This window comes from Manis javanica, chromosome 12 (assembly GCF_040802235.1).
Source record: "Manis javanica isolate MJ-LG chromosome 12, MJ_LKY, whole genome shotgun sequence".
NCBI classification, from domain to species: Eukaryota; Metazoa; Chordata; class Mammalia; order Pholidota; family Manidae; genus Manis; species Manis javanica.
The window spans coordinates 19,861,112-20,005,290 of NC_133167.1; the positions used below are offsets into that span (position 1 = coordinate 19,861,112).

At 38.6% G+C, this 144,179-nt stretch overlaps 2 protein-coding genes and 1 long non-coding RNA gene across 14 annotated transcripts; 2 read left to right on the plus strand and 1 right to left on the minus strand.

Annotated features, from left to right (window-relative positions):
- Positions 1–36,235: 36,235 nt before the first annotated feature.
- On the plus strand, positions 36,236–97,574 carry FN1 (fibronectin 1). Of its 12 annotated transcripts, none has more exons than XM_073218136.1 (46): positions 36,236–36,899; positions 37,869–37,997; positions 38,913–39,050; positions 40,419–40,550; positions 41,523–41,660; positions 43,757–43,915; positions 46,104–46,295; positions 47,152–47,331; positions 47,960–48,136; positions 49,130–49,282; positions 50,558–50,686; positions 51,652–51,795; positions 56,238–56,359; positions 58,196–58,376; positions 58,573–58,749; positions 59,561–59,689; positions 59,797–59,886; positions 60,663–60,857; positions 61,572–61,844; positions 63,131–63,397; positions 67,177–67,271; positions 68,678–68,846; positions 69,268–69,354; positions 71,272–71,463; positions 72,754–73,026; positions 74,160–74,342; positions 76,359–76,448; positions 77,753–78,022; positions 78,690–78,806; positions 79,578–79,742; positions 80,230–80,385; positions 81,051–81,164; positions 81,995–82,264; positions 83,432–83,619; positions 84,495–84,582; positions 85,472–85,648; positions 86,431–86,520; positions 86,761–86,940; positions 88,097–88,186; positions 89,178–89,569; positions 90,528–90,666; positions 92,858–93,022; positions 94,587–94,712; positions 95,217–95,323; positions 96,362–96,472; positions 96,815–97,574. In XM_073218136.1, the coding sequence occupies exons 1-46, from the start codon at positions 36,758–36,760 to the stop codon at positions 96,884–96,886; spliced, it is 7,353 nt and encodes a 2,450-aa protein (XP_073074237.1). In that variant the 5' UTR covers positions 36,236–36,757; the 3' UTR covers positions 96,887–97,574. The 12 variants fall into 12 exon arrangements, with proteins under 12 accessions (XP_073074237.1, XP_073074238.1, XP_017531645.3 ...); XM_073218137.1 differs by having other exon boundaries at positions 89,463–89,569; XM_017676154.3 differs by having other exon boundaries at positions 36,457–36,899; positions 89,103–89,569.
- A 7,050-nt stretch (positions 97,575–104,624) lies between these two features.
- ATIC (5-aminoimidazole-4-carboxamide ribonucleotide formyltransferase/IMP cyclohydrolase) lies at positions 104,625–131,264 on the minus strand. Its single transcript, XM_037016450.2, has 16 exons — positions 131,108–131,264; positions 130,730–130,856; positions 128,166–128,242; positions 127,312–127,378; positions 124,513–124,601; positions 124,059–124,210; positions 123,574–123,730; positions 119,959–120,084; positions 119,029–119,136; positions 118,045–118,130; positions 116,856–116,945; positions 111,964–112,092; positions 108,099–108,191; positions 106,684–106,866; positions 105,171–105,326; positions 104,625–104,855 (listed from the first exon to the last, which is right to left on the minus strand). The coding sequence occupies exons 1-16, from the start codon at positions 131,124–131,126 to the stop codon at positions 104,736–104,738; spliced, it is 1,779 nt and encodes a 592-aa protein (XP_036872345.2). The 5' UTR covers positions 131,127–131,264; the 3' UTR covers positions 104,625–104,735.
- A 129-nt stretch (positions 131,265–131,393) lies between these two features.
- LOC140844959 (uncharacterized) lies at positions 131,394–143,087 on the plus strand. Its single transcript, XR_012123545.1, has 3 exons — positions 131,394–131,559; positions 133,192–133,403; positions 142,832–143,087. It is a non-coding gene; the product is annotated as an uncharacterized lncRNA (long non-coding RNA).
- The last annotated feature ends 1,092 nt before the right edge of the window (positions 143,088–144,179 follow it).

The following is a 144,179-nucleotide window of genomic DNA, read 5'->3' on the forward strand; positions in this document are numbered from 1 at the left end:
GATAAAGGTAGAAAACATAATTTAGTGCTGTAAGAGGGCAAATGTAGATGATCAGGTGTGTGCCTATAGACTAAGTATTAATCCAAGCTAGACAAGGGCAACAAAACGTCCACGGATGCAGAAGATTTCTCTCAAAATGGGGGTGGGGGTGAGGTTCTAAGCCTCACCTCTGTTGATCCCCAATTTCTCACCTGATGGCCCCCCTGCGACTGTGCCTGTCTTAGGTTGTTCCTCCCTTGAGGAATCTTACCCGTCTCTGGCTAACCAGTCATCTTCCAGGGCCATACAGGGAAATGTAAAGTTGGTAAGTGAGAGAGAAGCCATATTGTTTGAAAAGGTTAGCTTTTTACTTCTTTGCAGATTTATGCCCTGTGGCTTCTATGCCCAGCACTTGTCTTGAGGTATCTTTACCACTTGGAAGAATTATGATACTCGGTAATTTTCGATATGAGGCACAAATTCTACTAAAGGGTTGTAATTAGGAAGGAAGAAGAAAAGCTGTAGAAGTAGCAGACGGAAGAAAACATGGGAAGATTGATTATTTCTTTGACATATCTTCTTGTAGAGTAACATAAGCATGTATAGGTTTTAAACTACTAATTAAATTGCGTACACACATTAACATAATAGAAATACAGCTACATAACCAAAGCAGACCTACAATTACCAGCCATATCCAGTGAAACCAAGAAAACCAGTTAGGTACCCTAGGCATTTGTGAAAACTTATCAGTGATCTGATGGATATTGTCTAACTGAATTTGAATAGTTTGAGAAAAATCACACAAATTAAAACAACACATTCCTGGGAACTGTTCACATCCCATATGTTCTTTTAACAGTAGATACTCTATAGTCGCACAATTTTGGAGCACTGCAACTTGCACTTCTCCTCATTCTTGGTTGAGTTCCGACAGTATAGATCCAGTCAAATTTGTTGTTTTACTGTATGCACAGGCCAGCTTAGATATCTCCTTCTTCATTCCAATGGCAAGTCCAGGAACCGGTGGGATGACTGCAGCTACAACTGCAGCAGCACCAGGATCTTTGTTGAAGTTTTTTGAGGATCATCTTCTGGAATAACTCTTCCAGAGGATGTTGATGTTGGAAGTTCTTCTTCATATCGTATCTTAATTTGTTTTCTGGGTAGCCAAATTAGGCTTTGATCCTCTGTTAGTCCATTCTTGGGTTCTGTGATTCTGCTGCTGTTTTGTTCCTTCAGATTTTCCTTTGTTCTTATGCTCCACAGATGAGTGAAATCATTTGGTATTTCTCTTTCTCCGCTTGGCTTATTTCACTGAGCATAATACCCTCCAGCTCCATCCATGTTGTTGCAAATGATAGGATTTGTTTTCTTCTTATGGCTGAATAATATTCCATTGTGTATATGTACCACATCTTCTTTATCCATTCATCTACTGATGGGCATTAAGTTGCTTCCATTTCTTGGCTATTGTAAATAGTGCTGCGATAAACATAGGGGTGCATCTGTCTTTTTCAAACTGGAGTGCTGCATTCTTAGGGTAAATTCCTAGGAGTGGAATTCCTGGGTCAAATGGTAAGTCTATTTTGAGCATTTTGAGGAACCTCCATACTGCTTTCCACAATGGTTGGACTAATTTACATTCCCACCAGCAGTGTAGGAGGGTTCCCCTTTCTCCGCAACCTCGCCAACATTTGTTGTTGTTTGTCTTTTGGATGGTAGCCATCCTTTTGGTGTGAGGTGATATCTCATTGTGGTTTTAATTTGCATTTCTCTGATAACTAGTGATGTGGAGCATCTTTTCATGTGTCTGTTGGTGATCTGAATTTCTTTTTTGGAGATCTGTCTGTTCAGTTCCTCTTCCCATTTTTTAACTGGATTATTTGTTTTTTGTTTGTTGAGTTGGGTGAGCTCTTTATATATTTTGAATGTGAAGCCTTTATCGGATCTGTCATTTACAAATATATTCTCCCATACTGTAGGGTACCTTTTTGTTCTATTGATGGTGTCTTTGGCTGTACAGAAGCTTTTCAGCTTAATATAGTCCCACTTGTTCATTTTTGCTTTTGTTTTCCTTGTCCTGGGCTTTAATTTTAATGCAAGAATTTTGAACTTTGGTCTTTTAAGTCATTTATTTGTAGAATTTAATTTCTTACATTTGAATACTTCTGGGTTTTATTTAAAATGGGGGCTTTGCTTATGAACTGTATAATTTCTTCCTAGGACTGTGATCAGTAAAAAGAATATTATGCTTACATTTGTGAGATCCCTAAATCGTTGGAATTACAATAGAGGAATTTCTATGAATTTCATTATTGGGCTGTATGATATCATTTGACCTCTGAAACACTATGTTGGATGGCCTTGGACATCATGTAGGCTGGGAAGCAAAATAGAAGTGAATGTTTAGCCTTGGACACAAACTGGTTTTGGAGCCAGTTGAATCAATGCATTGCTCTGACCCACTTCAAAGCTTTCTGGGGACTAATTCCACAGGGATCCTCAATGGATGGGGGGGTATTAAAGACGGCTCCATAAAAGAGAGAGCAGGACTGACCCCAGAGGAGGGCAGACACGCCCTTGGATGTCCATGGGTTCAATGGCTAATTCAGTGGGTTGAGAAAAACTAAGAGCCAGGAAATACTACGTAGGAATTTTCTCCACATCCACGACATTTTCTTCCATATGCTCCCTTCCCCACTTCCACCCAGTACAGCTCTGCCTGAACCTGGGGCTGGTAGAAAAGTCTGCCCAATTCTTTAGTTCATATTAGGAAGTTCATCTGGCCTTAATGCCAGCTAACATCTAGTGCCAGTGTAGCCTTTATCAGTAATAAAAGTGATATTTGGGCCTCTTACTGTCATATTTCTCAGTAAGTTCAGAAATGAGGCCTGAAAGAATGGTGTTATTTACTAAGCACCTGAAGGATCTCATCAATGGGGAAAACGTTCTTTGCACTGGTATTACTGAATTAGCAGATTAGAAGCCTGGAGATGATGGTAGACATAACTGCATTTTTTGGGGGGTGGATGAGGTCCTTCCTGAAAACAAGCCAATTCAAGAAAGGCAGAGCCAGGAGTACTGGAAAAAAATTGAGTCCTGATGACACATTAAGCATCTGTATCCAGCTGTGTCTGGTGCCTGCAAACTTTTCAGTTATAGGAGCCAACACATTCCCTCATTCGCTCAAGCCAGTTAGAGTTAGATTTTGGACCCTTACATCGAAAGAGACCTGACCAGTACTGTTTAGGGATGGGCTGTTTTCCTTGAAACACAGTCAAGAAAACATCTGCTTTTTAATTTGTTTTTGACTTGGATAAAATGTAAATTAAAAGCTGCAAACCATTGCTGTGACTTAAGACCCTGGCTTGACAAAAGAAGTTAGTAGCTGTTCCCACCCCGTTCCCTGAAGGGATGTTTCTGTGACACACCTGAGGGGGAAGGTGGACAGGTGCAGCTGACAAATAGAATGTTACTTCCCAAATAACAAAAGGGAAATGACTAACTACTTTGGATTTTGGTGTTTTGTGGGGCTTTTTTGAGCTTTTGCAGCAAATTAACTTTCTTTACACTTGAATATACATGTGATTAAAAACATCTCTCATGACAATAATTTTAGTAGCTCACATTTGAAGTTTCAGAAGACTGGTGCTTTTTATTTGGGAGGTTGATAGGAACTGAAAGAAATGTGACAGAAAAATAGATTTCCTTAAAGGTGTCTGAAGAAAACTTTCATTAATTGCATATTAATAGCATGAAGAATTTATAACTGATTTCATGTTGTTGTCATTATCATTTTAGAAGTACAAATATGCCTGTTATCAAAGAAGAGTTTCCTAAAGGCTCCCTTATCAAGATTCAACTTTAAAACTGAAATAAAATTTTGCTCTATCTTGCTCTAGGGTAAAAGAAAGTGATGTGGAAGAGGAGAGGGTGGGAATTCTACTAGTAATGTCCTCCACTGGGTCATATCTCTGAAATGGGAAACCCACTGTGGTATATAATTTCTCAGTCTCAAGGGAAGGAGACAATAGGTTTTAAGGAACCAACAAGTAATCTAAACACAGACAATTCACTTAACTGTGAAATTGGTTGCTTAATGATTGGTATGTCTAGACTGAGTCCACACAAAATCATGAATAGGAACAGGAAGAATTAACAAAAAAAATGGGGGTGAGAAATAAGTTATACTTATGCCTGAATTTATGAAAAGAATCCATGTGTAAATTAAATAACTCCTTGAGTTCATCATTTTTTATGTGCTTGTATAGGCTTTCTTTCTTTCTTTCTTTTAAATCCAATGGCCTCTTTAGGCTATTTACACATTATTGAAACTCACTGTCAAAACTGAATGGCTTCAGTTCATTAATTTTAACAGACCCTTTCATGAAGATGTAAACTAAGAGATTTTTTTCATACCAATCTTGAAGTGGACAAAAATGGAAAATTAATCTGTTAATGTAACACAAGTTGGTAAGAAATTCACCTTTTATTCCCTATCAAAGGAACTGGAAAAAAAACCTGAGGTAAAACAGAAAAGAAGCCAAATAAAAAGACATAATTTACCCTTAGGAGAAAATGTAGCTAATTTGTGCTCTATTCATACCTATCAAATGCTAACTAATGTAAAACTTTAAATATTAACTTTAAAAATCATATTCCCAGCATACTCAAAAAAAAACATTTTAGTGCTGTACAAATGAGAAAAGTAGCTTGATAGCTTTTTAACTACTTAACTTAATATCTAAATGCATGACCTGATATGTCATAATGTATATTTTTTAATAAAGTTCATGCATAGTGCTTCACTATAACTATTTTCTACACAATCTGTATGTCAACAATTTTTATTCTTAATTACAATGAATATGATCTATTTTAGAGAAAATGTATTACATTTCTTTTACCTCTGAAGAAAGTGCATGTATAACTCCTCACCTGGTCACAAAGGCCTTGCAGGCCAAGCAGCTCACCACACTCCCAACAAGGAAGCGGTATTTGTAAATACTGATCATTTTGTTCCCTTTCTTTATTCAATGAATTAATCTTGTGTGAATCTGTGTTATCTCATTGTTACTTCTGCACTATCGCATTAGTTAAGGTTCTTTTTTGCAAGCAACAGAAACCAGCTTGGGCTATTGCATGCAAAAAGGAATGGATTGAGAGTATCACGATATCCCAGAATCAGCATGAACCCAGACAATGGGGTTTGAGGTCAGACTCTTATTATCTGAGCTCCAGATCTACAACACCTGTAGTGGATTTCTTAAAGGCATCTCAGGATCACTTTCTCCCCTTTCCAGATAAACTTCTCTCCTGCTTAAAACCCTTCCATGGCTCCCCATGGCCCTTAATACAGTCAATGTCCTCAGCAAAATCTCTGTGACCTTAGTCAATCTTGAATGTGTTGCCTGCACTAACCACCTCTCCCACCTTCCACTCAGCCTCCAACCCTCTCCAGTCTGACTCCCTCTCTTCTTTGTCAGCATCTTTTCATGCCAACTGCTCTCTTGAAAGCCAAGCTAAGGCTTCCCAACTGGTTTGCCAAAGTCCAAGGCTCTTCTGCAGATTCACTGCCGATTGGCCAGTATATTGAGCCATTTGGATTGCCATAGGTACAGGCTGGTGCACTGACTATGGTGTGCAATGGTGTGAGAAATACCAAGAAGCACACTGCTCTACCCCAGCCACGCTGATCTCCTTTTAATTCCACAAACACATCAGCCTTTCCTCCACTGCAGGGCTTTTACTGTTCCCCAACTCTTCACTCAACTTTCGCATCAATTCTTCTAGGAGGCTTCCCTGACTGCCCATACTTGGTTGGTACATCCTGTCATTCAGTCCTGCAGAGTCCTTTACTTTCATCCATAGTTGACTTTATTCTCTGCACTGTGGAGCAGGGACTCAGTGTGATTCACTACTAAATTCTTGGCAGCAAGAACAATTTACGGAATGGACAATCAATGTTTATGGCTGAATGTTCACTGGCAATCTTTATTTCCAGATATAAGTAAATAAAAATAATAGCAACTACAATCTTATAATGCGGTGCTCTTTTCAAATTGTTTTTATAATTAAAATCCTTTCATACTTGGAAATAAAGCAAAGTACTGGGAAAAAAAATTAACAATACGCCTAAGGCAGCACAACCCTCCAGTGGGTGATCAGTTGGGAAAACTCAGGTTTCCTACCTTTCCATTGTATTAATTAGAAGTTTAGGGAAGCTTTGGGCACATCACTGACTTTTTAAGACTGAGATCTGGTAGGGCAAGCTGAATTCTTTTTCAGAAAACATACATGACTGTCAAAGACCATCTTTTTGGTAGCAAGATGTCTTGGCCTGATCCAGTTTAGCAGTCGCCATGTGCTGCTACGTATTATTTCCTGCTGGTCTGTCTGAAATTTCAAGCATTAGGGGGTTATTTGTTTATGAAATTCTTGATTATCTGGCAGCTATCAATCTTGTGTTAAAAATATACCTCAAAATATGTTAATTAACCAGAGGGAGGAATCTTTTCACAATGTATACATATGTCAAATCACCACAATGTTCACTTTAAGTATCTTATACTTTTGCCAATTATACCTCATTAAAGCTGAAATTAAAAATAAGTAAATCAATGTGATAGGCAAAATACTCCTGGGAAAGAAGGAAAGAAAGGAAAGAAGGAAGGAAGAAAAGGCATCCAAAAAGATAAGAGTTTGAAAAGTATACTATTGTGATGGTTAGCCAAAGAAATTTTTTATGATTTTGTGAAATTGCTGGCTCTCACTTGGGTTTTTTCCTAATGGTTTCTCACTACTTACAGAGGTAATTAGTGTAAGGGAAAAGCTTTTGATAAGAAATATAAGGAGGCAAATATAACAACCATGTGTAATTCTGATTTCTTTTCAATATATCATGTGACATTTCTGATAATTGATGGCAGACAAGCATTGGTACAAAAAAATTACTATTACATAATGCAGACATATTTTTCATAACAATATGCCAGATGGAAAATGTGAGCCCTTTAGCCAGAAAGTGAGTTATTTGGTGTTTCCATTTTGTGTTTATCTTCACAGCATAAATTAAAAGCAGAAGATGTATTGTGTGGATTCAGGATCTACATACTCTATAAATCCTTCAGCTACGTGAAAGGGTAGCATATTTGGCTGGCCAGACAGACACCCTTATCTGTTCTCTAGTATTGTTGTTCCACTTTGGGATGACAGAGTCAAAGAAAAATGTACCTTGAAATGAGTATTTTTGACTCTAAATATTCAACATGAACCCTAAGGCCAGACAGGGTTTATTTAAGTTTGTGCTTAATGCCCTGGGTAGTGCAACATATTGAAAGTTTCCTTATTCAGAAAAATATTTCAGTCTTTCGTGGTTTCTCAGTGTCTGTATGAAAGAGGATTTAGGACACAGAGAAATGATCTTTTAGATGGCCACTGAAATGCATTGATTTTATTTTCATATCACCTGAATAATGAATGTGATCTATTTTGCTACTTACAGAGATGAGGAACTCAAAAGGCGATATTTTAGAGCTAAGGAAGTTTTTCCCCATAAACATCAAGCTAGTGCTCAAAATGTTCTTATGAGCAATATAATAAAATAAAAGATGTATATTTAGTATATAAGTAGAAATAGAAAAATTCACACTTATGATATTTCCATACACCTCATTGAATAAAAGAACTACAAAGCATGGTACTCAAACATCAAGTTGGCAGACCTCCAAAAGGGAATTAGATCCATTGGCCAGTAATGTACAAATTATTTCTACCCTAAATATCAATATAGGAAACCACACAGCATATTTTACATTTGGAAAACAGGAAATAATTTTATGGGATGAGGACAATGGGAACTTTTAGTGCTTACAAGGCCTTGCCCCTTCCTGGCCCATCCCACACGTAATTCTCAGAATAGTCTTCCTAGAAAGCATAGTTCTGAACATGTGGCTCCCCAGGTTAAAAATATTTAAAGGCTTCCTTTTACCTACAACATAGTTAAACATCTGTTTTGGTTTTTTCTGTTTTGGTGGAGATAAATACTGAAATATTTATAGATACACTGATATTATGCCCGAGATTTGCTAAATAATCCGGGGGCACAAAAAGGGAGGAGGAAGAGGCACAGATAGAATAAGATTGCCCACGAGTTGATCATTGCGGAAGATGGGTGATAAGTACGTGGGGATCATTATCAGATTTTTCATACTTCTGTATGTTTTATAGAGTTAAAAAAATCCTTACTTTGATCTAAAATTTGGACTTAATAATTCACCTTTCAAATTTATAGTCAACTTCTTAAGCATCTGAAGCCACATTCAAATTCTTTGTGCCGAAATATTGTCCCTGAGCATATCTTTTCTTGACTCAGTGCCTTTGTGCAAGGTGCTTTTCCTTTCTGGAATGTTCTTTCCTCTTAGCTTCACTTTTTGAACTTCATTTTCTGAGGCTGAACTCCCTCTTCTATAAAATGATGGTGTTAGACTAGATAACTTCTAAGGTCTCTTCCATCCTAAAACTACTGAGCTTGATTGACCACTCACTTCTGAAGAAAATAATCTATGCAGCCACAAACGCTGTAAACAGAGGACTCAAGTAGCCAGTCTGAGCTAAACTTATAAGTTCTTGCAATATCAAGTTGTTTGGGGAATCTTGATAAAATGAGGTTTCTTCCTTCCTTTTATATTTCACTATTATTGATCTCTGGAAATAAATCATTCCAAATGAAAGCTGTTCTAAATAATATTTAAGCAGAGTGAATGTGCCCTAGGGAGAGAAGTACTTAGAGGCTGAGAATAGATCCCAGAGACTGGTTGTAGGAATTTGGATAGAGAGTGTCAGGCTATGAAGCACAGAAAGGTAGCATGACTAAATGGTTTTGGCTCTTCATATACTATGGGCACTATTCCCCTTATTTCCAATGACTTAGAGGAAACATTTTTGCTGCATAGATTTCCATAATTAAATGTTAACAAAATTATTTGAGGAATAAAAATTCCTAGCAGCCACTGAATTTAACAAAAGAGCAAGATATTTTCCTTTTTTAATAAATGTTCTTATTCTCTGATTAGAGAGTCACACACATTTTACTTATTGTAATTACACAATAATTAGGGAAAATTCTTTTTTATAATCACTCTTTTCCAAAATGTTCTAAGAGATAGAATCAAATAAATGGAGGACTGAGCTAGCTATCATCTGAGTTAAGACTTAAGTACCTGTAATATCAAGTTGTTTGAGGAATCTTGATAAAATCAGGTTTCTTCCCTCCTTTTATATTTTACTATTATTCATCTCTAGAAATAAATCATTCCAAATGAAAGCTGTTCTAAATAACCTATAAGGCCTACTTAGCAATGCATTAGATGATTTCATGGCAAGTATCTCTGCCCCTCTTTGATGAGAAGCACCTTTTCTTAGCCAGTCACTAGGGTAAGTCCCAACAACAGACAGGTTTGTGCTCTATGAACCTGTCTGATGCTAAAGATAGTTGATTAAATAAGGATATAGAGATTCTTTCTATCAAGATTCTGTAACTGGAGCTAGAATTAATCAATTTGGGTGGTTAGCATGGTGATATTAAATATGTGTTAGAATGGTTTTGGTTGATAGTGACAGAAATGAAATTTCAAATGTGCTTGAACAAAAAATAATTGCATTCCTTTACACTAATGATGAACTAGGAGAGAGAGAAATCAGGAAAACAATTCCATTCACAATTGCATGAAAAAGAATAAAATACCTAGGAATAAACTTAATCAAGGAAGTGAAAGACCTATACCCTGAAAAATTACAACACACTCTTAAGAGAAATTAAAGAGGACACAAATCAATGGAAATTCATTCCATGCTCTTGGGTAGGAAGAATATTGTCAAAATGGCCATTCTGCCTAAAGCCGTCTATAGATTCAATGCAATCCCTAACAAAATACCAACAGCATTCTTCAACAAACTGGAACAAATAGTTCTAAAATTCATATGTAACCACAAAAGACCCTAAATAGCCAAACCAACCCTGAGAAGGAAGAATAAAGCAGGGGGGATCTTGCTTCCCAACTTCAAGCTCTACTGCAAAGCCACAGTAATCCAGACAATTTGGTACTGGCACAGGAACAGACCCATAGACCAGTGGAACAGAACAGAGAGTCCAGATATTAACCCAAGCATATATGGTCAATTAATATATGATAAAGGAGCCATGGATATACAATGGGGAAATGACAACCTCTTCAACAGCTGGTGTTGGCAAAACTGGACAGCTGCATGTAAGAGAATGAAACTGGATCATTGTCTAACCCCATCCAAAAGACAAAGAGCAACAAATGTAGGCAAGGATGTGGAGAAAGGGGAACCCTCCTACACTGCTGGTGGGAATGTAAATTAGTTCAACCATTGTGGAAAGCAGTATGGAGGTTCCTCAAAAAACTCAAAATACAAATACCATTTGACCCAGGAATTCCACTCCTAGGAATTTACCCTAAGAATACAGGATCCCAGTTTGAAAAAGACATATGCACCCCTATGTTTATCACAGCACTATTTACAATAGCCAAGAAATGGAAGCAACTTAATGTCCATCAGTAGATGAATGGATAAAGAAGATGTGGTACATATACACAATGGAATATTATTCAGCCATAAGAAGAAAACAAATTCTGCCATTTGCAACAACATGGATGGAGCTAAAGGGTATTATGCTCCATGAAATAAGCCAGGCAGAGAAAGACAAGTACTGAATGATTTCACTCATCTGTGGAGCATAAGAACAAAGGAAAAACTGAAGGAACAAAACAGCAGCAGACTCACAGAACCCAAGAATGGACTAACAGTTACCAAAGGGAAAAGAACTGGGCAGGATGGGTGGGAAGGGAGGGATAAGGGGGAAAAAGGGGCATTATGATTAGCACACATAATGTGGGGGGGCCACGGGGAAGATAGTATAGCACATAGAAGACAAGTAGTGACTCTATAGCATCTTATATGCCGATTGATAATGACTGTAATGGAGTATGTGATGGGGACTTGATAATAGGGGGAATCTAGTAACCACAATGTTGCTCATGTAATTGTATATTAATGATACCAAAATAAAAAAATTAATTGAAAAAAAAGAAGTAGATATAATCAGTTTCTCACTTTACAAAATGAAGGCTTTATATTGGTAAATTTGAAATAATTGAGAATGAATATATTTTCCCTCTTCACCAATTATAAAAATCAATTCAATTCAATTGAAGTGAAGCCTCATCACCTTTATAAATCCTGTCTTGATCACTCTGCCTGTATGAGTAGGTTATTGAAAATGATGCTCGTTTTACAAGGCACTAAGACAGTTTGTCCAATGCCACATATTAGTGACAAGTATGGCTTTGGATCCTGACTGTTTGACTCTTGAGCCCACACTTTTAGCCACCTCACTACACTACCTCTCAAGTCCCTTTCAGCTTGTACCGCTTACCTATAGCATAGCACCTGGCACACGGGAAGCACTCAGTATGTGGCTGTCACTGTTACCATTATGATTACATTGTAATATTAGGTCTCTTAGAAGTGTTCTGTATTTCCTTCTCCCTACAGCACAGCCTCCCAAGCTGTGAGGCATGCATAACCATACATATTGACTTTAATCTAGCAATTAGACCAGAAGTAAAAACATGCTTAGTGTTGTTATTGTTAGGGTCTAGGACTCCGGGGTTTCCCAGAGAACAAGACACACGGACACGGAGATGAAAATCCAAGCAAAGTCTTTATTCAGCCAGCAAGCTGAGGTCAACAGCACCTCCCCTGACACGCAGGCCGAGTCCGAGCTGCCGACCCCGAAGCAACTTTGGGTACTGATTATATAGGATCTTCACAGCCATTACACCAAACGCAGTTCTACAACTAATAGGTTTAAAACACACTCTATATTGTAACCAATGGGAAACATTGTAACCTTTTTAGGGAACGCACCAGTTGCCTGCCTGCTTCAATTGTTATCTCTTGCTTACCCAAGCATGTCTATGTGACTTATCATGGGTTACATCTCCAGGCATTCCCAGGCTGTTGCCCACTTCTAGTTATCTAACTTAGGGTAGGCGCATTTCTCAGAAGCCTCGGGTAATTTACACAAGAAAAGACTGGGTGGCTCTCGCTCTAGGCAGTCAGGTTAAGTGTCATTAGTTCTTTTTCCTGACTCTTGATGCTCTCTGCACTCTGTTACATTTCCCCCCTTTTCTTGATCAGACTAGGGAATCTTCCGCAGCGGTGTCTAGGGCCTGATATTTTTGGCGAAGGACCAGGAGTTGGACGGTGTCAAACTTCTCTTGCACAAACTTAAGCAGCCTGTTTATTATACACGGGCCGATGGTAAGCAAAAACAGCAGGATGACCAGTGGCCCCGCAATGGCCGAGAGGAGGGTAGGAAACCATGGCTGGTGCTTGAACCAAGACTCAAACCAGCCTTCGCTGCTGCTGCTTTCATATTCTTTACGCTGCCTGTCAAGATCTTTTTTTAGTTTGGCTAAGGAATCTCTAACTGCACCTGTCTTATCTACATAGAAACAGCATTCTTCTTTTAGGGCTGCGCATAGCCCACTTTCTTTTAAGAACAAGAGGTCCAGGCCTCTTCGGTTCTGTAGGACCACCTCTGACAAGGAGGTGAGGGATTGCTCCAGGTCTGATATTGACTGTCGGAGTTGTTCTAGGTCCCTGCTGACTGCCAGCCTCAGGGCTGTGAGCCCTTTTTCCCGCGTCACAAGGGCTGCGACCTCAGTGCCTGCCCCTGCTATCTCTAGGGAGAAGAGGGTCCCAATGGTCAGGGCGGTAACAACCTCCCTCTTGCTCTGGTGGGGGCTCGGCTTTTCTTCCCAATAAGAAAGGAGAGATTCATGAGAATGATACATTAGACGAGGTAGAATGGCCACCAGCACACAAAACTCACTGTTAGCATTGAACACAGAGGTGGATAGGGCCAGAGTGAGGCCTGTCTTTGAGCAGAGCCACCAGCCCGAGGAGGGTATAATCCACTTTCCTTGCTCCCACGTAGTGTTATTATAGGAGGAGCATAACTGGCTCTGGGTCATCGGGACTGTGCCTACACACGTACCAATGACTGAGACTTGAGCGATTGTAAGTCCCCACGGTCTCCTGTCCCAGTAAGTGGGATGGGAGTTGTTGATAGTGTAGGAGCCATTTATCCCGATTGCCTCATAGAAGGGGGGGTGAACCTGGGTAGCATAGCCAACAGGGATTGGTGAGGGAGGAAGTGGTGTGGTTAAGAGTCTCTACTACTGCCTGCACCATTTCCCACATGGGATTATCTAACCCGGAGGGAGTGTGCTGGGCCCATAACCTAGAGGTCGATGGACCCGGTCTTCTCGTGGGCTCTGGAGCAAGCATTCTGGTTGGCATTTTCTCATCTTTTTTGCTCAGGCCCTTGTCCTGGATTGAAGGTTTCTGGGGATTTATAACCGGGTTGGGACCTACGGCAGCGGTGGGAGTTGACACGGTTAATTTAATGATGAGGGTCGAGCTGGCATGCCCCCCATATTTATAATACACCATTCTCCATGTTAGTCTGTTTATCTAGCACGATACCTCAGTGTTTTTGCCTGTCTCGGTGAATTGAACTCTTGGTCTGTTCAAAAAAGACAATCTTGGTCTGTTTTGTCACAAGCCTTGGTTTTGTAAAGGGTCATAGGCTGGTGACAAGGGATGCCCTTGTTGACATAAGTAAATGTGACAGAATCGATTTTTGTAACTGTCCATCTCTAATCCCCATCATTCAAGGTTACACAGTCTCAGCTGGCACAAAAGAAGTCATGCCCCCCCCCCCCAGTGCTTTCCTTTACCTGTTCCTGGGCAAGCATAAAACCCATGGGAGAGAGCCAAATTTGGAGGGACAGATCAGTAAACGGGGTTGATCTGCCGAAAGCAGAAATACAGGTCAGGCCACCAGGTTCTGATTGGCGCACTGTGTTGTGTGGAGTTGATGACTTTCCCATTGTCGCTATCAATCAGCATCTAGGTCAGGTTCCTTGGTTGATGGGGGTTGGTGCCTCTGATCTTCACAGACGTGGCTCCCATGAAAATCTATACTAAGGAGCTTATTAGCAGGATCTTTTTCATCTTCGGCTTAAGTGTAGTTTTAGGGGATTGGCAGGATGCTGCTGCACTTTCTACTCTTCTTTTCAGTTCCTTGGATCGTTACGAGGTAGGATCCGAATGTGGGTGTGGTGCACCCATGGAGTGATACCATCAACCTTGAGAGCAGTGGAGGTGGTAAACAATACAACGTAATGTCCTTTCCACCTGGGCTCGAGAGTCCTCACTTGGTGTCTTTTGACCCATACCATATCTCCTGGGACTATGCCATGTTCCGTGCTCGGAATTTTCCCGCCCTCATAATATGCTCTGATCAGGGGCCAGATTTCTTGCTGCACTTTAGCAAGAGCTTGCAACACATTCAGATAGTCAGGGGACGGGTCCTCTGCACCAGGAAGCTGTACTCACCAGGTTATGGGTGGAGGGGCTCTGTACATTATCTCAAATGGAGTTAAACTATGTACACAGGGGGAGTTCCAAGCGCGGAAGATGGCTAACGGAAGGAGGGTCACCCAGTCCTCGCCAGTCTCCAATACCAATTTAGAAAGGGTCTCCTTCAGGGTCCGATTCATTCTTTCTACCTGCCCAGAGCTTTGTGTGTTATAAGCACAATGTAATTTCCAATCTACTCCCAAAGCTAGGGTCAGTCCTTGTAGGATTTTGCTAACGAAAGCCAGGCCGTTATCGGAACTTATTGCTTCAGGGACTCCATATCTGGGGATGATTTCTTCAATTAATCTTTTTGCTACTACCTGGCTAGTCTCGTGCTTGGTTGGAAAGGCCTCTACCCACCCAGAGAAAGTATCTACTATAACCAGCAAATACTTGTATCTATACTTCCCTGGTTTTATTTAGGTGAAGTCTATTTCCCAATTCCTCTCTGGAGCCATCCCCCTTTCCCGGGTACCTGCTGGGTGCAGCCCTCTTGGGGCTGGTCTTAGCATTGCACAGCTACTGCATTCTTTCGTGATCTGACGAGCTGCCTCATTCTGGTGGGGAAACACCAACTGCGCGGACTGGAAAAGGCTGAGCAGCTTTTTCCAGCCTAGATGGGTGGACTTATGCAGATGAGCAAGCATGTATTGCCCCAATGATTCTGGCAGGATCAACCTACCTTCTTGGTCCCTACTCCAATTTCCCTCCCCAAACACTTTCCCCGAGACTTGTTTCTTAATCCACTCAAGATCCTGGGGGGAATACTCAGGTTTGGGTGGCAAGGCGGGCAATTCAGGTATGGGTATTTCGAGGGCTGCAAGTACAAGGGAGTCCGAGAGGGCTGCCCTCTTAGCTTCTGCATCAGCATGGCTGTTGCCGATGGCCTCAGGTGTCTTCTTTGATTGGTGGCCTGGTACATGTATAACTGCTATCGCTTTAGGTTTTTCAATAGCAGCTAGTAGTCTTTGGACTTCTTGCAGATTCTTCAGTCCCTTCCCTTCCATGGAACGGAATCTTCTTTCTCGGTAGATGGCACCGTGGAGATGGACAGTGCAAAAGGCATATCTGCTATCTGTGTAAATGTTGGCCTGCTTGCCTTCTGCTCTTTCCAGGGCCTCAGCAAGAGCAGTAAGTTCCGCCTTCTGTGCTGAGGTGCCAGGGAGCAGAGCTGCGCTCCAGACAACTTCCCCTTCGTGGGTTACTACTGCTGCCCTGCTCTCCTGACCCCCTCCTGCACAAAGCTGCTTCCATCTGTATACCAATTTAGCTCACAGTTTGGTAACAGTGTGTCTTTCAGGTCTGCTCGCACCTGGATAATTTCGGAAAGGATGTCTCTACAGTCATGGATGGGGGTCGTCAGATCTGGGTCTGGCAGAAGAGTGGCAGGATTTAGGGTTACCGGGTCAGAGAAGGTGATTCGTGGAGATCTAGTAGGAGCCCTTGGTAGTGGGTGAGTCTTGCGTTCGTCATTTATTTTCCTGGAGGATGCTTGAGGATCCCCTCTACGGTATGTGGGGCTGTTACTCTCAGGTTCTGGCTAAAAGTCAGCTTGTCTGCCTCCTTTACCAGTAGAGTGATAGCTGCTAGGATACGCAGACAAGGTGGCTACCCAGAGGCCACTGGGTCTAGCCGCTTGGACAAATAGGCCACAGGTCTTTTCCACGGGCCCAGCTGCTGAGCCAGGACTCCTTTAGCCACTCTCTTCTTTTCATCTATAAACAGGATAAAGGGTTTTTCTGGGTCTGGCAGAGATAGGGCGGGGGCCCAGAGGAGAGCTTCTTTTAGTCTGTCAAAAGCCTCTTGTTGTTCCTGAGTCCATTGCCAGCCCGGCCCTTCTTTGGTCGCTTCATATAGCGGTCGGGCTATTTCTGCGTACCCTGGAATCCAGAGCCTGCAAAACCCAGCTGAGCCAAGAAATTCTCTCACTCCCTGGGGTGAGGAAGGGACAGGGATAGTCAGCATAGTTTGTTTCATGGCCTGCATTAGCCACCTGGCCCCATTAGATATTTTGTACCCCAAGTAGACTACTGACCTCTGACAGATGTGGGCTTTCTTGGCGCTGGCTCGATATCCCAGTTCACCCAGTTCAGCTAGCAAGTTCCCCGTGGCTTCTTCGCACTCTTCACGGGTTTCCGTGGCCAGCAACAGGTCATCCACATACTGCAGCAGTGTCACACAGGGGTGGCTCCTGCGAAAGGGCTCCAGGTCCTGGCTTAGGGCTTCATTGAATAAGGTGGGAGAGTTCTTGAAGCCCTGTGGTAGTCTAGTCTAGGTAAGCTGCCCTTCCCCCCCCTCCCCGGCTCTTGCCACTCAAAGGCAAACAAAGGCTGATTAACTTCAGAGAGTGGGATACTAAAGAAGGTGTCTTTCAGGTCCAGAGTAGTATACCACACATGCGTGGGTGGCAGGTGGCTGAGTAGGGTGTAAGGGTTGGGCACTGTAGGATGGATGTCTTCTACCCTCTCATTGACTTTCCGCAAGTCTTGCACTGGTCTGTAATCTCTACTGCCAGGCTTCCTCACTGGAAGCAGGGGCGTATTCCATGCAGATTGGCAGGTTTTAAGGATTCCTGTCTCCAACAGTCTATGGATATGGGGTGCTATCCCTTTCCTAGCCTCTTCTGGCATTGGATATTGCCGTACCTGGATGGGTAGAGCTGCGGCTTTGAGTTGAACAAGACTGGGGATAGGTGTTTAGTGAGACTAATTCCTCCGGTCTCGGCCCATGCGGAAGGGAACCTCTGTAACCAAGAGTCCATTTCTCCCCGGCCCCCCTTCTCTTGATCTGCCTGAAACAGACGATGTTCGTCTGCCAGGAACAGAGTTAACACATGCGCCAGTTGTAGGGGCTGCCCTTCTTTGTCTATGATTTTTATCCCTTTGGGTTCAAAATGAATGTGCGCCCCAACCTTGGTTAGTAAGTCTCTACTTAACAATGGTGCGGGGCTCTCAGGTACAACCAGAAATGAGTGAGAGACCTGATGCCTTCCTAGGTCCACTTTTCTGCTAGTGGTCCAGGCACATTTCTTGGACCCTGTCGCTCCCTGGACTATACTTGTGTGTCCTGGGTTCAGGGGACCATGGGCCTGGTTAAGAACTGAATATTGTTCCCCAGTTCTACCATGAACCCAATGGGAGTCCCCTCCACGCATAGGGTTACCCAGGACTCGGGGAGGGGTGCCAAGCCCCATCCCCGTCAATCCTCCTCTCCTAGGTGCAGGGTCTTAACAGGGTTCCCTCTTCCTTGTTCCCTCCTTTGGGGGCAGTCCCTCTTCCAATGTCCATATCTCTTACACAGGGCGCATTGATCTTGTCCTAGTCGGGATTGGCGGGGTCCTGTTCCTCGAGGTGGCCTAGGGCCCTCCTTCACCCCGGCCAGGAATATCCTGGCCATCTCTTCCCTCTGCTTCTTGTTCTCCTTCTTCTGAAATTCTCTGTCTTCCTTCCTATTTTTCTCCTGCATTACCCATTTCTCTTTCCTCAGCCTTTCTTCTCTATCCTCCGGAGTTTCCCTAGCATTGAAGACCTTCTCCGCCTGCTGCAGCAGTTCCCTAATAGAGATCTCCCCCAGGTCCTCCCGCTTGTGGAGTTTTCTCTGGATATCGGGGGCTGCCTGGCTGATGAATGAGAGGACTACAGCTGATCTATGTTCCTCTGCTTCCGGGTTTATGGGGGTATACTGCCTGTAAGCGTCAAACAGCCTTTCCAGATACGTGGCTGGGCTTTCCATTTCCCCCTGAACAATAGTTTTTACCTTAGCCAGGTTAGTGGACCGTCTGGCAGCCGCCTGGAGACCAGTCATCAGAGTCTGGCGCTAGACCCGGAGACGCTCCCTACCTTCTGCAGTCCCGAAGTCCCAATCCAGTGCGTAAGTGGGAACGCCTCGTTAAGAACTGAATATTGTGCCCCAGTATCTACCATGAACCCAATGGGAGTCCCCTCCATGCACAGGGTTACCCAGGACTCAGGGAGGGGTGCCGAGCCCTGTCCCCATCAATCCTCCTCTCTTAGGTGCAGGGTCTTAACAGGGTTCCCTCTTCCTTGTTCCCTCCTTTGGGGGCACTCCCTCTTCCAATGTCCATATCTCTTACACAGGGCGCATTGATCTTATCCTAGTCGGGATTTGCGGGGTTGATGATGGGCTGGAGGGTAGTGGGTCTTCCATTCTCTCTGAGGGCATTTTTCCTGGCCTCATTGAGGATACGCTCTCGCTCTTCCGTCGTGAAGAGAGTGCGGAGCAATTGCTGGCAGTCATCCCATGTGGGACGATGGGTAAACATAATGGACTCCACTAGACCTATAAGACACTTGGGGTCCTCTGAGAAGGGAGGGTTCTGAGTCCTCTAATTATAGAAGTCACTAGATGAAAAGGGCCAGTATTAATATTGTTGAGCTACGCCTGTACCGGTGGCGCGCACAGGCAGAACCGGCACTGCTCCTTCTGAGGTGGCGGAGGGAGCCTCCCCTTCTTGTTCCCTGGCCCCCCGAGGCCTTAATTGCATTCCTCCTGTTCTACCTGGCGCCCAGTGTGGGGCCAGGGCGGGGGAGTGTGGGGAAGTTCTTTCTGGCCTCCTGCCTCCCTCTGCTGAAGAGTCTGGGGAAGCTGTGGCCGCCTGGTTCCTGCTGGGTTCCCCAGCCTCATTTTCTATCCTCCTGGCAGCTTCACCCCTCTCCTCCGCATACGGGGGTGGCTGCTCAATTGGCAGAAGGGGGTAGTTAGGAGAACTGTTGGGGAGGACAGGCGGCACACTCGGGCGCACAGGATTTCTGGCCCTGCGATCAGAGGGCTTTAATTTTTCCTGAGCAACGAGGACGGAGGTCTTTTGTGGGTCAGTATGAGGTTTCCCCACCAAAAAGGGCCTCAGCCAGGACGGAGGATTCTTGGCTAGATTTTCTTAGACCAAGATATAGGGGAGTTGGTCAGGGTGGCCCTCAGGGTCTGGTCAGGAGATAATGGTTTTGACTTTGCCGCTAAGGTCCAGGGAAAGAGACCCCTGGGTCAGCCAGCCTACTCCAAAGGAAGGCCACTCGACCGAGCAAAAGGTGTCGAGCTTACCCTTCTTGATGCCAAGGCTCATATTTAAGGCCTGTTCCTTGACCTTCAGGAAATGGGAAACGATCAGACTCTTAGGAGTAGCCTGAGTCTGACCCATAGTGAGAAAGAAGAAGAAAAAGAATATGAGGGAGACAAAGGCGAAGGATGAAGATGCCACTTCAAACAAGATGACTGTTGTATGTGCTTGTGAATGGGTGCCTGTTGTTGCACAGTTTTTCTTCTGCAGGGGACGCGAATTTATCTGGGATTCATGGCTGTGACCCCCTTATCCTGTCACGGGAGTCTTCTAGCGGCGGGCACCCTAATGGCTCTTAATTGCCCGACCTGTGCCCACGGGGAATGATGTAGTGGCAGAAAGGAGGAACGGAGAGAGCAGGAGAACCTTAGAACAAGGAAACTTAAAATGAGAAGCGCAAAAAAAATATAAACCGAAACCAAAACACAATAAAACAATCAATGATAACACCAAGCACACACAGCACATCTGATCGCACTCGTTCGGACCGGTCCTTCTTTCACTCTGGTGCGCACCACACTCACCACTTTCAGGATTCTCAAAAACTCTCGTGATTCTCCTGAAAGGCATCCACTCGGACTGCCACAGGGTGATGAGCTCAATCCTTTCCTCCTTGGCGCCAGGTTCCTGCCGATCGGACTTGCTTTCCTAAGGCCGAGTCACTCAGACCCTAGGGTCAGGATTAGTCACCTGGACTTCACCCAGGGTCACTAACCCGGGGGCCGGGACTACCAACCCGGACTCTCTCACTCTGGGTCACTAACCCGAGACCATACACGGAATGGCGACTCCCACTTTATAATGGATTTATGCAGACACGAGGGGGCGACCCTCGAATTACACTGCCCCATCTGGATAATTAGACCTTGCCTCCAGCTGTCCTTTGTTCTCAGGGAAGCCGCACGGATCCCGGACAAGCCCCCAAATGTTAGGGTCTAGGACTCCGGGGTTTCCCAGAGAACAAGACACACGGACACGGAGATGAAAATCTAAGCAAGGTCTTTATTCAGCCAGCAAGCTGGGGTCGACAGCACCTCCCCTGACACGCAGGCAGAGTCCGAGCTGCCGACCCCGAAGCAACTTTGGGTACTGATTATATAGGATCTTCACAGCCGTTACACCAAACGCAGTTCTACAACTAATAGGTTTAAAACACACTCTATATTGTAACCAATGGGAAACATTGTAACCTTTTTAGGGAATGCGCCAGTTGCCGGCCCGCTTCAATTGTTATCTCTTGCTTACCCAAGCATGTCTATGTGACTTATCACGGGTTACATCCCCAGGCGTTCCCAGGCTGTTGCCCACTTCTAGTTATCTAACTTAGGGTAGGCGCATTCCTCAGAAGCCTCGGGTAATTTACACAAGAAAAGACTGGGTGGCTCTCGCTCTAGGCAGTCAGGTTAAGTGTCATTAGTTCTTTTTCCTGACTCTTGATGCTCTCTGCACTCCGTTACAGTTATCTATATTAGGAAGAGCAATAAACACTTTTTTTTCAAATTTGAGAAGCAGATGTTTTTGTAATTTCTTCGGTTTCATAAATGTACCAATGATTTCAACTCTTGGTTATTTACTTTTTAATGATGCCAGGTGTAAAATATAGGATGTATTCTCTGGAGCACATTCTCAGATTCTGATCAAATTAGTTTTATCACCAGTATTTTTGAGATATAATTGACATATGACATTGTGTAAGTTCAAAGCATAACATAATGATTTGATACATTGCAAAATGAAAATTTTATTTTTATCATAACATTTAATACTGACTAATTAAGCAATGAGTGCTGTTTAATAATTTATAATGGGACTAAGATTAAAATTGATGTATATTAAGAGAACACTGCCTACACTTAATGCATTAGAACTTCCAAGGTTTGTCAGTTTTGAAACTATATCCATCCTCCTATGGACACCTTAACCTTGGAGAAAGGTCCCAGGTCATGGTTAACACATATGGCAACTGTGGATGTTATAATAGAGACATTTGTGGTCATGTTTAATATATGTAGTAGACAAAATTCTGAAATGGACCCCCCCAAGATTTCCTACTCTAATATGATGAGCTATCAAACCCTGATTATACAATGTATGGCAAAAGGGATTTTGCAATGTAATTAAGACTACTAATCAATTGACTTTTACTTAATCAAAAAGAAGACGATATGGGCAGGCCTAATCAATCCCATGAGCCCTTTTAAAGAGCTTTCTTAGGCTGGTGGCAGCAGAAGTCAGAGAGATTTTAAGCATAAAGATTCAAACACCTCATTGCTGGCTCAAGATGGAGCAGCTATGTCCCAGGAAGCAGCTTCTGGTTTCTGAGAACAACTTCTGGCAACAGCCAAAGGAAACAAAATTCTGTCAATAATCAGAATGAGCTTGGAAGCAGATTCTTCTCCAGTGCATGGTCTGACTTGGAATGTGGAAGCCTGGTCCTGAGAATTTGCTATGTAGATGGATTTACTGTACTGGTCATAATTTATAAATTAGCCAGAGCTCCCTATTGTCTGGATAGATGATCTGATTCACAAGATTGATTTACAGTCCTTGAGTCAACAGTGATCAGGACACATGACTGATTTCTTTATTCCATCTTAGAGTTAGGCTTCACCAGAAACACATTTCCTGATTTGGTAAGTACTACACCCTCAATGACAGCTAAGAGGAGCTACGATCCCTCTGACCTTGATTTCAGGCTTGTGATACCCTAATCAGAGAATCCAGTTGAGCCCACTTAGACTTCTGATCTACTGAAATGTGGGATAATAATTGTTATTTTAAGCTGCTAAATTGGTGGCAATTTGTTACATAGCAATGGAAAACTGATACAGATTTTTTAAATCAATTGACCCATATGAAATTGCCAACATTCTTTGTTTTTGATCTATAGAAATTACATTTCATTCTGTTCAACCTAATATTACTTGGATGTCTTCAATCTAATGTGATTTGGTTGTTGGGTTTTTATGGCCTTGACATCTTAGGAAGACAGCAAAAATAAATATCCACAGACTTTACTCTCTCCCTTGTCCTTTGCTCCCCAAAATACACACACCAAAACAGGTATATATGTTGATCATTTACTCATCCCTAACCAGAGAAAATGTCTAATCGTGTTGTTTCTAATTGCTGCTATGACCAACTATGAGCCATATTATAGCTTGTATCTGTTCTTAAATGTTACCTTAAAGTGTTTGAGGTCAGAAATCGTATCTTTATTTCCAGTACAGTTTTTTAAAATAATAAATGAACATTGTTCAGGTTTAAATCATGGCCCTTTGAAATGCAGAGTCTATGATCCAGTTATGCAGAGTGCTATGGGGGAATCTTGCTTTGGGATGACCACTAAGGAAAAAGAGACTGTGTAGTGGAGACCATAGATTGAGACTTCTAAACTTTTTTCTTTCCAAAATAAAAGAGCCCTTGAGGGGTGTATGTAGTAAGTTCAGGGCTTACTAGCACAGAAACAGGGCTCTGAGAGCTGATGATTCAACAAACCATCCTTTCTAAGCAGCTCATGAAGGCATTGGAGAACAACAAAAAAGCAGAGGAATCTTCATTGGCATAAAGAATCCAGCAATATGTGTTTAATTGACAAAACATGCATTTTTCTTTACCCTTTACATATGTGGACCAAAAGACACAAAAGGCGAATGCAGTGCAAGTTCCTGCAATGTTTTGATTCCATGGACAGGGTTTTGAGACAGTAAAGACCGAACAGCTCCTCCTAGTTGTCACTGAGGGTGTGGTATTTATTGTGAAACCATGAAATGTGTTTCTGGTGAAGCCTAACTCTAAGAGAGAAGAAATAAATTAGTCATGTGTGCTGACCATTGCTGCCTAAGGACTGTGAATCGATGTTGCTTCAACCTTCAGATAAAAAGAAGCTGAGCCTAATTTATAAATTATGACCAGTACAGTAAATCCATCTACTTAGCACATCCTCAAGACCACACTTCTGAATGAATGCTATTTATTCTTTAGGCAACTTTTGCTCATGAGTTTCCTTTTATACATTTTTGAATCTGCCAAATAATTTTACCAACAACATTTCGATCATTTACAGTATTGTTTAAAGAGTAATACACAGAAACTATTTTCAGAACTAGCAAAGGAACACTAATAGAATAAGACACTTTATACTTGCAAGGATCTTTTTTTAAATCTCTACAAAAAATAGATATGGTTCTCAATACCTTAATTTGTAAAAATTAACTTCAAATGGCCCCCTTATTCCTTAACCCATTTTAAATGTTCCTGATGATTTTTTATTACTGTAAGCAGAGGCATGGTGGGTAATTTTAGCATATTCTATTAGCTACTACAAAAGAAAAAAAAACTTTGAAAGGGTTGACATCTTCACATGTTTCAGTAGCTCTTATAAAATAGTAGAATTGAAAGAGAATTTGGAAGTCACCCGATACAATACAAACATGAATGAGTCTCCTGCAAGTACAATCACCAAATGATTGCACAGCCTTTGCTTATTTCAGCCTTGGAAAACTTTTGCCATTAAGAATTTCATCTTTATGTTGAGATAAAAGCTACCTCCCTATAATTTCTATCTATTGTCATGAAAGTCAAACTGTACTTAAGACTGTAGCTATTTTGTTCTTATCTTGCTAGTTATTATTTAATTACAGGTCTTTATCTCATCACTGTGAAAATTCTGCTAACAGACTTGCTCTATAAAACAACATTGTACATTGTACATCGATTTGTATCTCCACAGAAGCAATTCCCACCAGTAGGATTTTAATTCCAAATGGCATAGTCTTAAACATTGTCTCAGAAGCCATTCATTCTTCAAATCCATTCAAAGCCAATTCTGATGATTTTTCTAAAACACCCACATGAACCCAAATTGTGAAAATGAGTTATAGATCCTTTGAAGTCAGATGTTTTTTAAATTCCTCCAAACAGCACCATTAAAACAAAAATGACAAAGTAAGCAATAATAATACTAACACAGTTAATATTGAAGATAAATGTTAAACACATGCATATATTTCTTGGCAAAGAGCATCTGCAAATGTGGAACCAAGAATGGTTTCACGATAAACAAATCTACTTGAAAAGTTACATTAAATTGCTTAGCATGCCATACCTTGGCATTTTGTACGATACTTAAAAATTCATGAAAGTGTTTTTCTAGAGAACATGGCTAGTAATGACTATGATTGTGGATTTAGAAAAGAAACATCTGCCCTTTTGTGGATGATTTTCCATAAGCACCATCCTAGTAACTCTCTTTGATCTTTTTCTCATTTTGTCTATCCTCTGGAGAAGTGAAGTGACTTACTGAATTTGTAAATTCGGAAAGAATAACCAGACAAGTCTGCTCACCTCTGCACACCTTTCACTTCCCTAGGAATAGAGATATTCACTGAGCTCTTGACTGCTTCTCAGCTCCCTCCATGCAGTTGGCCTTGCTGGGGCAGTCAGGTGCCCAGCAGGTGAGACTCCCGCATCCTGAGCTCAGGTAACAGACCTGCTTTCTTCTCGTCCTGAATCACTTCATCTCAGCTCCTTGGCTCAGGCAGGGAAGAAAAAGTTACTTTATGAGCTGCACTTCCCACCTCTAGAGACCCGCAAAGTGAGAAATCATGAAATAGGTAATAAAGATCTTTTGATTAAACAGAGGAGGGAAACCAAGTTTTTATTTTTGCTAAAGCTAAAGTTTTAGCTCTTCACCTTTTCTCTTACAAAGAAACAAAAGCAAGTTAGGATACAAGCCCATATTTCTTTCTCAAATATATATTTCAATATTCTGAGTAGATGCAAAATGGGCACATAAATACGTACCAGGTGTAAATGTCTCATTATTTTGTATTCAGGCATTTTTTAAATGTGAAGTTTAAAAATGGTGATTGACAGAAGCCATTTTATAATCATGTAATGTTTTTTCCCACAGAGTAAGAAATAATCTAATTCACCACATTCATTTTACAAATAAGGAAACTGAGGCACAGAGAGGTGTTTTTTTTTTTTGTTTTTTTTTAAAATTTTTTTGGAAGCATAATCAAGGTCATACAGATATATGCTGGTAAAGTAAGGACCAGAGTGCCAATTGAATAAAAAATGTGAACTGATAAATACCATGAAACAAAAAGCCACAAATGCCTCTCTGTAGACCACTTTTAAGCATCTTTGCAATACACTAATGACAATAGGTGATATAATTCTATCCAGCGTTTCCAAAAGAGGGTGATTAAGTTATAAAAATTGGTACTTTTTCTGTAATAGTAAGATAAATGAAGAATAAAAACTAGTAACTTATTTTCTATCAGTGACTATGATACCCATACCCAATTATACATGTTTAGCATTTAATAACATTATATACTGAGATGTCACAAAAAAGTTGGGTTAATTTTCAACACAAAAATGTTTTCCTCTGAGAGTAACAAAGCAGATGCTTATAGTATACTGCACTACTACAGATTCTTAATCTTATTTCTGTATAGCTGAAAGTGAAAATAATTAAAGCAAGAATTCTACAAATTATATAAAACTGTTGTTGCTACTAATGACATCTTATGATTCAAGTTTTAGGCAGCGTGCAGCAAACTCTCCCATCTCAGCGAAAACAACCTGGCTTTCTATAGCATCCTCATCTTGTCATGAGCAATAAATAATGTGCCCATTTTTACTCACAGTGTTTTATGTGTTATGAGGTCACTTGAACCTTATACTCTTCTCTCACATCAGCAATTCTGACAGGAGACTTTTCCTTGAATTTTGCTGCTTCAGCAAAAGTCCGGTATTAAAGCAACAGATGAGAAAGCATAAAAATGAATCATGAAAGCTGAAGTGTCATTTGGGAGAATGGTGAGAAAGAATACAGCATCACAAATCAAAACAGGTTTGAGGGTCTAAAATCAGTGGTTGAACATACTTTTCCATGTGGCTATGTGATCTGATTTACCCCAGGAAATGCCCACTCCAGCTTGTACAAAGCTTCATCATCTAACCTCCCAACAAATACGAATGGAACATGTGTCCTGTGCTGGACTCAGTGTTCCACCCTTGGAAGAAGGATATAAAAGAAATGTAAGGATGACCCTTGTCCTTGGGCGTTTATACTTCAGTTGGGGAGAGAAAAAAACAACAGCTGAAACAGCCAGACAATAATTTCAATGGAAAATCTCTTAAACAACTTACACACCACCCACTCACCGAATTAACTTGTTCTTTGCTTTCTCTCCATAAAACATTCTAATGATGCCAGGAATCCTCAAAGCCCATCTGATATGCTGATGCTCTTCTGCTACTATCAGTTGACTTACATGTTTACCAGGGGTCCGTTGTTGGGTACTGAACAGTTTATTCCATTTACACTTGGTTTTATAATAATGAAATTTAGTTAAATATTTTTTGAACCTTTGAAATAGGGAAGTGTGAAAAGATCATTTTCTGTGAAAACGAATTTGAATTCCTGTGGAAAGATACAATAAAGTTGAGACATTTAAAATATTGCTTTTGAATTGGGTGTAGGTGAAACAACTAAAAAGATGATGGGAACTAGAATCATCTGGAAGGATACTTCACTCAGATGGTCTACATCAGGGGTAAGGAAACCTTTTCCTAAAGGGACAAATACACATTTTTTCAGTTTTGTGGCCCATAGTCTCTCACTACCCAATTCTATCAATGCAGTGAGAAAGCAGCCATAAATAATAAGTAAAAAAAAAAAAAGGGCAAGGTGGTATTCCAGCAAAATTTCATTTAGGAACACTGAAATTTGAATTTCCTATAATTGCCTCATGCTATAAAATATTATTCTTTTGATTTTTTTTAACCATTTGAAAATCTAAAAATGATTCTTAGCTTGCAAGCTACCAAAAAAACAAAAGGTGGGCTTGATTTGGCCCCTAGGTTTGCTGATCTCTGGGTTAGGTTAGCTATCTTTACAAAAAAAAAAAAAAGAGGAATTTGGAATTGCTGTATTGAAAGGCATGTGCCTTTTGCTTTAAATGTTCATTTAATTATATTTAATGCAATATAACTATGGTAGAATTTTGAATATTTTTAATAGATATACATTAGGTCATCAGCACATTACACCAGTGGTGTTTCTATTTTGGTTCCTAACTACAAAGAAGGGTGTAATATATAGTCTAGTTTGTACAATGGGACTAATTGTGAAAGGAGAAAGTGCCTCTGGGTGGACAACTAGCAGTTTCTACCATGCTTCTTGAAGAACCTTAGATGGTGGGAGAAAAAAAAAGCCTTCCTAGTAGGGATGAATTCAATGCCTACCATCTAAGTTAAGTTTATAGTGCTACTGAGGGGAAAAGAATCCATGCAAAAATTTCTTAATGGGCTATAATAATATGCCAGCCTATGAGGAAAAGAATATAAGTATAATCAAAATGAGAAGAGAAAAATCAGATTGGACCAGAATAATCAGAGAAGGCCTGTAATTATTATTATTGCCAATAACAATCATCATCTTCCTGTTGGTGTTCTCAATTGCACAGGGAGATAACAACCATTATCAGTAACAGCTTCACACAGGACACAATTTATATCACCTTCTTTACATACTAATTATATTAAACCATAATAGGCACCATAATTACCTACCAATTAGCTCAGTGACCATTTAATTCAACATGTAGAGAAACGGTGGTGGTTAGAACATTTATTTCCTGTGGTATCTTTTCCCCTGTGGATTTTAGCTTAAACTTTCCTGCAATTTCAATCTTTGACATCATGTTCCAAGAGAAAAGAAAAATATGTTTTCAAAGAACAAACTGATAGGAAATGATATAATGTCTTAAAAGCTAAAGGAAATATTAAAACAATAGTCAAAAAATGTGTTATAAAAAACTGTCAAAAGTAATACTTTTATTGGGCAAAAATAAAAGAGATACAACATTGACTATGTGAAAATATATAATAGAACTTCAGGTTATATTTGAAATAAGGTGCCAGAAAAGGAAAATATACTTTTTCAAGTCATTAATATTTTTTAAATCTCTGAAAACTGAAGGGGCTCCCATTTCCAGCTAAAAACTGACTATCTTACTTGAAACAACCAAAAAAAAAAAAAAGAGGGAGAGCAAGAAAGAGAGACAGGCTGAGAGAAAAGAAACCTCCAGAAAAAGTATATGAAACTACGATTTTCAAGACATTGGGCATCAGGCAACAAGGGACAATTTTCCTTAAGAGACACAAAATAAATGAGGTAAGAAAAATTGACAAACTGTCCTTAATCAAAATTAAAAAATTTTACTTCAAAAGAAACCACTGGGGAAAAAAGAAAAGCTATACACTGGAAGAAAATATTTTCAAAGTGTGTATCTGATAAGCAACTTGTTCCTAGAATATATGAAGAGTTCCCCAAACTCAATAAAATGAAAATATATACCTAACTGAAAAATGAGCAAAAGATTTGAACAGCCACTTCACAAAAGAAGATATATAAATGACAAGCACATGAAAAGATGCTTAATATCATTAGTCATTAAGGAAATACAAATAAAATCACAATGAGAAGTCATTATATACCTATTAGAATGGCTAAAACTTACTAAGTGCTGACAAAGATGTGAAGCAAATGGAATCCCCATATGTTCCCATATGTGAAATGGTACAACTCATTTGGAAAATGATTTGGCATTTTCTTAAAATGTTTTAAAAAAATGCCTTACCATATGATTCAGTCATTCCGTTTCTAGATATTTATCCACAAGAAAACAAAGTGTATTTCCATGTAAAGACTTACAAATATTTATTGCAGTTTTTTTCCTAGTCACCAAAAACAACTCAAGATCTACTCAATGCCTATTAAGAGATAAATATTGTGATATATCTATTCAATTCAACACTAATCAGTAATAAAAAGAATGAACTGTTTTCTGTCACAAAGAAGAGCATAGATGAGTCTCAAAATAATTACAAATGAAAAAGCCAGGTACAAATGAGCTTCCAGAGATTTAAAAAATATTAATCAATAACTTGAAAAAGTAACTTTTCCTTCTCTGGCACCTTACTTCAAATATAATCTTGAGTTCTATTATATATTTTCACATAGTCGATACTGTGTCTCTTTTATTTTTGCCCAATAAAAATATTACTTTTGACAGTTTTTTACACATTTTTTTACTATTGTTTTTATATTTCCTTTCACTTATAAGACATTATATCATTTCCTACCAGTTTGCTCTTTTGAAAACAAATATTTTTTTTCTCTTGGAACATGATGTCAGAGATTGAAATTGCAGGGAAGTTTAAGCTAAAATCCACAGGGGAAAAGACACCACAGGAAACAAATGCTATAATCACAGTTTCTCTACGTATTGAATTAAATGGTCACTGGGCTAAGTGGTGGGCAATTATGGCACCTATTATCATTTACCGTAATTAGTATGCAAATAAGGTGACATAAATTATGTTCCATGTGAAGCTATTACTGTACAGTTCCATTTATTTAAAACTCTAGGAAATGCAAATGAATCCATAGTGACTGAAAACAGGTTAGCGTTTGCCCAAGGAGAGACGAGGCGGGAGAGTGGGGTTGTCAAAAGGCACAAGGGAACTTTGGAAGGTGATGAATATATTCACTATCGTAATTGTGATAGTCATTTCTTGGGTATACACATATGTCAACACTTATCAAATTGCACACTTTAAGTGTGTACAGTTTATTATATGTCGATTATACCTCATTAAACCTTTAAAAAAATCTGAAGGGAACATTTTAGAGAAAACAATATGTCCATGTTTTTAATATTTTTTAAATTTTCTAACTGTAGCCTCTTTAAATAATCTATTATGATTTGGGAATAACCAGAAGCACAATTTGCTGAAATACTGGAGTCAGTTGTCTTTAGTTGTAACTTTAAGCAATTTTAATGAGTCCATAATTAAAAACCAAATTTGATAACAGACAATTTAAAAAAAAGATCTTCATGAGTAAAGGAAAATGCCTTCTAATTTGATATATTGTGTGCCTACACTGGAAAACCCAGTTCCTCAGAGAAGATAAAAAGTGCCACACAAATTTGATGTTCTAATTATAATTCAGACTTACTGTTGCTCTTTGAAATGGAAATGAATTTATAATTTGGGTCTATAAATATTTGTATTATTTTGCTTCAAAACTTAACTGGATAAAGAAAATGAGAAGATTAATTTAATGTGTAAGATGGCAAAGTATCAGGAATCTTCCAAGACTTTTGTATAAGCTGACAAAAATGTCACCACTTTGCTGTAAAAAATAGAGGATAAATTATCAAGTATCTCTAAGATCAGATAAGTAACTGATCCCACATAGATAATAAAGACATAATAATTACTTTTAATTTCCAAATTAACCCCAAAACCAATGGATTCTCTAGCTTTTAAAAGACAAGTAAAGTATATTGAAAAATTAACAGAATATTATGAGAAGTTTCAAAGGATTTCATAAAGGGTTGTGTTCTTAAATACCACATTGTATTCTAAGATTAAAGATATGACAGATTATTGCTTGTTTTTGATGGAGAGTCTCTGGAAGGTGTAAATGATTATTAATCCATCAGGTCTGTCCAAGAAGTCCTTGTTTCCACAAAAGGAATTTATCTACAGTAGATAGTGGTAAGCCCTGGGAATTTACTACATGCAGAAGTGGAGCAGATCTAAGTAAGGTTTCCTTGACTTTATAAGCCCTCAGCTTAATTACTTCAGTATCTAAAATGGATTAAAAAGCAAACTTGCATTTTACACATATATATATAATGTGTAAAAATCTTTAGTTTTTACGTATATGACACGGAAGTAACTTATGCAGAGCACTTAGTGTAACTGGCTGGGTAAATAATCATAAAAAGTGAATTTCAGAGCAGTTGTCATTTGCCCTTCCTTTCATTCCTAAGTACCAAGTACTTAAGCCATTGTACACTGTGCCCCATGCAGGGCATACAGAGAAAACAGGACAGGGACTTTGCTCAAACAAGCTTGTAGCCTAGTGGAGTCAGGGTAACAGACGTCCATGTGTGATTCAAATGCCAAAACACGGTCAGGCTAAGAATGGCCCTTGATACAGGAGGTGACAACTGATAACATACCAGGTAGCTGAGTTATGTGTGACATCTTCCGAATAAATTAGTCTCGTGTTGAAGAAGTTATCCACTAAATCCTTTAGCCAATTGCTTTGCCCAGACCTTCATTCCAGGGAGAGGTCATTAAGCGATACCACAATTTCTACAAAGCTGGTGGTCATTTTCTAAGCCCAGTATCTTTATCTGTAAGAGCAAGAGGGTGTCAGCACCTCCATCAGAGGGTTGTTGGTGAATGACTATAAAGCACTTAGCACCACCAGTCGGGCTCAGAGAAAGTGCTTAATAAAATCTAGCTATTTAAATGTACTTTCCTTCAGGTACTGAAATCTTTCTGACCTTGTGCACACACTTGAGTGAGCCTTAGCTTTTCATATTCCACATAGCAATGATTTTTGGTGTCTGTTCCATCTCAGTAAAATTTTCATAGCTCCTGAGAGAATATACCAGATTTATCTAGAAAGTGGTTCAGAAGGAAGTTAGAGGTAATTATATATATATACTTTGCACTTCTACAATTCAGTTGAACAAGTTTTTAATTTGTTATAACTAATCAATCAAGGGTGAGAGTCAACAGAAAGCATGTCTACTGACCACCTTTATCACAGCAGTCTGTTGTTGGCATAAAGTTTATTTAAGAGATAATGTTTATGGTTATTTTTAGGCATCTGACACGACCTTCATGATTAGCTGTATATGAGAGACTGAAAGTATGTGAATATAAAAAAGATAGAAAATAATTTAAATACTGGAAGTTTTTGTTTTTGAATTTTTTTTCAGCCTTTCAAAACTACCCACATAAAATGCAGCAAAATAGGAAAGAAGAGCAACATAAAAAAAATTTTTTTCCGCAAAACTGTTATCTATATTGGAGAGTTGAAATGTTCTGTAACAGTTTTGGTTAAGTGTTTCAGCTACTAAGCAGTTAGTTCCGTTTTAGTGGATGAATTAGACCTTTTTGCAGAGACTTTTGGGAGTTCCATCACTTTAATGAGAAAAGAGTATTCCTGTTTTAGAAACAAAGGGCATAGATTCAGGCTTTTAAAAGTGCTGATTTAATAATAAAGTAACTTAAAATATGAACCAGTTGCTTGCTTATTAAGTGAAAACTGGCTGGCTTTCAAGGCATAAATTAAAGCCCTTATCAAGTATTTTTTCCCTGGTTGCAGGACCCCTGTCAATTCTGGACAAACTGCTCAGATAGTCTACCCATAAGGACTGTCCTTGGGGAAGTTTATTTTTCCTTCTCACACCTGTGGTTAATGAATAGCATTTCTGCAAGCTTGGCCATTTTCAAGGGAAGAAGGATTTCATGCCCCCAAAAATGAAGTCAAGATAAAAAAAAACAATACTGTAATTTATCTCCATCCTACCTACCTAGGAAAAGACGCTGAAGGCTCTTAAGGCAGAAGCTCCCAGAAGTCACCTCGTCATTGACTTCCCCTGTAACTGGACTGAAAGAGATTCGGAATAAGATAAAAGCCCAAGGTTTCCAGGAAAAATAGCTAATAGTTGGTGTAAATGTAACCCTTGGGGTCAGGAAGTTAATTCTTATCAGGGATAAGGTTTTTCTCAGTAAGCAAGGGGTTTGCTAGGAGGGGTATTGTCAGTACTGTGTGTACTACTCTTAAAGGAAATGGCACTTTTCACTTGGAAAAAAATTTGCCTTTTAAAATGTACCCTTCCAATGGTTTTAATTTCAATACTCTCTAAATGACTTGATCTGATAAATTTTTTTTGTGCTTGACTGTAATCTTCAACTAATAAAGTCAATACAGTTCAGATCTCGCTTAATGCTCATGCTCCTCAGTAAACCTTCTCCAATAACAAAATACCCAAATAACATCACCCCTGCCCTCTGCAACAGAAATGTATGTTCTTTTTGTTATAGAAATATTTAAATTGTCCTAATTCTGAGAAAATCCTACGGCCATGGCAATTACAAGAAGAAACAAATCACAGTTCTAAATGATATCCATATACGTGTCACCACCCAAATAACTAGGTTTCCTAAGGAGTTCCTGGGGTGGAGGAAGGGATCCACTACTATTTTAAAGGCAAACTTGCTCTTAGAAAAGCGGAGAAAGGAGGACGCCTTGTGTATGCTGCAGCCACAAAGGAATGTGTCCCTGAAACAAAAGCAGAAAAGGTGCAAATAAGAGAAAGAAGAAATACTACTTTTTAATCAGTTTTTTTTAAAACAACTCTATCGAGATCTAATTGACATACCATAAAATTTCCCACTTTAGGTGTACAACTCAATGACTTCTAGTCACTTTACCAAGTTGTGCGGCCACATCTCATTTTAGAACGTTTCCAGAACTCCAGTAAGCTTCCTTGTGCCCGTTTGCAGTTAATTCCCATGGCAGCACCTGCCCCAGGCACCTACTTTCTGGTCTCATTTCCCTCTCCATATTGAGACAAGAAAAGAAACCCCAGGGTATATTCTACAAGTGGAAGGATACTGTTTACTGAAGAATCCACCCTTCAAAATAATCTCCAGGATTGTTAAGGAGGGCATGAATCCTAGATATCAGACATGTCAGCTGACTTAGAATGGTCAATGAAGTCTCAAGATTTAATTATCTCTCCAGTTACTGATAATAGATTTACAAAGTTACAAGGGATTTTGATAAAAAAAAGAATACTGTAGCAAGCCTTGTTTATCTTAACTAAGAGAATGTCTCCACCACCAAAGTTTAAAAAATAAAAAACCTTAAAGTGAAAGGATAAAATTCCAAGCATTGCTATAAAATTCAGTCAAATGTTATTGTATTTTTGCTTCCAAGACATTAGAGATACACCATTTTCTCAAACTATATTTCAATAGAATTGAAATATAAAAGTTTCTTCTGAAGTGTGAGGTGGGCCTTTCACCTCCAGGCGTCCATATGTATATTATTCTAGTGTATTTTGAGTACAGTAAATATATCAAACTACCATGTTTTTTGTTGACAAAATACTTTTCTAACCACTTAATTCCTTCCCCCAGAACCTATGTATATTAAGAAAGATTTAGTTTCAGGTTTATCTTGCTTACATCCTGATTTCCAGGTATCCTTCCCTCTGGAAGGAACACCCAGCTTCCCAGAAATTTACTAAGAGTTTTATAAGAGGCTCTTTTATATTTGAAAGAGAAAACTGCTTTGTCAAGTGATGATGAGAAATTTAAAAAAACTCTAACCCAGACAGGACTCTAAATTTGGGGAAATCCATGGCACCCTTTCAACTTGGAATGTTGGGCACAAAGATTCCTCAAAAAGTTATTTCACAGTACTTGTAAGAAATTGGTATTTTCTGTGACTTTTTATTTATTTATTTTAAAATTTCCTGCGTTAATGAAAACAAAAGTTAGTTTTGTGTCTTTGATGCGTGGGGCATTTTACAGACCATAGTTTGTTACCCCAGGCAGTTACGGAAGGTGGAACTTTTGGAGAAAGCAAGTACTTGCAAAAATAAACATTTTGCTGGTAGCTTCCATAGATTCTCAAAGCAAATGCGAGGTCTGGATAACTAACGTAATAGAAGGCGAAGCTTTCAGTTGGGGTCTCAGTTGTGTTGTGGACGGCTCCTTTCGAAGATCTTTAAAAGTGTGACATGTGTTTGTGTGAAAAAGGACCTATGTGATGAGCTGCTAAATGCTAGAGTCTTCTCATATTCCCTTTCCCTCTCCGAGTTTAGAGGAAAAGATGGGCAATCTTAAATGGGAACTTTCCACATTCTTGGAGTAAATAATTTAAATGAAAAAGTCTGGTAGCAGGGGCGTGGGGGAAGGGAATTCTGTGATGAAAGGGATGTCTCCTGAAAGAAAATGCCAAATAAAAGCAAAGAAGGGACCATAGGAAGAGAGTAAGACTGTAAAGGGTCTATTCTCAGCTTTCGGGGATTCAAACAAGATCTCGGCTTTTTGTGTAAGGGGCACGGTGAACATAGGCAAAGACATGCAGCTCTTTCTCTCTCCACGGCAGGTCCGACTTTCCAGTTTTCAGGTCGTCTAGGCCTGATTTCACTTTTAGTGGGAACAGTTCCCAGGTAAGAAGGACTTTCTTGTACATTTCAACAAGCAAACTGCTCGCAGCACTGTCCTTTCAAAGGAAACCCCATTCACTGAATTTCACCTGGATCCGCCCAGAGCCCTTCACCACTCCCGGGACTTAGCAGAAGCTCGTTAAAGGACCTCAACGCCCCAGCCAGCACCTCCTGAGAGCCGGGCAGGTAGGGCGTTTGGAAGGGGAGAAGCCTTGAACAGGAAGCAGTGAAGGCAGAGAGAGTGAGTCCCAGGTCAGGGTCCTTTAGACCCAAGAAAGGGAACAGGAGAAAAGCCAGGCCCGCCCTGGGACAGCAGAGGCTATATTCCTGCAGCTGCAAAGCGGTGGCTACTTCATGGTTTCCCTCCCCCCAAAATACACTCCAGTGTGCAAAGAATTTTTTTCAGAGGTGACGCAATGTCCCCACTCGCCAACACCCCCACCCCCAACATAAAAAAAGGAAGGGGAAACGGGTGGGGGGAACTTGCAATCCCTTCGGTTCGGCCAATGCCGGCCCCACCCGCCCCTCCCAGTCTACCCCTTTCCAGCCGCTTCCCATTCCTCGTCCTCAGCCCCCCAAAAAGTTTAACGACCGCAGAGGAAACCGAAAAAAAGTTGTCTCGCCCGGGTCCTGGCGGGCGATCAGCATCTCTTTTGTTCGCCGCGAACCCACAGTCCCCCTGACGTCACCCTCAGCCCGGGCCAATCCGCGCGCGGTCGGCGGCGGCGGCAGCGAGGAAGGGGCGGCCGGGCTGGTCTCTCCTCCCCGGCGCCCGGGGCCTCGCGGGGGGCGGGAGGGGACCGTCCCATATAAGCCCCGGCGCTCTGGGCTCGGCCGCCCGCGCCGGCTGCGCTGTCAGGGGGAGGACCGGGGGCCCCAGGCGCGAGCGGCGAAGAGGGAACCCGCAGCCACCGCCCTCTCGTCCTCTCCTTTCCCTCTGTCCCTCTGTCCGTCCCCTTCCCCATTCTCTCTGGTCCCTGCCTTCCTGGAGGCGGCAGCCCGCAGGAGGCATTGGAAGGGACTCCTTCCGCAGGTTGCGAAGGGAACTAAACTTGGTGGCAACTTGCCTCTCCCGGTGAGAGCGTCTCTCCCGCTCGGTCTCAGGATGCTCGGGGCGCCGGGGCTGCTGCTCTTGGCAGTCCTGTCCCTGGGGACGGCGGAGCCCTCCACCCGGGCCTCGAAGGGCAAGAGACAGGCTCAGCAGATGGTGCAGCCGCCGGCGCCGGTGGCTGTCAGCCAAAGCAAGCGTGAGTACCCGCCGCGGGCTGAGACGGGCTGGCGCACGCGTGGCACCGTGAAGCCTGGCGAAGTTGTGGCTGAACTTTTGCGCGCGCGCTCGCGTGCAGTGTATGCACCGCTAATAAGAGAAGCCGGCTGTGGACACAAAAGGCTCTCGGTTTGAGAAGGCTGGCTCTGGGGGCCTCGGGTAGATAACGCATTGGAGGGCAGGGTTCTGCGTTGTCCTGCAGTGCCCTTAACTCTACACGTTCAGGTCCCCCTCTGTATGAATTCACCAAAATTTTCCTTTAAAGAGAAAATGATGCATGCCTTTGTATGCCTTTAAATTTCCCACTTGGAATTGGTGTGGTCCTCGTGGTCCTTATTTTCGTTGTTACTAAATAGTTGGTTGAAAGTTTTCAAAATAGGGGTGAGAAGTGGCTGAATAGCTGTGTTTCTAACTTGAAAGGGTTGTAATTGGTTCAGATTGCCTTCCCGGCCCTCTGGACACTCCAAAAACAGATCCGAATTCCTCTTCCACTCTTTCAAAGACACACCCTCCCTTTGCCTTGGCTAAAAGGACACTGCTTAAAGTTGCCTTTTTTGACTTACTGTCATCGCAAATCATGGAATTTCCTTGCATGTCTCAAAATGTAATTCCAGTTATCTGCTTTTCAGAATGTTTCCACTCCTTTGATGTAGACCCCTGGCCAGATGGAAATGACATCACTGTGTATAACATTTAGTTGAGTTGTGGGGAAGGGAGGGAAGGAATATCTAAATATCTACGTGTACATATTGTGGTTAACTCTTTAGACAGCTGGTTTCTCTGTATTTTAGTGGAATATTGCTTTTCATTCTCCTGGTGCTCTGATGATTGACTGACTTTTCTATGTTGCCTAGGCTGATCAATTTAGTTGTGCAGGAAAATTCCATGATTTGGATAAGGTGGGGGAGGGGTTGCAAATGTAGTAACTATTTCCTTCAATCATTTACAGCTGGTTGTTACGACAATGGGAAACACTACCAGATAAACCAACAGTGGGAACGCACCTACCTGGGCAATGCCTTGGTGTGTACCTGTTACGGAGGCAGCCGAGGCTTTAACTGCGAGAGTAAACCTGAGCGTAAGTGGTGGGGATCCTCAAAGTATCTTTCAATAGATGTGGTTCATTAAACTCAGCATTCATTAGTAGTAGTAAAAATACATGAGGTATTTTTCTAATAGAATTAGCTGTCATTTCGTCTTTAAAACCATTTAATAGCTACTTATATCTGCTTTTCACATGTTGTTTTTACCTTGAAAAGAAACGTATCCCAAAGTCATTCTTGAAGTCTCCTTTTTGTTTTACTCTCCCAAAGTCTTTGGTGAGAAAACAAAAGTTTATGTGTTTTCTCTTCAAAAAAATTGCTTATAAAATTTTAATTTATTAGAAAGCAATTTAAAATCTTAAATTGTTAAAGATGATGGACCAGAAAACACTATATTGTGAAGTGATTTGTCAGCTTCAGTTCAAGACAAAACCACTAACCACTTCAAAGTTCTCATTCCTTTATGCCCAGTCATATGTTTCTTGTAAATTATAGCAACTTATGCGGAGAAGCAGTGATGAGGCTAAAATGGAAATAGTAGGATTAACCAGACAGTGCTGGGTGGGAGGTGGGGCTATTCCAATTGTTTACTTTTCCTGTAGACCTTGGTTTGACTTTCTGAGTTAGAGATCAGAATCCAAAGTCCTTCCTCCACTATCTAGCCTGTCCTAAGGGAATACTGTATATGACTTTTTCCTAAGGGCCTGAGAATCTTTTATAATAGGAATTAATTTACAGGAAATTAGGGAGCTTGTCAAAAGTCAAAGGCTGAGGCTCTAGTAATAGAGCCTAGGGTAAAATCTAGGTCTTCCCACTTCAAATTTTTAAAACTTTCCATTGTACCATGCTGCACAGAGAATGGAAAAGTGAGTTTTCCTTTGCATGAGATTAGTGGAATAGAAAAGCTTTTACGTATGTGATGCTCATGTGGACTTTCCTTCTCCCCTCAGCTGAAGAGACTTGCTTTGACAAGTACACTGGGAACAGTTACCGGGTGGGTGACACTTACGAGCGCCCTAAAGACTCCATGATCTGGGACTGTACCTGCATCGGGGCTGGGCGAGGGAGAATAAGCTGTACCATTGCAAGTAAGAGAGACATTCTGTAAAATGATGCTAAAATATCATGAATGTGCATTTCTCCATTACCATCACTGTTACCCTCTGTTATCTGTGACTGGATATTCTTCAGTTTGGGATTTAGCCTAGGTGACCAGGTATTCCTCTGAGGTCACCCGGCTGGTTCCTGTGCTTCTGGAGGATGGCTTAGGGCACAGGTGGCATCAGTGTTTAGTCCATGTGTGTGTGAGAGTGTGTGCATGTATGCAGTATAACCAAGCAGATCTCTTGGGTTCCATTGCAGTAAGATTAGAGGAGGTCCAGGATGATTAGAGTTGCCCATTTTACATTACCTGGGCGTCTTCAAGCCAGATTGCTTTTGTGAGTATTTTCAGTGATTGGGAAGATGATCACAAAAAGCGAATTAGCCACTGTGTGGTCTGCTCTTGTTCGCAGTGCAGAGACCTGTTGCATCTCACAGAAACAGTCTGCTTTCTTTGGGACCAATAGTTTGTGCCCAGAAAGCCAATCTCTATTCCCAGGGATGATATGGAATGATTAGTCTGAAAGTACTTCCCAGGTACTTTGGGGACTAAGTTGAATCTCATCAATTCTAGTTTAGCTAACACAATCTTCCCAGTATGATTCACTGGGTTACCAGTAGATTCTATTAACATAGGGTTCAATTTTTTTGAATCCATCCTTTAAGTATAAGTTACTTTACAGGCTTCTGTCCAAAAGAACAAATCAGTCCCTGGTGAAGAGGTCCAATCAGCTTTTCCATACTTAATGTCAGGGTTTATCCAAGTTTATTGATAAATCTTGAAAGTCAGTTGTCCATAATATTTATATATAATCTAGTGGACAGTTCAGCCTCTGGCTGTGCCATTGTGTTTAACAGCCTACAAAAGTACCCAGATTTCCATCCTGATACGTATATATCTCTTTGCTTTCTTCCACCAACACGACATTCCCATCCTGGGGCAAACTAGGGACTGTCTGCACGCCGTGGAAGCTGCAAAGCTTTACCCTCGGAGGCCTTTTCCCTGAATCACTCTCAGGCTCATCCTGCTGTGTCTGTATTAGGGCCATGCCTGCCAGCCTTTCTTTTTTTGCTTTAGGACCAATTTCCTGTGATGTCTCTGGGGAACCAGGATTTATGACCTCTTTCTTTGCCATTCAGTTTTCTCTGTGGTTTCCCATCATGCTTAAACAAGACATTTAATTGAATGACCCAAGTGAGCAGACCTGTTCAGTTGTCCCCTGTCTCTGATGGGGAAGCTGGTCTCTGTGTCCTTACTTTGACCAACCTAAGTACCACCCAGAAACAAGAGATGTTTTCTTCTTTAAAAATATTCTGTCTTACTTTCTCTCATATTTGCTTTTTACCTGGAACAGACCGCTGCCATGAAGGGGGTCAGTCCTACAAGATTGGTGACACCTGGAGGAGACCACACGAGACTGGCGGTTACATGCTGGAGTGTGTGTGCCTTGGTAATGGGAAAGGAGAATGGACATGCAAGCCCATAGGTGTGTGACTCTCAGGGGGGTATGGGGGTCAAATGTTGCCTTGAACCAAAATCTACATGAACAAGATATCTGAATTCCAATTCAAAAAATACTGAAATGGGAGTTCTACTTCAAATAATGAAATGTTTTATATTCCAGAGTCTTAAATCAGATCAAAAAGTAATAACCATTTATAGCAGTCTTAACTGTGTTTCAAAAGCACATGACAGAGTTGAAAGATCTAGGAAGAAGCCTTTTCTTGTGTCTAATATCTGATCTCAGATTTCTTCTTAGTCAAGCTCTCATTTAAAAGAAAAAAAGTGACACTTTTGACATATTTCTCTTCTGGAATGCACTGGACTGAAACACAATATTGTTTGTGCTGTGACAACTTTGTCAATTTTTTCTGTCAAAAATAAAAAGTTGTTGAGTTTCTGCTGGTCTCAATCTTCATTTGAATTCTTTTGATACAAATCTAAAAGTTTCTTGCTATAAATTTTATTCTTTTTACTTACTGTTCCCTAATTCAGAGGCTTTTGTTTTGTGTTATATCTGTCTTTATAGAGATACAAATTGTAAACAACTTTCTTGTCTTTTTTGGGAGGGCAGTCATAACTGGTCATTCATAATTAAGATGGGAATTTTGCATATCTCATCTCCTACAGACCGGGTACATACATAGATCTTTTCACTAAAAGTACTTGTATGGAGAATGGTATTGGCTGAAAATAAGTCCATGTACTTATTAGGAGAACAGCATTTCTGCCTGCCAACTTGCCTGGAGTTTTCTTTCCCTTTGGTTACTACTATGTGACTTCTGGATACTTACTATGTGCTTAACTGTAGGGTGTGCCTTTCTATTTGAACACAGTACCACTTCAAAAAATGTGGCTAGAATTTACTGACACAAGATACTTTAAATTACAGGGAGACTGCACAGATTCAAAATAACCCCCTTCTTTTTTTCTGTTTTTCCTCCACATTTCCCTACAGCTGAGAAATGTTTTGATCATGCTGCTGGGACCTCCTATGTTGTTGGGGAGACCTGGGAAAAGCCCTATCAGGGCTGGATGATGGTGGATTGTACTTGTCTGGGAGAAGGCAGTGGACGCATCACCTGTACCTCCAGAAGTATGTTTTAGATCTTTATGTTAAAAATGAGGTCAGATATTGTTTTCTGGATTCCCAGGGAGAATTGTACTGTGTATCACTTAGAACACACCCAATACAGCACTGTGCTTTGGTAACATTTGGATGTCAAGAAAAACTCCATAAGCAATTTATTCTGCATCTTCAAAGAGGGCTAAAATAAAAAAAAGTTAGTTCAGTGAGTTCTTAATTCTTGGCTACTAAGATCCTTCCTATTCATTTAAATTTCAAATGTGCTGTGGACCTGAAGATTAGTTGCAAATGTTTAATCAAAGTTATCACTGAGATATTTTCCAAGTACTAAGAGCAAGGAAATCATTAAAATAACATGCAAATATATTTTTGGGCATAAGTACTATTGACAGAGAATGAAGCCAGGCTCTCAAGTTTTAGGTTTTCTTCTATGTTTGGAATGTAAATAAGGCATATTCATAAGCAAAACTGATGTAAATAAAAAGGTTTTATCCCCTAGGTTAAAATTGTGTGTCTGTTCTGGGGCTAAGGACAATGTCTCACCCCAGACTCCTGAGCAGGCTTATTAGTGCTGTAAGAAGCTGGCCTCTGGAGTCCCTGCTGCTCCGTCTCAGCTTGCCTTGAGGCCTTACTTGTTGCCTTATGAATTCAAGGCTCCTTTTTTAAAATTTTAAACTAATAGCAACTATAATGTTTGTTGCTGCAAAACAGCCGTTAACTCCTGGTGTTATAAACACACTTAAAATCAAACCTGGACATTTTGAACTTATTTATCTGGCTTAACATCTTTAACCATGTTAAAATGTTCAACATCCAAATTGGAATTTTTTGCTAACAAAAAGTAAGTCTCATGGAAAGTGCTAACAATTCTGACAAAGTCTTTCCCAGAAATGTGCTAGTTCATTTGATCTTTCAAATGTAAAATGTTGTAATTATTATCAGACTTCGCAGACCTTGGCAGCAATGATTTATTTAGCATTAAGATAAATCAGATGTCTGACTCAAACTCCTGTCTATTATTTAAAACTCTTCTATCAAGTTGGGAAAAATTTCTCCAAGAAAAGTCACTTATTCCATGAAATTTTCTAGGTCCCTACTTGGAACAGATGGTATAGGGATGCAAAGATGAATTAGGACACTAGCTGAGCCTTCAAATAACACTTAGTAAGCAGGCCAAGGATATGAGAAAGGTTTATACATATTCATCTTATATAAAGTAAAAATTAAGGGCTTTAAGACAAATACTAAAAATAGTGCAATGACAAATCAGGAGAAGGCAATACTTTTAGCTGGGATATGGGGTAAAGCTGTAAATGGCCATGTCTCTATTTCAGACCTCTATTCTGGTGGTATTAGTGTGGTTGTGTGTTTGTATGAATTTACATCATCTATCTATTTTCCTCTCTGTGCAGTTATTTTCTGATTCACAAACAATTCAGATCGTCTCTACTCTCATTGTAGTATATGGGCAAAACTGGATTACAATTGAAACAGTCTATTTGTCAGATAATGGAACACACAGACTAAGTTAGTTGAGTTTAAAATTATCTTTAAAAATCCCACTTTTCCAACAGAGGGTTAACACTGAGCAATTCCAGAGACCGTTTTGTTAGGAATTTTAAATAGGTGTTGGGGGTGGGGTAGAGAGGAGAACATTTTACTCAAAGAAGTTGGTAGTCCCCTGAGTGTTTTTACATACAAATGAAGAAAGAGATGCTGCTATCTTTTTATAGCTTCTTTGGGGGAACTGGGGTAGACCTTTCCAAACCTGGTTGCCTCCCTGTTGTTTGTAGTTTTCTAAAGAAAGTCCCCAATTGAAAGGCAGGACATAAACAGTAATTACTGAGAGAAAGCCTGGGAGAGCTGGAGATGAAAAGTGAGGGAAGAATATAAAACCATAGAATGAATTTGGTCAAAGGAACAATGTGAAAACTTAACCCTATCTTTTAGAAGTTTACCACCTGTGGCACCACACTTGAATATAATATAACATCATAAAATAACTTACTGAACTTTAAACTACTGTATTCTTGGTTTAGGCTGGAATTGAGCATTTGCTGAGCTTGACTTGATTTACATACTTAAATGCTTCCTTCTGTATATAGACAGATGCAACGATCAGGACACCAGGACATCCTATAGAATTGGAGATACCTGGAGCAAAAAGGACAATCGAGGCAACCTGCTTCAGTGCCTCTGCACAGGCAATGGCAGAGGGGAGTGGAAATGTGAAAGGCACGCATCTCTGCAGACCACGTCCACTGGTGAGGCACACAGTGACCAGGGCCAGACATGGGAAACCATTTCAAAACATATTTGTGCAAGTCCACCTTTCCTTTGACAGGCCATTTGAGGATGATTTGCAGGGTTTTAGCTAATAGTCTGCAGTCATTTACAGATTTTTTTGGTGTTAAAACTGTTTAAAGTCACCTTTTACATTGACATAAAAATGAAATGAAGATCTTAGGGGGAAAAACAGTTTTAGCCTCAAGCGATTAAACTGATATTTAAGAAAATGCTAATATCTTAAAACCTACACAATTTCTATAGAGAGATATGAATAGATAAGCATATAGAGATCTATGATATATGCATATAAATGCACACATATACATAACACAAGCATATGCGTTTGAAAATTGAAAGTGCTTTTTAATGGAACTGAGAGGGTTATAGTAGTTACATGACTACTTGGTTCTTCTGCTAGGAAAAGGGAAAAAGTACATTTGTTCTTTTTTCAAAATGGAATATATTTCCTTATCCTGACATTCTCCTCTTTTTGTAGCAGAAACAATCCTTTATGTGTGGTTTCCATGCTCCAACAGGCTTTGGTGCATTCCATAAAATAGTGCACAGTCATTTTCTTCATGTGCTGACATTCACAATTGGAGAGATTCAGAGGGAGCCTAAGGATGGGAATGAATGACACAAAAGCTCAGCATATTTTTTTTTTAAGTTTTACCTGTTTCTGGTCCAAGAATGAGATATTTGTACTGTAGCTTGTCTTGTAAGAGTCTGCAAGAAAGAGACAATGGTGATCAGGACATGTGCTTCTGTTACCTGGCGCAGTATACTTTGATCCAGTTTTTACTACACAATGTGTTTGCAGTTGCTTAGCCTTCTATCCGTCAGACAGCTAGCTAAATTATTAATTATTTGCTTGGATTTTTCTCCTTTTGATGAACTTTCATCCTGTTCTGAACACTTACGAAGATGAACAAGATTAAGACTGGATAATGTCTTTGAGTTATTTGATTATTATCAGTGAAATTACTGCTAACCAAAAAAATTGCAAATATCAATCTACTCAAGTAGCTTAAATTAAAAGGGTACCTGGGGTTAGATAAGGTGAGCATGCAATAAATGTTCTCTATTTTTATTAATATTTCTATTACACTGAAAAACTTTCATTATTCAAAAAATGTTGGAGAAACACGGGGTTATACAAAATGGAACCTGCTTCTATATGATCTTTATATTCCTTTATATAGTGGCTCTCCCAGGGGGAGATGTATGAATGCAATGCCACCTTTCCCCAATATGAGTGATGTGGGGATCCCTTGTCTGTGAAGTACCTTGGCGTCTGCAGCGCTTAAGGAGAGACTGAATTCAGTCTACCAGTCATTCCAGTATCGGTTCTGGTTCTGCCCTTCTGGACCTGGCTTTCAGGACAACAGATTTCCAAAAGTTTTTTAAAAAGACCAACATAGCCCATCTTACTCTGAAAGGAAAACAGTCTTAAGAGGATTGATTGGTTTTAGGAAAAAAACACAACAGAATTCCCAAATAATCCTGGGGAGAAGCAAAATGTAGAAGAAGGGACGGCTCCCAGAGAATCCCGTATGGCTTCCCAGGGCACCCCGTGAGGAGCTCAGGGTCACACAGATGGGAGAGGTCGGCGGAGTGGCAGGGACTCCTGAAGACCATTGTCAGGAGAAGTGCCCCAATGTACCAGGCTTACAGAAGCTGCCAAGAGAAGAAGGGCAAGGCGGGCCATTCCCGGTGAAGGAAAAGCATGAGGACAGGTGCAGGGCACACGAGGGAATGACAAGGAGGACAGTGAGACGAGGCAGAGAGCAAGGACGTGGTCAGAAGTGTGGAAGGAAGCCAGCGTGAAGGATTATGAAGTCATGGTCTGAGCTTCCTGGGGTAGAGAAGCGTTGCTGGAGGTACCTGCTCTGTTGAATGGCAGAGCAATGTCTGTGATGTAGAACTATAATCCTGGTAGCTCCAAATGAACTAGGAGATGGAGACCATTTGGTAGATTCTGGTGGATTCTTTCTTAGGCTGAATGCAAAAGCTAATGCAGAAAGGGAGGGGTGTTTCTTTCCAGTTGCAGGTCAGTAACTTCATGGATTTCAGAGTGATCTGTATGGGACCCTGAAGACTCCAGAAAGTAGTTAGTTGTTTTCTCTTATCCAGCTTTGTGACTTTCTTTTCTCATGCCCTCAGGATCTGGCTCCTTTGCGGATGTCCGAACGGCCATTTACCAGCCCCAGCCTCACCCCCAGCCTGTTCCATATGGCCACTGCGTCACAGACAGTGGTGTGGTTTACTCCGTGGGGATGCAGTGGTTGAAGGCACAAGGAAATAAGCAAATGCTGTGCACTTGCCTGGGCAATGGAGTCAGCTGCCAAGAGACAGGTCTGCATTACCTTTATTTTTTTTATTTTGGTATCATTAATGTACAATTATGCATTACCTTTTGAAAAAATAGTACTTCTAACTTTTTATGATTTAGTGTTTAAAAGTGTTTGAAAGGCAATATGTTCATTTAAAATATATATATATGTATAAAACAAGAAAACAAGAAAAGCTTATAATCATACCACACTGTGATAACTGATGTTTGCATTTGATATATTTTCTTCCAGTCTTTTTAACCTATGTATTTTCTTTTAAATTGTGGGGATTAAACTGCTGTGTGTTAGTTTTATTTGTTTACAATATTGCTGCATGAGGGTTGCTTTCTGAATAGTTAAACATCTAAATTTTATACTCTAAATCTCAAATTTCTAGAGCTCTGTGATATAAACTCCTTCCGGCACCATAATGCATCTCTTCTGGGCTACAGAAGTGGTAGTGATTATAGCAATAAGAGTTGGTATGCCTGACTTTTCCCCTAGAAGGGCTTTATGTCTTAATTCTTATGGAAGAACAGAGTGATGATACATGTCCCTCTCGTATCCTCTGAGCAGCACCCTTAATAAACCTGGATTGGAGATTGACAAATGGGACACTGAGGCATGGCAGCAGCAGTAGTAACAAGGTGGTAGAATAATGTAGTTCTCAGCAGGAGAACTCAGGTGTTGCTCATCCACAAAGGACGTGGCTTCCTGAGTGATGTATTTTGATTGACATTAACTAGATGACCCTTCATACCAGAAGCTGTTTCCTTTGAGGGCACAAGCTCAGGCTCAGTCAATCTATAAATTATCAGTTCTTGTTGAGAGATAAATGCAGCTCCATTTACTGAGATGCTTTTGGTCTGTGCTCGTAGCTGTAACCCAAACATACGGTGGCAATTCAAATGGGGAGCCATGTGTCTTACCATTCACCTACAATGGCAGAACTTTCTACTCCTGCACCACCGAAGGACGGCAGGATGGGCATCTCTGGTGCAGCACAACTTCCAATTATGAGACAGACCAGAAATATTCTTTCTGTACAGACCATACAGGTGAGTCTCCCAAGGGAAAAACACTGCAGTGAGAAAAACCCATTTCTCAATGCGCTATTTTTATTTGCAGCAATCTAGCCATTTTTCTTGAGGCTGTGTAAGAAATACTGCTTTTGTTGAGTTGGGACCCCAGAGACATGGAGCTAACTTAGCAGCTGAAGATCCTTCCATGTTCCCCAGGACCCTTGGGGAATGACAGCAAGGGAGAAGCCCTCCAGTTCAATTATTTTTAACACATTGGGATTATGATGTGATTAAAGATATTTATATATTAAAATCAGCGGGAAGTCCCACAGGGCTGCAGAAAACACATGATGGACGCCTGATGCTTCTGTTTCTCTTCTGGTCAAAACTACGTTTTATTTAAAGCGACCATTTAATCTTTTTTTTTTTTTGGCTGGGAAAATGGGAGTGAAAATTGGATTTAAATTTGTTTTGAAGGTGAAGGTGAATACCCTCAGGCAGCTCAGAACTCTTTATTATCAGACATCTTTTATTCTGAAATAGATTTCCTGTGAATTAGCTATAGAAACCGACTTGCTCAGACCCTTCCTGTCATAGTTCCCCACCGTGCATTGAAATCTCCGTTGTAATGTTTTTCTTCCTATTTGTGCATTATTCTGGGCAGTTTTGGTTCAGACTCGAGGAGGAAATTCCAATGGTGCCTTATGCCACTTCCCTTTCCTATATAACAACCACAACTACACCGACTGTACTTCGGAGGGCAGGCGGGACAACATGAAATGGTGTGGAACCACACCAAACTATGACGCTGACCAGAAGTTTGGATTCTGCCCCATGGCTGGTAAGATAAAGCCCTTGTGGAAACCATATGAGGAGCCAGACAGAACAGTACTGGCTAGTTTACTCCTATTTCACTCACTGAGACTTAATTTTGAGACAGCTGAATTCTTTGTGAGATACATAACTATCTACCTATCTAAACAAATATATAAGAACTATGTAATTATTTCTATAGTTTTTAAATCCTATTGGTACAATTTAAGGTCCAAAAGTGTATAAAGACAATAAAAACACTTTTTAAAATGTCTGGAAATAATAAATTTTTCACAAGTTTGTCTTTCGTGAAGAGCACAAAACTGAGGAGCTTTTTAGTTACAGATGTACAAAATTTGCACGTAATTTTGGTTTGTCACTTATTCAATATCAAAATGACCATAATTGTATGTTTTCTGGCATGTAAGAGATCTGGTTTTTAGTTTTTGGTTTGTAATTGGGGCTTCCAGTTGTATGAATGAGAATGGGGGGAACCAATACATTTTACTTAGAACCAGGAATCTGTGCACTAGACACTGTCAAGTATGGATATGGGGCAATGAAACGCAATAAAACGGCTGATGGTTACTCTCATTTCTCTTGTTTTAACAAAAGAGTCTGTTACATTTAGAAGGAAAACACACTTTAGCTTACAATTCTATACCCATACACAAAGTTTCCCTTTGAGATAGGATAAAATATTTATGGGACAGTAGTCAAATGCAGGCTTCTAAAACAAATCAACCTATTTGTGTGAATGCGTAGGTATTGCCATGGCTTGACGTCCTTTAGGTGTTCCTGTAATTATCCCCTACAACACAGCTGACCTTTGAGGTGTCTTCTCTCTTTGGTAGTCAAAATTACACATCCATAGGGCAGTGCTGAGATTTCTTCAAGGCACACAAGACTGCTTTCCAAAGGAGAGTTCTTCGTTGAACCAAACTGGACTGCTAATACTGAGTACCTTTTTAGACCTTGTGATCATTTATGTAGTATGCCTTTCTCATCCATTTCTAAACAGCCCATGAGGAAATCTGTACAACCAATGAAGGGGTCATGTATCGCATCGGAGATCAATGGGACAAACAGCATGATATGGGCCATATGATGAGGTGCACATGTGTCGGGAATGGACGTGGAGAATGGACGTGTGTCGCCTACTCCCAGCTCCGAGGTGTGCTTGCTTACCAGTGACCACATTTGAAAGGACAAAAAGTACAGAGAGGCAGACTTTTGTGTGAAAACTTGTACTTCTCCAAAAACAAGAGAAGAAATATGCAATGCCACTCTATGAGTCTGTCATGCTGGATAAGGTTCTCATGTTAGGCAGCCAGTTAAGAAAAGCTGGCAGAGACATTACATTCTAAGGTTCTGAAACATTCCTGAGATGTAAGTACTTGGGCTGTGCCAAAAAGATGGCTTCAAAGACTACAACACAATCATTTGATCCTTTTAGCTTTTAGTTACTGGGTTCATGACCAGAAAAGATGGGATAATTTCTGTAAAGAAAAGAGACTCTGCTATTGTAAAATCGGATCCTTGCAGATCTACATTTAAGGAGACAAATACATAGAGAGATCAGTTTCTTTTGTTCAGATCAGTTTTACCCCTTGGGTCCTGGTGTATAATACAGAGATGTTGATTTATTAGAGTTATTTCAGTTTCTCTATTTCTTTGATTTGAAAAGTAAGATTTAGGTAGAACTCAGAGCTCATAAATAGTCCATGTAACTGGTGTGTCGATAGTGACCTGAAGCTGTTCTCCCTTTGTGATGTCCGGTGGGTAACACAGTCTAGGAGTAATGGTAATTAAATGTGGTGTTGCAGAGCTGAGAGGGAGCCTAGGAAGACATATACTCCAACTCCTCATTTTACAGATGAAGGAGCTGAGACCCAAAGAGGGAAAATAATTTTCTCAGGATCTCTCTGAGATCAGGAACAGAGGTGGTGGAATTTTTTTTTTACTTTATGAATGCCATAGATGTTATTCTACTTCCCAAATCCAAATATCTCACCACCCCCACCATTCCAGAGAGCAGACTATCACACAATGCTGTGTGCTCTATAAATATCTTTAATCTTCCTCCTATTTATCAGAACAAACAGAAATCTAAAGGACCTTATCAACTAAATAAGAACTTTTCCAAAAGTAAGACATGTATTTGTTCAAAAATTGGCTTCCCACAGGAAGATGTATTTTATCACATTCTTTAGCTGTATATACTTTGACCTCTGATGTTTACAAGTTTCTAAGAGAAACATTATTTTCATGCAAAAATTGTATTCCAGACTAAGCTGTGAAAATGTTTATTTTATGCCAATAAAAATGTTGTTTTAGTGGGACGTGTTGATAATTAAGCAGAAGGAACTGCATGCTTTGAAAAGCATAACCTCTTTTATTTCATCAGTAAAATTTAAGTTTTCCACCCATTACACTGTTTTCTAAACAGATCAGTGCATTGTGGACGACATCACTTATAATGTGAATGACACATTCCACAAACGTCACGAGGAGGGACACATGCTGAATTGTACCTGCTTTGGTCAGGGTCGGGGCAGGTGGAAGTGTGACCCCATTGGTAAGTAGCCTCATGTTGCTAGATGGATTTGGACACCAGACTAGTCAGCACATTTCAGATAAGGAGGCCTATTCAATAGGCCAGACTCGGATCAGTGGCTTGCAGAGAGCTTTGCAAAGTCTTTTCTCCAATCATGGACCAATCTTGATATTGGTAGTCATCTGTGTTTACTGAATTTGGTAGCAGAAGCAGTTTTTTAATTGAATGGAATTAGTTCTTTGGTTCTGAATCATAAAGACAATCCATGTTGTGAAAGAGAACTTTCTTTTTGCTGACTGTGAATCACATGGGCAACTGATTATGCCAGTAAATACCTTATTTTTCTTGGCTGCCCTTTATAATAGATCTAAGCAAACAGTGAAGGTTGAGCCTTAAAAGAGCTGTGTTAACAGCTTTAAGGTAACTCATGAATATTCCTTTACTCAAAGAGACATGTTGCTTGTTAAGAAAACAAACTGATCAGGTAACTTTGTTTGACCTGAGATTGCCAAAGCTGAGAGAGAAGCCTGAGAAGTTTTCTTAGAAACTGCTCAGTGAGTATTCATGATTAAAACCTAGTTCATTCATTTCCATGTAAAATTAAGTCCTCCAAATTTTGATGTATATAGAGTGATATTTGTTTTTGTTATTGAAATGGTCTATCAGTTGCATTAATATGGGTAAAATATTATAACTGATATGCTTTTCTCAAATTAACATTCAGAATATCAATAGATCCTGGAATTTAAATCTTAACATTTTTATTTAGAAATATTGTCCTTTTAGAGAACTAAATATTCCTCATAGTGGGTACTTTTATACCACTAACTCCTGTAAGGTAAAGATAAAAAATACTAACTGCATGTATTTCTAAGGATAATCACATGTTTCTATTAAGACTAAGAATGTATGCTCTAGCACACTAAAATTAAATTGGTACCTTTAAGTCTTCAAGGCTGCTTATTTTGTACTTGTATGTATTTTAGACCAATGCCAGGATTCAGAAACCCGTACATTTTATCAAATTGGAGACTCATGGGAGAAGCATGTGCATGGTGTCAGGTATCAGTGCTACTGCTATGGCCGTGGCATTGGGGAGTGGCATTGTCAACCTTTACAGACCTATGCAGGTAAGTGGCTCTAGTACTGAAAGTTGAGAACTATCAGCTGGGTTATAAAAACAGGGCAGCCTCAGTGTCTAATGCTTGAGTGGCACCTCCTCCTTTCCCATCCTTTTCTACTATTACTGTCTCACAATCAATTTAATTTTTCGCTAGAATGGTTTTCCTTTCTCCCCAGTTAAGTAAAAGGTGTGGAAGGCCATGAAATGTGCTTGTATGTAAATTTGTTTCTTAACATTGTAGAACATTCCAGTAGGTTAAAGCTCTCTGGCTAATTTCATCTCCACCGTAAATGAAAATAGAAACCACAAAGGAACTATGCTGGGAATAAAGGGTTGGTGTTTTATATTATGGTTCTTGACAGAGAAGTTGCATAGAGAAATTACATGAAATGCAATATAGGGTATGTGTTGGTACACCATTTCATGTAGGCCCTCTCTGTGTCAAAATTTTCATTTGTTTGATCAATCAGTGTCTGGGACAAAGTATTCTGGGTCAAGAGTTGAGTAATTCGGTCAATTCTCCGCCCACACAGTTCAAATACTCTCAAATGTTTATTGCTGAGTTTTTCCAGGTCATGGGCATAATAGCTAGCTATAGGTGTTAATTCATTTTAGAAAAAAAGAAAGATGAATTTAATTACACTGAGTGATTAATTAGAATAGGATGTGTTAAATTATGAAACTCTAATTTTTAGACATCTGTTATTTGAGCCACTACTAAGGTGCAAAGCCTCCTAGACTATTCTGTTCACTTGAAACTTAAAAACATGGCCTACATTCAGAAACAAAGATATTTAGGGCATCAGAATCTGCCTATGACACAAAGCTTAAGTTAACTGCTAAATCCAAGTTTCACTTATTTCCTCATCTGCAAAACAGAGAGATTGTAGCTGATTAAAGTTCCCTGCAGCACTAACAATCTAACAATCTGTGATCCTAAATACCAGCCACCCAGATACACCCTTTCAATGAACTTTGAAAAGCTTCTGCTCCCGCTAAGCCTCAGGCACTCTCAGGAGAGAAGGTGACTGCTTTAACAGATGCATAGCACCAACTGACCTGGCTCTTCAACTGTATTTTGTGATGAAGTCAGGTGTAGGAATCATTTAGAATAATTTTTTTAAATTTAATGATCTAATGAAATCTGATTGCAGAATTACCATAAGTTCAGAAAGCATATAACTTTTTTTTTTTTTCTCTAATGATGCAACCAAAGGATGGAAACTTTTAAAAGAATACTTTCTAGTTTCTGTGCTTGTGGTTGTTATTGGTATGGCAACTTGGTGAAAATGATTTCCTCCTCAATGACATAAAGAGAACTTTTTTTCTCTTTCTTTTTATAATAAGTTTGCTCACATAGCTGCTTGATGGAAGCACACAGGTGGACATACCAGGGATGAAATCTAGATGTCAGGGAATCTTCTGTGTTGGAGTTTTGTATGTTGACCTGTCTCTACTCTTTATAAAGGGCAACACTAGAGGTCTCTGAACATAGAGGGGACTCAGGAGAGGAGACAGGCACTGCTCTCAGTCTGGTACTTATCTGTATGTCTGGTTTGCTCATTGTTCATGGGCAGCATGTGGGGCTTCAGGAGTGTGGAAAGAATAAAGGCACAACAGATCACCCAGAGATTGTCTCTGAGCCTTGTTCTGTTTGTTCCTCCTACAGAGGACTTGGTAGAGTTGTTCAAATTAACAGAAGATAAGAGGCTTTTGGTTTGTCAATAAACAACCATGAAAGCACAGATCTCAGCAAACTAGAGAAAAAAAGACTGAGTTGCAAACTCATAAATGTTTAACTTCTCCAGGGTCACCGCTACTGGAAATAGTTCATTTTAAACTGCTTTTAAAAGTATAGACATCTTACCTTTACTTAACTATTTTACTGTTAGCCTGGTTATATTGAGTAAGAGAGGGAGTGAGGCTTTTACAATGGTCATTGTTGGTATAGGCTAGTCAGGTTGATTTAAAAAGTTTTACCCACTAACCCGTTTCAAAAGGATTGTTTAAAAATTTAAATATAAATAATGTAAATGATCTCAGAATTTTCAGATTTCCTTTCTTCAAATCTGTGTAGAATAAGATGGAGTAGATTTATCATCAGAATTTAAAGGGCTGTACAAATAATGGACACTTATTTACTTTTTGAATAAAAATATGCTAATGGCACAAAATCCCCATAGTAGTCCCCTTAAAAGTGGGTTGTAGCACAAGCCTAATTTTAAAACATGGCAAGATGTTTGTTTTATAATCAATGGGCAGAAGCCAATTCCACATCCCTCTCTGAGTCCCATAGAATTTTGACCCAGTATTTGAAGTTTTAGATAGAAAGAAAACATCTTTCATTTTGTTCTATCACTGGGGTAAAAAGCACTGAGCTGCCTTTTTCTTGCCCCTCCCCCTCTCCTTTATTATCCTCCTCCATCAGTATAGGAGCATGATTAGGCTTACAGGTGGGCAGTAAAGGTTATTTGTATTGTCTTTCTAAAACTTAATCTATATAGACATTTATTCATCATAAACTTTTTAAAAATGTAGACTATTTTTGGAGCAATTTTAGGGGCACAGCAAAATTGAAAGGGAAGTACAGAGATTTCCATATATCCCTGTCCTCCTACGTGCACATTCTCCCCGTTCTCAACACTCCCCTCCCCTCAGTGGTTCATTTCTTACAATCAGTAAACCTGCATAGACACATTGTTTTTACCCAAAGCCCACTGTTTATGTTAGGGATCACTCTTGGTGTTGTACATTTTATGGCATCATAACCTGTTTACCCTCAAAATTCTAATGGCCAAACTAAATAAAACACATGAGGAAATTATGATAGGATTTCCTGAAAGGCTCTATATTTAAACAACCTTATATCAGTTACCATAAAAAACTTAATGACATGATATTCATATATTTACTGATGTATGTGGAAATACTTTAAGTAGTCATATCTCAAGTTTTGCTTCAATATTTGTCTTTAAAAACTTATATTTGTTAGGATTTTCATGGATAGAGGTGGGACTCAAAGAGGGATGTGGAATTGGCTTCTGCCCATTGATTATAAAACAAACATGTTGCCATGTTCTGTGAAATACATCCCTATAGAATGAAAAAACTGAGAATTTTATACATGAATTTTGGTGCTCATGTGGCTTAGAAATATGTGCATTAAGTAAAATAAAGATTGATTCAAAGAGTACTTGTTCATCTTCAATCAGCTTTTATTAATTCCCAGTAGGAAGTGAGTATATTATTCTAGAACTTGAGTTTTACACAGACACTGGTTATGTATTTTTTCTGCTAAAGAAAACTTTGTTTTTATAGAGAATTTAACAGCAAAGATAATTAAGTTTGAAAATTGATATATATATTTTTTTCTAGGAGCTTTCAGAAAACTTAAATCTGTTAATCTGGTTAAAGGCTTTCTTAAAACATGCAAAATTTTGCTCTCTTTGACAGTGTAGCATTTAGAAATTCTTAGAAAGGTTGTAACAAGGAACTTTATTTTTATTTCCAGTAAGTAGAACATTGATTGACATCATTAAATAGACAGTATTTAGGAAAAAGGTAGTGTGTTCTGCAAGCATAAATTTTCCAACTATTCCATTAGTACCCTAAATGGAGTCTATATTATTAAGAAATCTTCCTTTATTTTGTCTTTTCCTTAAAAAAAAAACCTAAATCATACTTTAAATTTTATTGGAAGCAGTCATACACATCAAGATTGTAGAAATACTGAATTCACTACATATTTCAAAATGTCATTTCAGTTTATAACTGCTTTTGAAAAAAAAAGTTTGATCTCTTAATGATTTGACTAATCAATGGTATGATTTTTAAGTGTACTTACTGAATAAAAATAAAACTTTTTTCAACCTACAACATGCCTAGACTGATAAGAAATGAAACAGAGCCTTTATTATCTCTCTTTCTTTGTCTAAGATTCTACCCCATTTAGAAATGTGCTTGTTTTAGTCATGTCATTCGGCCTTTGGAATGTTGTAGACGGTAGATTTCATTCTTGGTGAAAGTCTCCACAAACTTGAATTTTCTTCAAAAAAGCTTAATATAAGTAAATGTAGTTTGTATTCCATTTGACATTATCTGTGTTAGGGCGGTTTCACAATTTCCTCCCAATTCTTACTTTGAAAGTGGAAAAGAAAGCAAGCTAAGAAACATTTAAATAATTTTTATTTTATTCATTCTAAACAAGTTCTACTTGCAAAGATAAACCCATTTTTATTTGGGAAGGACAGTAATTTATCAGCTAAAAAAGGGTTTGTTACATTGATTTCCAATGTCAATATGGAAAAGAATAATCCCAGATAATCTGTATTGTACTCACACTTACTGATAAGCAGAGCTGTCTTCATTGAGGGCCCTCCATGGGCACTAAACTTCAAGCTGAAGTAAATGAACACCCAAGGTAACCGAATTTCACATGTTCATTTTCAGGCACAAGTGGTCCTGTCCAAGTAATCATCACTGAGACCCCCAGCCAGCCCAACTCTCACCCCATCCAGTGGAATGCACCAGAACCATCTCACATTTCCAAGTACATTCTCCGATGGAAACCTGTGAGTGCCCCACCCGGAAGGCTTACACATTGAGCCTTCAGAAATTAACAAATGTTGAAATACTGTTTCCAGGTTTTTAGCCTCTAGATGTGATTAACTATCCATATATTTATATTTGCTTAATGACCTAACAATATATGGCCAATTGATTTAACACAGAACTTAGCTTTCATATCAGAAAAATCTTCTTCAGAAGGACTTAGAATTAGTAATGCTTAAAATTTCTTCCCTAATATAAGAAGAGAATCTAAAGTTTTCATACATCCTTGCAAATCCATCAAAGGAAAAAAAAAATTATTGGCATCATTTCAGTGATTTGAAAAACAAAAGAGCTAAGTTAGAATTTTCATCTTCTGGTTCATTTCTTAAGTGGTCATTTCTTAAACCATTACTTTTGATCCTCTGAAGTTATTGAGATAGAAGGGAAAGAGATGATGAAGGGAAGTGCAGATGAAGAATGAGAGTTGGTTTATGTAAAGACTGAACCTTGTGATTTTCTAATAAGAAACATCTAGAGATTGAATAAATCATGCTGAAGAGAATATATGGTCTATTGAGCTTCAGTTTCTCTTACACTCTCAAATCTGCCCACTGTATCTCCAAAATTTATGGCTTATAATTTTGAGATATAAAATGTACATTGAATTGCAAAGTCTTCAATGAGTGGCAATGATAAATTTCTTTGAGATTTTTAACATTTAAAAAATTTCAGGTTTTTCCTTAATGTGTGTTACCTGAGAGTTTATTTTCAAAAATATTCTTCTGATAGCTAACCAAAAAACTTCACAGTGACTAGAAGGCTTATCACTAAATCTGAGCTAATTGTACTGACTGATTTAAGATTTTTTTCAGTATACTTGAGTTAAAATTAGAACTTAAAAAGTACTAGGATCACTTCATTTATTCCAAAAACAAAATGGACACTTGAGTCGTTGAATTATTAAGAAACTCGTTGATTGGATAATTCTAAAATCTCAGTGGGCATTAAAAATGTAGTTTGACTTATGTTAGTTTAGAACATCTACACTTAAAAGGATCTCCTCTTATTTGAAATCAGGGCGTTTCTTTTCCACACATTTTATTGCAGTGAGTTTTGTGATCCATGACATATTAATGAAGCTGGGCAGGATGTGAAAACGTAAACTGGAAGCAAAGATTAAATAAACTGAAATCACATTCTTCCTCAGTCTTGCCCAAAGTTGGCTAACCACTTCAGATGGGGTAATTCATATCCAAGAGTGAGTCATGAAACCACACGAGTTCAGCCTTATATGTGATGGTCCCAGGAGTTGAGTCACAGAGCAATATTGTGCTTCAAAGGAGTGTTTCTGCAAGGCAAGAAATTCGTACCCCACAAGTGAAAGAGTCTTTTCACACTTCAGAGAGGAATCTCTCTCTTTCACTGTAGAAATTTAAAAATTGGGAGACAAAACTTGGGTTCATCATTTTATCTCGCTGATATTAAATAATTAATTTGGCAAAAAGGAAGGTTTTCTATACCTACAGCTGCAGCCTTGGGCATGGCGCATATTGTTTCTTCACCTGCAATGGGGTGATAATATCATTAACTTGCAGAAGGGGGAGGATGACAATTAAATGGGAGAATGCAAGTAAAACAGCCCAGAGTATGGCACATAGTAAGCTATCAGTAAGTGTTAGATATAATTATAATGATGGTTAATATTAAACTCTGTGATCGGTCCCTATTCTGAATCCAGCTTTCCATTATTTTCCTCCAGAATGGAGCTGCATATATCCCTCATTCTTCTGACTCAACATCATCTTTGAATGCTCCTCGCTCTGAATACTTAGATGATTTTTTTTTTTAACCCTCAGAAAAATACTCCAGGCCGTTGGAAGGAAGCCACCATTCCTGGCCACTTGAACTCGTACACCATCAAAGGCCTGACGCCAGGTGTGATCTACGAGGGGCAGCTCATCAGTGTCCAGCACTATGGCCACAAAGAGGTGACACGCTTCGACTTCACCACCACCAGCACCGGCGCACCGGTGACCAGTACGTACACCCGCCGCCATTGGGTCGGTGCCTGTGGCTCACGAGAGCCGGGCTCTCCTAGGACGTGCTTCCCTTCTCCATTTCCCTCCATGGGTGGACCCGCCCTTTTAGAAAATGGTATTCTGCAGACGATGGCACTACATTTTCTCAGTGGCTGAAAGCTCCTTGTCCCCCCCCCTCCACCGTGACCCTTTAGGCAACACCGTGACGGGAGAGACAACACCCTTTTCTCCGGTCGTGGCCACTTCTGAGTCTGTGACTGAGATCACGGCCAGCAGCTTTGTGGTCTCCTGGGTCTCGGCCTCAGACACTGTGTCGGGATTCCGTGTGGAGTACGAGCTGAGTGAGGAAGGAGACGAACCCCAGTACCTCGGTAAGCGACATGTGTTGTCAGGAGGGGCTGCTCGTGAGCTCTGCTCGGGAGGGGGCACCCAGGCCGGTGGTCTGTGAGGTCTGACCTAGCTGACAGCTTAGACGGAACAAACTGTCCTCCAGGATGAGGAAGGAAAACGACTGACCCTTTCCAGGACTGAACTGGATGTTTCCTGAGCCACCCTTATATTTTCCTGGTCCCTAATATGAGCTGCATTATTCATTTGCCTGGGCTCGAAGAAGACATTGCCTTAAATGGCTTCTTTAGGCAAGTAATTGCCACGATGAAGACTGTAGCAGAAAGTTAGCTTTGGGGGGTACATACCACCCTCATTCATGCTTTTCACCTTCTCATTGTTAGGCTTTTTAAAAACTTTATTGCAAAGAAAAAAAACACCGTTATTGTAGTATAATGTATCAAAAGCATAGAGCTTGATGAATTTTTATAAAGTGAACATACCTGGGGGATCAGCACCCCAATTAAGAAAGAGAGCATCTCTCTTACCCAATGCCCTATCATCCTTTGTCCATAACCACTGCCCTGACCTCTCTCTTAACTTCAGAGGGCTACTTTTACAAATTTGAGGATAGGGTGCAAAAATATTTAGAGAAAAAAATTTGAAAGTGGACCAAAAAAAAAAACCAACATACCACGGTGCACTGAGAATGATTGATTTCCATTAGTCCGTTTCCTTCTACTCTTGTCTTCCCCACACATATATACATAGTTTTTAAAATATCCTTCTTATAGGTTGTGGAGTCACTGAGGGATTCGTATGCTCTGATTAGTGCCTTTCCTTTTTATTTCAAAGATCTTCCAAGCACAGCCACTTCTGTGAGCATTCCTGACCTGCTTCCTGGCCGAAAATACATTGTAAATGTCTATCAGATATCTGAAGAAGGAGAGCAGAGTTTGATCCTGTCTACTTCACAGACAACAGGTAACTGTGTACTATGTGGTGTAAAAAGAATCTTTTTTTCTGTAAAACAAGCCCAAAACAGTATTTCCTGATTGTTTTCCCTGTCTCTCCCTTTCTTTCTTTGTTAGCACCTGATGCTCCTCCTGACCCTGTCGTGGACCAAGTTGACGACACCTCGATTGTTGTTCGCTGGAGCAGGCCCCAGGCGCCCATCACAGGTCAGCTTGGCCGCCTCTTCCTGGCTGCACGGTCATGTGGCATAGGTAGTGAGGGAGTAGATTCTGATCTGTGGACAGGCATATCACTTAAATCTCCTATATTATTACTAGATTGGACTGGAGTAGAGATGTGTGTATGTGACACTAATTAAGAATGTGCTTATTTTCAAATCTTACATACCTACTTCTTATGGGTCATTTCCCCTCAAATCTGTTTTACTGACCCCTTATGCACGGACACAAACACATATGCAAAACCTCTAAAGCTGGCTCATTGACTTATTAAAGGCATTCCAATGGTAGAAAAGGGATAATTTTCCTGAAAACTTTACTGTAAGACGTATCCTTAAAGTGGTAGGTGAGTGGCCTTCTTAGCTCATTAACTGACGCAATGGTCTCTAAAGTTCCTAAAAGACACAGTCAAGTGCTCAACAACTCTGTGCTCAAGGTAGTTCATTAACTGCTTCCATTGCCCCGAGCTCAGAGAGAAGAAATTGGTTTCACATGAATATTTTCACCTCGTGGCTTATCTAATAGACATTTATTAAGGATCTTGGGTGTTCAGGGATGATATTACTAGAAAGCAGAGCTGTTTCTTATTTTATTTTTGTGCTGAATAGTCACTATAAGAAGTGGCAACATTGAGAGAGCCAAAAGGAATCACTAGTTCTTAACTAATCAAGCAAGATGCTAAGGGATATTAGGAAAGTGGAATTTTTTTTTTTAATTTGTTTCATAAAACAGTGCATCTAACTTTACCCCCCATGAATCCACAGGATACCGAATCGTGTATTCACCATCAGTAGAAGGCAGTAGCACAGAGCTCAACCTTCCTGAAACAGCCAACTCTGTCACCCTAAGTGACCTGCAGCCTGGTGTTCAGTATAACATCACCATCTATGCTGTGGAAGAAAATCAAGAGAGCACTCCTGTTTTCATCCAACAAGAAACCACTGGGGTCCCACGGTCAGGTAACTTAAAGACACTTCCTGTGCTATCTTATTACCTAAGAAGGACTTGATAAGGTAACTTCTTTCATCTCTCTTTTGTTGGAGGAATAAAACCATCCTCGGACTGTGTTCATTCCAAAGCTTGCTAGGAAGAGCAGAATCAGAAGTCTCTGCGGGAGAGTTATTTTGTCAATGTTAACAGTTCTGTATGCAAGTAGTCTTACAGTTTAGTTTATCCCTACACTTATGAAATTTGGCTGAAATGTCTATACTATTACTTACCAAAGCCGGCTTTTGGCCTTCCTGATGAAAAACTGACTCCATAAAGTCTTCATACTTCTCCCTAGAAACGTAAGGGTCAGTTTATTCATTGCTTTTAAGTGTCATAAAAGGATTCAGTAAAATGAAAACCACATTTTTTTGTATTGTCACAATAAGGGTTTTTAATTTTATTTCTCATATGTTCATTTTAACCCTTGATAGGATACTTCATGTGTTAGAAACTCATCGCTTACCTACATATTTAGATAAAAGGCTGAAATGTCATATGTAAGCAGTATGACTAAACCATGAAAAAAGCAAGAAATACACTCTCTGGCTAAGAGACAAAACTTAGCATTGCTCTGGAATGAGAGGTGCTAGGAATTGCCTTATAAACATCTGGTAAACCAGCTTTTTAGCCATAATTAATCTCCAGCAGGAATTTTGAATGACCAGTTGGCTCTTGTCTGTTAGATAAAGTTCCCCCTCCCCGGGACCTGCAGTTTGTGGAAGTGACAGATGTGAAGATCACCATTATGTGGACACCCCCTCAGAGTGCAGTGACTGGTTACCGTGTGGACGTGATCCCTGTCAACCTGCCTGGGGAGCATGGGCAGAGGCTGCCCATCAGCAGGAACACCTTTGCTGAAGTCACCGGGCTGTCCCCCGGGGTCACCTATCACTTCAAAGTCTTCGCTGTGAACCATGGGAGGGAGAGCAAGCCTCTGACAGCAGAACAGACGACCAGTACGTCAGCTCCTGACTTTACCTCCACTCCTAGCTTCTCCTCCCTCACTGCAACCTGTGACGAGTGTGCAGCAAACCCCTTACTCCTAGGTTTGCAGTTAGAACCGGGAAAATACTCAGTGGAGAAGGGAGTATATAGTATATAGTGGGCACAAAACACATTAAACTCGAAAACAAAACTTAGACAAGCCCCATGGATGCTAAATGATAACCTTTCCCCAAATACGTGTACCAGTGGAAAGGCCCTAAGAGTGGAAAACTTAAGAGAACCTGATTTCTTTGCTTATGGAGACAAGATAAAAAATCTGAGTTCATTTTTGTGTACCTAAATATATCTAGATCAAACTTCCAATCTAAGCTCTTAACCCTTTTAGAGTAGATTATTTACAAATAGTAATTGCTAAGACATTTACTGCTTATTAAGCACCATGTCTTCTGTTCAGCTCTTAATGAGCATCATCCTCTTATTTAATCCTCTTTCTGACCTAATGAGGAAGGTCTTACTATTATCCCTATTGGATACATGAAGAAAAAAGCTCATAAGAAATTCTGTCACTTGTAAGGTCACAAAGCTAGGACATGAAGGAGCTGGCCCACTAAACCTGTGTCTTTTTGACTCCAAAGTCCATGTTTTCAATCATCATACTTGACTGTCTCTTCAACATTTCCTCCCTCTGAAAAGTGTCTTAAATTACTGCAGGGGAATTGCCAGTTGTCATACTCAAGAAGAAAACTCCTAAATTACATGATTCTTCCAGATAGTGCAAACTCACAGTCTCCTGCCATGGTTCTCAGGTTCCGAGAATATCTTGTATTATGTGAAATAACCTTTATTTCTCCAGCAAAGGACTAATGTGGAGAATATTGTTCTCGTTCCTTGTGGAACTTTCCTCTGATCTTCATTTTAGTGGGCTTACCCCTCCTTTCTTAACCAGTTTGACTCCGAGTAAATTGTAGCATTCACAAATGTTTGGTTTTTTTTTCTGTTTCTCACAATGCCATCTCTGTAATGGTAATATAATTTCAGAGGGTGATGGGAAAGTCATGCTGGGAAACTTTCCATAGGATCAAACAAAAAAGGTCAGCAATTTCTCATGACTGATGCCGAGTTTGGCAAAGTTCTATGTAGCCCTCAATGTCTTGTGATTCAATATTTCCAAGGTTTCTGGCTTTTGCTTAGTTTTAACCTCGAAGAGAAAACAGTAGAAAATTCTATCAAGCTTTAGAATTTCAGTATAAATGCTAAGGTGCAAATATTTCTTGATGTGTTTCATCTTCTGTTCTAGAATTGGATGCTCCCACTAACCTCCGGTTTATCAATGAAACTGACTCGACTGTCATAGTGACCTGGACTCCACCTCGGGCCCGGATAGCTGGGTACCGACTGACCGTGGGCCTGACCCGGGGAGGCCAGCCCAAGCAGTACAATGTGGGGCCCTCTGCCTCACAGTACCCGCTAAGGAATCTGCAGCCGGGATCTGAGTACACTGCAACCCTTGTGGCTGTAAAAGGCAACCAGCAGAGCCCCAAAGCCACTGGAGTCTTTACAACTCGTAAGCTGAAGTTTGCATGTTTTTTTTTTTTGTAGTGATGTCATAGTTTCTTACCTGTATTTACCTTCTCTGTTCTTCATTCTTTTTTAAAAAAAGTTAACTTAAAAAACCTAGTATAAGGTTTTAAATTAAAAATTTTTTTTAGTTAAAAAAACAGTATCATTTAAAGCAGTGCTACTCAAGTCTGTGGACCAGCAGCTGGTCCACGAACTCTTAGTGGACAATAAGAAGCTTGTACCAGAATGTAAATTGTGAAATGTGTTATTTATTTAGTTCAGTTGCTAATTTTTTGAAGCAAGGTTTTCTTGTTTATGTATGTTGCCAAGCTTCTTATTTCATCCGGGGCCAGCATCTTGAGTGACACTGTTCAAAGCACCTAGTTATTTGAAAATTGAATGTATCATATTAAATGAATTCGCCAAATACTAGTTATGGCCAGACAAAATTAGCACTTATGCCTATACTCTGATACTTTGAGTATTGAATGATGTCAGAAAGTATAGAATAAAAGCTTCTACCAATTGAATAAAAACCAGCAAAACAAGGAGCTAAGGAAATGATTTCTTTGTGAGTGTTGACTACAGCCGATTAAAGTACTTCTGCAGAACAGAAGAGCTTTTTCTTTTTTTTAACCTTTCTTAAATTACTTTTGAAATGTCACAGAGGGAAAAATATGGCAATCATTTTTGGTGATGTCTGTTCTTTTGCTCAACATTTTATAGGAAGGGGCTTTAAATCTCTTACATATCTGCATCTACATAAAGACCTGTATTCATAAACTGATTTCTATTAAATACATTCACATTTACATTACAAAGAATTATGAGATCCCCCTTATTTCTAGCTGAGCATTATTTATTTTAACTTGACATTTTGAATTACAAAAGCACCTAACATAACACTTTTTCAAGCATATATTGCAAACATGAACGAGTTTGCGAATTTCTAAAAGCTTTCAATAAATCTTACTCTTTGACTATTTTAAAAATATATATGTAAAAAGGCATTCAAAAAGAATATAAGCTTAGTTTGTAAATAACTTTGGAACTTATTTCCCAAAGAGAATTCCCTATAACCTTTTCCCTGTAGGAATTAATAATTTACCAAAATTTTATTCCCACTTAAATTCAGTGTTTGAAGTCTTGCTAGTGAAGGCTCTTTCCTAAGTAATTGCTAATTACACACAAGTAAAATTTGCTCTTTATTTGTAAGTTAGCTTTTTAATTTTGCTCTTTATGTCAACTTTTACTAATACAGTCTAAAATCTATTAACATGAAATAAATTTCTTTGTATTTCTTATAAATATTTATTTCTTATAGATGACTTGCACTGCATTAGAATGAAGAATTCAGTAGATTTAGTTCTTTACTGATCACATATAATTCCACATATTATCTGTTTTTCTTTTTTACTCCTTAACATCAAATGTATTTTATCTAGTTTCTTTTGTTGGTAGTGTTAAACATTTAATTATGTGGGAATGTCTTGTTATAATGTGCCTATAAGAGAAAAAGCATTTTAATGTTACTAACAATAATTAAGTGGGGCAGGGTGGGTTAATATAGACTGTTTTAAGGACTTTTGGAGACTTTGATATGTTGGAAATTTTAATGCACTACACAATTGATTTATATAAAATATATTTATATTTGAGTTAAAATATTGATAGCTGAAACTAATTTTATTTGACAAAGGTTAACATGGTGCTTGCACATAATATACTTGTAAAAAATATTTGTTGAATAGATGGACTGAGGAAAGAAAGGACAAAAACAGCTCAATCCAGCTTATATTTAAGTAAACCTACATAAGCAGGGAGTTGAACAACTTCATTTGAGCTTCACATACTCTCTGAGGCTGTAAATAGCAGGGCTTGCATATTTCTGAAACTGCTTTAAGTTCCTGTAGCTCTTTACTGTCTTCCTAAGCTGAATTCTGGGAATAACTTCTCTAGATTTATCATTTGTGCTAAATTCTTAAGAGCAAATGTGGGGAGGGGGAACTGTTTCTGGAGAAAATTCAGCTCACTCCTTTATACATAGAGCAAATTTTATTTCAACAGCCAGGCTGTTCTTCACCTAACAAGACCTGCCAGAACCCATAGCTCATACTTATAGTCACGTCCTTTGTTGGACTTCAGTTTGTGGGTTTGTGGTTTGGAGATTTTCCTGTAATGTTCTTCCCAGGCAAAGAGCATTGTCTTCAATTTGGGAAGATTCTAGCTGGCTGACTCAAGCGATAGAAAACACCCAATCTTAAAGCCCAAGACAGTTGAGGAGAATGTAATTTGTGAAAAAGTTGTGGTTTTCACAGATGTTCAGTGACAGAAGCTGACTGTTCTGTGAGTTGTTTTTTGTGGCCATTAACATGGTCACACAGGGCTGGCTATGGCGTTTTGGTAAAGTCAGCAGCCGCCAAGGGGTGTATGATTTCAGAGGCTATGGGAAGGCATCACGGGTCACCCATCCTAATTCCCCCGAGAACGCCATCAAAATTATAACATGCTTCGGAAACAGCAAGGACTTCAATTCAGTCATTAGAGCAGGCATTGCCAAGTGGCCCCGGACACATATTTTATTTTTTTCCCACACAGCATTTTAAAAACAACTGAAAAATTTCACATTAAAATCTGGATTGGAAAGAAATGGAAGAATTGCATGGCTGGTCCTGAGTCCCCACCTGGCAAAGAAAAAACAGTTGACTGGATCTGAGTAGTGACTGGAGTCTTAAGTCTCTCAGTCTCCACTTGTTACCACATTGGAAACCATTGAATTCGACTCACTCTACTCAGAATATCCTGGCTTCTCAGCCCTCACCTTTTGCATAGCAGCCAGTTATTAAATACTTAATGCCCTCTATTATAAGATTTAGTTGTTCAGCCACTTATATTTTAGAGATTCTAAATTTATAATAAGATTTATAGGATTGTTGAAAATGTCCATCTTAACTTTTTGTATACATACCCTTTTTCTTTTCTTGCTTTTTTTTTTATGTTTTCAGTAGAAGAAATAACAATGGTGTCAGGATGCTTAGGAGATGTGAAAGAAACTTTTATTAAAATTCTTAATTCCAGTGTCACAATGTTAAATTTCTGCAGTATGATTATTCTGAACGAATAATCACATTGTTTAAGGAAAGAATAGAATTTGTAAGTGCATCTATGGTGGCAGATTTTGTTTAATGTTCAAACGGCATCGTTTATTGCAACAGAAATAATTGGCTGTCATTATGCAATAATTCAGCATAAAGCTAATTTTAGATCACAGTCTATAATTTAACTATTATCAAATTAATGGTTAAGAAGCAGCACAGTAATCAGTTTCTGGTGACCAGTTTTACATATGATATGAGATTCTATACTGATGATATAAGGAAATTTATTGTCACCAAACTCACATCCAAAACATAATGAAAAGACACAAGTGATAAAATCCAAGCAATTGAAAGGGTCCTCTGAGATCGTCTGCATCTTGTTCCTCAAGTCTGATTCATGGAGCGGCTGCATCTGCATTATAAAGTGCCTATTACCGAACCCCAAATTGGGCCTACAGAATCAGAATGCACTGTAGCCAGATCTCAGATGATTTGTGTAGCCCATGAAAGATTGAGAAGCAGTGACCTACTCCAACTTTTTACCAACTGAACGAATGTTACATTGGTAACATTGTGGACCCACTAGCTGATTAGCTGAGGTTCTCGATAAAAATCCTTGTTGTTTCTTCTGTGCGACTGTCTGTGATTCCAAGGTTTGAATGCATGCCTCAATTCCATTTCACAGTGCAACCTCTGGGCTCCATTCCCCCTTACAACACAGAGGTGACTGAGACCACCATTGTGATTACATGGACGCCGGCTCCAAGGATTGGTTTTAAGGTAAAATACAGATGTTCCTAATCTCTTGGGATACAGCCCTCAGGTGCCCTCATGTTTCTGGATGTGTTAAAAACAGGAGGTCAGGAGTCAGGAGACCTGGGTTTTGTTAGCTGCTTCTGTTCATACCTCTCTGACTACACTGTCAGGACATAACAATACTTGCTTCACTGAATTGCTAGAAGGAAGCTCTGCAGCCGTGAAAGTGCTTTGCAAAGGATAGAATATTAGTATGGAGCTGTTAATTGTTATTTTATTTTCTCTATGCTTTCCCCCAAGGAACTACATTTAAAAACATACAGGGAAACTCCATTTGTTGTGTTCTTCTAAATGGGTGTCAACAAGTACACGAAAACCAATTTAGGGAGACCAATTAAACTCTGAGTCGCTTAAAAATCACATTTTCATCCAATCAGTTTCATCTCAACTTGTTTAAAGCCCCTTAGGTGAATCTCTTAATAGAAGTTAGGATGAAGGTCTTCCCTAGAGATAACTGGATTCATGTTCTTTAAAGTAATGACATTAGGGAAGTGATGACTACAAATGAATATGTTTAAAAGAAATCCTTCCTTTGGTATTTAGAGTGTGGAGAAAGAAATACTTGTTATAATTGGAAACCAAGATTAAATCCCCACATTTTAAAATACATCAAATGTCACTTCTTTTTTTGAAATATGAAAATGGCCTTATTGATTATTCTACTTAAAGAAACCCTTTTTTGATGATTGCCAGTGTACCTTATAAATTTCTCTTAATAGTGTCTTTCTGACTCTAAGCAGCCCTATAATGTGGGAAAGATGTCTCTAGAAATGAACACTATTTGATGATTCAATATTACCTAGGCTTTTGAAGCAAAATATTTAAAGGACTAAAAATGATGAGCACATTCATTTTAATTCTCCTTTTGTAACATACTCTCCTGCAGTTGAAGCTGTATGGACATACTTCTTCAAAAAGAGTGTTTTTGAATCACGAAGCATTATGGGGGCTGGTACCTTTAAATTGAATGTTAATAACTCATTAAAGAGAGAGCTACAGGATTTCTTCCAGCAAAAAGAAAATAAAAATGAACTTCCTTGTGGTCCAAAGCCCCTGTGTACTTCTGGTTCATACAAGATGATTGATCAAGCAAAACAGTGTGTAATGACATTTCTCTGGAACCTTCGGGTACAAGCTACCCTCATGCTTGTTTTGGAAGATACCTTCCCTATTTGAGCCCCCTAGTAGAGGGAATTGACGGCTAAGTATCTAATAGAGCTACAGTAAGGCCCCAACTCATTCCTGAATAAAAGCACAGTGCACAGTTCCTGAGGAGTTCACATTATGCAAAGCGTAACCACAACCTCTCAGTAGCAACCCAGCTCTGGAAATATTTGTCCTTGGTGTTTATTTTGCTTTCCTTCTTTTAGCTGGGTGTACGGCCAAGCCAGGGAGGGGAAGCACCACGAGAGGTGACTTCAGACTCAGGGAGCATCGTTGTATCTGGCCTGACTCCAGGCGTGGAATACGTTTACACCATCTCAGTGCTGAGAGACGGGCAAGAGAGAGATGCACCAATCGTGAGGAAAGTAGTGACACGTAAGAGGGTTTCTTTGCTTCTTTTCTTTCCGCTTTTAAAACTGTTCTACTTTTTAAAAATAACTTATCAATATTACTTTTTACTTACGATAATGGCATAAGGGAAAGATCACATCCTTAACATTATTAGCTATTTCTAAATTTGGAGGGGCAAGTTCAAATTCATGTGAAAAATATAAATGAATGAACTTTTCAGAGCAAGACAGAATGAATTTCAACAGTTGCAAAATCATGAATTGCAAAAAAAAAAAAAAAGGCTTCCAGAGAATTGCTGTGTACCATGGTTTCATAGTACAACTTCTATGCTTTTAGGAATTCTTGAAAGAAAGAAGGAGAGATGGGGAGGGAGGAAGAGAAAGAAACATTCCAAGGTCATGTGCTTTGTGTTGGCTTTAACTTTTAACATTTTCTTTCTGCACAGCATTGTCTCCACCAACAAACTTGCACCTAGAGGCAAACCCTGACACCGGAGTGCTTACGGTCTCCTGGCAGAGAAGCACCACCCCAGGTAAGTCTAGGGGTATCAGATGGCCAGTTCATGCAGTACCTTCCCAAAGCAAAGGGTTTAGAGACTGTTCCTTTCAAAAGACAGGGTCAGAATTCTAAGTACCCAGCTCTCCACAAAAGAATATAGGGATACATGAGTATACATTGTCGAATGACGTGTGGGGTGTCTCATTGCACATGTATTTAAATCACAGGGAAGAGAACGAGACAGACCCTTATCAAGCTGTAGGGAATCATGGAGTTGAAGAATAGCATTCTAGAACATGTCTTTTACTTCATGGCATTCAAAACTGCCAGATAACTAAACTCATACTACAGAATTTTCCTTTTGTGAGTTATTGTAGATTCCAAGTTTATTATTTAGTGAAATTTCACAAGTATTTTGTCATGAATTGCAACACAAAAATATAAGGGTGTGAGAGGTAGAAATGGAAGGAGAAAGCTCAGTCTCAGAAAAAAATGACTTACCTACAGTCACAAATTTTAAATGTTACAGAACTGGGATTGTAACTTAAGTTTTCAGACTTGGTCTCATACCCAGCATCACATATTTGGGTCTTAATTGTTTGTTTTACTTTTACTCCATATTGAGAAATATGGCTAAATGGAATTCCACGACTATTTTCAAACCTTTAAATGAAGCTTTTATCTAAACTTGTTCACACATACTGAAAATTATTTATACAATTCTAAAATGTGTAAACATACCTACAATGATATTCAAGTAACATGATGTACCATGACAATGACAGGAGAAATTTTAGATATTCCTGACCTTTGCCAAGCCCATGTGAAAATCTCTAAATGAGAAATGTTAACTAAAATGTAATTGTGTCATTTAATATTGGTGTATTGGGGGAATCACTATTAAGATATCAGGATGCTTATTATTGAGAAAATTCTAAATTAAAAACACAAGTTCCCACTAATGTTGATTGTGCCCATAACTGCTGTAGTTCTTAATTTAAGGGCATATTTGGTTAATTATTTCATTATTTCTAATCGGATTGTAATTTTTTAAACAGTGTAACCTTTGTTGGGCACACAGTCAAGGCATTGTCTCTTAATCTGATCACTATGTATAATCACACACAATAAAACTAGGTCAACTTTGGTGCTTGTTAAAGGTTAAATCATTAATATTTAGCCAAATAGACGGCCTAGCCTACCCATCTGGATGGTCACTAGCAAATACTATGACCTAAACATTTAGTTCACATCCAGTTGGATTCCCCTATATATCCTACTTGAATGTTCACCCTGTTCATAATGACAAGATATAGCCTCATTTCCTTGCTCTGTAGTAAGTTTAACTTAAATATACTTTCTCATTTTACTTTCAGACTGTCCCTGCTGAATTCTAGTCATCCCTGTTTAATTTGAATGTCTCTCGCCTCCCTCTCAACCCTCTTAGTAGCCAAATTCTATAATTCCTAAAGTCATCAGTACTTCATATTATTTCTCTAGAAAGAATGTGTATAGCCACTTTTGTTTTTCACTTTTTCTCACGTCCTTATTCCCTTCCTGTAAATCCCATAGGTTCAGACCTTGTAAATTAGGATTGCCCACTTTGGGGAATATACCCATGGTTGAGAGCCATGCCATACTAAGCAGGTAAAAGGAACTATTCCTCAGCTGTCCTGCAGATGATCCATGAAAGAAAAGAAGAATGATAGAAGGAACTCAGAATTTGGAGATAGAAAAGTAATCAGTTCCCCTTTCCAAGATTCTCTTTAAATTGAGGATACTAATACCTGCCTCAAAGGGTGGTTTTAAGCCCTCAGTGACAGTAGAGTTCTCAATAAATGCCAAGTTCCTTCCCCACTCCCCTTTGTGGGTACATCATTGGAGTCTAGTCTGATATGCTCTGGGTGACAAATGCTCCATGCAGTAACTTCCTTCTCTCTGTTTTCTCCAGACATTACTGGCTATAGGATTACCACCACCCCTACAAATGACCAGCAGGGATATTCTTTGGAAGAAGTTGTCCATGCCGATCAGAGTTCCTGCACTTTTGAAAACCTGAGTCCTGGCCTGGAGTACAATGTCAGTGTTTACACTGTCAAAGATGACAAGGAAAGTGTCCCTATCTCTGATACCATCATCCCAGGTAATGGAAAAATAAGCTGTTATCCTAAGAGTGTCAGTTTCAATAGAGTGGGGATTAATACCTTAATCCCCAGATGGTTTAGTGGGTCAGCTGTATTTGAGATTTACTTCTGACCTCCCAATCACACTCTCAAAAACCATGCAGTCAAAGCAACTCTCTGGACAAGTGCTTGCTGTTAACACTGCTTTACTGTCTGTGCTTCACTGGGATGCTGTGTGTTGCGATGGGTATGTAACGGAGTGGCAGCCGTGGCAGTAACTCTGTACTGTCCGCTCACTTAGAAATACTAAATGATGTCACGTGTTTGTACTCAATACTGACAGGCTAAAAGTAATGTGGTAAATGCATCCCATCGGTACATTTGTGCCTGATTTTACAGTCGTAGCCATTTTCAGCAGCTGTCTAGAAAACAGTGTCAGTCTCTGCAGGTGAGCACAGGAACAGCACTTAGTTGACATGGCCAGTTCTTCATCTTGCAATTTCAAATCCTTTTTTTTAAAGTGAAAAAAATAAGAAAGAAAGGCCACACCTTTGGGGCACTCTTTCTTATGGATCCAAAGACAACATTGGAAAGACCTATCTAGGGATAGGTTCACTGTTTGTCTAAAACTGGATTATGACAGAATGAAAGCATTGGACAGATTGTGTTCCCCTTTGCAGTATTTGGTAGAATGCTTTTACTAATGCTAATTAAATAACTTTATGAGTTATACACAATACTGGCAACAGCCTTGGACTCAGGCCTGTCTGTCTTCTGCCTGAATGTGCTTTTGAATGAGCACATTTCACACCATACATTCATAATGCATTTGCATTATGGCCATAATGTTGTCATGAGTTTTTTTTTTATGGGGGAAAAAAGAAAAACTCACCAGCTATTTTTTTTTTAACCTTCTTCATGCGGGCTTTATTTTCCTACTAAAAATGTTTTGGAATTTTTTAAACATTGCTGATACTTATTACAGATACTATTGTCTAGGTTCTAGGAATGATTTGACATCCTACACAGGCCTGTAATTTTTAGGAACCTGAGAGGATCAAACTGTATTGTTTAGGGACATTTTCAAAATGCAAGAAAATTCCTAAAAGAATATTGTAACCTGTTTTACTCTCCCAGGGAAGCAAACTATTCATGATGCTTAGGAAGTCTTTTCAGACAGTTTGGAAAAGATTGCATATTACCATCATTGCTCTAACATTCCATCAATTGTACTGATGTACACTGCTTTATTTTTTCCTCTTTTTTGCCTCAATTTTCCTTTTGCCCCCCTTTGCTTTGTAACTCAATAGAGGTGCCCCAACTCACTGACCTAAGCTTTGTTGATATAACTGATTCAAGCATCGGCCTGAGGTGGACCCCGCTAAACTCCTCCACCATTATTGGGTACCGCATCACAGTAGTTGCGGCAGGAGAAGGTATCCCTATTTTTGAAGATTTTGTGGACTCCTCAGTAGGATACTACACAGTTACAGGGCTGGAGCCGGGCATTGACTATGACATCAGCGTTATCACTCTCATTAATGGCGGAGAGAGTGCCCCTACTACACTGACACAACAAACGGGTGAATTTTGAAAACTTCTGTGTTTGAGACATGGATGGTGTTGCATGCTGCCACCAGTCACTCTGGTTAAATATGGATGTTTCCAGGGGAGAGCCAGCAGTTTTCCAAAGATTCAGAGAGGAAGGATTGTGAGGTAAAGAATCAAATGCATAGGTGAAGCTAATTGGGTGAAGAGACATAGTGAGTCATCTTGAGTACACTTTAATTTAAACTGAAAATATGTCTAAAGCTAGAGAAATATAGATATTTGATCTATTAAATACAATATGGCAAAGGTTAATTTAATTTGTAGACCTGGAGTTTTGAAAAAAGATCTAACATGAGAACCAAATTGTACAAGGAGTACCAGTGAATAACAAGAAATGTACTTCCAAAATGTACCATTATGCTCTTCCTTGCACTCTGATAAACTTACCATGCCCTTTCCTTGGAGATGACTAAAAACCCATTAAAATTTAGGGTAGAGTGGAAGGGGGCTGTTGTGAGGTAGGAGAAAAAAGAAACTTTGGAGCATTCTAGGTTGCACTGTCATAGTGAGGTAAAGAAACTCCTCTTTAACCACAGTCTGGGGCTGAGCATGCAACATTATAAAGGTTCTCTGCCCTGCATGGTAAGAAACATGCTGAGAACCAATTTGCATGAACCCTTTTCACTTGTAAGTAGAATTCACAGAATGGACTTGTAGCTATGCCAGTAGCTGTAGTCACCTCATGTCAGGGGGAAATTAGGACCCTCTTGGCTTTTTGTCTGTGTGCATGTGTTTCTTTGGAAAATACCCGCTATGTTTCTCTTTGCTGTGTGGCAACTTAAGCCTCTTCAGCCTGGGATAAAATACTCTTCAGTGTTATTAATAATGCATTTAAAACCAATATATTTGAAAGTAGATTAAAATTATTCTTTAAAACATGTTGATGGCAGAAAGGTTAAAGGGGCCTAACAGTACTGTGTGTAGTGTTTTATTTTTAACAATAGTTCACTGTGATTCACTTTAGATTTGGAGGTGACTATTTGCATGAGTATGACTGGTTTCTTTTATGCATGAAATACTGGTTTTATTTTACTTTTCCAGATATTTTTGTTTGCTTTCATTTTAAAATTCCATTAACTTAGTCTTCCTTCTTATTTAAAACCAGCCGTCCCTCCTCCCACCGACCTGCGATTCACCAATGTTGGTCCAGACACTATACGTGTCACCTGGGCCCCACCTCCATCCATTGAACTAACCAACTTCCTGGTGCGTTACTCACCTGTGAAAAATGAGGAGGATGTTGCAGAGTTATCAATTTCTCCTTCAGATAATGCGGTGGTCTTAACAAGTAAGCAGTCAAATGTATCTATCTGTTCAGTAAATACAAAGCTCTAGAGTATAAAGAAAGAACTCTGAGTTCTCAGATTGAGAGTTGCTAAGATCAAGACAGCTACAACTAAACCCCACTTCTAATGTGTAGCTCTGTACATTTTGAAAGATGTCATGTTTATTGCTATTTAATACATCTTTCTACAACTTCTGAAAAATTACAGTGGGAAAACAACAGCAGTGAAGTGTGAAGACTTGAGAAAATTCTGCTTCCGAACAGGCCCATGAAAATAAATGAATGTCAAGGGAATTATATGACTAAATCTAAATGTTTAGAGAAAGAAAAAAAAAAGAGGATTGAAAGTAGTGTCATCATATCTATTTTATGCTCATTTTTTCACAAAATGTCAGCAGGTAGTCTATTTAACATTTGAAAACATAGAAACGGTGACTGGTTATTTAGGATTGATCAGGATGCTGTTTTAAGAAAGAGCCAGAAAATTAATTTGTACTTCAAAAAGAATCTTTTAGCAGGATTTCTCTGAAGGCTACGGACTTAGGAAACACCTGATATTAAAATAAGCAACAACAAAAAGTTATGGAAATTGTCTCTAATTAGTACCCTTTTGAAATAGACATCTTTTATTTAAAAAGTAAAAGTGGTTTGCAACATGGTGCACATAAATGTTGCTTCTCATTTTCGTGATAATAATAAAATACATATGTAAGAACAGTAAATGTTTCAATGTAAGGGAAAAATAGCTTACACTTAGGTACATTACCAAATGGCAATCTGAAAGCATCCCCTATCTTCCAGACATATTTTGAGAATGAAAGGTGGCTCAACATGGCCATTGTCTCCGTTGCTCAGTTCATGGCTAATGGCAAGCACATCTTTATGTCTACACGTCAGCAGGGCTTCTGTTTCTGTTCTGGAATACTCTGGAATCAATAGTTACAGCACCACCCGATACACAAGCCCCTGCCTCAGGGCCGCTGTGCCCCGTAGACCTGTCACATGTTCATCCTGTGATCTAAACTCTTATTCTAGATCCTACTCTAGATATCAAGGTAGCCATTTCTCCCTAGAGAAGCCATTATTATTCTGTCTTACAGATGAAGCACAAAGGTCTCCAGTGTTTGAGTAAATTGCCTCTGGCCATGCAGGAAGGAGGAAAGTGGAGTCGAAGCATCTGGACCCCTAGTCTGGTGCTTTTCCATACCTTGTATGGACCTTTGCAGAAAGGCTGATGGAGAGATCGTGTGTGGGGGAATGGGGCCTAGTGAGTAGGAGTTCAAAGGTTAAAGCCTTATTCTGTACCTTTCCTGATACCTCAAAATCAGAGACAATACCCAGAAATGTATATAGATTTTTCAACTATTCTGTTCTTACCTTAATATGACAGAACCTTTCATTTGCCCTATGGAGTCTGGAAAGGTTAATTGTTAAGACCACTGGTCTTGGCCTGCCTGGGTCAACTCCTGTATGATCTTGGGGAAGTATATTGGAAAAGATGGCTTCTCTGTGCCTCAGTTTTCTCATGTGTAAAATGGGGTCAGTTGTAAACCAGACTTTGGAGCTAAAGGGTATGTTCATTATCTTCAACATGGCGATGGTTTCGCAAGAGTATACATACGTTGAAATGATGTCAAACTGTAGTATTTCAATATTTGCAGTTTATTGTATGGCAATAAAGCTGCTTTAAAAAGTAGGAAACTACCTCCTAGGATTATTGTCAGAAGTAAATGGTCTTGTGCCCTCAACCGGTTTGCAGCAACTCCATTTTATTGTGTTATCTGGCTGAGGCACACCCACAGAGGCAGATATGAGTGTGGGGCTTAGATGCTACAGGGCAGTGTGACCCTTCATGTTGCCTGATCACAGCCCACCTCCCGGTAGCAACCTTCTCTTAGGCATGAGTAGGCTATCGGATTGCACTCTTCAATATTTTATCAGTTGAAATAGTCCTAAGGGTTCTTTGGTTTTTGATTCTTTCAAGCACAATTTAAAAATGAGTTTCACTTGCCTCTTCAGATCTCCTGCCTGGCACAGAATATTTAGTCAGTGTGTCCAGTGTTTACGAACAACATGAGAGCATACCTCTTAGAGGAAGACAGAAAACAGGTGAGTTGTGTTGGCCACATGTTTATCAAATAGCTTCTACCTACCAATTTTGAATAGCAAAATGGAATGCTGCTCTTAAAATATGTCCCCATTTTGGTGGTGGCAGTGGTATGTGTAGCCTTATCATTACCTTTTGATCACTGGTCTTTAAAACGAATAGACACCTACTTCAACTATTACACTGGTTTTCAGTCACTAAGATTATATTCTCTATTTCCAGAGAGGACTGAAAATAGTCCAGAAACTTTGTTGTCTGTCCTTTTAAAAAGTCTCCAAGAATAATCCCATAAATTTAAAGATGATAACATTCTTCTCATTAGGCATCTGTCTGACAGTTGACCCAACACTGTCAGTCATCTAAGTATTTTTCCTCCTTACTAAGCCAAAAAGTTTATCTCTTTTTCCTACTTGCTGAAATACTTATATACTATAAAACAGAAGTTGAATTAAATATCAATATATGTACCTTCTTAAATATGACTGCTCCCATTAATATTTCCCTTTAAAAAAGTTCAATTTAGCATGTCCATTATTTATTACAGTCCATTTGCTTCCAAAAAGGAATTGTGATTATCTCAATGTGGTCTGAGTGTATATTATTGAATAGAATAAGTAAATGTTACAACTAAAACAAAAATTTGCTGCATATCTCAGAGAGGTTAAGTGATTTGCATTTGAAATAAACTCTAAATTCTTATTAATTTTTTCTGCAATGCACTAAGTTATCAGTTCATGGGTCATGACCTACTTTGTAGTTTGTCCAGGATGATATCTACTTTAGTTCTAGAAAGGGTTGTTTGGTATCATTACTACCCTGTTGATGTATCAGTTAGCTCCTGAGTGTAGAAAGCTTCTTTGAAAGCCAAACACTTAACTTGAAAGTGGGCAAATCTTGCCTTACTTGGAGAGATCAACTTGTAGAACAGAAACAGAATATTTTGAACAGTAAACCATTTGAAACTACCAATTCCCAGGGTATCTTAAAACACCTTGTCTTCAAAAGTGATGCAGAAACCTAGTAGAGCTCCCATAAATATCACTTGGATTACTTAGCAAAAAAAAAAGAAAAAGAATGCTTGCATTGGCTATGACCATTAGGAGTCAGTTTATGATTCTGAAATTTATATGTGGCTTAGAATCAATGCATCATGACCTGAGGTTTCTGTCAATGTATTGTGTTGAGAAACTACAGAAACACTGAGTGTATGTTACTTTCTCCGTCATCTTTCCTCACTTCCTAAGCTGGTGGTGTCTTTTTTCCCCTCCTTTCTTTCTCTTATTCCCCTGGATGGGGAAAAACACAGGTCTTGATTCCCCAACTGGCATTGACTTTTCTGATATCACGGCCAACTCTTTCACTGTCCACTGGATTGCTCCCCGAGCCACCATCACCGGCTACAAGATTCGCCATCACCCCGAGCGCACTGGTGGAAGACCTCGTGAAGATCGTGTGCCCCCGTCTCGGAATGCCATCACCCTCACCAACCTCAGTCCAGGCAAAGAATATGTGGTCAGCATTGTTGCTCTTAATGGCAGAGAGGAAAGTCCTCCCCTGGTTGGCCAACAATCAACAGGTAATTTGTTTTCTCTTCAACAGAAAACTCAGAGGACTTTCCTATACAGAAGGTATCATCTATGAAATAGCTTTATGTTGCCCGAATTATCCTTTCTTTAAAAAAGAGATCATGGTTTGAGACCTGGAAAGGAAAGTAAGAGCATATGTGAAGAAAATCTCTCTTTTAGAATATATTAAAGAACATAATTTCCTTATTCCAAGAAATTGATTTAAGTATTTATGCATTTCTGATAACTAAAGTTTTATTCAAAATATAGAAAACACTATTTGGAATTTCCCTTAAAAATATAATTATTTTGAAGTAATAGTGCCATTCTTAGCAATAAATACTGTGATACTAGGGGGAGAAAGAAGTATGGTCAGAATCTGTACCTTGATCTTAAATGTATTAACAGGAGAGAGAGACAGTCAATGTGCAAATGTTACCAGTTAGCAGATTCTTAAGGGAAGAGGCTATGGGTGTTCATTATATTCTTTTTTGTGACTTTTCTGTTTGTAACTTTTTCTGTGATTTTTCCTTCAAAATCTTTAATTCTGCTCATTCATATAGCATTTAGATTATTATCTGAAGGAATCATAAAGGCAGTTATCTGGAAAATGAACAAAGAATGAATCTGGGAGTCATTTGAAAGTCACGGATATGAAAACTTCCCCATGTTTTTTAGTTTCTGATGTCCCAAGGGACCTGGAAGTCGTTGCTGCAACTCCCACCAGCATACTGATCAGCTGGGATGCCCCTGCCGTCACAGTGAGATACTACAGGATCACCTATGGAGAGACAGGTGCCTTAGTAAAATGCTATTTCACTCCCACCAAGTTAGTTTCTGTTGTGGGTACACTGAAAACATCCTTAGAGCAACTTCAGCAAGTCCGTCCAGTGGAGCCTCGTCTTTTCCAAGAATATGTGCAAGATAAAGATGATATAATTGGCAGCAAAATAGAAATAAAGTTATTTTATAATAGTATATTTATAATACTATAAAAGTGATGTTATAGTACTAGTTTGAAAAACTATACAATTATAATATGTAATACTGTAATACTAGAATTATTTTATAATATATTTTATAATTATAATACTATTATACTAACAGTAAAGCTGAGGAAGAAAGGATTAGTAAATTCACAAATTTATTATCAGTGGTGAAATGACAAGTGATCCATGTTTTTCTTTACTTTCCTGTATTCACAAAAAACTTTGCTTAACATGAATATGTTCTGCTAAAATTTTGAAAAAGAAACACAATGTGTGCAATGCTGAGTTGAAGATTTACCTCTTCCTCCTTCTAATGTTAATGAGCAACTCAGTGATACACTTAAGTCTAGAATGTTAAAATAGCATTAATGGCAGTTTTCTCCCAATATTTTACGCATTTATCAAGGTTTACTGCATGCATAAATATCCCTTTCTGCTCAGGTACTATTAATAGCACTCTGTTAAAGGGAATGAGCAAAGGTGTGACTTACATACAAGTTTCTCTCCGTACACTGGCAGCTCCTTAGCAGTCCTTAATATTGTCCCTCACACTGTGGATTAACCCCTTTCCAAACAGGAGGAAAGAGCCCTGTCCAGGAATTCACTGTGCCTGGGAGCAAGAACACAGCTACTATAAGTGGCCTTAAACCCGGAGCAGACTATACCATCACCGTTTATGCTGTCACAGGCCGTGGGGACAGCCCAGCAAGCAGCCAGCCAGTTTCCATTGATTACCGAACAGGTACTGACTCCTCCTCTGGGGTGAGTGAAATGGTATAGCTGTGAAGGTAGTTTTTACAATGGCCTCCCAAGCTGCTGCTTCATTGTGGAGTTGATTTTCTTTTTTAATAAGATAAAACAACATGTACAGCTAACAGAGTTTTGAACCAGTTATACAAAGAAGCATCCCAAAGGGCAGGGATTTTTTGGGGGCATTTTGTTCATGGATATATTCCATGTGCCTAAAATTGAGGGTGTTCAATAAATATTTGTTAATGAATGAATGAGCTGAGAAAGTAAGAAGACAAATGGCAACTTGGAATGTAGTTTCTTTGGGCTTTCTAGATGCCTCACCTTCCAAAAGCTAACTCTGTGTTTCTGCAGAAGGAACAGTTGGGAGTCGTTAACAGTAGGAAGAGATCATTCTGTATGTACCAGAACTGGAGACAAGGATTTGTCTACTCGTTTCCCCAGGGCTTCACTGGTTTCTCTTTGTTTTTTATCGGTAGAAATAGACAAACCATCCCAGATGCAAGTGACTGATGTTCAGGACAACAGCATTAGTGTCAGATGGCTGCCTTCAAGTTCCCCTGTCACTGGTTACAGAGTGACCACTACTCCCAAAAATGGCCTAGGACCATCAAAAACTAAAACTGCAGGTCCAGGTAAGAATAGTCAGAATCACATACACCAGGATAAACAGATGAGGCCCACGCAATATGCTTTTTTAAAACAAATAGCCTAGCCACCTGGCTGTAAGTACTATACAGTTTCATATCATATGTCAAAGTTTCCCTGTTTGTGAATCCAGGGTTCTAGACTGTTACCATCTCCCTGCACTGTAGAATTTTTAGGATAAGTGCATTCCTATCTATACATGCACAGTTTTGCTTGATGGTGTGGACTTAAATTTCTGTGGTTTTGTGTATTATGCACACTAAGAAGAAAGAGATAGCCTAACTGACTTTGAAGATACTTCTCACTCTTATTTTTCACTTTTATATAAAATACCTGTGAAATTAGGATCCTCATGCAATATATTAATTTTCATTTTATTTCAAGACAGAGTCATTCACTGTAGGGGGCGTTATAAATTTTAGAGCTTACCTTTCAGTGTGACTTTACTCCAAATGGGTAACTTGGATTAGCAAAGAACATGTTTTCCAAGATGAAATTCATGTGTGAGTCCTCCATATTCTCAGGATAATTCAGCAAATGAAAATTTCAGACCACCAAACATTTACTGTTGAACTCTGAAAGTCAGGTGTCAGTTGGACAGCCTTACAGTACATGATATAGATACTGCAATTGCTGTTCATTCCCTTTGCAGATCAAACAGAAATGACCATCGAAGGCTTGCAGCCCACAGTGGAGTATGTGGTTAGTGTCTACGCTCAGAATCGGAATGGAGAGAGTCAGCCTCTGGTGCAGACTGCAGTAACCAGTATGTAACCAGTGATTGTTTTCCATTTTCAAAGTCAAATATTGTTCTTAGGCATCCAAGTGCCCTCCGCATGTCTTTTGCCACTGTACATAGGGAAAAGCCAGTTTGTTGGTCAGTGTGTATCTGGCGCTGAGCCCTTTGCAAACATTTTTCCTTTTCAGTGCCAGGCAGTGGTCGTACAAAAAAAGAAGTGGAACTGCCATAGTTTGTTGCGTGCTTTGATTTTCTTTTGCTCAAATGGCCTCAGCAAAATCTTATTTGCCTATAGCGTATCTACCAAATATTTTGCTAGGACCTCCTTTTCTACAACTGGATGGTAAAGTTGATTGGCGTGTGCCTCATGAAGCACACTGATGTTTGGAGCATTTGGAGGACTGTGGCTGGACCAGCATTTAATGTAAATACTGAAGAGGACAGGGGAGAAAAGTTAAGGAAAGATTATTAGCAATCTAAACCTAACATCAAAAATCAACTTTACCACTTCCAGGGTATAGAAAATCCAGGTCTGTGAGACTAACATCACTTTGCAAAAACAAATTGTGGTAGAATATCTTAAAAGCAATATAACTAAATCACTTATTATGGGGACATTTTGCAGGGTGTCTACATATCCCATGCACACCTGCATTTTAATAAGTGATGTGACATTAAGTATTTTCTAAACCAAAAAAAGCTTAACAAATATAAGTAATTATCCATTTAATAGTGGGTTAATCAGAATTTAATTCATCAAAGAAAATGGTATCTGCAAAACTGCTTTGCATGTTATAAAAATGCTTATTTCCCAACTGGCTTTTCACATAACCTCTTACCATTAATTTGCCTAACAGACATTGATCGCCCTAAAGGACTGGCATTCACTGATGTGGATGTCGATTCCATCAAAATTGCCTGGGAAAGCCCACAGGGGCAAGTTTCCAGGTACAGGGTGACCTACTCAAGCCCTGAGGATGGAATCCATGAGCTATTCCCTGCACCTGATGGTGAAGAGGACACTGCAGAGCTGCAAGGCCTCAGGCCGGGTTCTGAGTACACAGTCAGTGTGGTTGCCTTGCACGATGATATGGAGAGCCAGCCCCTGATTGGAACCCAGTCCACAGGTATATCGTTAATTGCACCGCTGGGTGCTCGTGGGAGCAGCGGCTTTATGCCCTGCTGAACGAATTCTACTTTATTGGGCTACTGATTCCCATGTAAGGGGGTTAAAAAAAGCAGCCTCAATTAAGAAAGACCCTCTCTTAACAGGGATAATAATAAACAATAAAGTTTAGATGATATTCAAAGTCTAATAAAGGGAAATTTTGGAGTAGCTTGGCTTATAAACAAGGCCATAAAGCGAGACATTTGAAGATAATACTAAAATTATGGATTATTTCCTAAGCTGTGACTCCCTGTGGTTATGCTTACTGTGTATAAAGGAAAGAAGGTAGGCACCCGAGAGCTTATTCTAAAAAAAGAAACCCCAGCTATGCCTTTTGAGAGCAGCACGATTCTGAGAATGCGTGGGTGCGACTTTCCTTCTCTGGTTAGACGTCATGTGCTGGATGTGTAATTTGCTTAAGGGACTGAGAATCAGACACATAGCAAACAGTTTAGGGCAAATGCTTCCCACAGACTTTATCCTCTGTGCTTTGTTTCTGAAGCAGAGTGAAATGCTAAAGATGTGTCCTGGTGACAGCATAAACCCTGGAGGTGACAATCTGTATTACTGCTCCTTGCTTCTCTTTTCTGCTTCTGTTGTGAGCCAATTTTCTTCTTATGCACCACAGAGAATACTTCAAATTTAGCAGCAATAGCTGCTGTGGGGTCCAAATAAAAACAATAAAAACATAATTTCATGTTTTGGGGGATGGAATCCTCTGTGAAATGGTTTTTCATTCGAAGATAATTTAGCTAGGAAAAGGGCTATTGCTCATTTTTTCCATACACATGGAAAATTGATTCTAATGGGCAAAGAACCCATTCGATTTTTTTTTTTTTTGGAAGGGACAGTAAAAAGCAACTTCTAAACCCTAAAGCTGCTCAGAGCTGCAGCCTTTACCCGAGTGTTCCCAGTGATTCTGAGCATTGGTGGAGATAAAACACATTTTTTCAGCAAACATTGTCTTCACTTCATATCCCTTTCTGTAGTTTCCTGTACTGAATCTTTGATTGACTAAGGAACCCACCTAACCCAACAAGCACCATCTGTTCTTCTTGGGATTCACTTTAGTGTCCCTCTTCCCCATTTCCTGTAAGACAGTCTCTAACCTGTGACCACCCCACAGCCATTCCTGCGCCGACCAACCTGCAGTTCACTCAGGTCACACCGACAAGCCTGACTGCCCAGTGGACGGCCCCCAATGTCCAGCTCACGGGTTACCGAGTGCGGGTGACCCCCAAGGAGAAGACTGGCCCAATGAAAGAGATCAACCTTGCTCCTGATAGCTCCTCCGTGGTTGTATCAGGACTCATGGTGAGCAGCGCCCTTTCTCATTGGAATCAAGAGGTAGTCATCTTTCACTGTTGATGGTGGTGGAAATACAGTACATCGAGTTGTGTTCTTTGCCTCTGCCACCAACTGATTTTATTGTCATTTTGTATCTGGTAGTTTCCTTTATGTGGACTTAAGCTTTTGTACATGACTATCTGGGACAGAATTTTATAAATAGTTTTGGAGGTTACACAGTTCTTTAAATGTATTCTGTTCATTTTAAAAGGTTGTATGTGTGCATGTGGTAGGGGTGGGGGACAGTTTATATATCCATAGGCTGAATACATATAAATCCACTTCAGTGACACATTTTCTGAGCTCTGTTCTGAGCACCTTGGCAAGGAATATTCTCCAGTTCATACCTATCTATCTGACCCTACCTTCATTAAAGCATTTTTAATCCTTCCAGATGTACATGTAGAAAACTAGCTAGGAACCTAGGAAATTGATGTACTTCCTAACAATTCCAGGGAAAACTACAGAAAGAGGGTTCAGAGGTAGAATGGAGCATTTTCCCTCTGCTCTATGATTTTGAAAAAAGCATGATTTGCATCTGTCAGATCATGAAGGAGAAAAGCAGGCTAATACTCATTTCCACATATTGTTTTAGCTTAGTGTAAATATGCAGCTGAAGGCTTCTTTGAATTCGCCTTGAACACATTTTTAATACATATAATTTAAACATGTTGTTGATCACCTGTAGTATAGGAATGAGATCAGCCTAGGAATTTACAGTGCTGTGGGTTTTGCTAGTGTATTTTCTCTTTTTTAACCATTGCATTTTTCCAATGCTGTAGTGAAAAATCCCTGGGCTTCAGAGGTTACATTCCTAAAGCTTACCATGCCCTTCTTTCTAGGTGGCCACCAAATACGAAGTGAGCATCTATGCTCTTAAGGACACTTTGACAAGCAGACCAGCTCAGGGAGTTGTCACTACTCTGGAGAGTGAGTTATCAAATTTTCTAGTATTGACAAAATTCTATATAAACAAATAATTAAGAAAGATAAATGATTTTGTTGATCACTAAGTTCACAATGGAATGATTCCCAATTTGGAAAATTGATGTGTATGCTCGTCTGTTTTACTTAGGATGTTTGCCTTCAGGCCCCTCCAGAAAGTGGTCTACTGACACATAAATGGAATCACTTCATAATGTGATGATGTTGGTTTATGAACACAGATTAGCAACTAGTTTATGCTCTACTTGTTGGAATTTGTTTTCATAGAGTTATATTTGGGGAAGACCTGCTGATTTCTGCGGTATCTTACTGTAACAGTTCAATAAGTGGCAGACAAAATTGGGCCTAGATTCTAGTTTTCTGCCACATCAATAACAGAGTATGCTTTTTCAGAAATCACATAAAGTGCCAAAATTTCCTCGTCTATAAAATAGGGATGGCATAACACCTGTTATGAAGAAAAAATATGAAGCCCTATAAAAATGACAAAATACTAGTGATACATGTATATATCACTGCTAGCTAGCCACATTACTGTAACTCATACTACACATATTTTACATTACAATAAATTAATAATGTTAACACTTGTTGAGGTATTTGTAGATACTATAAAGCCAGCCTTTGGAAACAGTGGTAGTATCTGTAAAGCTTTTAAGTTCTTCAAAATAAAAAGATATTCAAGGTGAATATTTTCACATTTCCTAATTATTATCCACCTTACTCTCTGGATACCACAGGAGAATATCTATACATTATTAGTCATATGTAGAAATGGATGCATTTGATGTATGCATAGCAAACAGTTTGAAATATCAGAATCTTACCTGTATAAGCCTGCCAGGGACTAATCTCTAGCTATGATCTCATGCAGACGTCAGCCCTCCAAGAAGAGCCCGTGTGACAGATGCTACTGAGACCACCATCACAATTAGCTGGAGAACCAAGACCGAGACAATCACTGGCTTCCAGGTTGATGCTGTCCCAACAAGCGGCCAGCCTCCAATTCAGAGAACCATCAAGCCAGATGTCAGAAGCTACACCATTACAGGTCAGGGAACTCACTGTACTGACCACATCTGTGAACTGCTATTCATAACATAAATTAACTTATTAGTTATTCCACCACTTATGCTAATTTATTTTTAATGTGTTATGGTAACCCAATTGTATTTTTTAAAGAACTTATTTTCATACCATGATCAAAAATAGTTTCGTTGTGTAAATTTCATCCAATGTTTGCCAGAGAAGTGGTATGACCTCTATTCATCAGAGTTGATATTTCATCAATGTACCCTTTCTTATGAACAAAAATTGCAACATAATGCTTAAAATCAAAAGAAACTAAGTGGTAGTGTATAGTTCTTAACATTAACATAGATAACAAAGCACAATTCAATTTTAAAAAGCAAACAACACTATGTCATAAAGATCAAAATTGTAGTCAGAAAATGTTCAATATCTGGGTCAATTTATGTCTTTCGATATTTAAAATTCTGATTCCAGTTACCAACCAGTGGCCATCTGATTATGATAAAAAGAAAACTCAAAAGGTATTCACTCCTCGTTCTCCAAGAGAATGGCCACTTCTAACACAGCATTTCTGTATTCTGGAATTTATTTTAGCTAATGTCTTTTGTATGCATTAGTGGTTTCCTCTTGAGGTATGTCTCTCATTACCAGTTAACACCCATACTCTGCTCTAATTTATTGTTCAAATGTGAGCCACTTCTAAACATGGGATGGTAGGGGAACCAAGCTAGTTGCAACTGAGTTTGAAAATTTTCCTAGTAAATCAAGATCAGATAAAAATAATCTCTTCACAAATCCCAGGTTTACAGCCCGGCACTGACTACAAGATCTATCTGTATACTCTGAACGACAATGCCCGGAGCTCCCCTGTGGTCATTGACGCCTCCACTGGTAACTGCTCTTTCTATTGAAGAAATGCTACCTGATTTTTAAGCGAGTAGTCATGTGAACTTAAGAAACAAGAGTGAGGTGTATATTTTTGTATTGTAGATTACAGTGGATCATTTTCACAGTTTACAGAACTCTCAGATTTTCTCAAGTCTGTTTTGTTTACAAGGGCTGGGGAAAGAGTGCGGATGATTCTCTTGGCTATTCAAATTTTCTTAGAGACTGAATTTTGTTTTCTTTTAGCCATTGATGCACCATCCAACATGCATTTCCTGGCCACCACACCCAACTCCTTGCTGGTATCATGGCAGCCCCCCCGTGCCAGGATTACCGGTTACATCATCAAGTATGAGAAACCCGGATCTCCTCCCAGAGAAGTGGTCCCTCGACCCCGGCCTGGGGTCACAGAGGCTACTATTACTGGTATTGTGCTGCTATGCTTCCATTTTCCTCCTCCTTCCTAGGACACACAGAGTGCTTGGCAGATTCCAACTGTGTCTTTGACTCTATACCATGAGAACAAGAAGCCCTGTTTCTGATAACTTCAAAAAGAGTTCTCTATGGAGGAGCTGTAGAGCTTAAGACATCTCAAAAGGCATGAATTCATGAAAATGCAGTAATTTCAATACTCTTATAATGGCATAACTAGAATCTTTTTATTGGATGTGCATTTGCCAGATACCTGCCAGTCCAGTCCTAGGAAAAGATGTTTTGTTTTTGTTTTTGTTTTTCCCAAAGCAAAGTAGGTCATTTTGAGCCTGTTCTGTCACTCAGCTCCCTAAAGATCTGATGATCTTGCAGGACTTGATTGAGCGCCACCTGCCATTGCCTTCATGATCAAGTTTCACATTATAGGTCTTGAGGCAAAGTGATTCCCAGACACCCATATTGAAGAGAATGCCCCGGTTGGGGAATAAGAGTTGGCCCTTTGGGAAAGACCATAAGCCTCTGGTATTATTCTTGTTCAAGAGATTAAAACTGTGTATAGGGTATCATGTGGACTTAAAAATGCTGTAGAACATACAGATGCCAGAGGAGACATTGCTTTTTCAGAAACTTTGGGGACAAGAAAATAGAATCAGATATGGAAGGAGTTGAATTGAACGCATCCTACAGGGACCACAGAGAGTGATCATGCTGTCTTGCAGAGCACTTATCTATAGTCTAACTTTTCACTGAGGCTGCCGCTGAGGGCCATCTGATTAGGCCTAAGTAGGTTCATATGGAGTCTGTAGTGATCTCCCAAATGTATATTCCACTGGTGGTGTACAATGCTGATAGATTCTTGGAATAAAGAGGACAAATAAGACCATGTGTTATAAGAATACCCAGGAAAAGTTAGCATGAAAGTGCTTATTCAGATGTCAGATTTGATAGGAAGATAACTTGCTAAGTGGCCATCGTATGCAGAGTATTTGACTGGTTTTGGAAGAAAAGTGAAGTCGATTTTACCTTTCAAGAGGCCAACGGCCAGCTGGAGAGAGCATGCTCACTCCCCAGTAGTGTCTCCTGGTAAGATCAATTTCCACTTCACTAGCTGAGCCCACAGACATAATTGGATGCTCTGTCCTCCCACCAGGTCTGGAACCAGGGACGGAGTACACAATCCAAGTCATTGCTCTCAAGAACAACCAGAAAAGCGAGCCTTTGATTGGGAGGAAAAAGACAGGTAAAGAGCAACATCCGGGTAATAGGGAGACAATGACTATAAAACTAATTACATGTGACCAATTTTGCAGTGAAAGGTTCTCCAGGTTTTGATGCATTTCTCATGGAACTTTATTTCTATCAGTGCAGCATGTAAGATGCACTCTTTGATAGCATGAATAACCTAAAATAATTTGCAGAGTTCAGCTTAATTTTTTTCTTAGCCAGTCAATAATAAAGCTTTTTATTTACCTTAAAAAGATTTAAAGCAGATGTTAAAATGTATAAACCAAGTTGCTCTCATTATTCTTTAATATACCTTCTGTCAAAGTTAACGATGTTTTTTTTTTATAAAAGGGAGAAAAATCTAATTTGTCTTTATTTGCCATTTGGTTTCTGAAACTTGGAACTAATAATGTTCTGCTTTTTCATCCAATTTCAGTTTAATTGGAAGAAAATGCTATATTTACACTGATAGAATTTTTAAATAAACATGTATGTATTTTATCCAATTTCACAATTTCAAACCATGAAAGACTGTTGAGCCAAACCTCCAGAACTCTGACTTCAGATGTGATGTAATTAGTGGGATTCTGGTCCTTATAACATGACTCTCGAATGAAAAAGGGCTGCACGTTTCAGTTTCATTAGGCATAATTTGAGCGTGGTGGCTTCTATGCAGCTCAGCAGTTCAAAGCTTTGTGTGTATGATGAAGTCATACTAACACTTTTTGTTCTAAACTATAAAGAAACCTTTAAGAAAAATCATAAAGATTTCTTTCTGGAAGAAGTGTTTCGTGATCTAAGAACTGCTGATTTTCCAGGGGCTTTGATCAGATTGATAGGCAGTCATTGTTGGCTGAATTGATGACTGTCACTGCTGCTTCTTCTCCAGCTTAACATGCTTTGCTTTTTTGGCTCTAACCTCTCTTGGCTAGATGAGCTTCCCCAACTGGTAACCCTTCCACACCCCAGTCGTCACGGACCAGAGATCTTGGATGTTCCCTCCACAGTTCAAAAGACCCCTTTCGTCACCAATCCTGGGTATGACACTGGAAACGGTATCCAGCTTCCTGGCACTTCTGGTCAGCAGCCCAGTGTTGGGCAACAAATGATCTTTGAGGAACATGGTTTTAGGCGGACCACACCACCCACAACAGCCACCCCCGTAAGGCATAGGCCAAGACCATATCCACCGAATGTAAATGAGGAGATCCAAATTGGTCATGTTCCCAGGGGAGACGTAGACCATCATCTCTACCCCCACGTTCTGGGACTCAATCCAAATGCTTCTACAGGACAAGAAGCTCTTTCTCAGACAACCATCTCTTGGACCCCATTCCAAGAAAGTTCTGAGTATATCATTTCATGTCATCCCGTTGGCATTGATGAAGAACCTTTACAGGTAATTAATTTTTCTCTTTACTTCTGAGCAGCCTGGAAAGGAGTAACCTAGTAACTAGTGACCAGAGCTGAGCTCTGATGTAAAGTGGCTACACTTCTAGAACCTCTTAGAAAGGTGGCACACATAAGCTCTGATTTTTTTTTTAATCTTAATATGGGGGATGTGCCAAAGAGTGTCCATTAGCTTTTGTTTAATAGAGAATAAAATCACTTCTATTTTTCTCACACATTTGAGGTTTCTTAATAATACAAAGAAATGATCCTAGAAAAGAGAACTATCCCAGCTGAACTTACATTTGTATAAGAACAAGTAAAACACCATCCTTATAGTTTGTCCTTGAGGAATCCCATTATCTACAACCTAAGGAGAAAGAACGTAGGTGAAGCTGTGTATATCAATTGTTACAAGTGACTGAGTCTCTAACTAAAACCTCTGTTCTTTAATTTGCTGGTAGCAATTTTAATTGTGTTCTTAGAAAGTGGCAGAATTTAAAAAACTACTACATGGTGGGAAATTTATGAGGTGAGACATATGAGTTTGAGGACTTGCCAAAGTGTTTTGGGGACCCCTTGTTGAGGTCAGATGCCACCTTGCATAGAATGGCTGTATCTCACACACACAGTGTCCACGTTTTATGTGAAGGGGGCATAGCCAGGGTTTCTGGTGGACCTGCACAGACTGCAGCTACAACAGGATGAGGAGGGGGCTGTCCCTAGAATAACTGGAGGACTCCTGGTGATGGGAGCGCATAGGGAAGACTTTAGGCAGGAAAATCTGGCACGTAGTAACCCCTCACCCAAGTTCCATTTCTCTCTTTAGCTGGTGGGGACCCTTAGGCCCTGTTTGTTTCCTTTGCTGTGCTTCCATAGTGAGGGTTACTGGTAAGAGAATAAATCAAGAGAGGCATCCTGGTTCCTCACTGCAATGCTTTCTCCCTACTTTCTGCATATAATTGCAGTTCCGAGTTCCTGGAACTTCTGCTAGTGCCACCTTGACAGGCCTGACCAGAGGGGCCACCTACAACATCATAGTGGAGGCACTCAAAGACCAGAAGAGGCACAAGGTTCGGGAGGAGGTCGTCACCGTGGGCAACTCTGGTATGTGAATGCCCCTGGTGTCCAGGCCCAGGCTCCCCTCGGGACTACCCCAGAGGTGCTTTTTCTCTTGACTGTTCCTTTGTGGCCATTGTCTTTTAAATTGGGAAATAATGCCATGAAGTAAGTGGGCAACTTTAAATTCAGTAATTCCTTCCTCATAGTATTCTAGCATCTTCTCTGTCAAGTGCATGCACAGAGTCTCCAACAGTGATAAGATGATAGACCTGGGAGGACTTTAAATATTATTTAGTCCAATGCTCTGAGCCCTGTTAGTGAGTATCTGAGTTGATACAGGGCACAAGTCTCCTGATCTCTTTTCCCCACCCTTTCTGTCTCACCATGTTGCTGTCCTCTTGAGTGATTTTTAAGCAGCTAAACTGATTACCTGAAAAGGAAATATTCCCAGTCTGCAACATGAGGGACAGCTGGATTTTGTTCTTGATGTGAAAAATGCTACCAACATAGCCCATTTCTGTCCAAAGAGCTCCCCTATTTCATGTTATTTCTTTTTTTTTTTCTGGTTATATAGACTCCAAGCCGCAATAGAGGTTAAATGGTCATTTACTCTTCTTCGTAGCACCTGGAAAGTCCTTTTAAACAACAGTACTGCATCACCTGGCTTTTCAAGCCATAGCAGCTGAAGATGCAGAGGAATATAAGATAGGGAATAATCAAAATCATGAATCTCGAATGTTCCTACCAGAGGGTTCTCTATTCCACATCAGCAGTGGAGGGCTAATTTCTGTTTCTGCCAAGTGACTGGCTTTATTTCCTGGGGCCATTTACTTCATCTCAGCCTCCTTCCTCATTCGGTAGATGATGATTTTTTTCATTTTACATGTATAAACACCTGTGAATTAAGCAGTTGAGTATTTCTGGGCTGGGGAAATCATTTTGTGCTTGTCGTATTATTTATCCATGAGTCACACCTTTTACCTCGTGTGGTTTTACTAGTAGAATGCCATGTGAAAGGAATTTTCGGGCACAGAGTTCTTTGTTTCTTTGTGCTTTTCTACATAAATTAAAAAAATATATTCCATCTCCATAATTTTAGTCCAGGGGGATTTTAACTCCAGTCTATTTTTAGGAGGGTTATTGAAACCCCTAGTAGCACTTGAAGTTCATTTTTCTTTCTGCGTCCTCGTTCCCAGAAGCAACATTCTACATTCTAGCCAGGTTCTCCTGGCTTTGAGACAGTTCAGCCTTCCTAATTTCTCCCAAACTGTTTTCTTCCAGGGTGATGCCTTTTAAATATTAGGTGCTTAAAATATCTATTGCTTTTGAGCTTTTTAGAAAGAAATATACACAGTGGGATTCTAAGTCACAGAAGTTAGTCTATTTAATTTTTAGAGAATAACTGGAATCATGCTTTGTTGCCTTGCATATTTTAAAATAAGCTTTCCCAAGATCCATACCTTAGGCAACATGAAAAGATTCTATTATTTACTCCTAAGTCATCCATATCCCATTGCTTTCTCTAATTTGGAACAGTTTATTTGTAAAATAAAAGTCCTGTCATTGTGACAGTAATATACAATATCTAGGATTTTTGCACTATTATGCAAAAAAATGCCATAATAAAAGCAAATATTGCATTATAATGCCATCATATTATAATGGTATATAAAAATTGCTGACTGTTGCAAAAGATGCCCTCTAATTATTATGTTGTGGCTGCTTTCTAACTGTTGCAATGGACTGGTACTTTGAATTCAGATCTAATGTGATCTTCACAAGGTCCTAAGCAGGCAGAGATATTTTAATTATTATCCCCATATTATAGCTGAGGGAAGAAAGGCAGAGAAATGTTAAACAACAAGTTTAAGGTCACTCACCTACTAATGGAGAAGCATTTCCAGCCTTTGCATCTCACTGAAGTTCTTAACTAGCTTAAAATTGCCTCAAGATCTGTTCCAGGTTCTATAGGTGAGATTTATCAGGATTTGATGACTTTTATAAGTGATGGCAAAATAAAAGACGGGCTCCTTACATGCCTGTGGTAAGCATCCACTGACAACCCCTAAGCTATGCTTGTTAGAGCAGCTGATGCATTCACACAATAGATGAGAATTCCTTAATACTACTGGGATTTTTGTTTTTGATTAAGTCATTATGTACAATAATGCATTTTCTTCCTTTGCTCCAAAACCACCAATAAGATGTCTTTTTATTTTATTTTTTCTTTACATAGTTGATCAAGGCCTACATCAACCTACAGATGACTCGTGCTTTGACCCTTACACGGTTTCCCATTATGCCATTGGAGAGGAGTGGGAGCGATTGTCGGAATCTGGCTTTAAACTCTCGTGCCAGTGCTTAGGCTTTGGCAGTGGTCATTTCAGATGTGATTCATCTAGTGAGTAGCTTGCTTTGACCATGTCTTCCCATTCCATGCATTCGCCCAGTGTGCCAAGGAAGCATGTTTGGCAGACACAGACTTCCAAACATGAAGCAAATGAGGGCCGACTCCTTGACTCAAAGTAACATTTTGCATCACAGAAAAATGATGGGAAATTTTACTTGTTGAATATTGCTTCATTTCAAGGGTCAATGTGACTATTAGTAAGAAATAAATTCATGCTGGCAATGTAATTTCTTAAAATTTTCTGTTAAAATAGATTAATAAAGTCAAACTTTCTGGAGCCAGGTCTAATGAAGAGTATCAGAGACACAAAGAAACCCCAAATCTCTTTTAATTTTCAGTGCTGAGTGAGCTTAGGTGAACATTTACACTCAACAAACACTATCTTTTTCAACACAAACCAAACATAAACACATAATAGTACATATGCACATTCATACCTGTACATACACTCTCTTTCACATCACATACACACATCAGGTAGCTTGAATCTTGCCAAGTAATGTGGAGAGTAAAGGTAATCCACGTATAGACAATTAAGAATCAACTTCAATTGAAAAATATTTGATTTTCAAATTAGAGAGATTTTAGTATTTTTAATTTTTTAGTTAAAATGATCCTAGGAATGACCTCTTATGCTTTGAGATTTAGTATCAGAATTTATAAATATTTCATTCATGCTTTGTTTTTAGGGGCTGTGGTTATTATTGACAACTGGTTCATTTTTATAGGTGTTAACCATTATGGCATATAAACAAGCCTCCCATAGTTATATTCAGAAATTGTATTTGGGAAAATGAAACACAAGAGATTGTTTTAAAGATTTTTAAAGTATTTTACTTAACTGGTAAACATGAAATGGTTTAATTCATACTGAAATATAAAAACAACTCATTTTTTTCAATGCAGACAACTGTGTTTGACCATCTGAAAATGGAAAGACACAGCAGAAGTGACCTATGCTGTTTAGGAGTTGGAGTTTTAACATTTGCAATCTGGTTTTTAATTTCTGAAATTGAAATATTTTTAAGTTTGTGTATTTACTACCTCTCAGGAATATTGAGGGAGCAGAGCTCTAAGTTTATCTATGCGATTCTTTAGCTCAGCTTACGTATTCTTTGCTTAGATGTCGAGTAACTTTTTTAAAGCCTAAGGAATGACTGACTTGTTGATAAAATGGAAGCAGTGTATTGTCATACAAACTTAAGTTTTAGTATAAACCTTGAAGATTAAAACGTCATCTTTTATGTTCAGTGGAGATATGTAACCGTGACTTTTAGATACTCTTCAGAACCAGTCCTATTTGTTGGGATAATAACCATTGATTTATCATTTCATTTGCTTTTGTTTTGTTTTGATACACAGGTTTATTCTTTTACTCTTCCCAAGTATAAGAAATGGGTTGTGGCCTGTAGAAACCAACTGATCTTTGTTTTTCGGTTCATTGAACTACTTTGCAGCCAGGTTTAAAAGCCAGGCTTTTAAAATCCTGTGACATGTCCCACTGTGAGTCAGAGCACACCAATGACTCTTTGCCTCTGATCTTCCCACACCACAGAATGGTGCCATGACAATGGTGTGAACTATAAGATTGGAGAGAAGTGGGATCGTCAGGGAGAAAATGGCCAAATGATGAGCTGCACGTGTCTTGGAAATGGAAAAGGAGAATTCAAGTGTGACCCTCGTATGTTGCCACAGATCATTTTTAGTGCCTTATTAAAAGTGCTCCCACTTTTATTGCTGAGCTGTAACTCATTCACAGAAGTGACCAGCAACTTTAGGTCTCCTTGAAGAGTGAACAGTGGGTTTGTTAATCTTTTGATTTGGGGAAGTGGAGACAAGCTTCAAGATGAGCCATGATTTAATGTTATTACAGGGCACTTTAGGACTTTTCTGACCTGAGTATTTTTACCATAATCTGTAGTGGACTATTATAAGAAAGTATTATGGGTCTTTAAATTCAACTTTTAAAATATGAACCTTTTCCAATTTGTCAGATCTAGGACTTGGAAATGCTGCCCCAAAGTCTTTATAGTAGTACCTCTCAAATGGGCGATTCCCATAAACATGTGGGACAGTGGCTATGATAATACAAATTTAGGAGATAAACAGAACCCACCCCTATGTAAGGGACAGGTCTATCGCTGTTCTTAGTCTTACACGTGTTTCTGACTTGCGTGTCTGGTAGATGAGGCAACATGTTATGACGATGGGAAGACCTACCACGTAGGAGAACAGTGGCAGAAGGAGTATCTCGGGGCCATTTGCTCCTGCACATGCTTTGGAGGCCAGCGGGTAAGACCAGATGCGGCGGGCTCCTTGAAATTTGGAAAAGACAAAGGGGAGGCTCCTGCATTGATGACTAGAGCTTTTTTTTATATGAAAGCAAATTTCATTGATTCTATATGTAGTTCTGACATTAGATATTAAGAGCTTTTAAATGGACATGTCTGAATCTGAAATATTTAAGTGAAGATATGTGATTGTGCTTTTAAGGTTCTTTTGGTTATAAGAGAAAAACCCAACTTACTTTAAGCAAAAAAAGGCTCCCGTAATTGGAGGTCCCAGGATCAGCCCGCTGCAGCCCTCCCGAGTCTCTCCCACCCTCATGTGCTTCACGCCTTCACTCCTTTGTATCGGCAATCCTCCAGAAGTCTCCCTCTGATGGTCAAAGATGAGGGCCGTCAGCCGCAGGTGTATCTCCTACGATCTTAGGGGCAACAGTCAATGAGAACACCTGGACATTCCTGGCAAAAATCTCAGGGAGGAACCTCGCTGGCCCCTCTTGGTCCTGCCTCCATCTCTGGCCAGATGAAAGGCCACAGGTTAGGAAGGAAGTGGCCATGTGGTGCATTAGAAAGAGCATGACTAGGAGTCGCCCAGCTGGTGGCAGTCCCAATCCACCAGTGTGCCTCCTGCTCCGAGTAAGCCAGTCCTCTGGGTCTTGGTTTCCTTACCTGTATATGAGGGTGTTCGGCCATGTGATATCAAATCCCTTTTAAAAGCTCTAAGGCTCTACGAAACCCTCTTCTATCATCTAGTGCAGAAAGTTTACTAACAAGGTTGGGACTAGAATGAGCCTTAGCAGACGGAAAAGCAGAGAGGACATTTCAGGAAAAGCAGAAATGGAAGCAGTTATAAGATAGGAGTAATGAGCCAAAATGTATTATGTGAGTTATAAATGCATGAAATACATCATCGTCAAACTTCCTGAGTGACTGTTTATATTTTGCCAATGTGCAGGACCTGAAATTCTTCATTAACACGGCATGAAATTGTGATGTTCACAGATTATCATACGCCCCACCTGACTTCATGTCTCTGTTCTCTCAGGGCTGGCGCTGTGACAACTGCCGCAGACCAGGGGCTGAACCTGCTCATGAAGGCTCCACTGGCCACTCCTACAATCAGTACTCACAGAGATACCATCAGAGTACGAACACGGTATGTGCACTTGTACCTTGTTTCTCCCCTTAACACAATTAGGTACTTCGTAGGGAGTCACTTTCTGTAGGTATTTTTCTTTGTGAACCAAATTGTTTTTACTAAAAAAAATTTTTTTAATGACTTAAAATACTGTATCCTGTGACATAATTCAGGTTCAAATATATTAACCTCTTGAACATCTCTTGTTGCCCAGTGTTGCTAGGTTCTTGAAGCTACAAGTATTCTGTTGATAAATACCATTATAGGAGACCTCCGCTTTTTTCTATACCCTTTAAAGAGCTGTTTCTGTAAATTCTTCTTTTATTTCAAAAGAATGCTAATTTTCTTCTTTTTTAACAGAATGTCAACTGCCCAATTGAGTGCTTCATGCCTTTAGATGTACAGGCTGATAGAGATGATTCCCGAGAGTAATTATTCCCGACCGAGAAACAAGCGTGAATCTCTGCCAAGGTCCATCCAAACTGGAGTGATGTCAGCAGACCCATCTTAGAACGTGTGTTCCTTTCTTAAACCCTTTGCTCTGGAGTAACTTCTCCAGCTTCAGCTCAACTCACAGCTTCTCCAAGCATCACCCTGGGAGTGTTTTGAGACTTTTCTTCTAAGTGGGGGCAGTATGTTGCCTGTTCTGCTCTTAAGTATTCAATACCGCTCAGTATTTTAAATGAAATGATTCTAACTTGGGATTTGGTTTGGGATCAATAAGGAAGCACATGCACCAACCAACATGCAAAATGTACTGAAATGATGTTACCAAAATTTTAAGTAGGAAAGTTACCCTAACACTCTGCTTCCACTTAACTGGCCGCAATATCGTAGGAATGGCATATCCTTCTTACTGTGGTATTTTAAATATCCACAGTACTCACTTTTCCAAAGTGATTCTAGTAATTGCCTAGAAATATTTTTCTCTTACCTGTTATTTATCAATTTTTTTCCCAGTATTTTTATATGGAAAGAACCTGTATTGAAGACACTTAGTATGCCGTTGATAAAAGGAATTTGGTATAATTATGGTTGGTGATTATTTTTTATACTGTACATGCCAAAGCTTTACTACTGTGGAAAAACAACTGTTTAATAAAAGATTTACATTCCACAACTTGAGTGTTGTAGTTTCTTTATGTAAAGGAATTTGGGGGGAAATAAGAATCCTAAGTATTCGTTTTCTTTTCAAATCCAGCAAACATTTGAAAACCTAGGATGTGTACTGCTCTCTAAGTCTTAGTAATTTAAGTATAAGATACTTCTAAGTCTCACTACAGAAACACAGATTCAATCTTGTCATTTCATCTCTTCAGTAATGGAGATAGTTTTGTATTTTCTGCTTTACCAGACTTAAGGAGACGCACATATTTAACATGCTAGCTAGAAGTATATCCGAAACCACCTTTGTTATTCTTTTCTGACCATTATGATTCTTCCCTCCTTCCCCTTTCCTTCCTTCCTTCAGATGACTTGAGATGTTCCGACTGCTGGAGGAGCAGAGCACAGAGGAGCTCCGTCTTAGGCCGATGCCGTGGTGTCGTGCCCTCAGTCCCGCTTGCCTTGATTCACGCCAGCTCACACTTTCAGCATGCCCAGCCCAGCTGACAGGGCTGCTGTATCCTTGGCTGCAAAGGCCATTTCCTTTTCAGTTTAACTTTTGGGGAATCAAAAAAACTTTGAGATTAAATCTAGCATCTGGGATAGTAAACAGTGGCAGTGGGAATAGTTGATTATTAATTAGTAAAAGATTAGTAATTCATAAGATACAAGACAAAACACTTCATACACCATTGTGCAATATATGAAAATAATAAATACTTCCAATGAATATTAAGATTAAAACAGAAAGGAATTTCCTAATAGTTCATTTAAGGAAAACAAAATGAACTCACATTTGATTTACAGTTTATAAAATGCCCTGACATGCAGTCTCTTGTTTAGGGGAAGTATGCAGTCTAATTTTAGAGAATACAGCTCAGATGAGTTTTTCTGAGCAGGACACAGACGCAAACCGAGACTTGGTAACATCACTAATCTTACAGCTTTCTTAGGCTAGTTGCTACCAAGATAGATGCTCTGCATATGTGAAAAGAAGGAAAAAATAAGAGAAAGAACAAACCGTGGTGCTGTTAAATGACTGTCTCACATGCATGCATCAGCACAGCTTACTGGAGAGCTGTATGGAGTAGCACACTGTACAGTGCCCCTGACGCATGCCCAAGGAAAGCGCACTGGGCCCTCCATCTTCATAAGTGAAGCAAAGGCCTGAGAAATGCACTGTGAAAGCCTGCACCTCAGCTCCATCTTGTTTAAAGGCCTTTCTATTTAAGAACATGGAAGAATAGCTTTGGGTTGACTGTGCTTCAAACCACTCATCTAAATGCAAACCTAAAAATATTTTTCCCAAGTGAGTTTCAGTAAATCCAGCTGGACTGTTAATTAAAGGGATAGCAAACCCTTGACAACTTACACTCTGAAACGTAAAACCCACAAGCTCCACATGAAGATAAAAAAGTCACACTTTGCCAGGATGTCTGCCAGAATCTCAAAAGTAATATATTAAACTTACAAATTAAATTATTTCAGTAGTGAGTCAATACCTACATTTAAATAATCAGAACAAATTAAACCTCAATGGCCTTTTTATGTTTTGGCATCACAGTGTGAAATGCTAAGACTTTCTTTTTTCTATTTTACTATTTCTCAACAGAATCAAACATGAGAACTGAGAGGATTTCCAAAGATCTTTTACAGTTTTTACTGACTCACATTACTGTTTCCCCAGAGAATTGTCTTTAACAGTCCAGACTGAAAAGGAACAATTGAAAGACCAATCTGGATTTAGGCAAGAAATTGCCAATTCAAGAAAGAACTTAGGTAAAACTAGTAAATATATCAGACTTTAAAAAGTTTGAAGCTTTATCTTGCTCTGCTGCATATTTTATTAAACGTATTGCATATTTATTGTATTTTCAGCTCTAATGACCTAAGTGAATTATGCAAATTAGTCTGTATAATACTATCACTCCAAGCCTGTAAGGCACACTTCCTATGGAGGTGAATAAAGAAATGATCAGGTGGAAATTACAAGTATAGGAAGTGGCTCTTCTATTTAATTATATTTTCATAAAAAATTCTATTCCATTTCTACTTGCATGAAACTCATTAAAGTGATTAAGAAACATCACATCAGCACATTTAAGTACTGAAATTGCTTCCTATTCAGTAAATTCCCATTACTGTGGTAGAGAAGTGGCAGGCTACAATTAAAAAATCCCATTTTCAGGAGATACATTTCAAACATTTAAAAAAAAAAAGTCCACTCTTGGCACTTTTCATGTTTGGAACATTTAAAGATAACTACAAAGTCTGATAAAGCAGAAGCAGCGCAAAGATGACCTTGCACTGCCACGGGTTTTTCAGACTAAGAAACTTCTATTTAAAGAGCCCATGGCGCTCATATTTGAAATGTGAGGTATCACTGCCGTATCATCCATATCCTCATTAAAGTCAGTCTGAATTGCAAACAAAAATCTGTTACAAAAGGAGAGAAGCAAATACTCTAAGTAATGAGAGAGCAAGAAAAATAGTGCTTCAGCTAAAAACCAAAAACTGGAAATTCCTTTTTTAATGTTTCTCAGAAGGGTCAGATATGAAATACTAAGGCATATTTTACATTTCCTTGAGTATCTCTTTACTCTTTAGAGATATACAGCTTTTAACAATGTTAGGAGCCAAATTTATCTCTAAAATACCTCGTGTGGAGCCCCCAAAGGCTGGAAGTTAGCATTGTTTGAGGCTGTCAGAGGCAGCCGGCCTCCTGTACTCACTGGGGCTGGAATTACCTGTTCTGCAGGCTGCCCACCACAGCAGGCTCCCCTTACCTAACATACATCGAAGGCCAAGGATTCTCCCAGAGAGCTCTGCGCATCACAGCACCAGAAGAAAATTTTGCCTCTGCCAGGAGTCTGCAGGGTAGGACTTAGAATGAAATCTCATCATCTGTATTAATTCAGCATTAGTTGTAAGATACTGAGCCAAGTGGGGAAAAGCTGTATTTGTCTCAAAAACATGCCATGGTGGTGGAAATACTGGAATCCTCATCTCTCCTGGTAGAAATGTAAACTGGTGCAGCTGCTGTGAGAAAAGTCTGCTGGTTCCTCAGAAAGTTAACGACAGAGCTGCCACACGACCCAGCAATTTCACCCAGAAGTGAAAACCTATGTTCAAATAAAAACTTGTATACAAATGTTCATAGCATCATTATTCAGAATAGCTAAAAAGTGGAAACAAACCAAATGCCTATCAACTGATGAATGTAAACAGAGTGGTATAACTAAACAATGGAATATTATTTGATGAAAAAGAATCAAGTACTCATGTATGCTAACCTTGAAAACATTTTGTTAAGTGAAAAAAGTCAGGCATAAAAAGCCACATACTGTATGATTCCATTTATATGAAATGTCCAGAATAGGTACACCAGCAGAGCCAGAAAGTAAATTATTGGTTACCAGGGGCTGGGATTAGGGAGGAACAGAGAATCCCAGCTAATGGGGACAGGGCTTCTTTTAGGGGTGCTGAAATTTCCTGGAACTAGGTAGTGGTGATGGTGGCACAAGTTTGTGAATATGCTTAAAATCACTGAGTTGTACACTTTGAAATGGTTAAAATGGTAAATTGTATGCTGCATGAATTTTATTTGAATAAATGCACTTCAGTTACAGAGTCTCTTTAATATTGGTAAGAAGTGAGATGGGGGGAAAACAGTAAATGAGAAGTTGAGGAGTTCAGAAACTGCCTATGTATCTGGAAACGAAGGTAAAATCTTCCAAATATATATCGTACATTTTACAGTAGTTTCTATATATTAATTTGTCATTTTCTTCTACATCCCCAATACCCCATATAGACAAGAGCATGATGAAAATAACTGGCATTTTTTATAAGCACCATTATCATGTCCCAGGCGGTATTCTAAGAGTCCTTATATATTTTGTCGTTTACTCCTCAAAGCAACCCTAAGATATGGGTACTGTTATCACCATTTTACAAGTATAAAGTGAGGAAAGGGCTGAGAATGGTCTAACATCAGTTAGTTGATGACAGACTAGCTCCAGGACACTTATTTCTCAACAGGGTGCCGTTCTGCCTCTCTAGGAGTGAGACCACCCATTTTATAAATGCAGAAACAAACCCCAATAGGTTAAGGCATCACCCAACTGGTGAGTGGCAAAACAAGTTAAGTGATTATCCTGAAAGGTCTAAAGATGGTTTGCTGGATAGAGAGGTGGGCCATAATCAAAAACAGGCATGTTGGGGGCTGCTGGCTATATTATTTTTCTTGATCTGGTGAGTGATGACATTGGTGTTTAAAAATGATTCTTTAAGCTGTAGATGATGTATGCACTTTCCATAGACATGGCTTATTACAATTTATCTTTTAAAATTAATTGTGCCTATCACAGTATTTAAGCAAAAATAAGGTTTGAGTGACCACCAGTGTGTGACGCACATGGGGCTTGAAGACCTGTAAGATGCTCAAGGGAAGGGACAACAGACCAGGCTTCAGAAAGAAGGTGCCTTTGGAGACAACAGGATGGGTAGAGGATGCCCTCTGTGGACCCTTCACAAGTGTTTGGAGGCTGACTTTGCTTCCTGGGCCCCAGATGCTCTGCCTATTTAAATATACTCTTTGCTGATCCAAGTGTTTTATGCTATGGGCTTTCTGCCCACTATCACTGGTAACAGATACAGATCATTGTGTCTATCATTTAAACAGCAAGGACACTCCGATCTTCCAGTTTCAAATGTTTTAATTGCATTAGAAAAGCAGCTGTATTAACAGGGTTCCAGTTGAAGACCCTCCCAAAGTACTGAACTTCCTTGCTACTAACTCCCTCCACTGATTAACCTGAATACAGATAAAGGAAAATAGTGAGATACAGAGCCTTGTAGGAGGAACCCCAAGGATAGGCTGCTGGCTCTTTTGAACAGGTGTGTGACGGGTGGTGGCTTTAGCTTAAAATAGGACACTGCTTGGCAGGGCAGTGGAAGGATTAAGTGTGAGAAGGAACTATTGAAAGCTCTACACTGAGTTGCTTTGTAGAGTCAGTGATTGACAGGTTCTTGCTACCTGGGGTGCTCCTCTTTAGTGCTCAAACTTCCCCTTCCTGACTCCTAGGGATCCTGAAAAGGATTACAGCGGCTGTTCGGCCTCAGGCACTGCCTACCAGAGTTGCCAATTCTGGTGGGGGAAAAAATGAGCTCAAAAAACCAACATACCAAGACACTTGAAAGCAAAGATTTCAAAAGAAAAATAATGTAATTGATTAGATTCTAACAGAAGTAGAAATAGTAAAACAGAGCTAGAAAGAAGGTACGAAAAAATGTGAAAAAGTAACAATTAGACATGAAAAATATACCTGTTGAAATAAAGAGCTCAACAGATAGAACAACAGAATGGATACAATGTAGGAATTACTTAGTAAAGTTGAAGACCAGAGTAAGTTCTCCAGAAGTGACAAAGGAGAGCAAAAAGAAATGTACCATATAAAAGAAAAGCTAAGAGATTAGAATTGCTAATATATTTGGATGAAAGAAATCCCACAGAGAAATAAAAAAAAAATGGAAGAGAAGAAATATTAGCATTTCCTAGAATTAAAAAAAAGACCTCCAATTGAAAGGGCCCAGAGTGTACCACCAAGAAGCAGCCCACTTACAGACATGTTATAAGGAAGGTTGAAATATAAAAACATTAAAGTTCTATCAAAAACAAGAACCAGACTGACCTCAGGCTTTAAATACAACAATGGACACCTGAAAACAATGGAGTAGGTCTTCAAGTACTGAAGAATGTAGAGCTCAGCATTGTATGAATTCAAATATACAGCAAGGATAACAATATTTTTAAGCCTACTAGGCCTCAGAAGCTTTGTCACACAGACCACACTGAATAGTTTATATGGACAAGAAACGCAGAAGACATTGCAAGACATATGCCATGCTGTGCTGTAGTCATTCTGTCTCAGTCTCCTCTAGACTCTTAAGTTTCTCAGACTTCTCTTGTTTTTGATCTTGACAGTTTGGAGGAGTACTGGCCTAAGTATTTTGTAGAATGTCCTTCAACTAGGAGTTGCCTGAATTTTTTCTTATGACTAAACTGGGGTTATAGTTCTAGAAATAAGACCAAAGAGGTAAGGTGCCAAGGAATACCATCAATGTGATACCATGTTAACCTTGATCACCTAGCTGAGGTAGTGTCTGTCAGGTTTCTCCACTTCCAGTTACTCTCATCATGAGATGCTCCTTTGGGCAGTGATGGCTCTGGTCTCTCAAGAGGATGCAGCCAGAAGTTGCCCAAAATTGGAGCAGGAGGCCCCCTTCCAAGGTGGCTGGCTCACAAGGCTGGCAGGTAGTGTTGACAAGGCTCTCTGTGTGGAGGGCTGACTAAATGTCTTTACAACATCACGCAGGTTAACCCCAGAGCAAGTAATCCAAGAAACTAAGGCTGGAGTGCAATGCTTTTTATGACCTAGCCCCATTAGTCACACATTTTTTCCGAGTACTTCATTGGCACTCATGTCAGCCCTGTTTCTGTGAGGGAGGGACTACACAAGGGCTGGAAGTTCAGTCATGATATAAATGTCTAGGAGGAGGACCTTAAAAAAAAACTTCAGAAATTTTAATTTAGAAAGAGGTGGCTTGAAGACATCATAAGGGAAGATTCATCTATTAAGGTGAAAGATAACAAAAGGTTTCAGTCAGCTACAGGTGTTAACATACATGAACATTCAGGAGCATGTGTTCAGGGCACATAAATGCTCCAGTGTCTCAAAGCAGGGAGCCACTGTCCTCCTACCATGTCTTCGTTTGAGGGTAAACCTATAAATGGAATACTGGACAGCAAGCACTGTTTATCATTTCTATGTAATCAGAGGGGACACCAAGGACTTGCTGAAATTATGGGAACCATTTTACTTAGCATGAAGGGAAAAGTATGTACTAGTTGTACCTGTATATGGTCAACAGACAACTTACTAATACCATCTAAGGTTCTAGTCCACAGCACACAATTTGCTGTTTTGAAAGTAAACAACAGACCTTTTTAGAACTGCAATTAAAGAAACTGCATGGGACTTTAAATACAACCAAACACTAGGGATCCAGGTTTATTAAAACTTAACATTTTATTTTTTTAAGCAGGTATTTTCAGAATTTCACATGTGATTTTTCACTGACACATTATCATCCCAAAAAATAATGCATGATGGAATCAGTGATGAAAGAGCCGGAGATCTGTATGAGCCAGGATCATTCCCAGCTCGTCACAAGCCTCAACCACCACTTTGTCAGCAGCAGAACCAGATGGAGCAGCGATGTACGTCACGCCACTCTGAGAGAAGAACAGAGGCTAACTTTAACACACAAGCCTACATAAGAACATGCAAAACACCAAAATGCCCTCTCAAAGGTGTAGTTAACAATGATTCACACTGCAGAGTGATCCACTCAGTCAAAAGGCAAAACAACAGGATTTGGATTATCCATAAGTGAAATGGAGAAGTCAGTAATTAAATATTATTGGCATACCACATTACCATAGTTTGGATTTAAAACTCATAAAACTTAAAAATCAGAAGCAGGATTTCTGAAATAGTTTCTACATAATGATCAATTCTATGCAAATACACACCAATTCTATACTTACCCTTTTAGCTCTGTCAACATTATCCCTGAATGGAAAAAAGGCATCAGAACTGAGAGAAACTTCATTAAGTTTGCCAACCCATTTCTTCTTTTCTGACTCAGTTAATAATTCAGGGACCTCCTCAAACAATGCCTTCCACTTTACCAAATCTTCATCCTATGAGTGGGGGTGAGAGAAAAATTTCTGACACCACCTTTAGTACTATCAGATGCAAATCAGAATGCCAGAAAGCACTTAGACATTTTATCTATGACTTATTATTATAAATAATGACTCATTCACGTTCACATCTTTAGAATCTTTTTTTTAATGTTTTTAACATTTCATTAAGGAAGAAAAGTAATTCTAAGTGTGCCAAATAAAGAATGTATATATTTTGTTCTTTAATCTCTGCCTACATTAAATCTACTTCATATCCCTGTATCAAAGCAAGCAAACAGACGATGGTGGACATTCTAGAACTACATCTATGCAACAATTAGCATCAAGTATATGGTCAGTGTATAGACAAATCAAAACATGTTTCACAGTGTTTGAATTTGAAAAAGATGCTCCCATTTTGAGTGACTTTTGGCTTAAACAACAAACTTTTATTTTTGTTCACATATGAAGATTCCTCTAGGATTATTAGTAGGATTTTGCTGGGTAATATCAAACAGAATAATATATGTATTATAGTAAAAAAGAAATGCTGTTTTAAGTACTTCATGGTTGTCAGACGTATCGTGGACTCTCATTTCTTAACTTTAAGATAGCTTAGTGTAGCTGATTTGTCCCCTCAGAAGATGAAAGAGGTTTTGATACCTAGACTTCTCCTTTGTTTTTCATCTAGCATTAAAAAAATTTTTATTATTATTTTTTCTTTTATTGAAGTATAATTAATACACATTATATTGGTTTCAGGTGTACCACATAGTGATTTGTCGACCTAGTATTTATTAAGCACAGCTGCTATGGGGCTAAATCCTATTCTTTTGGCAGGCTACCTGACACTTGCAATCTTAATGCTGCCACATACCTTCTTCAAAACTGAAGACTTTAAGACTAGGAAATGTAATAAATACATATTGAGTTGTTAATGGCACCTGTAGAAAATGTGGGTGGAGAAGAAAGACACTGGCTATCTGCTGTCAGATAGTTTATATTCATGCTGAATACACACCTATTGTGAAGCAAGCATCATGCTTGGCACTGTGACCGACACCTCAAAATAAGTGAAAAAACAGTTCCTGCCATCTAAAGCTTATAATCAAGAGGGAAAGTACAAATATATAAACAAAACCCATGGTTATAACTTAGAAAGAGAGAAGGTCTGTGTTATCAAAAAGGATGATGAACCACGAAGAAAGCTAAGTGAGACAGATAACAATAATGGGGAACTGGTAAGAAGTTTAGATTAACATAGAATAAAAAAGTACCTTTCTCTCTGTAGTGACGAAGGTAAAGTTTGTTAACAAAAAAAGGTGAACATACTAGTACACTCCACCCACAAACCGAAAGACAAAACTTTTACCTCGCCAATGGTTCCAGTAACATACTGGTCGATGGCATTGGACACTTCTGCTCTCTTCACTCCAGTTTTAAACTTCATTGAAAGCACTTGGGGATGATGTCTAAGCCACCAGAAGTCTGCTTTATCCCCTGCAAGGCGTGTGCAGTGTATCCGAGACTGCTGTCCTGCTCCAATGCCGATAACCTGAAGAACATGGGTGTGAAAATGAACACTTCTTCCAACAACATATTTTTCTCAGTGTATCTTTTGTGAATGTTCCCCCAAATCTATTCATTTTTTTAGGAAAAAAAAAACTTGGTCAAAAAAAGAAATACAAATATTTTTGAGTCACTAAAAGATGAAGGTAAGAGATTGATCATTACTATTTTTATGTTTTACCTCTTCAGTGACATCAAAGTATGGCCACCAATATTCTTGAAGTTTCTGGAATTCTTGGACATCAGTAGTGAAGCAAGGTCATACTGGAACTTAGAACTTATTAGATCCTGAGGCCCAAGGGACCAGGAGCCACTATCTTCCAGGTTTTTGTTATTTGGAGATTAGCAATCTTTTAACAGCTGGCAATCACTAAAATCTTGAATTTGAAAGGGTCTTCCACTGTCATATGCATTATAATTAATGTCCACCCTTCCCCTTGCACTCATGGGCCAAGCAGTTTAACAGATGCCAAGAGAAGAGTTTGTGACACAGTGAGAAGGAAGGGCTCCCAGTGCTGCTGAAGCTACAGCAAAACCAGTCTTCCCATCTGGAGAGTTAGAAATGGCCCAAGAGATAAAATAACTCAATCCTGCACACTAGAGCTCAGTACACTGGGAAGTTAAATATCTTGCTTAACATCATATAGTAAGAAATGTTCAATTACTCGACTGTGGTACTGATAACACAACTATATAATTTGTAAAATCTGGTCAAATTCTACCCTTAAAAATTAAAGGTGAATTTTACTGTATATAATTATGCCTCAGTAAAGCTGATTTTAAAAGATCATGCTAATTCCTAGTTTACAGATGCTTGGTAAAATAACCTTAGAAATGTATGTGAAAATACAAGTTGCAAAAATATGCACTACTGGGTGACAGTGCCATTCCTTATTCCTTCCTCACTGGAAATACTACCAAATAAGTATGAGGGGAGTGGATAAACAGTTTTGTATCAGTTATATGAACCCCACTAATCCAAAATGTGCTGATTCATTCTAGGCAAAAAGCAAAATGTTAATACTCAATTCCAAAGATACTTTCATAATCATCATTAGCTTTAACAGTTGACCAAGTTACTGAGTAAATACTGACAAACCAGAAGAGAAAAACTTTGTAAATGTCCTTTTTCAAGCTGCAAAGTATCCAAGGTGGACAGATTTCTGAATATCATTTTATAAAACAGTCCTCCTGAAGTGAGTATGACAACTGGGTTACCTGACCGTTCTTGGCATAGCACACGGAGTTTGACTGAGTATACTTGACAGCAATGGTGGCTACAATGAGGTCTCTGAGTGCAGACTCTGGCAACTGAAAAAATAGAATTGTCAATCACATTAGGCTTTTTTGTACCGCATTTAACTTTAAGCATCTTACATGCCATTTATTGTAGTAGTCTTACAATGTAGTTCTATCTCTCAACTGACAGAATGAAGTTAATTGTTCACAGGAAACAGTTTTATGCTTTACTGGAACAATCAATATTTAACATTATTTGTTGTGGAACTCAGCACACTGCCTAATGCATCACAGACTCAAACTGAAGCCAATTTGCAGTAACTTTTGGCTTAAGCCTGTTTACGTATCACAGTAGATATGAACTACCATTTCCACTCCAAAACTGATGAATCACATTTTCTCTATCATAGTACCGAAATATCTGGAGATATGAAAAAATTATGTTCAGAAAAAACACTGAGTATTATTTTCACACACATTACAAACAACTGTGATGCCCACACACAGCTAAGGATGTTTAGGAAAAATCAAATTAGGATCATTTTCTGCTTTGTCTAGAATATTCTTAAGTACGGACTATTAAAAAATGCTTTGTGAACTATGAGTCCAAATAGAATAAAATAACTATTTAATATGAAGAGTAAATACAAATTGAAAAAGAAGACAATGGTCTACATTGGGATGCTAAGTGGACAAAGGATGTAAGCAGCTGACAAATTAGCTACCTGAGAAACTGAGTAAGTCTTCATCAAAATTAATAAAACTTATGCTCTACAAAAGATCCCGCCTTAAGAAGGTAAAATATAATAGAAAATGGCAAAAGAGACATTTTATTAAAAAGGACATATACAGATGGCAAATAAACACATGAAACTGTCCATTATCAAGCATTAGGAAATGCAAATTAAAATGAGATCATTACACACCTACCTAAAAAAAGTGACAATACTAAAAGCTGGTAAGGGTGCAGAGAAAGTGGATCACTCATACATTGCCGGTGTGAAATATAAAAATGGCACAGCCTGTCTGGAAAATAGTTTGGCAATTTCTTAAAAAAGTGAACATGCATGTATAATACCACCCAGCAATTATGCTCCTAGGCATTTGTAACAGAAATTAAACTTATGCTCACATAAAAACCTTTTTGTGAATGTTAAGTGAATAGAAAGTAATAGAAAGGGCAACAAAGTAGTTGTTACCCATGATGAAGGAATAAGGGCAGGAGGTATGTGTGATTATCAGAGGGTGACATGAAGAATGCTTACAGGGATGTAATATTCTGTATCCTGACTGTTAGTGTCAATACCATGGTTGTGATACACAGCTTTGCAATATGTTACCATCAGGGTAAATGAGGTAAAGAGTTATGTGGGAATTCTTAACACTGTATGTCAATTTTACAATTTTTAGATTTTTAACTCAAAATTAAAAGCTTAATTAAGAAACATTGTTACAAGGTCTTAAGAACTTATTTTCTAGGTGCTATTAATATTGTAAGTCCTTTCCTATCTATATTTGCTGTTTGAGTCATATTTTATTCCTTTGGTTCTAAGAAAGATTAGTAACAAGGGCTGGCTTTCCTAGATGTCTCCCTGCAAATACAACACTGGTATTCTGAGTAAGGATCATGGATTATGAGACATGTCAAGGGACGTGGGTTGGGGTGGGAGTGGGACTGAAGAAATCCTATCTTATAAGCACAGCATAAATTGTTTTAACAAATTAAAATATTATTCAAGAAAACTGGGAGAAGAGGAAATAAGTCAAGCATGTCCATGAATATTTAATACACACTCCTGACATTTCTCCCACTTCACAGGACCGAAACTGTTCTGCACCTAATAATATAATCTGACGAGCTTGAGGCTGGAATGTTAACAAAAATCTGCTTTAAAGGGAGGGGAACACATAGGAGGATAAAACCATCATTCTCATCTTTAAGCTTCCAAATTTCTATTAAAAATACATATAAAACAAGCAGAGAGGAGAGGAATTTAGATAAAAGATTAAAGTCATACCCTTGATCCTTGTAAAAAAAAAATCATCAAAACTAGCACAGCCAAAGGCATAAAACCTATCAAATACTGCAAAATTACTGATCAGTCCAAAACCTAAAAAAGTAGAGTATTCAGTTAGGCTGTTGTTAACATGGGTACCACGGAATCTAGGTCAATCCTTTCGATATTTTTAAAAAATACATTAACCAATCAGGTTAATAAAGTGCAGAATGAGCCTCACTTTACTGTGAGCTGCTTAAAATATTGCTGCAGAACACAGTTTCTGTACTTCACAGCTTTGGCCAAAGGGGGGGAGACTGAAAGGACCAAAAGATACAATGCCTATATGTTCCTTCACTTCAGGGCACCATTAATTTTCAAAGATAAATATGGAAGAACAGCCATGAAATCAACAAAGATCATGACTTAATCACCATATAATTACTAACAGAACTATCCTGGTCAAGATTTTCAAACTTATTTTTGGCAATTCTACTTCAAATCTCAGGGGTCAGACCTGGAACCACTGTAGCAACTCACTTCCTACTTGTTACAATGAATGACTTGCTAAAAGACTAGTCATTTTCTAGGAACAAATAGAAAAGCTGAACACACAGCTAATAAAAAGCAAGTACAAAGAGGCAAAGATCCCAAAGATTAGGGAAGTAGCAAGAAATGAATGTGGCTATCTATGCTTTTCCCCTCAAAGCATTTTCCAAGTTGTAAGGCAATACGCAAGAGGTAGACGAGCTGAGAACAGCTTCTGGCAGTATCATAGGACTAAGGGACAAAAATGGAGTTCACAGCACACCAGGACGAGTCCTACTAGTAGACACTTGGTGCTTTCAGCAGCGTAAGGGCAAACCATACACAGACCAGTCCTCATCAAGACTGAAGCCCAAATTCAAATCAGCTCAATTCCTGCCAGAACGACTACGATCTGCCTGCCAGAAGTCAACTCTCTAGAGAGGTTAAAGACACCATCCAGATCCTTAAAATACCTCTATAGGTTTTTCATATTCAATGCCTAGCATTTAACGAAAAGTACCAGGTATACCAGTAGACAATTTAATGGAGTTACTGAAGTACTGAGGGGGGGAAAAAAAGTACAGTCAACATTACACCGAGGAAAAATATCCTTCAAAACCGAAGGTCCAATTATGAGATTTTGAGAAAACAATACCAGCTAATCAATTTCCTTACTCCATAACCTTGGACAAATTTTTTTAATTGTCCCCTATGTTACAACATTGTAATCTCATTAACAGAAAAGACAGTAGTCATTCCCCAACCCCAATCAAGGACTCTATATTAAAATGATGTAATACACATAAAAACAAACAAAAAAGATCACCATTACTATTCTAGGAATATATCCTTCCTAAAAGATGACTATACACACAAAAAAGCCAAAACTTGGCTATGTAAGAAGACGATCACTGCATGGAAAACGGAAACCTAAATACCCATGATAATGTATCTATTCGTGCATTACCAGGTGGCCTTTCAAATGACGCTGTGGACCTTTATGTATTATTATAGAAACACATCTGTAGCTTAGTTACAGATTAGAAAGGGGAAAATTACAGATTAGAATTATAAAAGACACAATCCCATTTATGTACAATGGAAGATACATATCTCCATGAATGGACATATGCACAGAAGCTTCTAATAGAGTCTTTTATTCATTCTTTAAGCTCTCAAACTTACTTGACAATTCAGAGATGAGTTAGCCATTTGCACAGCAATCAATTTTAGATGCCTTAATAAATGCATAACCTTATAAATATTAAAAACAGACCTACTAAAGTACTAGTGTTTAGTTCACATATTTTCAAACTTACATCTTTATTCTTGGTAACAACATTGCTGAACAATGACCTGTTGATGACACCATTATTTCTCTTCTGGCTTAAACAAAGACCAAAGAGAGTTCGAACTTCATTTTCATCAGGATTATAAGACTGGTCCATCTAAAGTACAAAAGATTTCATTATAAGCAAGGTTATATGTATTTTTTCTAATTTAAGCATGTACAAAGTCTTATCACTATGAATGTTAATAGAAGGGCCTGGCACTAATATTTTACTCCAAGATTTTTTATAAGGTTTACAACCCTGTAGGGTTTTACAACTTATACCAAACATATTAAAACCAGTAATTACACATGACAGCATTTTGGTATACTAATTGAAAGCACTATCTATATAGTCCTTTTGAAAGATCAGCTAATAAAAATGATTTGCTAAAAATCAGGCAATGGCACAAAAGTTAAATTCTAGTTTTCCTTTCTTTCTAAAAATCTAATACCTACCTAACACTTGAATTAAAAAATTGGAAGGGGAAGAAGCAACATTTTTAATCTTTCTTTTTAATTGAAAAGGAACATATGTGATTCACCCCAGGGGTGCAAGGATGGTACAACATCCGAAAATCCATCAACATCATCCACTACATAAACAAAAAGGACAAAAACCACATGATCATCTCCATACATGCTGAAAAAGCATTCAACAAAATTCAACATCCATTCATGATAAAAACTCAACAACAAAATGGGTACAGAGGGCAGGTACCTCAACATAATAAACGCCATATATGATAAACCCACAGCCAACATCATACTGAACAGTGAAAAGCTGAAAGGTTTTCCTCTAAGATCGGGAACAAGACAGGGATGCCCACTCTCCCCACTGTTATTCAACATAGTACTGGAGGTCCTAGCCACGGCAATTAAACAAACAAAGAAATACAAGGAATCCAAATTGGTAAAGAAGTTAAACTGTCACTATTTGCGGATGACATGATATTGTACATAAAAAACCCTAAAGACTCCACTCCAAAACTACTAGGGCTGATATCAGAATACAGCAAAGTTGCAGGATACAAAATTAACACACAGAAATCTGTGGCTTTCCTATACACTAACAATGAACAATAGAAAGAGAAATCAGGAAAACAATTCCATTCACAATTGCATAAAAAAGAACAAGATACTTAGGAATAAACCTTAACCAAGGAAGTGAAAGACCTATACCCTGAAAACTAAGACACTCTTAAGAGAAATTAAAGGGAACTAACAAATGGAAACTCATCCCATGCTCTCGGCTAGGAAGAATTAATATAGTCAAAATGGCCATCCTGCCCAAAGCAATATACAGATTTGATGCAATCCCTATCAAATTACCAACATTCTTCAACGAACTAAAACAAACAGTTCAAAAATTCATATGGAAACACTAAAGACCTCGAATAGCCAAAGCAATCCTGAGAAGGAAGAATAAAGTGGGTGGGGGGGATCTCGCTCCTCAACTTCAAGCTCTACTACAAAGCCACAGTAATCAAGACAGTTTGGTACTGGCACAAGAACAGGGCCACAGACCAATGGAACAGACTAGAGACCCCAGATATTAACCCAAACATATATGGTCAATTAATATACGATAAAGGAGCCATGAACATACAATGGGGAAATGACGGTCTCTTCAACAGATGGTGCTGGCAAAACTGGACAGCTACATGTAGGAGAATGAAACTGGACCATTGTCTAACCCCATATACAAAAGTAAATTCAAAATGGATCAAAGACCTGAATGTAAGTCATGAAACCATTAAATTCTCGGAAAAAAACATAGGCAAAAACCTCTTAGACATAAACATGAGTGACCTCTTCTTGAACATATCTCCCCGGGCAAGGAAAACAGCAAAAATGAACAAGTGGGACTATATTAAGCTGAAAAGCCTCTGTAAAGCAAAAGACACCATTAATAGAACAAAAAGGAACCCTACAGTATGGGAGAATATATTTGTAAATGACAGATCCAATAAAGGCTTGACGTTTAAAATATATAAAGAGCTCACACGCCTCAACAAACAAAAAACAAATAATCCAATTAAAAAATGGGCAGAGGAGCTGAACAGACAGTTCTCCAAAGAAGAAATTCAAATGGCCAACAGACACATGAAAAGATGCTCCACATTGCTTGTCATCAGAGAAATGCAAATTAAAACCACAATGAGATATCACCTCACACCAGTAAGGATCACCACCATCCAAAAGACAAACAACAACAAGTGTTGGCGAGGTTGTGGAGAAAGAGGAACCCTCCTACGCTGCTGGTGGGAATGCAAATTAGTTCAACCATTGTGGAAAGCAGTATGGAGGTTCCTCAAAAAGCTCAAAAAAAGAAATACCATTTGACCCAGGAATTCCACTTCTAGGAATTTACTCTAAGAATGCAGCAGCCCAGTTTGAAAAAGACAGATGCATCCCTGTTTATCACAGCACTATTTACAATAGTCAAGAAATGGAAGCAACCTAAGTGTCCATCAATAGATGAATGGATAAAGAAGACGTAGTACATATACACAATGGAACATTATTCAGCCATAAGAAGAAAACAAATCCTACCATTTGCAACAAGATGGATGGAGCTAGAGGGTATTATGCTCAGTGAAATAAGCCAGGTAGAGAAAGACAAGTACCAAATGATTTCACTCATATGTGGAGTATAAGAACAAAGAAAAACTGAAGGAACAAAACAGCAGCAGAATCACAGAACTCAAGAATGGACTAACAGTTACCGAAGGGAAAGGGACTGGGGAGGAGGGGTGGGAAGGGAGGGATAAGGGCAGGGAAAAAGAAAGGAGGCCTTATGATTAGCATGTATAATGTGGGGGGGTGGGTGCATAGAGAGGGATGTGTAACACAGGGAAGACAAGTAGTGAGTCTACAGCATCTTACTACGCTGATGGACAGTGACTGTAATGGGGTTTGTTGGGGGGGACTTGGTGAAGGGGGGAGTCTAGTAACCATAATGTTCTTCATGTAATTGTAGATTAATGATAATAAAATGAATTTTTAAAAAAAGGAACATGTCATTGATTGCTATCTTCCTCCCCCAAAATTTGAACTGAAGAGATGTTTATATGTGGGAATAGTCTGCATAAGACCACTCTCTCCCTAGATCACTTCTAAACTTGACATTATTTCCTCAATTATCTTTTGGATGATCTTTGACTTAGAGAACGCTGATATCTGTAACTTAGAAGCAAGTCCTCAAATTAATTCTGCGTAATTCACATTTTCCTGAATTCTAAAAATGTCTCTTTTTCTTTTGTCTTATACAATTTTTAATATCGGGATGTGCTGTCCTATTAAAAGATATCAAAAGAAACTTGTTTCTAGCCAGGTAGAAGAGCGAGTTATTTTATGGATGTGATCATGAGTCTATGTGGGAACTTAGCCAAACTCTCAAATAAACAAAATGCTGAGGAGGCCCCCAGCAAGTCTTCTGACCCCTCCAACTATGATGCTGTCAGGTGTTAAAGAGGACAAGACGATGAGCTCAGGGTTTGGGAAACAGTCTCCATGATGCTACTCTTAACTGCTATAGCCCTAAATACTTACAAAAAACATTTGATTAAGAAACTGAGCAATACAGTGTTAGCTAACTATAGTGCTAGCAAGAACCATTATATATATTTAAAAAGTATGTATATTTAATGTGGTTTTTCTTCTTTCCTTGAAAAGCTGACATGGACTCTGGTGAACCATATAATTATCGGTATCCTACAATGAAGAATATATACAAACTTTCTTCACATTAACGCCTTCTGAAAAAGAGCATTATGAATTTTTACTTTCAATTCAAATAACTCTGCTTTATCCACATGCAATCTTAGACTATGGGCTAGTTTCCCTCATACATGAGTTCTTAAAAAAAACAGTAAGAGAAAATCCCATCAATTGGAAAAATAGGCAAAGAATAATGGTCCAGACAGTTCAGAAAAAGAAGGAAAAATACCTTTAAATATGAAGAGATGTTCACCCAACACATAATGAGAAATTAAAACAAATGGGAGGCCATTTCCATCTTAATGCTAAGATGAAGAACTTTAAGAACACAATGCTGGCAAGATATCAGGAAATAGGTACCCTTCCAACATTCCCACTAAGACATACAATTTGTTGTTCAACCTCTAAGAGGAGCAGTACCTATCAAAATTACAGAAACACGCAGCTTTTTCACTCCTTAGACTTTTTCCCTAGGTTTATTGCTGGGTATGTACAGCATCTGAAGATTGGTGACTGGCTAGATAAGATACACACACAAGGGACAAACTTCCAAGATGGTGAAACAGTATTTTTGTCAGTGGGGAAAAAAAGAAAAAGAAATACACATGCAGATTCTATAGCATCTTACTACGCTGATGGACGGTGACTGTAATGGGGTATGTGGGGGGGACTTGGTGATGGGGGGAGTCTAGTAAACATAATGTTCCTCATGTAATTGTAGATTAATGAGATCAAAAAAAAGAATGAGATAAAAAAAAAGAGAAATACACATGCAAATATCTGCTAAATATGTATACACTATTTCACGAAAGGTAAGAAACTTAAAATATTTGGTTACTTTTAAAAAGTTGAGAGTGGCAGAGGGTAGAATGAGGAGACTTCATCAGGTAACATTTACTATCTTTGGAATAGGAAACTCTGTACCTATATTATTTTAAAAGATTAAAAAATAAGTATTTAAGGATAAGGAAACTAACCTCATCTCAAACCCAAATATTAATGGTTAAGAAAAAAAATCTGCAAGATTAAGGATAAAGAAACCACAGTAAATAAGGATGAATTAGAAGGTTTTCAAAGTGAAGGAAAGGAAAGATAAATATGGGGGGAAAAAAGAAAATTCAAGAGCAAATTACTGTTTCAAACATGAACAGCACTAACCTGAAGAACACAGTAGCTCCCATTTTTCTTTTTAGAAAGTATTTTCAAAGCTTCATCTTCATATCCTGGGGCCACAATACCATCAGATACCTGTAAATACATTAAATACTGATTTTTATTTAATAAAATTAGAGAACACCTCTCAATCTAGACACAGTTATCTGCCTTAAATAATGCAGAAATGCTTTCTGATTTCTACTTCTAACAAATAAGCCAAATACTACACTTAGGAAAGATAAGCCTATTTGAATACAGCTTTCTATAGCTGACCTTTCCTCATTTGCTGTCTTGTCAAAGTTTTTGACTATTTGCGTAAGTTTTAACTGGTACATGTGAATGATTCCCTAAATACATGTACCATTGAAAGGTTCACAGATGGTATTTTACATTAGGAAGTGTTCTAGTCCCGGCTCTGCCAGTACCTGGCTAGGAGAGGGAAGGCAAGTCCCTCAACAACAAGACAAGGGATCTGATTAAACTGGAGATTTAACATCTGATACCTAAAGATACAAAAGTCAAGAGCCCATACTCCAAAGCCTTGTGCTATAACCTGTAATGTAACACGTCAGCTCCACTGTGGCTGGGGATGGTGGTGGTCATGGGAAGAATCCCTAAAAGCAACTAAATATTGTCAAGCCTCTTCAGCCTTCATTTCTACCTAATTGTTTTCCCTCCAAGGTATTTACGCTACCTTTTTTTCCCTTTCTTTTTGTCTCTTCACCCCCAAAGCTAACCCCATCTTTCTGGAATACTTGCTTGGTATTCAACTGAAGGGGTTAGTTTTTCAGAGTAGTTTCTAATTTTCCCCATTACACATCTCTTTCATTACAGACCTATGAAGGTTTACAGTGAGGTTCATTATTACATCATACAAAATGGCATCTTCTGCTCTTTGGAAATAGTAACTGACAATAGGGTTAACAACTAGTAGAGAATTTAAAAGAATTAAGCATATAAATTGAAACTTCACTGTAATAGCCAAATATCTATTTGAAACATGAATTCATTAAACCTAAAAATTACCACAAAGTCAAGGATTTACATTCCACATAAAATATGAACATTCGAAATGATAAACTTAGGTAATTTACAAATGGTTTAACTATAGATTATGGTTTTAATGAACACTATGAACAAATAAAGCTTTTCTCAGTTATGCATCAATCAAAACACATGAATGTCCACTAACCTCTCTGGAGAGAATTTTGGCAGTAGGAACATCACAAACATCAGATAATGCAACAAAGTCACCAAATGAAGACATTCGATCAGCCCCTACAAATACAAATTAAAAAACTATGTATGTTATCATAAATAATCCTTCGCAGAAAAAGATGTTTAAAAAAACCCAATGCGATCATATAAAATTCATTTCTCTCAATCTAACTTGTTTATGTAAGATTTAAATAATAAACTGCTAAGTAATTTAACTGAAATATTGTAAGTATTCTTTAATTTTACCTTCTAGAGCAGCACTTGGCCAACTTTTTTCTGGGATGAGCCTGAGAGCAAATATTTTTTAAGCTCGGCAGCCACATAGCCTCTATTTCAACTACTCAACTCTGAGGTTTTAGTTTGAAATCAGCCATCAACAACACATGAACAAAGGGACCAATCAAACTGTATTTATAAAAACAGGTGGCAGGCTGGATTTAGCTGGTGAGCCACAGTTGGCTAACTCCTGCTGTAGATGGGAAACTGTGATATCAAGTTTCTCAATAATCTTCCATAAATGTTACAATACCCACAGGTTATTAAACTCACAAATTAAATATTTCTGAAATATGTAACTCCAAATTCAGTGTAACACATAACCATACTTTAGTATTATATTAAGCAATAATACAAATGCATTCAACAGCCTAATCTGAAATTACATGCACTAAATTCCTATTGTTTCCATTTATTATGTTAAAATACTAATACACATTCTTACAAATTTATTCTAAAGCACTCATATAGTCATTCTGAAGCATTAACAAAAGACGAAGAAAATTTAAAATCTTATATATCTCAACTATATGTGAATTACAAAAGTTAAATCTTTTCTGATTAAAAAAATCTGACATCTTATAAGCAAAGGATATTACTATTTTATTCTGTTTAGGATAAAAAAATTTTTCTCTCAAAACAGAACAAAAAAGAACCAAAAAAACCGCTATTATTTTCTGACCTCTTGCTCTTGCATATGCAGTTGCTACGGGAGTAAGAGTTTTATACAGATCATAAACCATGCAGACTTTGGCCTCATCTTCACTAAGTGGAATTCCAACAGCAGCACCTAGTATAGAAAACCATAAAACAGACTCAAAACCTTAAGTTACTACTTGTCAATTCCTAAATCAAGACATGAGATGACATTTTTTTCTTAACATCTAGCCTCTACAGCATAATTTTTAATGCCTGTGCCAAATTAAACAAAAATCTGTTTGCCAGATCATTAAATATACAGTTGCAAGGGAGGATAAGGAAAGGGGAATTTCTCTGACCTATGAAAATAGCCACTGCATCTGCCAGCACTAGGTGTGTACATGAAGCTGGTTTACTTCATTACTCTCCCTGTCTTACTTGATACCACATAATGTTTATTTTTTCCTTACTCACAACATTTTAATATCGAATAAACATCAAGGAACTAACTGCGTTGACTGTCAGCAGATCTGGTGATAAAAATAAGTTGTGTAGTTGACTTCAATACAGAAGCAAAAAGCTCTCTCATACAAGATGGCTATAAAAAGTTACATGCAGTGTCATATGAACCACTTTTTTATGTCTACTCAGCAACATTTTCAACCATGTGGCAAAACATTTAGTCATGTTGCATTAAGCTGTTTCTTTTTTATTTTCTACATTGCTACTACAAGAAAACATTTTCCTAATCTTCCTATCGCACAATGGTACACAATCATGTATTTGTAAGTAATGTGTTATTTTATAATCAGATTTTATCATGTTATTGTATTAATACTGTTAACACTTAACAAAAGTGGTTTCAGACTTCAAAGAGTGTCTCTATTCACATTAGGACATGTCGATTCTTTTTAAAATTAAAAAGAAATGCATTTCGAACCATTCCAGAGCACTCCAGATCACAATGCTTTACCTGCTGGGCTGACATGCTTAAAAGAGGCAGCTGCTGGAATGCCTAAGGCTTCTTTGAGTTCCTTCACCAGCTGCCAGGCATTCAAAGCATCACATAAGTTTATAAATCCAGGCGCTCCATTTAGAACTACACATAAAAACATACACACATTAACAAGCAGGATCAATAAGGTCAGATATACATACATTTCTGAAAAAATAAGAACATATTTATCAGCAATGCACAAATTAGTTTTAAGTGAAGTATAAGAGGTAAACATATACACAGACATTAAAAGAAGTTGATGAGAAAGTGAACAAAGCACTGGAGCCCAAGTCCCCCTTACCAAAACAGAACCAAACCCTCTCCCGCACACACACTTGCACACACACACTACTGGAGGACCAAATCCAGCCAATCTAGAAATAAACCAATAGAGAATTCAGGAATGAGAGAAAGAATGACAAGATACGTGATCATAAGGGATCCATTTCAGTACAGAACTAAGACTAAACAATTATGGCAACTACAGAGATAGTGTAAAAGTTGTTATATACCTTGTCAATTTAAGAAATTAACAGTACAAACTAAAGCAATAGCTTAGTGGGAGGAAAGAAGGGAGAATAAATAAGTGTTGAATTTTTCTTCTTTATACCAGACTCAGCAGGCTCTGCCTGAAGTCGAAATGCCATTAAAGACTACAACTTCAGAGTTTTTCATGGCTATTTTCTTTTCTTTTGTAATTAAGGTATCACTGATATGGAAGGTTATGAAGGTTTCACATGAGCAACACTAATTTCAATATTCACCCATATTATCAAGTCCCCCCCACACCCCATTGCAGTCACTATCCATCAGTGTAGTAAGATTCTATAGTCATTACTTGTCCTCTCTGTGCTGTACTACCTTCCCTGTGACCTACCTATATCGTGTGTGCTAATTATAATGCATGTTTAGTTTCTCACAGTGGCAGGAGTATTTTTTAGGAGCTCCTATCTCTTGCAAATAAACATTTATAAGTTCACATCCAAAAATAAAGTGGACCATTAATTAAAAACAAATGTATAATTATATCTCCTTTGTGTTATTTTGTCTAGTATGTACTTTTATAAGTGAAACTTTGCCAAGTATTTACTAAGTACCTACTACAATGTTAGGCACTTGGGGTATATTATCAGTGAACAAGGGTCTCTCCCACCCCTAACCTGCCATCACTGTTCTCATAGACCTTATGGGAGAGACACAGAAGAAACAAATAAGCAATGAGAAAATATTAGGTATTTATATAAATGAATAGAAAACAGGTCTACACAAAAACCTGCATTGGAATGTTCTTGGCAGTTTTATTCCTAACTGCCCAAAATTATTCCTTTTTGATGTCCTTCAATAGGTGAACAGATAAACCAATTATGGTACACCCACATACAAGTGAATATTAATAAGCAACAAGAATTGAGCTCTCGAGCCAACATCAGGACATAGAGGAACCTTATAAGCATACTGTCAAGTGAGAGAAGCCAATGTAAAAAGACTACATACAGTATGATTCCAACATTTTGATATTCTCGAAACACTATGGAGACAAGAAAAACATCAGTGGTTGAGGGGTGGAATGGAGGTAGTTTTTAGGTGGTGAAACCATTCTGCATGATACTCTCAAGGCGGATATAGGACATTATGCATTTGTCAAAACCCACAAAACATACAACACAAAGAAGGAACCCGAAGAAAATTGTGGTCCTTAGTTAAAAATGATGAATCAATATTGATTCATCAATTTAACAAATGTACCATACTAATGCAAGACATTAACAGGGCAAACAGTGCGGTGCAGAGCAAAGGAAATTCTGAGAACTCTGTATTTCTGAGAAATTTTTTTGTAAATCTTAGAGTGTTCTAAAAAAAAGTCTGTTTAAAGACACTACTGAAAAAATTAGTTCCCTCAACCAGGTATGAATAGAAAAGCTTTTGAAAATGCAAAGTTCGGGAACTGAAATTACATGAAAGTATTTTTGCTTTACAATCTAAATAGGGAATATTAACTATAAGGAGGAAAAATCTGAGATAAAATAGGTCAATCTGTTAAGAAATTCCCAGAAGTGAAAATCCATGAAAAAAGGGAGGTTTCTAATTATTCATTCAATAAATATTTAGGGAGCATGCCAAGCAATATTCTACACTGGGTATACAGCAATGAACAAAGATAAGACTTCTGCTCTGAGGAGCCTGACATCTTAATGCGAGAAGACAATTAAAACCCAAATATATGCTACAAAATAGAGTGATGTGTTAGAAGTGTGATGGTCATCTACCTCGGTCTGAGTGGTCAGAAAAAAGTTTCTCTGAGGAGGTGGCATTTAAGGTGAGTCTGAATGACAAGAGGGACATGACATGAAGAAGATGGAGAAGAATCCTGGGTGGAAGGAACAGTTACTGTAAAGGCTGAAGTTGCTGGCGGGCCAGCTCCTGAGAAGGGAAGAAGGTGCTGGGAGCAGAGGGTAAGCGGAGAGCTGTCAAGGAAGTAGACCAGTCAGGTAACAGGCCTGCGGGGCAGGACAAAACACTTCGGCAGGAAGGAAAGCCAAAGAATGGTTTGAAGTAGGGTGTAACATCATCTGATTCATATTTGTAAAAGATTACTCTGGTGTGAAGAACAGGGAGACAGAGAAAGCAGAGAGACCAGTTAGATTATTGCCATCTGGGAGACTCTGGGATAACTGGGGGGTTTGGGCGGTGTTAGGAAACATTGAAAATATATCTGAGGTGGAGGAGAAACAGAGCTTGACCCACTGAATGTGAAGGGGAAGAAGTATTTGAAATTCTCCTCAAACCTCCTACACCACTGCCTGCTTCTCTCCTTCAACTGGTGACAGGCAGAAAGAGAAGCGGACAGGAAGGCCTGAATCTTTCCACCGCCAACCACGCCGTGTGCCCTGCACCTGCCTTCTCGGTACCGGAAGGAAGCTGTCCTTATTCTCCAAGGCCAGCTCCCCTACCAATGCTTGGGCCTTCAAGGCCCTCACACCCCCAAGTCTCTCCTCTGTCCCCAACACCCCTCTCCCTTCTTACAAGTAGGACATGCTCTAATTAGCTTACCTCAGGAGAAAACAAAAATTTAAAACCCTCTCAAAACTCTACAAGTCCTCATTTTTCTGTTCAAAGAATTATCTTTATCATTGTTATTTCCTAACCTTACTTCCTATTTCGGCCCATTTCAACTGGGCCCCAGATCCATCATTCTAAGGGAACTGCTTTTTGTAACATTCCCAAATCAAGCAGTTGTTTTTCTGTTCAAACTACAGGTTTTCCAACCTGGTTTCCCCCTGCCGGTTCTTCCACTGCTAACCCAAGGTTTGGTCTTGACCTCTTCTATGAAATCTAGAAATCTAGGCCATCCCATCGTGTCCTACTTCTTCAAAATCAGCTGTATGCTAAAGACACTCCAGTTTCTATCTCCAACTTGACCTCTCTCCAAAAGTGCAGAGTATCTCAGTATTTTTTGCTCACAAGTCGGCTTGGCATCTCAGACTTCAGGCAGCTGTAAGAGGCGTTATGCAATTTACTTTATCTTCTAAATATAAACCACATGATATACACACCCACAGCAAACCATGCCACGTAACACTCAGCCTTTACCTGTGATGGGAAGTTTGGGCTTCAGTGTGTATAACTGGGCAGGAGTTTGATGAGGGTTCATTCCATATCTCAAGGGCATCTGAGATATTCCTTTACTGTACTGTTTCCTGAAGTAATCTGAAATTGCTTCATCATATTGTGCTGTATGAGTGAAAGCCTAAAAACAGGGTAAGTTTTGTGAATTACTAGCAGCATTTCTCAAAGCAGGGGGCAAGACAGTTTTAGGCAACACACAGCAAACTACACTCCTTCACTCCGCACACACACGTGCAGAAAAAAAACTAAAATACTACAGGGCACAGTGAATCATCCCCACTCTAATTATCAATCTTTTGGACATTATACCTCAGTAATATTTAGCCTCTTCATTTATAACAGGTAGCAGCTCCAAGCAGAGCCTTGGTAGGTGATACGAGCTAGTCAAAGTTGAATACTGTTTGGTTTGCCAAATACTAGATTAGGACTAGATGAAAGTGTCTCCCCACCTTTAAGGCTAACTGGCGCCTGGTCTCCAGGGAAGTGTCTTTACTGCCGGAGCCCTGCATCTCCGTGGACACTGCCACATAGTCCTCTGGCTCACACACCACTGTCACTCGGGCATGGTTTTTGGCTGCTGCTCTCAGTAGGGTGACTCCACCTTTGAAGAACAAAAGATGTGTGTTTTCACATCAATTTAACCTCTTTCAAATAAAGTCATTGTACACATACTTCTACTTTAATTCTTGACTTAAAAAGGGGGCAAAATAACCTTTACTCAAGATGAATCTCTACACAAGAAATAGCTTAGATAATATAGGTGAACTGCCATCATACCAGAACACAATCTGGAAGCAGTAACCATATTCTACTTCCTCAATAGTGAACACCAGACCGAAATCTCATTTAAGTGTAAATAACCCTCTCCTCTGTCAATCTTCAAATATGGTTTTTCTGACTTACCAATATCAATTTGCTCAACAGCTTCTTCAACAGTTACATCCGGAGAAGCCACCGTCTTCACAAAGGGATACAGATTACAAACGACAACTCTAAAACAAAGAGGAATTTAGCTGTCATTAAAAACTCAAACTTACAAAGTTTACACGTAAATAAGTTAGTAGCTATAAACATGACCAAAGATTCTAAAGATCTAAAATATAAACTGCGTGCCTGACATTTTAGAATTCTAAAAATTACTTGAAGTATGAGGATCTCCTGCTGTTGCAAAGCATAAGTAAACAGAAGTGGCCTTCACCAGCAGGTACTCTCAGCACACATTATTCACTACACAAATCATATCGCAATTCAGCTGCCTGGGTAAAATTTTTGTTTGTCAGGACAAATTTAAAGGAGAAAAATCACCCAATCATCTCAATACCATGCACAAAAAGCATCTGACAAAACTGAACACTCATTATAATAAAAATACTCAACAAATTAAGGAGTACTCAACGTGATAAAAATTTTAAAAATCCACACTAACACCATACTTAAAGGTGAAAGACTACTGCTTTCCCGTAAGATCAGGAACAAGACAAGGATGTCCATTCTCACCACTTCTATTCAACACTGTTTTGGAGGTTCCTGTCATATCAATTAACAAAGAAATGAAATAAAAGGCATCATGACTAGAAAGGAAGACGTGAAGCTATCTCTATTAACAGGCAACATGATCTTATATATAGAAAATCCTAAGGAATCTATACACAAAAAATTATTAGTACTAATAAATGAGTTCAGGAAAGTTGCAGGATAGAGGATCAACTGAATTATACATATTAGTAAGGAACATTTTGAAAGTGAAATTAAGAAAAGAATTCTATTTACAGTACCATCAAAAACAAAAAAAATTTACGAATAAATTTAACAAAAGTACATGTACAAAACATTGCTGGAAGAAATTCAAGAAAATCTAAACAAAGGAAACTAGGGAAACACAACCCATGTTTACAGACTAGAAGACTTTATGTTGTTAATTGGTAATATTCCCCAAATTGATATTCAGACTCAATACAATCCGTAAGAAATTCCAACTCCCTTTCTTGAAGCAATAGGCAAGCTGACCCTAATATTCAATGAAATGTAAGGAACCCTGAATACAAAAAGGAATCTTGAAAAGGAACAAAGTCAGAGTACTTACACTTCTCAATTTCCAAATTTACCACAAAGATCAAGTAATGGTGTGGTGTTGGCATAACTAGAGATACAGATCAAGTGTGCCAAGAATAGTCTTTTGAACAACATTTAAAGATTAATCTTTTCAACAGATGACGCTGGGACAACTGAAAAGCTACATACAGAATAAAACTGAACCCCAACCTCACACCTATATAAAAAAGTAACTTAAAAAAATAAAATATCTAAGCATAGGAGGAGCTAAGGCTAAAAAACTTTTAAAAGAAAACACAGGCATAAATCTTCATTATCATAGATTATGCAATTGCTTCTTAGTTGTAACACCAAAAGCACAAGAAACAATAGAAAAAATAAATAAATTGGACATCATCAAAACCTAAAACTTTTATTATGGTCAAAGGATACCAGGAAGAAAGTGAAACAATCCACAGAATGGATTAAAGGAACAATCACAATTCAGTAACAACAACAAAAATTCAATGAAAAAGTGGGCGAAGAACCTGAACAGACATTTCTCCAAAGATACATGAGTGCCCAAAAAGTACATGAAAAGATGCTCAACATCATTAGGAAATGCAAATCATAACCACAATGACATATCATAAACATTGGGAAGGCTAGAATTAAAAAAGATAATAAGCTAACAAATGTTGGTGAGAGTACATTCCTGTAGGGAATTTAAATGATGTAGTACTTTGGAAACATCTGGCAGTTCCTCAAAAGCTTAGAGTTACCAGGTGACCAAGGAATTCCACTTCTAGGTATAGATAAACCCCAAAGAAATGAAAACGCATGTGCACACAAAAACTTGTACATGTGAATGCTCATAGTTGCTTTATTCATCAGAAAGTGGAAAGAATCTACATGCCCACCAACTGATGAACTGATGAATAAAATGGTGTATACATCTATACAATGGATTCTTTTCAAGCAATAAAAAAAATGAAGTACTGATAATGTAACATGGATGAACCCTGAAAACATGCTAAGAAATTAGTCACAAAGGAGCACATATCGTAGAATTCCATTAGTATGCAATGTTCAGGATAGATAAATCCGTAAGACAGAAAACAGATTGATGGTAGGGCTAGGAGGTATTGGAAAAAATGATGAACGAAAGCTCATGGGTATCGGTTTTCTTTTTGGGGGTGGTAGTGATGAGTATGTTCACATAGGAACTATAGTGATGGCCGCACAATTGTAAATATACTAAAAACCCACTGAATTGTATATTTTAAAAAGGGGAGTTGTATCTGAATAAAGCTGTTACAGAAATTAAAACAGTGAATACCTTAATGTGCACAACTAAGTAGCTTGTATGTACTAAAATTTAGATGATAATTTCCTCAAAAAGCAAAGGTTTCTGTTTGTAGTTTAAGTATGCATTTTGGTAATATAAACTTGGCAAAACTAAAATGCTTACATATATACAAGGTCACACAGAAAGTACTCAATATATGTTTACAGTGAGTGATAGAACAGTAAACCTAATGCTAACCTTGTTCTTAAAAAGGTGGGGGTGGGGGTTCGGGGGAACCAGGTTTGGAATATGCTTTGTCTTTGATCCTTAATGTATTAAAAATTCTACTTTGGGGGGAGAAAAATGCAACTTTGTATTTTTACCTTATAAGATTGAAATCAAGTCTAGCCATGTCAGCATTATCTTCTGGGATATTACGAGCCAAGATTCCTAATTTAACAAAATACAAAAGTATTAGCTTCAAAAAACAAGTTAGAATAAATAAGGTACTTCTTTTTGATACAGTCCCAGCAATCATGTTAAAGCCTCTAATGCTGCCTACTTAGGAGTATGACCTAAAAATTAAGATTAGCAGGTATATTAAAAAACCTTTTGTGTTAGTTCCTAATTCCCCTTTTCCTATGCCATAATATGTAAAAGGAATTTTCTCCTAACTGTTGCCAGTTCCATTAAACTATGGCTCCCATAAGTAAATGTCTTGTGGGATGATTCTTAGCTGTACTGCCTTTTATTGTGCCGAATTTCTCTGTAACTCTCAGGATGCACTATACCTGTTTCTCACTATTTTGGGTTGATGTGCAAATCTGACTCTTAGATAAAATGAACAAAAGTCAAACACTTTGAAAGAGAATTCTTTTGAAAGTCAGTGAAACGGTGATGCTTTATTCTATTTGAATCATGGTATTTTCACACATAAAATCTAAGTATTTTCATTAACCCCAGCAGGAAATATCACCCTGAATTAGTTATCAGGTCGGGACTAATAGCAAACAGAAGAACAATCTGAATCCATCGCATATTAAAGCAAACTAGATTTTAAACAGGTTCAAACATATTATGAACCTTAGCAGCAAATGTGACAAAACCAATATAACCTCACAGGTAATTTTTTTTGAACTTATGACTTGCCTTTTTCCTCATTTATTCTACAATGTAATCAACTAAATTATTCCTGAAAACCGCTGGTTGTTTTAAATAGAACGTACCAACCACTTACCAGCGTGGACTGCAGGATGCAAGGTTTTCACACGCCCCCCTAGCATTTCAGGAAATCCTGTCAGCTCAGAGACATCTCTGAAAGTAGAGAAACAGAATATTGCAACTATATCTGCTGAATTGTCATTTTCCATTTCACACTATTCCAAAGCATCTTCCAACACCAAGTCTACTGTTCTGATTTTCAGAGATTTTTCAGAGCCTGTTATTTTAGAAGTCAAAAACTGAATCACAAGCCAAACTAACGAAATATTATTAAGAAGTAAACTCAACTGAGAAGTTATTTGGCAGTATGTAACAAAAGCATAAAAAACACTCCTATCTCAGAAACAGACTAACAGTAAAAACAAGACTTTAGTTTTATGGTCAAACAAGCATGAAGACAGCAAATCAAATGAGTGGAGAAAAAGAAGATTGTTTAGTAGAGTGGTGTGGCATTGGAGTAACTGATTAACCAGGCACAAAACTAAATTCTCAATGTATCAAAGATTTGAGCAATTCAAAAAGTCATAAAAATACGAAAATTAAAATATGTGCAGAATATGTTCAAAGCATTAAACAGAAGATTAACATATCTATGTAAATGCTGAAAATTTTTATGTAGAAAAAAGCTGGAAAAATAATTGCAAATATGGCAAAGGGTTAAATGAAAGACAGTATTTAACTATTGATTCATATCATCAAACTGACATGAATCCCCCCTCTTTGGCAGAATTTACAAGCAAATTTAAATGACAGGAAAAATTGCCCATATGTGTTAAATAAACAAAAGAAACAAAAACGTCTACCATTGTAGGAGCTATGAAATAGTATATGTTTAAAAAATCACTGGGAAAAAAACCACATCAACATGTTTAACAGAATTATAACCTATTTTTAGTACCTTCATAGTTTTCCACATTTTTCAAATTTTCTACAACCAACTTATTATAGTAAAAATATAATAAACATTTTAGTAGCAGAAAACTCCACCAATAAGATACAGAATTTCTGGATAGATTCTACCAAGGGGGAGCATTGGCAGATGAGTGGTGCTTGACCAGACTTGCACAGTGCTAAGTAAACTGACAAACCTGACTTTCTGATTTCTAATCCAAAATTTCCTTTGCTGGAAATTTAGGATATAAAATCCTACTTCTACAACTGAGGATCACTGCTGAAAACAGAGAAGGTAGAACTATCCTTAGAACTGACAACAATTTAGTGTAATTGAAAAGCTTGTTATTCCTTTATATGTAAAATAATTTGTATGTAGGACTTAAATCCTCTGTAGGTTAACTGCTGTACACTTACCAATTAAAATCTCACCAGTCTACTTACCTCACATCTTAAGATTAACTTCCTGGGAGAAAATCTTGGCTTGGCCTCTTACAAGCTGTGTTAGCTGTGTGAACTTGGGCAAGTTTGTTAATTTCTTTGTGCCTCAGTTTCCTTATGTATTAAATGGGGATACTATTTAATGGATTAAATGGGGATAGTAACAATATAGCGTCACATGAATTATCTGTGTGTGTGTGTGTGTTTGTGAAGTCTCACACTTCATGTCTGAAATGTTTCTATAATGCAAAGTTTGGTGGGAGAAAAGAAGAGGCTACATAAGAGGGCCTTGTTTAATTTGAAGGCTCCAAATACAATAGGACCCAATATGGTCCAATGAAAAGAACAGCTTAGATTTTGGATTCTCACCCTGCTGCTCTTTAGAAAGAGCCACGCTGCCTTTCACAGTTCTTACAGGGCTCTTACAAGAACCACATCCTAGAGATGAAGCAAAAACACGATGCAAAATATAAAGCACTTATTTATTAAATGAAGTGCGGTATTCTTGCCATATGACCTTGTCAAACTTGGGGAAGTGTGTACTGCCCACATAAAGCAGGATTATAAGATTAAAAAGGTAATAATCTGTCTACATGGATCCAGGTGGCAAGCAGAAAAATTTTCCAAGAGGCAACAAACACAGATTTTTTACTCCTTTTCTAAAATATATTTCAGGGATGGGTATGTCCTTCGTCCAAACTCCCACTGCAATTTAGTATGGCTGTCCTGTGGCCTATTTGATTTCTACCTTTTAGTAGTTGCTCTCTTGAATGGCAGCCTGACTTACCTTTTTCTTTGTCCCATCACTTAAGCAGGTAATACATAGATTGTGAATGAGAAATGAATGATAGATTTGTGCCTTCAAATGGTTCCCAGAGAGGCCAAGGGAAGAGAGGTAGACTTGAAGTTTACAGTTTTACTAAAAGCACCAGTCAAAAGAAATCATGTGAATCTTGCAAATCATAACGTAAGTTTTTCTTGCCTAACAAATAGTCTGCCTAAAATAGTTACAGGAAGTAAGAAGCAGAGCTCTAAATGAGGACTCCCGGGGTTCCAACCCCCAGCTCTACTCCTTACTTAACTCTTAACTTGAGCAAAAGTTACTAAAACTCTGAGCTTCCCTGACCTCTTGCGTGCAGTAGGTAAACAGTGTGCCAATCATGGATTTTACTCACGGGGCCAGGAATACGTTACTTTCGGGTAAGCGTGATCCCTCGGACCGGACTTGTTAACTAAGCTGTGCCTTACCTGACTGCCAGGCCGGCATCCCTGAGAGCTTTTGCAGTCCCTCCAGAAGCGACCAGATTCAAACCAACAGAAGCTAGGTTTCTGGCAAATTCCACAAGGCCGGTTTTATCAGACACACTAAATAAGGCTGAAACAGAAGACATTTTTCCCCATCACTGGCACATTACAGTAGGTTCTTCAAGGTCTCTGCGGGGGTCGGGGATCGGTACTGGGAGGGTAGTCTCGGACCTAAGGCCACGCGCCGGCCCGGGGCTTCCGGACTCGGACGCCAGCCCGCGCGCAACCGCGGGCCAAGGCCTCGCCGCGCAACCCGGGCCGCCGCATTGCCGGGGGCCCTGGCGGCGGCGGCGCGGCCCCGTGAGGGCGCGAGGGGCTCACCGAGCTGGCCGGGCGCCATGGCTGCGGGCCGCGCGGGGACGGTAGCGGCGACGCCACGTGCGGAGGGGCGCGGCACCGCCCAGACAGAGACGATCAGGGAGCGGGGCGGGCAGGGCGGTCACCTGACCTGCCACGTGACTCGGGCCTCCAGTCCCTGCTCCGCGACCGCTTGGCTTTAGAGGCGGAATTGGAGCCGCCGGGCCGAGCGGGTGGGCGTGGTGAGGCTTCCGCGGACGCTCCAGGGCTGGGAGCTTGAAGGTATCAGGGCCCCCAAGCTCACCCCTTGTCGAGACTTGCCCCTGTCCCCAAAAGCGTGGTTGCTCCAGGGCTCTGGCGCAAGTAAACGCTTGTTGCCCGGGGCAGCCTGTCCCCAGAGGCTGGAAGGCAGATATAGTGTCAAAAGCACTAACAAAGAACAAGAGAAACCAAGAATACTGCATACAGCGGCAAAGGTAGATGATCTTGGCAATAATCTACCATCCTTTTTAATCCGTTTTAACAGATTAAAAAATAAAAGACCTGAAGATTAAAGATTGACCGACTGCATAGTTCACATTACAGAGACAAAATGAAATTGGTTTTGAGTTTTTGGTTCATTATAAATTAGACGGGAATCCGCTTAAAGTCTGTCTTCTTGCAAATCGGTAAATACTATGTAACTCAAACCTGGATGAGAGGAATCCTGATGGTTAAGGGGGAGGAGAGAATATCTTTCTTAATTGGTTAAAAATAGGGAAAGCAAAACTAAGGACGCGGTTTCTTTTTGTATTCCACAAAGTAAGTACATATTGCTGTCTACAGAAATCTTTTTTAAATGGTGCGTGTTAGAATTATACTACAAAATAATACTCTAGTATGCCTAACTTTTATTCTTAGTTTGGGGCTTAAGGTGCAAAATGGAGTCAGTTTCTCATTACTCACATATTACTTGTTTATGTTTTTCTTCTTCCTCGCTGATTCTTCCAGTCTCTTCTTTATACCCCTAAAAGAATACTTACTGGCTAGAATCAAGAGCTGTATTTTTTAACCTCTGAATATGTGAACTCCTTGCTCTGAATATCTCTCACATTTCTAAGAGAAATATATTAAAATGATTACAGTGTCTTCAGTAGGTGTTTGCCAACTTTGAACTTAAATGAGACATGGCTACTAATAAAGGAAATTTCCCTGTCCAGTCACCATTAGGTTTTTATAGGAAATAGCGAAGAAAGGAGAAAATAACGAGATCTAATGATAAGAGGAAAAATAAACAGTACTTAGACATTTGGTATTTTTCCTGCATGTGAATTCCAAATATTCAATTTAATATTTATTGAACCTTTCCTACTTGAATGGCAGAAATACAGTGTTAGAAGGACAGAAATGAGTGTCAACTAATCACTGTCCTTAAGAAGCTCATGATGAAATGTAGGTATGGAACCATAGGTAAACTAGGAATGTGAATAGAAAGAACATGGGATTAAACTGATTTTCATAGGGGTCCTTTGGCATGCTGTCATATGTATTGAAAAAGAATTAACTGTGGGTTCCTGACCAAGACACAACTATTTTTATTTAAAGATGTTTTCTAAGATTAATTCTGACTAATCCCTCCATAATTTTAAAGTTCAGACTTGATAACTACATGTTAATGGCAAGAGTGAATGAATTTTTTTGTAAGCTTTGTTATCCTGGCCATATCACTCCATCTTTGAGAACTTTAGGTGCCTTTTTTGTAATACTGTAGAAATTTTTGTTATGTAGGCATCATCAGACTGTAAGAAGCAAATTAATCTATTTAAAGTACAAACTGCAAAGTGACTGATAAGGGTGATAAAGAAGTGTAATTTCCTTATAGGTTTATTCCCTTGATGTAGCTAGCTGTGTATCTATCTGGGTTTCATCATATGCCCTCCCTAAATATGCTAGTTACAAGCAGGCAAGTCACAACTATTAGAAATGGGAGATTCTGCCACAAAGGAGAGTGTCATCTTCCAAGTGTCTATCACTAGAATTACCGCTTTAGATGGACAGAAAAGAACATGCATGCACTATAATGATTACATTTTCATTTCTTCATATTTTACTTCTCTCTTGTCCCAAAGGAAGCTTGAAGACCTGGAATCATCTGTGTATACAATAGTCCCGACTTACCTGCAGTTTCGCTTTCTGCAGTTTCCGGCAGTCCAGAAGTGGATGATCCTCCTGATGATGAATCGTCAGCAGTTCGGTAGTGGCCCAACACTGTGTCACAGTGCCTACATCATTCACCTCACGACATCACGCAAGCATTTTATCATGGCACAAGAAAGAAAGGGTGAGTACAATACAAGATATTTTAAGAGAGTGAACACATTCACAGAACTTTTATTACAGTAGATTGCTATAATCGTTCTATTTTATTATTGTTGTTAATCCCCTACTGTGCCTAATTTAGAAGTTCAACTTTATCACAGCCATTTATATATAGGAAAAAACACAGTACATACATGGTCCAGTAATATCCATGGCTTCAGGCATCCCCTGGGGGTCCTATAATGTAGCCCACATGCATAAGGGAGGACTACTGTATCTAAAAATACTCAATATATATTTATAACTGATTCCAGTTCCTCCAGTGCACTGTAATCTGTTTTTGTCTTTACACTGTTTGTTCCTTGTATAAATTAATCACTTTATCCAAAAAGCCTCCATTCCACTCCCAAATCTGGAATCTCATCCTGGACCCTAAGGATTAGTAAAGCTGTTCCATTTTTGTCTAACTTGTTTCAAGGATTTATCCACTCACATGGATGTAGTCTGCCATATGAAGTGATTCCCAGGAGCTTGGATAATTGGATTAATGTTTTAAGTTTTGTCTACCGAATCCTTCTCTAACTAGAGGTTAAACTATTTTATGACCTATTAAGAAATATGAACATTTTCCTGAAAATCTGGAGCTCCTTGGAAATGGAAAGTTGGCAAAAATACAAAGAATGAATTAGAATACCTGGAAGCAGGAAATTCACTTAGAAAGGTTTTACACTAACTCACACAAACTCCTAAGCAAAGACCTGGAAGCATGGAAAAGGAGAGATGTATGTGAGACAAAATCAGGGATAAAAACTAAGAGCACATGGAGATCAACTGCATAAGCAAACTATAAAATGGAAAGAAATAAGAAAGACTCCATAATTTCTAGATTGATTACCTAAGTAGCTGGTGAAGCAAATAACTAACATAAAAAAAATAGAAAGGACAGTTTTGGCATGGGTCTGTTTTTATTTGAGGTCAGTATGAGAGTTTGGGTAAACCGAGTTGAGTTTCTAAATGTTGGTTTTGAAATATAAATAACTGATAGACATCAAAATGAAAATATGTGAAAGACCTATACCCTGAAAACTACAAGACACTCATGGGAGAAATTAAAGAAAATACCAATAAATGGAAACACATCCCATGTTCATGGATAGGAAGAATTAATATTGTCAAAATGGCCATCCTGCCTAAAGCAATCTACAGATTCAATGCAATTCCCATCAAAATACCAACAGCATTCTTCAACAAACTAGAGAAAATCCTTCTGAAATTCATATGGAACCACAAAAGACCCCGAATAGCCAAAGCAATCCTGAGAAGGAAGAATAAAGCTGGGGGGATTATGCTCCCCAACTTCAAGCTCTACTACAAAGCCACAGTAATCAAGGCAATTTGGTACTGGCACAAGAACAGACCCATAGACCAATGCAATAGACTAGAGAGCCCTGATATAAACCCAACCATATGTGGTCAATTAATATATGATAAAGGAGCAATGGACATACAGTGGGGAAATGACAGCCTCTTCAACAGCTGGTGTTGGCAAAACTGGACAGCTACATGCAAGAGAATGAAACTGGATTATTGTTTAACCCCATACACAAAAGTAAAGTCGAAATGGAGACCTGAGTGTAAGTCATGAAACCATAAAACTCTTAGAAGACAACATAGACAAAAATCTCCTGAATATAAGCATGAGCAACTTCTACCTGAATGCATCTCCTTGAGAAAGGGAAAGAAAAGCAAAAATGAACTCATGGGACTACATCAAACTAAAAAGTTTCTGTATGGAAAGGACACCATCATCAGAACAAAAAGGTATCGTACAGTATGGGAGAATATATTTGTAAATGATATATCCAACAAGGGGTTAACATCCAAAATATAAAAAGAACTTACACACCTCCACACCCAAAAAGCAAATAACCCGATTAACAAATGGACAGAGGATATGAAGAGACAGTTCTCCAAATAAGAAATTCAGATGGGCAAAAGACACATAAGAAGATGCTCCACATCACTAATCATCAGGGAAATGCAAATTAAAACCACAATGTGTTATCACCTCACACCAGTAAGGTTGGCCAGCATTGAAAAGACTAAGAACAACAAACGCTGGTGAGGATGCGGAGAAAGGGGAACCCTCCTGCACTGCTGGTAGGAATGTAAGCAAGTTCAACCATTGTGGAAAGCAATATGGAGGTTCTTCAAAAAACTAAAAATAGAAATGCCATTTGACCCGGGAATCCCACCCCTTGGAATTTACCCAAAGAATACAACTTCTCCGATTCAAAAAGACATATGCACCCCTATGTTTATTGCGGAATATTTTACAATAGCCAAGATATGGAAGCAACCTAAGTGTCCATCAGTAGATGAATGGATAAAGAAGATGTGGTACATATACACAATGAAATACTCTTTAGGCATAAGAAAGAAACAAATCCTACCATTTGCAACAACATGGTTGGACCTGGAGGACATTATGCTCAGTGAAATAAGCCTGGTGGAGAAGGACAAGTGCCAAATGATTTCCCTTATTTGTGAAGTATAACAACGAAGCAAAACTGAAGGAACAAAGTAGCAGCAAACTCAGAGACTCCAAGAAGAAACTAGTGGTTACCAAAGGGGAGGGGTGTGGGAGGGAGGTGGGGAGTGAGGGAGAAGGGAATTGAGGATCATGGGGAAGACAGTGTAGCACAGAGAAGGCAAATAGTGAATCTGTGGCATCTTACTGCACTGATGGACAGTGACTGCATTGGGGCATGGGTGGGGACTTGATAATATGGGTAAATGTAGTAACCACATTGTTTTTTCATTTGAAACCTTTATAAGAGTGTATATCAAAAATACCTTAATAAAAAAAAAATGAAAATATGTGAATTTTTGGAAATCCAAATGCAATTCACAAATGGATATGAAGCTAATGACAAATTAGTTTGGAAAGTTAATGATACTGAAGTAGTAGCTGAAGCCTGAAAGAAGACATCCTTAACTGAATTAGGCCCAGCAAATAGCCTAAGTCAGAAGGTCAAAAAAAGAACATTAAGTCAAGCAAGCATTTTGATGCCATAATGGTACATGAAGGTAACCATTTAGCCTTCATGTAATTAATACAGTGACAGAGGAGTAAGAAATTGATATTATGGCAACTGTTCATCTGATGAGTATTTATTGAGGAAGATATTCATTCACTAAGGGATTCCCTTAAAAAATATTTACTGAGGACCTACTAGGCACCAGGGATGAGGGCAATGAGGATGCAAAGATGATCCAAACAGACCACATACAAAAATGTCTCTGCCCTCAAGGAGTTTACAGTCTCAGTGGTCCAGAGGTGTTATTAATATTTTGTTTTTCATAACCGGGTAGGAGAAATAAGCACATTGTATATCAATGAGATTAATACAGTAGAGATGAGAAGGGAGACTTGACAATGCAGCAGGGAATAAACTTTCATAAAGAAAGAGAGGTGTGGTGGGATGGGGAAGGATTCTTGAAAAAAGAAAAATATTTCAGCTGACGACTTTTAAATAAGTGTTTGCCAGAGGAAGACATAGGGGAGGAGAGACTGTTTCAGGGAGAGAAACCGATATGTGAAAAGGTCAAGAGGTTGTTTTATGTATACATGTGTCTTTTGAGGAAACTAAGAGAAGAAAAAATATACTTACTAAGTTTTTATGTATTTTTATTTATTTATTTAAGGTATCATTGATATATTGCAGTCACTGTCCATCAGCATAGTAAGATGCTATAGAGTCATTACTTGTCTGTGTTATACTGCCTTCCCCATGACCCCCCTGTATTATGTGTGCTAATCATAATGCCCTTTAATCCCCTTCTCCCTCCCTCCATCCCCACCATCCCTACCCCCTTCCCTTTGGTAACCACTAGTGCCTTCTTGATACTTACTAAGTTTTTAATGTTAAATTCTTAGTCTCCATTTCCAGCACTTTTTATTTCTTGTGGATTTGAGTTGCTGTCTGAAGTCACTTGCTTTCTCCACAATAGCTTCCTTCCTTCCCCACTTCTTTGTGATGTTTTTGTTAATTATACCTTTATAAGTGGTAAGCCCCCCAGTTCAATTTTATAAGTATTACTTTAGGCTATTATTTTTTTTAGAGATCAGTTAAGAGAAGAAAAGGGGGGACATATGTAATTATGCTGTGTTTTGTCTTTGCTACATGATAGCTTTTACTGGCACTTCCATGTGTTTTTTTGTACATCCAAATTACAGTCTGATATCACTTTCTTTCTGTCTGAAGAATTTCATTGAGTATTTCTTGCAAAGCAGATCTGCTAGCAGCAAGTTCTCTCAGTCTTTTTTAAATCTGAAACTATCTTTCTTTCTACCTTCATTTCTAGAAGGGGATTTTGTAGGATTCTTGCTTGACAACTTCATTTTTTTTCTTTAAGTGGTTTAGATACGTCATCATGCTGCCCTCTGGTCTCCATTGTTTTTGATCAAGTCAGCTATTAGTCTCTTTGAAATTCCCTTGTACATGATGAATGATTTTCTTTGCTGCTTTCAAGATTTTCTCTTTGTCTTTGAACATTTTGACTATGATATGGCTGCAGATGTCCTTGGTTTTACCCTACTTTAGGGTTCATTGATCTTCTTAGATGTGTAAATTAATGTTTTTCATCAAATTTGGAGCTTTCAGACATTATTTCTTCAAATATTTCTCAACTCTAAAATTTCCATTTCATTCTTTTTAAAAAATAATTTCTATATTTGTATTTTTAATTCAATGAATTGTCATTGTACTTTATTTTAAATCTTAAATGATTAAAATGTCATTATACTTTATTTTAAATCCTAAATGATTAAAAAAATTAAAATAATTGTTTCATTAAGAGACTAACAAAGGATAGGATTCACCTGCTCTTTATGTAGATGATGTTGACTACTGAACTCTTGTCCTGTGCTGTAGAGTATGGTAGCCATTAGCCACATGTGACTTTTGAGCACTTGAAATGTGCCTAGTCTGATCTGAGAGGTCTTTAAGTATAAAATAAATAGCCTGTTTTAAAGATTTAGAAGCAAAATAACAAAAAGGTAAAGTATTTCTAATAATTGTAATTGATTATGTGTTGAAATGACAATATTTAGGACATACTGGGTTAAATAAAATATACTATTAAAATTATTTTACTTTTTTCCTCTTAATGATTTTAACATGACTGCTGGGAAATTTAAAATTACATATGTGGCTCCCATTTTATATCTATTGGACAACATTGATCTAGACAGAATCCAAGAATTGTTATATCATTTGACAACTGAGGTAAGGCACAGAATTCCTTGAAATACTTTATACTTGACAGTTTTCAATTATTATTTATATATCAAGATTCAAATATAAGTTACAACTTTAAGGAATTATGTAAAATTAGAAATATGGCATATTTGGTTTTGCCAAAATTCTTAAAAGTTGCAGAGATTTAGATTTGAATATATCAAATCTAGTTGACATAAATTCAGGATTTGGGTACCAGACCCTGCAGATGGATTCTTCATATCTTCCTCCTATCTCTGAGATACTGAATAATATTCAGGGACAAATGTGTGCACGGTGTACTGTTTCAATTCTCTAGATCAGAAATGTAAGTTCCTCTAATTCTAACATCCTGGATTTTGAGTTCTATGATAGGTTTTTTTTCAAGCAACAGGAAAAGCTACATTAAACCTTGATTTTTAAAAATATAATTATCATTAGGAAAAAAATAGAAATCGAACATGACCTGATAAAGATTCTCTTTATGTTACTATGTAGGACTCTGAGGAACTGAGTGAACTCTGCTCTTTCCCTTATGTTTAAAATTGATTTCCATGTAAAAGTGTTGTTTTATTTCAAGGTTGCTTGCCAATATGTTGATTTTTAAATTTAGAAATAAAGTAGTTGAATAAAGACATAGATTTTAAAGTGTACATTTTGGCTGAGCACCTGGGAAGTTACATTTCCATATTTTAGGGTTTTCATAAAACTCTTGTCTGTATTAATTTTTAAAGAAGGTAATGCTTATGGATTTATATTAATTTTATGCAGCTTCTTTCAGTAAAATATACTATCTTGAAGCAATGTATGTATGTCCATTACAAATGTATAACTATAGCAATGTCCATGTGCCATTATAAATGTATAGGTAACAATTATATATCACTTACTATATGTTACAACCTGTTCTCTGCACTATACATAGATTTACTCATTTAATCAGGTATATTTCTCAGAATTTATTCATAAAAATCTAATCTTTATTATTACTTTAGTACTAATAATTAATATTAATAATTAAAAAATCATATTTTCAGAACTTGAAACCAATAACCTAAGTGTTTGAAAAGGTCAGTCCGCAAGGTTAAACTAAAATATTCAATTTAACATCTGGAAAAGTTCCATGTAAAAGTCAATAAGAAAGACAAATATTTGGATCACTTAGAACAATAAAAACATAATAAAATACTAGGATATTTGTCTTGGATAAAGAAACATATAACCGTTCAAGAGTAAAAAAATACTTCATATGTTCTATTATAAAATGAAACCCAGTTGTCATCTGTCATGTGTCTCCTTTCTCCCCAAAGAATCTAGTAGGATTAAGATTGAATATCAGACCCAAGAGACTACATACTGCATTTATTTATGGTTGAACCTGGATGTCAAAAGAGCTTCCAAGCAGAAGAATTATTTCAGAATAGCATCAATATAATTTATTATAACATTTTTTTGTCATTAAATGTTAAAGGATGTCAAGTGTAAATTAATACAATTTTTAAGTTTAATTTTTGAGAAACCCAAAACATAATCCATTTGGGTGTTTTGATACTGGGTTTTCAATAAGCATTTAAGAATGTGTTTCCTTTGTTGTTTGAAAGGACCATAGATTCAACATGAATATAATGCAGGGGCATACAGGGCAAGAACTAGGTCCTTTAAGTAACATAGCAAACAATAAGCATGATTTTTGCTCTCGGGAAAAACTTTTGTCTTGGTTCAAAGTGAAAGGGATCTACGAAAAGCTATGTTTAAATAAAATGACTAGTTTTCATGTTTAAGGATAATGTAGACACTAGAAAGGGGCCGGAGAATGTATAGAGGACAAAGTGATCAGGGCTCAAATTCATTTATTGGCTTTCTCCTCCCCATCAAAAATTCACGTTTGCTAAGATGTTAAGGGCAAGGGGATGGGAATGGATAAAAGGAGGGTATCTAGATAATTTAAGCTTAACAAGGGAAGAGAAATGGAGATGTTCAAGGAAGTGCAATCATAGAAGAATACTTAAACCATTTCCTGCTTAGATTATTCCCTACACATTCTTTAAGCAAAGAATTTGTGCAGCCCTACACAAAATATTGAGCATATTGAAAGACAAGTATCCTCTCAAAGTGTAATGACACCTAAGATAATTTATTTCTGGAGAAGTGCTCCCAGTCAAACATACCACTAGGGAGCAGCAAAGGTTGTTCCTTGGGTCATCAGCATCAACTCAGAATTTCAAAATAAAAAATAACCAACTACTTTTGCACAATATATTCTAGTTAATGTAGTGTTCCTATCACTCATTTTCATTATAACAGTGAGGAAGATTCTATTCTTACCCCATTTTTTGGGATGCAGAAAGTGAAGGCTTGTAGAAGCTCAAGGTCACAGTGCTAGGAAGTGGTAGAGTTGAAACCGCCTTTTCACACCCGTAAGCCTGTGCTCCAACTAATAAGCTTAGAGAGCGAATGATAAAAGACACCCTTCTGGTGTATATTTCAGCCTAGAAAGAGGCAACACTAAATTTTTCAATTCTGAGGTGTGCCGTTGATTTTATATTGTTAGGTAGGAAGAGAGGCACTAGCGTGCCATACTAATTTTAAGTTGCAGTCCAATTTCAGAAAAGTCCAATTTCAGAAACTAGTCTTGTAAAATTAAGGAACTAGTGTATATAAATAATACAAGTTTATATATATATGTGTGTATTTATGTGTGTGCGTGTGTGTGTGTGTGTGTTTTGATGACCTTTTAAAGAAAGTGGTACAATGGGTCTGTACTGTTATTCTTGGTCTTGTCTTCCTAATTTTCCCTCTTGATGCTTTTAAAGTGACATTTACAAGGTGTTTCCTGATTCATTAGCAAAGTTAGTGGTAGGTCAGGTAGTAGTGGTGGTTGGTGTCTAAAGAGAAGATATTTGCTGGAGGTGGACTTTGCAACACTGCTCAATAATACCATAGGTGTGGATGCATTCTCCACCCTTATGTTGCATTCTTATGAAGGACCGCCTTTCTTGTCTTAGATGTATTTCTGTCTGCCAGTCATGACCAGACAATTGTCAGCATGTAGGAAGTATGATGGCTTTGGTATTCAGGGTTTTTGAAGGGCTAAGAAACCATGGGATTAGATCATTTGAAAGGTTTATTCATTCAGTAAACATTTATAGAACACCTACTTGTGTCATGCCCTAGATCGACCCCAGGAATATTAAGATAAATAGCTTTCAGGCATAAAAAAACTTCACACTGACACAAGGTAAGATCAAGACAGTGCCAAGATGGATATTTGTAGTTTGGTAGAAAATCCTTTCTCCCAGTTTCCTTAAGGAAGGAAATAATAGTGAAGTGCTGCTGGTAAAACTGGGTTTTTAGTAGTCAGCCTCTGAAATAGTCCCCAGTGATGCCTACCTTCTGGTCTTCTGACCTTTGTGGGGTCCTGTGTCACACTGTAGCAGGGTTGGTCTGTGTGACCAATAACATACCACCCAAGTGATGGGGCAGCCTCCATCTCAGAATCTTTCTTGATCACTGTCTTGGGAGAAGTCAGTGACCATGTTTCAAGCAGCCCTATGGAGAGACCCAAGTGGCAGAGAACTGAAGTGGAGTCTCTTTTTCCAAGTACAGTTAAGTGCTCAGATTAGTCATCCAAGACAAGTCATTAGCCTTGGCTGACAGTTTGACTATCACTTCCTGAGAGAACCTGAGCCAGAACCACCCAGGTAAGCCACCACTAGATTTAGGACCCACAGAAGCTGTGGGGTAGTAAATGTTGTTTTAACCTAACTTTGGAAGTAATATATTACACAGTGTTGAAATAACTTTCTAGTCCCAAGTGGAGCCACCCCTGCCCTGGGACGCCACGTCAGCAAACTGAAACTTAGAAAACTTTCTTGTCTCTGTGAAGGCTCTACTTGACCAGAAACGTACTATATCCAGTCAGCTGGTCTCCAAAAGCCAAGCCACCCCTGGGCTCTATACTTACTTCCTTGTTCCTTCTAATCCCAAACAAGGTTGACTGTGTGACTCAGATATTTTTATTTGTCTTCTTGTTCTTTGTTGTGTATCCTGTAAAAGCCTCCTGCTTTTATAGTGTCCCATTTTGTATATAAGACTCTCCAAAAAGGAGACTGTCTGCTTCATTTGTTCGTATCACCTGCATTGTCTTCTTCAATCATTTTTTTAACAGTTTTTGGTGATGAGGAATGGGATCTGAAGCTGGCTGCCCACAGCCTATGGAGACAACAGGAAGCACAAGCAAGGTGCTCACTGGGCACTTTGAGTTCACTGCTCCTCTTGGCCTTTGAGGAGGGCCGTGGGTAAGTCATTTTGGATTTGAGCACTGCTCCTTTGCATGCAGCCCTTTGATGTGAACAAACCTTATTTAGAAATATGTCTATTTCTATGTTTGTCAATCTATCTGTCAATCTATCTATCTATCTATCTATTTAATCTATCATCAGTTCCCAGAAAGACTATGGGGTCCTGAAAGTAATGTTGGGAGTTCACGTGGGTAGCAGCCCTCATAAGACTCAAAAAAAGGGAGTCCAAAGTCTGTAACAGGTGGCAGCAGCCATTAGGAGACTCACAAAGCCTGGAGGTTAAGTCCACAGCATAATGGCCGAGGGACTAGAGGGATAAATTAAGATAAGAAGTTTGGGCTGTTTTAACCATCCAAATCAAGGTGTAGTAGAAAAGTGTTGATTCCCAACACTTCTTTCTATCTCCCCAAGAATATCTACCATAGATCGTCTTAAGATGATGACACCTATACCCAACCAGTTGCTAACGTTAAATACCTTGCAGTCATCCTGAACTTCTTTCTTCCTCTCAGACCCTACAGCCAATCTGTGGGTAAATACCATCAGCTCTATCTTCACAATGAGTGTAGAATCTAACCACTTTTTATGGCCATCAGTCTATCCAAGTGATCATCTTCCTCCTGGATTATTGCAATGACCTCCTCTTCTGTCTTTTCTGCCTTTGCTCCCTGCACTCTGTTCTGAACAAAGTAGCCAGCAGAGAAATGCTTTTAAAAATACATACAATCATGATTCAACTTGGCTCTGAAACTTCCAGTGGCTTTCCCTCTCACTCCAAGGAGAAGCCAAAGTACTTTAATGACTCCCAGGCCCCTTACATCCCTCTCCTCTTCCACTGTTCCTCCTGTTTGTTCACCACAACCACAATGGAATCTCTGCAGCTTCAGCATCCCAGGTGTGCATCACCTTCAAGGTTCACCCCATCACCCATTTCATACCTTTCCTCACTGTTGACTTCTCAGAGAGGTCATCCCTGGCTACACTTCTCATTCATTCCATATATACGTATTGAGCAGTTACTCTCTGTCATGCAATATTTGAGAATCTTGGGATATAATAGTGATTACGTAGACAAAAATTTCTGGCCTTGTGGAGCAAAAGGCAAGGCAGATAATAAGCAATACACACCATAAGGACATAAATTCAGCCCTAAATTATATAGAAGAGATCAAACACATGATAAAGACTCAACAGTGATGTGTTTCAGTGATCAGG

What these genes read in the sequence shown, in the direction of transcription:
- FN1 (XM_017676154.3), top strand. Translation starts at nt 36,758, where the DNA reads ATGCTCGGGGCGCCGGGGCTGCTGCTCTTGGCAGTCCTGTCCCTGGGG. An exon ending in GCCCCAGGCGCCCATCACAG is followed by an intron (nt 59,887 to 60,662) that starts GTCAGCTTGGCC and finishes ATGAATCCACAG; the next exon opens with GATACCGAATCGTGTATTCA. An exon ending in GACAGCAGAACAGACGACCA is followed by an intron (nt 61,845 to 63,130) that starts GTACGTCAGCTC and finishes CTTCTGTTCTAG; the next exon opens with AATTGGATGCTCCCACTAAC.
- ATIC (XM_037016450.2), bottom strand. An exon ending in TAAGCATGTCAGCCCAGCAG is followed by an intron (nt 119,137 to 119,958) that starts GTAAAGCATTGT and finishes TTTCTATACTAG; the next exon opens with GTGCTGCTGTTGGAATTCCA. An exon ending in GGAGCTACTGTGTTCTTCAG is followed by an intron (nt 112,093 to 116,855) that starts GTTAGTGCTGTT and finishes TTTGTACTTTAG; the next exon opens with ATGGACCAGTCTTATAATCC.